We start from the raw sequence: 144179 nt of genomic DNA on the forward strand, positions 1-144179 counted from the left end.
AGGATGCTTGAATTTGGGCTAGGAAATTTCCAAACAGCTGTCACCACACCTAACAAATTGATTGGCTATAGCTCTGGATTTGGTGGCCAGACTAAGACTTGTCTGGTTTCTGTGCTACTCAGTTCTCCTTCCTGGGTTGTGGCTTCAGAATTAAAATATTTTCCTGTTTTCTTCTGCTCTGTCTGATTTATCTCAGAGTTCTAGCTTTTAGAATTGGTGTCATAGCCTCCATTCTTTCCACAGCATCTTTGGGCATGTTCTGAAATTCTGGTCTAACTAATTTATGCCTCCAAGGAAAGAAAAGGTACCTGTTTGCTGTCCTTTCTATCTCCTCAGAGGAGTGGATGCGTTTTGTAGCCAAAACTGTAAATCCAGAATAAGTGCCTAAGATGGCCAGTCCTCTGTCTGTTCTTCCCTTTGCGCCTTTGCCTATACTAAAAGGCTTTCAATCAAAGGTCACTGGAACTTCTGTTGTCTTGGCTAGGTTTTCCTAGACTGTAATATTCTGTAACTTCTGTGAAGTACAGGAAGGATGTGTAAAATTGCCCTTTAAAAAAAATTACAAGTGGCAATAAAATCTGCCCCTGCCTCCCATCAGACAAAACCTTTCTAGTTTGTCAATATGTTAACAGGTGATCTTAATTTATAACATTAGGTTGTAAGTGTTATTTGGGCTCAGCTCTGTCTCTTATTAAGTAGAAAGATCTGTTTATCTGCTGCCCTGTCTTAACTGCTTCCTGTTGCATAAGATGTGCTCTGATGTATACAACCACATGCTGGAGAATTCCATTACCAGTAAAAAGTCACACTGTCAATCAACCAGGTACACGGAGGTGGGATACAGTCCTTCATATAATATAGACCTTATAGATGATAGAGTTACCACGGATAGTGGGAAATAATAGGTGAGAGAAGTGATGGATAAGGATGCTTACATGTTCTGTACTAAACAGACACATCTATACTCCATCTTCTAGGGGAAACCCCATACATATGTGTTATTAATAGCTTAGTAGTCCATATTGTTAAACAATTTGTTTGTTTTGAGCTACCTCCCACCACCCACCCCAGCCCAGATGCCCCTGGAACATAAAAGCTTGTACCAACACAAACTAACTAGACTCAGTGTTGCAAGAAGTGTCTGAGCCCAGACAGAAAGAGGGGAGAGAGCAAGACAAGCACAGACATCACAAATCTCAGAGGGGTGTGGCTGAGCTTTGGAGCAACTGACTGTTTTTGCCTACCTACTCCAATTCTGTAGAATCTGCTAGCTATAGATGAGGGCTAAGGCAGTTAGGGTAGTAGCCTGCTGTTTTTTCAGACTGTTAGCTCCCTGAGTAAAGAGTAACTTAGAGATTTGATTCTCATCTCTACGCATTGGCCTCTGTGGTGACAAGCAGCACATTATTTGAGAAATAACTTCTTTAACACACCTGGGGCATGCCTACTGGGGCTAAAACTAAGGATGGGAGAGAATCCAAAAGAAATCCATAAGGACAGAGTCATCTCCTGTTCCTGTTCCTGTCCCTGCTGTATCTACTGATCCCAGCATGATGCTTGGCAAGCAGTAGGGATTCACTAATAGCTTGTTAAATGAATAAATTGGTGAACCAGAGTTCTGTCTGATCAATGGCCCGTTCTACTCCTGCTTTTTGAATACAGGAGATGTCATGCATATTTCTCACAGCCGTTACTGTCTTGGGGAAATGAGAAGAGAGACATTACTGGGTCTTCACAGTGCAAGTGTTATCATGATGGACCCAGGGCATCTGCCATTCAGTCATCGCCTGCACAGAGCACGTCCCAGTTGCTCCTTTCATAGATGTCTTTTGCACATGCGGAATGGTGCCACTGTCTTCAGCCTCTGATCACAGTTTCACATCCACTTTCTGCTGACAGAGTCTGCCTCATCCCAAGCTCTTTTGGACCCTTCCCCCCTAGGAGTACGTTAAGACACATCCGAATGTATCAGGGTGCACAGGGAGTTAACAGAGGCAGCAGGCAAGAAGCAGGGGCCAACACTCACCACTCCAGTCCTCCACTGGGTAATAGCAGGGCTACCTCTATTCTTCTTAAAGATCTTGTGGCATGATTGACTGCCACTCATGTTAGTGACCTCATCTCCTTCCCTGTCACTGTTCCTCCTTCCTCAGTTCAAATTCAATGACCATCGCCCCCAAATAAGCTCCCAGCACTCCAGTTCTAATTGAAATTTGACTTTTGGGAAACACCAAAACAAGGCAGGTGTTTTGGGGATAGTTCACTGAGCTCATTGTCCCCTGGAATCCCATCTGGAAATTTCTTAAGTTAGGTTCTCAGACTTTCTATTTTTACCTGTCTTCCCACCATGAGGCTAGGGGACTTTCTCATAAAAGAGTCCCAGCATCATTAGTGTGACCACAGAAGACACTCAGAGGAGCTTTTTCCCACCAAAAATGATTTGACAAGAGTTTTAAGTATTCTGTAACATACTTAGCCCAGGCCACACGAATCCCTTTCTGGAAGAAGGTTCCAGAAACTTACATGGTTATTGAATAGTTGGGGTCAATTTCTGTGCAAAGCCCTCTAGCTCTCAATGTCCCAGCCAGAAAAGGAGTAGTTAGACTTTTCCAACTGAAGGCCTTCCCCCATTCTACCTGCCTAGTTCACTTGCTGTCTCCAAGGGCTGAGGCACACGAGAGGCCAGAATTGCAGGTGGTCATTGGCTCCTGTTTCTGTCATATTCAATGAATCAGGAACCAATGCTGGGGCTGTCTGTCCCATACCCTGGGAGCCCTCACAAGACATTGAACACTTCTGAAATTGCAGACATGGGAGTGGGGAAAGGTGTGGCTTGTGACCAGAGAAATTCTCCTGTCTCAGCTAGTCTAAAGAGGCTCAGACTTGCATGTAATGTCATTCATTCCATCTCTACAGAGGGACAGGGGCAGAGGCAGGATGGGCATCGGGCACTTCACCTCAGACCTTGCAACAGTGAAGAAGAACAGCATCATGGTTAGCTTCTGCAAGGTCCCAATTGCACCAGCAGCCCAGGGTTTGCTCTCAGCAGACACAGCCTGAGATAGACAGTGCCTCGGAAATTCAAGCTAGCACTAGACAGGGAGGAAGACATGGAGGGAAAGCACTCTGTATAGAAGAAGCCATATGCTGTTATCTGGAGCTGTGAACCATGAGCAAACACAGAGCTGAGCTAAGGCGGTTGGTTTGCCTGCTCCACAACAGAAGGGACTGGGACGGGGTAAAAGCCAGAGCAGCTTCTCCTGTGTGTCCCTTCCTGGTAGATCAATGAGTTAGCCAACACCATCTCCAACCATCTCCTCATTTGCACAGCAGGAGAAGAGGAATCCTGGAGAGGAACAAATAAAATGATGGTGGGCAAAGTGCTCTGTAAATGTAAAGAATGCATTTGCCCAGCAGGCCTAAAATAAAATAAACAGAGGTGCATTTACCAAAGCAGAAGGATCCCTCCTGGTGGCAGGCTTGCTCATAGCTAGCCATGGATTGGGAGAAACTAGCTGGATTCAAATCTGTCCCCCGAGGCAGGAGAACAAGCTACTAACTCAGGGCTTATTTGAGCAAGGGGCCACCCACCATCACTTCTGTACTGAAGAATCCTAAAGGCAAAATGAGGATGGACAGCTGGATCGCAGAGCAGCTATGGGAAGATGTAGAGAGACACGCTGAGTATCTTTGAGCTGCTCTGATTGGTTCTAAATTCAAGGAAGTATTTTGTGAATTTCTTTGTGTGCTGATCAACTAGGGAGGATAAGCAATGTTCAGAAAATGTGAGCTTTCATTCTCTACAAATGCAGAATTATGGTTCCATAGGCTAAGTGCAGCCTTGCAAACATATGAGGATGATGGTATTCAATGCTGCAGCAAGGGCAGCATGCCAGAACATAGAACACTCCCTCCATACTACTTAACAACATCCTCAGCCCAGAAGCAGTAGAGAATGAGATTTGGAAAAGGGCCTCCATGCAAGTCAGAATATAAAAACCCCAGTTGTGAATGCCTCTCAGTAAACATGAAGTTTTAACCACAGTCCAGTGTTGTGGTTTCAGGTTTCAAATCTCTGAGGAGAATAAAATTAGAAAATGGATTAGTGTGCTGCTGGGTGAGACATGTTCATCTTTGTATTATGGTTACTGGGACACAGATATTCTGCAGTGTGCAATGTTAGATGTACTGCAGCAAGTCGCATTCAACCCTCAGCACCTGAAGCCAGGATTGTTGCAGTGTCCAGAGGGAGGCAGCTGGAGACTGATGTGGCAGTACCCTGGTGTCTCCAGGCTCTGCCATTCTTAAAGCTTGGCTGCCCTCTAAATTAGTCATTAAAGGTAGCTGTAGGGATACCAGGTTCTGTGGCTCTGTTCCAGACTGTCAGAAGAAAGGAGAAAAAAAAGAAGACGCTCCTTTGGGAGCCTTCCCAGAACTGTCGCCCACAGTTCCCTGTCCAGAGATTAACAAGGCCTCCACCTGATGGGAGATGCCATTCTGTAAATATGTTTCTCATATTGGTTAATGAATAAAGCACTGTTGGCCAATAGGAAAGCAAGATAGGTGGGACTAGGAGGAGAGAGGAAGTAGTAGGGAGGAGATCCAAGATGGAGGACAGAGACAGAAGAACGCCAGACCCTCTCTCCGGTAAGATAAGACCACGTGGAAATTCTTAGATTAATAGAAATGGGTTAATAATTAAGACAAAGCTAGCTGATAAGAAACTAGTAATTGGCCAACAGAATTATATCTAATTCGATGCCTCAGTGTGTTATTGGGGTTTGGTGTGGTGGTGGGTCCAGACCGGACCCACCTTACATCCACATGTACCCACCGGATAACTGAGAAATGCAGTCTTATTTTTCCTGTCCACATTTGATACAGACAAAAATAATAATAATAATCAAACCAACAGGCTTTTCCTACTGCCTCACAACACTCAAAACAGAATATTTCTGTGACCAGATGTGAGGGAATTTTTTAAATTTTATTTTGTCTGTAGGTGTGTAGGGTTTTGTATATGAGTGCAGTACCCACACATGCCAAAGGTGATGGCTCTTTCTGGAACTGAAGATACAGGTGGCTGTGAGCAACCTGGAGTGAGTGCTGAGAATCAAATTCTAGTACTGTCAGAAACAGCAGGGTATGGCTCTAACCACTGGGCCACTTCTCCAGCCCCAGAGACTGTCTTTTAAGAGTGTGTGTGTGTGTGTGTGTATCAGAGAGAGAGAGAGAGAGAGAGAGAGAGAGAGAGAGAGAGAGAGAGAGAGAGAGAGAGAGTTACCTGTGTGCACAGGTACCTGTGAAAGCCAGAAGTAGGTGTCAGGCCTCCTGGAACTAGAGCTACAGGCAATGTGAGCTGCCTGATTTGGGTGCTGGGATCCAAACTTAGATTCTTTAAAGAGCACAATGGACTCTTAACCAGTGAACCATTGCTCCAGCCTCCAGATTCTGGGAACTGCTCCCACTCCCCTCTCCCACCCCAGATCCCCCCAAAGTAATTCTGTGATACTAGTTGGGCATCTGTGATGGCTAATCTTGGTTGCTGACTTGACTACATCTGGAATAAGTTAAAACCCAAGCTTTTGGGCATTCATATGAGGGGTTTTCTTAATCTAATTATATAATGTAGGAAGACCCCCAGTAAATCTGGATCATACAGAAGGACACGGAAAAAGGAAACTTTGCCTTTTGCCTGTTTGCCCTCACTCTCATTGGCAAGTTTGTCTACACTGTTTCTATGGGATTCCAACATAGACCAAAACCCAGTAATTCTCTAGGAATCCTCCCAGATTGGGATTAGAGGCACCCAGTCTCAGGCTAAACTACTACTGGATCCCTGCCTTTCCCACTGTGAGACAGACATTGGACTATCTGAAGTACATATTATCCTGTAAGTCAGTCTAATAAATCCCCTTTGACTATCAGTTCTACTCCATTAGAGGACCCTACTAATACAGAATCCTACAATTTAATTCAACTCCTGTGCTATCTTCCTGAAAACAATCACTCCCCCATGGTAAGGGCTCAGTGCTAGAGGGCTGCCCAGTTCAGACATACAATCAAAGTCGTAGGTTTAGCATAAAGTCATTGGTAGTTCAACTTGACTACCAGTCAGGGAGCCCTGAACTCTTCCTGGGTCCAGGTAGTTTGCTAGTGTATGATGATGATCGCTATTATAAACGTGAGAGCTAGAGAATCACCTAGGAGGTGTCTGAATAGATGGCTCACTGAGTGCAGTAGTTGCACTACTTAGGTAACTGAGATTGGATCCCTACAACTCACAGGAAGTCAGAAGTGGCAGCATGCATTTATAATATCAGAACACAGGCAATGCAGTGGGAGACAGAGACAAGTGAGTCCTTGGAAACTACTGGGACAGCTAGCCTAATGTACACAGCAGCAAAACAAGAGACCCTGTTTTAAAACAAGATGGAAGCCAATTGTCCTCTGAGCTCCAAACATACTGAAACATGCATGTGATTACACACACACACACACACACACACACACACACACACACACACACTTTTTACATTAAAAGTGTAAATATTTAGTACAGGCCTATTTTCCTCTGAGCTCTGGTGGGTGCAGTGTGTCAACGTCTCAGACTCCTGCCCCTAGAACTTCCCTGCCATGATGGACTGTACCCTTGACCTGAGCATCAGAACAAAGCTTCTTTTCCTTAAATAGCTTCTGTTAAAGTATTTGGTCAAAGCAACAAGTCAAGTGCCTAACAGAGTAGTACCCAGGCCCAGAGGAATGCCTCCAATCCCTGGTATGTCATGTCCACACAGAATCCAGATAAACAGCTAGATAAAGACATGCAAAGGATTCGGTCTGCAGAGATCCTGAGTGTTGGCACCTTGTGTGCTTCAGCCCAGAAACTTGCTAGCCCTACATTTCAGGGACTGGAGAGGAGGCTTCACCATGTAGATGTAACTGGTTACACAGTTCTCCTTATCTTCAATTTGCTTTCCATGGTCTGTACTGTGATCAACTAGAATCTATAAATATTATGTGGAAAATTCTAGACATAAACAATTTATGCATTTTAAGCAAGTTTTACTATAGTTGCATTATTATAATTTTTCTATTATCCTATCAGTTATTATTATTCTTCCCATGCTTAATTTTTTTTGTTGTTGTTGTTTGAGACAGGGTTTCTCTGTGTAACAATCCTGGCTGTCCTGGCATCTGCTTTGTAGACCAGACTGGCCTCAAACTCACAGAAATCCACCTGCCTCTGCCTCTGCCTCCTAAGTGCTGGGATTAAAGGTGTGCACCACCACTTGGACTTAAATTAAAATACATTATACGTATGTATTTATAAAAATCCCATAGAATGCACAGGATAGGGTATGCTTTTTGATTACAAATATCTAGTATGGAGGTATATTAATTCAACCTGCAGTCCCTTGTTCTTCCCTGGGGATGGCCTGGAGGTGAGAGTCCCAAGTTGTTATAAAGAATTTGCCTCGTGGTGATTAGCACCATCCAGGAACTCCCTCATCAGAATAAAATAGCTCTTACTATTCAGACAATTTCAAGGATTTAGGAACTCCATGCTAGGATGCAAGCACAGAAACCACTTCCTGCTCCCCTGGATGCACTGAAGTCCTGTCTTAACAGACTAGGGGCATGTGCAGTAGAACCTTAGTGGGGATCCTTGGAAGCATGGAAAGGATTCATTGAGAAATGAATTCTGGAGACCTTGGATCAGGGAAGAAAGATGCCAATAAACACTGATGCCAAGCAAGTCCCACCAAAGGTCACGTTGATTCAGTCCCACTAGAGTTCCAGAAATAGTACCAGGAATGACTCTTGACCCAGAAGCAATGAGGGTGAAATAGCCACTACTCACCATCCCCCCTCCTCAATTTCAATGCTCCAGGCAACAGTGCTTTCTGATCTTGGACCAATGAGCCCCAAAGGCAGCCCCCGCCCCCTTGGAACTGGAAAGGCAGGGCTGCCTTGATGTGGGAATGAGAACTCACCTTTGAATAGTCTTCTGTTCATCACTCTGTCACCCAAACAAACACAAGAATTCTGTGCCTCCTGGGATGGGTAATTGATCTGTTATAAGGACCTGTGACAGTTTGTGAGTGACTAAAACTGTAACATTGGAGCTATAAACTTTCTGTGAGAGCATGGTCATGCCTCTGGGTGCCTACAACCCAGGAGCACCATTGTCTTTTATTGCTTATTTGTTTTTGTGGCTGAGAATTGAACACAGGGGCCTGGTGCATGCACTGATCCACTCCCCAGATACCCTTCATTCTGCACTGAATGCTTCCCCAAAGTCAGAGGTTATTAAGAAATTGCATTTTAAAACTCTCTTACATTTAAGAAGCTAGAGTCTGATTGGTATATAGGCATATACTTACAGAGATTAAATTTTCATGGAAAAAAGGGCATTAGCTTTTGAACATGTTAGCTAATTTACAAGTGTTTTAGGAGTGCATATAATTAAGGCAAGTCTTCAGCAAATGAGACTAGTTTAATCATTCAGACTTAATGAAAACAATCACATCTTCTCTAATTAATGCTATAAATAATATGAACTACGTTTTATCCTACTATATGTGCTTTCTCTTAATTTGCTCAGACTTACTCGTTATATAAGATAATGCTATTCATAATGAATGTTGTCAGTTGTAAATATATATATATATATATATATATATATATATATATTTGTGTTTAAGTAAATTGAAACATTATTCCAAGAAATTTATATATTACAACAGTAATTATGACTTATAGTAAATTTGGTTAACATTATTTCCAAGATCTTTGAGATGATAAATTGCGTTATGTACTAAAAGATCGGGACCTCTGCCTTAGTTGCTTGCTTGTTCCTGTGATAAACTACTCTGACAAACATAAGAGGGAACGGGTTGATCCCAGAGGACAGTCTGTTATCAGGGCAGCAGGGGCAGCAGGATCACATCACAGCCACAATCAGTGGGGAAGCTGGAGTAAAGAATGTACACTACTGCTGGCCTCCGCTTCTCCATCTTACAAGGTCAAGATCCAGGGTTCCCACCCAGGGAACAAAAGGTCCCACCCAAGGCCAACATGCATCTTCCCATATCAGAATTTTTACTCTAGCTAATCCCTCACAGACATGGCAAGAGGCATATCTCCAGGTCAGTCTAGATTTTATCTAGTAGAAACACTAACCATCACATATGCCCAGTTCTCTCCTTAGTACAAAATGAAGTGCTGACTGTTACATATAGTTTTGAATTCACTGGTATTTGCTTCCACTTTTATATGCTTTGGGTCTTGCTAATGAGCATGCTCATTTTGCTGCTGTGAGATGGTCTGTAAGGGAGGAGGAATGTGACTTTAGCAAGTGGTCAGGTGAAAAGCTGGCATTCTCAGGAAAATGACTGATGTGTCACAGGAAGTTCTGAAGTTCAATGTGTGAAAGAAAAGTGGTTTATTTTGCTTAACATAACTCAAGCTGGTGAGGGCCACACACTTGTAACCTCAGTGGCTCAGGGGTCAGAGTCAGCAGGGTCAAGAGTTTGAGGCTAGACTGGGCAACTTATGAGACCATATCTCAAACTGAAGCTAAGAATCACTGGGATACAGTGTTTGCCTAGCTAGTGTGCAAGAGACTCTGGGTTCAATCCCCAACAATTCAAAAAATTGTGTATATGTGTGTGTGTGTGTGTGTGTGTGTATGTGTGTGTGTGATATGTGTGTGGTGTAGTGTGTGTGATGTGTGTGTGGTGTGTGGTGTACGTGTGTGTGGTGTGTGTGTGGTATGTGTGCTTGATGTACACTAGCTGGTCAGATTGCCTCTGTGGTCAGGAAAAAGAAAGAGGACACAAAGTGGATCTAGTGTATAAAATCTCAAGGCCACCCCCAGGATCTCCACCTTTAAATGTCCCTCAGACTATCAGAACAGAACCACATGCAGCGAACCACATGTTCAAATATCCAAGCCTGTTGATACACTTCACGTTAACTACCCTGTGTGTTTGATGTCGAGACTGAGACTGCGCAGAAGCAACAACGTAGAAACACAGCATTGCATACACTTCTGTATTTCAGAGGAAACAGTAGTTTCCTCCCAAAGTGCCATTTCTCAGTTTTAAAAATGTTAAGATCCTGGAGGCCAGAGAAGATGCTTAATGATTAAAAGCACTTACTGCTAGTGCAGGGGATCCAGGTTCAATTCCCAGCACTAACACGGTGTCTCACAACCATCTGTAACTCCATGTCCAGGGGTTGTGATGCCCTCTTCTGACCTCCTTTCATACCAGAAATACATGTGACACACACACACACACACACACACACACACACACACACACCCCTCATATACCAAAATCTTTTTTTTTTTAAGGTAGCTCTCAACTAAAAATTCATAGAGGATCCCAACAAGATTTTGCTTTATGGGGGTTGGAGGCACAGACAAAGTTATAATTATTCAAGTTTCCATCTTGGACACAAAAGGGAAGGCTTCATTTTAAGCACTAGTGAGCAGATACTTCTGGAGAGCAAGAGTGAATTCTCCATGCAATGGCATCTTAACATTGGCATTAAATCGGTCATGGCCCTGGGGACCTCTGAGACCTGTCCATAATCAACATGCCAGCCTCTCCCAGACCACAGAGGCACCAGTGGAAGACCAGCTTACACAGTGAACTGTGTTTGTCTTGGATTTTTATTCCAGATTCCAGGGCCTCTCCCAAGCCCTCCTGCTTAGTGTGACAGTGTGGTTGTTTGCACAGGCACAGCAGGACCCTGCTTAACTTCACTAAGGAATCATTGTTTAAATGGTTACCTACCAGGGCCTTGCTTGGAAAGCATAACCAGGTATAACCCTTGCATTACACAATGTTCTCTAGAGGAACTGAACTGATGAAATGCACATAAACTTACAGGATAGCACCCAGATGGCCCAGCATTAGCCACCTGCGCACTGAAGAAGCTGAGCACCTGGTGGCAACTCAGTCCATGAAGCTGGGTCCCTCACTAGTCCTGACTGGCACTGTGGGCTTGAAGGATTCATGGTGATTGGCTTATTTTAGTCCATGTTAGAAAGACAAAGATGTCAGCAGGGGACAACAGCATCAGCATTAGAGGCTACTGGACCCACGGACAATGAGGGTGGCAGGGCTGCTTTCTCCTGGGGTCTCTTTATGAATGAGCCCCTCATTAGAAGATACACTCCACTCTTGGAGAGAGTCTTTCTAGAAATATTCTCCTGCACCTGTGTTGAGGCTTGTCTCTTAGTTGATTCCAGATCCCATCAAGGTAACATCTGGGATTAATTATCGTCACAGCCATTTATTTTAAAGCTTTTTATTGAGATATAATCTGTATGAATCACTTATTTAAAGTATAAAAGTTCAGTGTGTTTTTTTTAATCACCACAACTATTTTTGGAATATATACCTCCCCCCAAAATCCACACTCTTTTTAGCTTGTACCCAATCCAGTTCCCCTGTTCCTTAGCTGTAGGCAACCACTTACCTACCTTGCCTCCATGCAACACTTCATTGAACAGAATAGGGCCATATGTGGCCTCTTGTGACCCGTTTCTTTCACTTAGCACAATGTCTTCAAGGTTCATCTATACTGTAAAAGTGCTAGCTCATCATTTTTCATCAGCACATAACATTCTACTTTGGTTAGACCATCCCCCCGCCCCCTCTTTGGAATCACACTGCTTGTGTCAACATGCTTTCACAGGTACACATGTAGGAACAGTGCTGCCAAATCCCATAGCAGCTCCATGCCTAACATTTAAGAACTGCTGTGTGTGTATGTGTACATGGGAAGGGGGTGCCCATACCACAGCACCCATGCGTGTGGAGGTCAGATGACAACTTGCAGGAGTCAGTTCTCTCCTCCCACTACGTGGTCCCTGGAATTAACCTCACGTCATCAGGCTTGGCATCAGGTGCCTTCACTAGCTGTGCCGTCTTGCCAATCCATAGTGAAGCCCCTTGAAGACGTAGAAAGGCATTGGATAAAACAAAATGTCAGATTACCATTTTCCAAAGTCACATGTTCTTATTGCTAACTGAAAAATAAGACACCATGTGGCAAAGGCTAGCCCAATTCCAAATGACCATTGAATGTGTGCTATAGGGAGGGTGTGGGGCCAGTGACAATGGGTACTAAGGAGGACACTGTGCCTCCCCCTTGGTAAACCAGATCTCTTAGAGCTGAGGTCAGAGCTCTTCCCTTGCTGTCAACACTACTCTGAAGGACTAAGAACAAGTGAGACCCAGAGGTTGCCAAATCCCAGACATGGAAATTGAGGAAAGAAAGAGGGGGAGTAGGCCAGGAGGTTGCATTTGAGACAGGCCTGGAGAGAGATCTCAGCAGTGGGAAGAGATGTGCATGCTTGGAAGTGAGGAGTGGGCTGGGAAATGCATGAACCTGGGGCGCTGTAGCCTATGGATTTCAGAGCTCAACACTGAAACACTGTGGCTTGGAGTGTCAAAACCTGGCTTCCGGGTCAGGCACCTAACAGATGTAAGGTCTCCTGAGCTGATATGTAACTCCCTACCCTTCTGAAATACAGACAACCTAGAACTTCAGACGCATTTTAGCACTGCCTACCACATCTGATGTTCTATGATAGACACAGTGACAGCCTTCAGCCCCCAACGGTGATAGACATCAATTTAGATGAACTGTATCTATAAAATACTAGAAAGATGGTCCCTAAAAGTGCACCAACTACACAGAGGTTAGTGAAACCTGCATTCAACGGCACGGAATAAGCTATTCCCACCAATCCAGAAAGTTCTACTGGACAACATGGGTTTATAGAAGGAGTAAACTATGTCCCAGCATGAGGGTCGTACCAGCTACCTGCCTGTTTGGGTAGTTTTCTGAACACAGTTTTGCCCACTCATTTATGTGAACACTGTCTGACATGAGCTATCTCACCATGAATGGTTACAGTTTGTCAAGTGTGGGATACCTACCATCTGACCTTTATCAGAAAAGCTCGCTGCCCCAGCCCCAAGCTATTGCCAAAATGCTGGTGAGGATCCTTGTGTAAAGACCTACATTTGCATCTCCAGTGTGTCTAAGCATGTCTATCCCAGGAAGAAACAGAGGACATACAGTTGTCAGCAGCAGGAGCTCAGGTATATGGAGGCTCAGGGAGCCCATCCTGAATAGTCACCCCTTCTAAGGTGGCTGGACTCAGAGAGGGAGTTTGGTGTTGGAACCATCCTGGCAAGAATGAAGACACTTGTCAGACTATTGAAATAATAGTCCCCAAGGGACTGAGATTTCCCTAGGAATCTTTTGCTAGTGTGAGTCAGACAAGGAATTCCCTTAGGAAGAGATTTTACAAAGTTCTGACCACCTTACAAAGACAGACTGGAGTGGCTGCACCTTGCCAGGACTCTCTGTGCTAGCCTCTTGCCCTCTATTTAAACAGACCCAGAGATGACATTGGGGGGTGAGGGTCCCAAGACTCTTTGTTCTTCTCCCTAGTAAGGTCACATTGAATGATTCTTCCTGTCTTTGCTTTTCACCATTACTTGTCTTTTTCCTGGAGTGTTGAGGACAAGTGGCAGAACCCAGATGTTTGAGGCTGCCAGAGCTGAGTGTGACCCTAACGACTGTAGTCACAGAGGCATTGGGTACTGCATACCCACCTGGAAAAACCACATGAGAGGATCTTACCATTTGCTTTATTTTTTATTTTTCATTCTCCCCAGGTCAACCAGGCAGCAGGACGAACAGAGATGAGACATACTGTTCCCTCACACAATCATTCAAAAACTTCTTCCAAACTGATGTGTTCCAGATAATTCTAAGATCTCTTTCTTTTTTTCAGAAGATGATGCTTGACGGGAAAGATGTGCCCTTCCATCATACCCCTCCTCCTGATGGGGGCCAACTTAGAGCTCTCATATGGGGGAGACAGAGAAACTTCAAGCTTTTTCCCAGGACACCCAGGCTGACTGCTCTGGCCTCCTTTGCAAGCCTGGCCCCATGGCTCTCCTCACCCCATGGCTAAAAGCCCCTCAGGTCTACAGCCCAGCAGCCACTCTTGGATGTGTTCCACTTCTGTCCCCTCTTAGGAAGACAAGCTTTGTTGGAAAAGAGAACAGAGCTGACTCAGGACTTACTTGGTAATAAATGTCTCTATTGTCAATGGAAAGCCGAGTGTGTCTATAGCAGCTTGGACTGTCCCCTGGGGCCAGAGGGGATGGATTTTCTTAGGCTGCCTAAGAGCATCTCAAATGATAACATCTGGGACAAAGGGTTCCCTGGGTGCTGCAATGTCAACTGTGCCATTTGTAAATGCACTGGTGAACTTGGATGTCACGCGAACGGGGGAAGCCCGGTTTTCCTTCCCAGACAGCCAGTGGGCATGTGCCTTTTTCAGGTTGGCTTGCTCAATTCCCTCACTCGCAACAGCCTTTCTCTGCTTTCTCTGTCCAAGGTATTTGGATAAATGAGAACAAAGGAAAGAAAACACCCTAAGCTGCCAGCTCTCTCCTTTGGGACCAGCCATGCTATGCAGGCATGCTCCTGGGTGTCTCTTGAATTACAGACAAAACAACAGTAAGAGCCTGCTACAGAGTTACTACTGGAGTGAATTTCATTTGCACAGTCTGGGGTATGTCTCAAGTGTCCAAGAAGGTCACCCACGCTGCCGCCTTTTTCGTCCTCGCAGTTTCAGGCGCCTGGCGGGAAGGCTGACAGGCTGCTTCCCAAATGTCTGCATGATTTCTCGTATCCTAGCCAGGTTTGTCTTGCTGAGTGTGAAGTCACACCGAGTGGCCCCCATGTCGTAGCCAACCATGCAGTTTTTGGTTGAAGTGATAAAGCCCTCTGCCTTTGCAGTGACCACGTATTCGCCAGGGTTCAGTAGGCGCCAGTAATCCCCATCGCTGGCTGGGAAAAGAAAGCAGGGGACCTCAGAACAGATCTGTTCTAGCACAAGTATTCCCGGCCCTGTTGCATGACCAGCCCAGCAGAGAGGGCCTTGAGTTCCCATGATCAAGTGCTTACAGTGCTAGAGAAGCCAAGATGCTTTTTTCTTTGGCAGCTGCCTTAATGTTTCAACAGGAAGGGGCAGAGGGTATAGGTTTTCCCCACAGTTCAAGAGCAGAGTTGAAGATGAGATCTCCAACAGTTTTTCCTCTGTGACAACACAGGGCATTTGTTATAAATGTGAACTCACAAACATAATGCCCTTGCCACAAAATGGCATCTTGCAAAGTCAGCAGCTAACAGCTTCCTGCCTTCCCTTTGCATAGCTGGAATACAGAGGGATTGTTTCTAAAAGGGAAGGCTTCTCGGCTTCTAACACATTCAGGGACAGACTGCCCAGGAGATGGCCCTGGTGCTTGCACATGACTCCAGCCCTCATTCTGTGGCCAAGGACAGAGAAACTTGGGGGATTCAGGAGCAGTGACACAGGGACTCAAAGCAGGGTAGGGACTCAACAAGGCAGGGAAAGGCCCATGAAAACTAGCAAGCTGCAGGCAGGGTTGAGGAGGAGCCCTGATACCCAGTTCCACCACTGGTCACTTAGCCAGTGGGTTCCTTCCTTAGCTTCCTATGCGTCAGAACAGCCTTAGTCAATGGTGGACTCTGGGGCTTAACTAATTCTCCATTGAGACCAACTAAGCTCACTTTCTCATGTGGTCACGCATGCTGGCTTCTTATCCACCCATTTCCTTTCACCCATTTGACAAACCTAGCCACACTCAAAGGAATGATTCTGAGATTCAATTACAGATGGATTACATCCTAAGACATGGGCTCTAAAGGATGTCATTCATATCTTCACACAGAAGCTATGACAAGAGCAGGGAGCCACTTCCACTTTCAAAGATACTGTCTTTTAGAAGGAAAGTTGAGAGGGTGGAGGATATGCAAAGGACACAACTTACTCAACATGGCTCAAGGAACTCAAGGATGCAGAGATGCTTAAAAAGAGAATTCCATGCTAGGCTGACTGACCAACATTACACCTGAGACGGCTGCCAAAACATCTCTATCTACATACCTACCTATGTATGTACTGAACCCATATCTTCTCTGCATGCCAGACAGATCAGCTCAGTGGTAGAGCTGTACCCCCAAAGCTATGAAGAGTCTCTTATTGGTAGAAAGACACAGGTAAGAGCTTAGGACCTTAGGGAATGCTTGCTCTCTCTCTCTGTCTCTCTGTCTCTCTCTCTCCCTCCCTCCCTCCCTCTCTCTCTCTCTCTCTCTCTCTCTCTCTCTCTTTGTGTGTGTGTGTGTGTGTGTGTGTATGTATGTGTATGTACATATAGAGGCCAGAGGTTGAATCCAGAAGACCCTTGATTGCTATTCACTTTGTTTAGTGAGTTGTGGTCTCTTGCTGCAGCTGGAGCTTACTAGTTTGGCTTACCCCAGGGATCTCCTGTCTCTTATTCCTGAGCATTAGGATTATAGGGGACTCTGCTAAACTAGTCCAGAATTTACATGGATGCTGGGACTCAGACTCTGGTCCCAATGCTTGTGTGGCAAGTGTCTTATTCACTGAATCATCTCTGCCCCTTTCTTGACTCTGAAGAGACACTTTATGATTCTGTTCTTTCCCTTTCACATAGAACCCCCTGTTCTTCTAAGAGCTAGTCTGTATTCATCCCTTAGTGAAGGAACCCTTCCTTACCTTTATTTGACTTTCTCTGCATCTTCCTGTTGCATTTCTTTCTTGAAACTAGTTGTCATCTATAATATTTTTATTCTCCCTAACAATTAATTGCAGGTCTCCTCCACCAGAAAGCATACTTAGTGGTCAGGGACATTTTTGCTGCTTGTAGCGGTAGTTCCTGTCACACACTCAGTGCCCAGTAAGCCAAGCTAAAGGCAAGAAGGAAACAATGCAATCATGTCCACTTCACAAAGTCAGAACATGTAATTGAGAAGTTTCCACTTCTGAAACATGGATTGGCCTTGTTTTCCCTCTGCCTGGCAGATCTCTCAGAAGCTCATGGACAATGCTTTCCATCTTGTACCTGGGGCTCTTGTTATTTCTACTTCTTCCCTAATGACACTTGCCTTACAACTACACACTGCAGGACACAGAGGGAGCCACACATTGAGTTCTGCCCCATTGAATAATAGAACTAATATTCTAGAGTCAACAATCCACGCAAGGTTAAAACTGTGGATGCTGCTTGTCACTTATGCAGTGAAAGGGGCATCCCAAGCCTAGTGAGTGTTCATTCATTAGCTGCTCAAATTGGTGTCTTCTAAGTAATGAACAGCAAATAAAATTTTAAGCCAAATGTGCTTTCAAAAAATTTTTTTCCATTTCTTTTCTTTCCTTTTGTGGTAATATTCAAGACAGGGTTTCTTTGTGTAGCTCTTGCTGTCCTGGAACTCACTCTGTAGATCAGGCTGCCCTTGAACTCACAGAGAACTGTCTGCCTCTGTCTCCTGAGTGTTTGGATTAAAGGCATGTGCCACCACTGTCTGGCTAAAAAATCTCTTTCTAGCTCCCTGTCTGTAGAACTCTGCTTAATGCCTGTTTACATTATGCAAACTTTCCCTGAAATGAAACTTGTCGGATCATATAAACCTCAGACAAAAATCAAGGCAGAGTCAGCACTTCTGGGGAGCATGGAAGGATGCTCATATAATGCCGTGTGTAGAATATGGAAAGCATCTTCCCAGAGCACAGGCTGGGAAATTATTTATAGAAGGGAGTGAAGGGGATGAGATGCATTTCCCATTAGCTCCTCCAAACTGCTTGATTACAGGGTTTGCAATTCAGAGACCATTAAGCAAAGCATTCTCATCTAGGCTCAGAGTGCCCCAGGGCCTTTTTACCTCCCACTGTGTAGAGCCTCTGTGTTTTCCTACATTGCCCATGAGGCACTAAATAGCATAAGGAATGGTCAGGGCTCCTTTAAGAAGTACTCTCTGAAAGAAACATTTAAGCAATATTTAAAACACAGGTATTACATAGAACTAGAAGAAATGGTCCCATCTTTCATTCATAAAGATCATATCATCCTGCTTCATCTCTGGAAAATAATGGTCCATGTCTATGGATGGTTGGATGGATGGATGGATGGATGGGTGGGTGGGAGGGTGGGTGGGTGGATGGATGGATATATGGATGGATATATGGGTGTTCATAAGGGGCTACCCGGTACAAATTTCCTTGTGATACTGGGTGAAACCTTACAGACAATGGCTGTAGTATCTAGGGTCAAGTGGTAGGAATCCTACAGAATGAAGTACTTGGTATCACACATTGGTCCCTAACTTCTCCAAAGCTCCCATTGCAACTAGAGTTTTAATAGTTGCTCCAAAATCTCCTAGGGAAGGAGCCAGGAGAAGCCAGGAAGCCCAAGCTGAAAAACCCTGTTTGCAGAGGTCTTTTGGGAAGTTGGGAGAAGAGGTTGATTAAGTCCTGAATAAGAAGTTTCTATATGAGTGCCCTGTGCTAACCAGTTGTGCCTCCTGCACTCTGATGAATAAGTTTCTGGAATTCCAATCAAGATTGAAATGCAAGCAGCACACTGCAAGGAGCAGGTATTCTTACTGAAGCAGTTCATGCATATTTGCAGATACCTGTCCGGATGTCATGGTTAACACCTTCCACAGAGATGATGGCATTTGGGACCCCTTTTCCATGTAAATCTCTCACTATGCCTTTGATGCCCCGATGAACCTGCAGCAAATATGAGACACAGTGAGTCACCAGCCAGCTCTAGACATCAACAACACAAGGAAGAAGACAGTGCAGGCAACATCAGCCCAGCCCTCACCAAGAACATTCCAAGTATCACATCTAGCTCAATATCCACCCGGCTCTGCATGGACTTGGTAAAATGTTTTTGCAGCCCATGAGCCAGAAAGTGTCTTACTGGAATTAAAATTCTCCAGAGCCAAAAACATATTAGGGTCTGAGGGTTTCCTTAATATACACCCACTAGGGCTAGGTATGTAATACAGATATAGAATGCCGGTCTAGCAAGCGCAAGCATGAGGTCCCGGGTTCCAGCCCTAAGCAATGAAAAAATAAAGCAAAATTTCTCTGGAAACTAGGATCTAATTTTACTTTTAATTAATTTATTTTATTTTGAGACAGGGTCTCATCATGTAGCTCCAGCTGGCCTGGAATTTGCTATAGAAACTCAATGGCCTTGAACTCAAGGCATCCTCCTGCTTCTGCCTCCCAAGTGCTGGGATAAAAGGCTTGCACTACCAGCTTGAAAAGTAATTTAATTTTTATCAAGCATGCTTACTTGGGATTTCCTGGGTTCCACTGACTTAATATCATAGGAGTTAGAGACAGAGGAACCAGAAGCCATCAAAAAATGACTGCTTGGAAAGCTAGGAAGTGGTAGTGCATGCCAGCACTCAGGAGGCAGAGGCAGGCAGAACTCTGTGAATTCAAGGCTAGCCTGGCCTACAGAATAAGTTCTAGGACAGTCAGGGTTATTACACAGAAAAATCTTGTGTTGAAACCCCCCCAGAAAATTGTAAAAAAGGAAAAGACTGCTTTGTCTAGAGCCCATCTACTAACTATGTCATACAACACATACCATAACCACGTCATACAGTACACACCATAACCGTGTCATATAACACGCACCAGCTAGTGCCTCAGCCTCCCTGTCTGTAGGGTAATGCAGACAATAGCTCAGCAACCTCCCAATAATAGCCTGGCATGTTATCTACAGAGGCAACTTTGGCTAATTCAGATTACAGTGGTTCAAAACCACTGTTTCCATCGTCAAGGCCTTCCTTCCTTTCCTTATACAAAGGAAACGGAGCCTTTCCCATGAGGTTCTAGGGCTGAAGCAGAAGATGGACTCACAGCTTCCTGAGAGGAAGAAACTGGCTCCTACCCTCTGTGCCAGAAACTCTCCTAGGACCCTTGCAGGGCAGGCTTGGCTGTAAGATCCAGATGCCAGCCACAGTTATCTGTGCAGGGGTGCAGGCATGGCTCCGGAAAGCTGGTACCCAAGCATTGGCAGCAAGCACCATCTGACCCTCTCATGATTGTGATTCTCATACCCACAACCCATTTCTTTACTAGTTCCTCTCCTCCCAGCCACACGCCCAGCATACCTGTTCCATGAACACAATCAGAGACTCCCGGTTATTCTCCCATTCTTCAGGCAGCTCACTCTCATGAGGGTATTTATCACAGCCCACATAGATGGACAGCTCAAAGCAGTTTGTGTGGAGGTAGCTGAAATCATTCAGACCTAGCAAGCCAACCAGACATTTTAACTCACTTAGGTGTTAAGTTGCATGGAGAGGTGGCAAGAATGTTAGAACATTTGAGGTCTTCAACTGAACAGGGAGGCAATAAAAATTTACAATAGATAAACACAGCAAAGCAAATGTGCCTGGAAAGGCATCATTAATTACCACAATGGATTAAGTCTTTAATTCACTGTATTTGGCAGCTGTATGGGTCTCAGATGAGAGCTTGAATATTTCCCTGTTTCAATTCATTAAGACAGCTATCTGAGCCATAACCTCTGTCCTGTCTCATGGTCTTCTCTGTGTATCTGTCTTGATATGCCTCTCCTGGGCATGTCCATAAACTGTGTCCTACAGGTCACTGCATCCTCCCCACAAGCTTGGCCATAGCTCAGTCTCACAAATAAGACAAGTGATCACAATCAGCAAATCTCTGATCAAGGATCTGTGTGTCTACAAAAGGCCATGGTCTAGGTTGGAGCCATTGATCTTGTCTCCAACAGTGTGGTTGGCAGCTTTCTGGCTATACCTCCCATCCAGTGAGCCCCAAAGCAGCAGACCTGCATTTCTGATGTGCAAATGGGAAGCAGTCAGGCTGGAGTATGGCTGTCCCCATATGAGCTCCCTGGGTTACTGTTACCTAAGGCCACATCCTGGCTTAAAGCAGACACTCGGTACCATGGGCTGTGAAGCCAGAAGTCCCCAGGTGTGTGTATCCTGTAAAACCTTGTGGGAGCATCCTTCCTGATTGCCCAACTTTTGCTACCCCAGGCATTTCTTATGTCAATAGCTTGACTCTACAGTCCTCTCTATTTGCTTTTTCCTCTTTGGATCCATTTAAGGACACTTCTCACTGATGCAGGGCATATCTGGGTACAGAGATAGCACATCTCCAGGCCCTCCAGTCTTCAAAGATTGTCTTCCCAATAAAGTAATAGTCATAGGTGAAAAGCAGTTACAAAACAAATGTATTCTTTGGGAGGGTGGTCTTTCTCAAGTCACTACACTACCCAGTATTTGTAAAACAAATGAATGAATACTGTGAGGGTCGCATAGCTAGCTTAGCTCTCTCCACTTGATTCCAGACTCAAGGCGCTTGAATTGAAGCAACTGTGACCTCTCAGGATAAAGCAAGGAAGAGCAAGCCAGGAACAAAAGCGACACGATGGGACTGTATTCAGGGAGTCTTTTACAAGGATAGGCCAGGCCAGCTCCAGGGCATTTCAGTTGAAACCTACAATGAGGAATTACTGAGGGTGTCTGGGACCTATGGCAGCAGAGACAATACTTAGCCCAGGTATTGACTCTTAGAAGGGATGGACTTCCTTTGAGCATAAAGGTGTCATTAACCTCACATTCTTAGGTTCTGCTAGTACTAAAATTATTGTGATAATTGTGGGTCTTTTTTTTTTCTTTTTCTAGGAAGTATCTTTGAAATACTAGGAGACTATGACATTGTGGAAGCCTAAGACATGCTGGTAAAATAATGAGAAATTTCAGCCTGGAGTAGCTTGGGTCCATCCATCTGTTATTGATATCCCACCCTTCAAATGAGGCCTTGCTCAGAGTGTTCCACACACAGGACTGTGAAAGATGGCTTCCTGTCCAAAGCACCTGTGGACCAGGATCTGCCACAGAGCCAAACCTTCAGTCCTGGCAAAGAGGCATCCTTTGCAACAATCTGTGTGACTGAAGTCAATCCTATTGCCCATGGCACCCACCCTCTTTGTGACTGACAGTGCAGTTAAGAAGTGAGTGCCCCAAGTAACTTTGGAGTTCAAAAGCACAGGCTGGATACTTTGAAATGCACCAAGCCTGGCTCATAACTACCTCCCCCCCACACACACACACTCACTGATGCTTGCTGTGAGGGATAATGAATGAGGAGAAAGAGCAGAGCAGAGAGACTGAGAGGAGGGGAGGAAACTAGCGATCAGGTTTCTTTAACCTACTAAGAGAAGAATCTGCAGAGTCCATCATAGAAGAATGACGGAAAAAGACTCAAACTAGCACACGTGGCTTTGCCACAAAGTTCCAGAAATAAGAGCAAGCAGAATTGGGTAAGTGAAAACATCCAATGCTGCCTACACCAGCATGCGGCGACCTGCTTTCCATGATGTCACTATTGACTGGACACTGCAACAGTGTCTGTTGCAACTTAGTCACAGTAGAAATAAATAAATAATAGATTTTATTTAGAGATTCTTGTAGGTATAGCTCTAAGATTAAACTTGAATTAAAAATGCTTTTTATCAATAGAAAATGTCCCCCCAAACCAGTGTTTCGTTTGTAACGTTCACAGTGCAAAGTCATTGCAGAGAAAGAATTACCTCCACTCAGATTGTTGTCAAGACAAAAATGGCATCCTTTCTGATATGTTTTGTAGTGACTATGGGAACAATTATTTCTGTTTTTGTTTTCTTTTCCAAAAGAAGAACATACTTGAAAAGTATGTGAAGACTGAATTTATAGTAAAGTAACATACTAATGAAATTAACTAGTATGTGGAATGGAGAACAGGAGAGGCTCAGAACATCATAGGCTCTTCTAGTTTCTTTTGAAGTTGCTGTGGTAAAATATTCTTATAAAAGGCAACTGGGAAGGCACTATCTGGATTATAATTCCAAGTCACAGTTCAACAGAGTCTGGAGGCTGGAGTGATTAGTCACATCCACAATCAAGGTCAGAGAAATAAATGCATATGCATGCATATCTACTTACTTGGCTATCTATGCTCAGCTCAAACTTCTCCACTTTTATTTAGTTCTGAGACATCTACCGAGGGGATGGTGCAGCCTACAGTGGGCTGGGCCTTCCACATCCATTAACAATCCATCCCCCAAACACGTCCATAGGCCAGTCCAACATAGACAACCCCTACATTGCTCTCCTCTCAGGTGACTCTAAGTTGTGTCAAGTTGACAATTAGAGCTATTACACAGGGATTTCATGGTAAGCATGCCTTATAGAGGGGAGGCCACTAGGGATGGCACCTTAGGCTGAGTGTTTCTGATCAGTCAGACATGAATTACATCTACAGACAATGTCTGTGTGATCCTACTGCATCTTAGAGGGAAATATCACCACCACATTTTCTTGCCCAAATTTCCTAATAGAAAAGTATAGGGATTCAGAGAAAAATTATTCAGGGTCACACATTATCAAATCCAGATTTGAACTATTGAACATGAAAGATTTTTCATTTCCATTGCTGCCTTAACAGTCCCCACAATATCAAGAACAGAACTGATTTGCATTATGCTGGGACTTTTGACCCTTGCAAATGACCTTAGGGAACATGCTATTCTTGTCCTTTGCAAATCTTGACATATGAACCATGGGACTCTTTGATTGCTGCCAAGTGATTTGGGAGTCTCTTGAGGAAGCTTCTCCAGGTCCATGTGCAGGCTTTGACATATGTCATTGGTGACACTGGGTGGCTAAGCAATAGACAGCACATGTATGTTACTATTTCCACCACATGGAGACCTCAGGGCACAATAACTCAGTCACATCACACCTGAGCCAAGATGCAGGCTCAGAGTCTTGGAGAGCCCCACAGATCCCAGTGACACTGAGCAAAGATCCCACAGCTTTGGCACCAGTGTGCTCAGCCATTTTCTCCCATCTGTAGTCCTGTGAATCTGAGTATATCAGTGGCTAAGGGTAAGACCTAACAAAATCCAGCTCTACTAGTTTCTTGATTGGGCAGAGTTCCAGCCATCTCCAGGCACTCTCGTTCATAAAATATGAGTAAGCCCCACCTAGCTCTGAGAAGACCACAAGGGTAAAGGCTAGTCTTTGGGGGAATGCTGAGTGCTGATGCATTGGAAGCCACTGATGACAGAAGATGATGAGAGGGAGTGTGACAGCTAATCTTGGTTGTCAATTTCACTACATCTGGAGTCATCTAAAACCCAAACATCTGGGCACACCTGTGATGGATTTTCTCTACTGGATCATTTGCAGTGGGAAGACCCTCTGTGAAGCTGGTCCACATGTTCTGATGGTATCCCACATAAAATGACATAGAAGAAGGAAGCTTTTGATTTTTGCCTGCTTGCCCTCACTCTCGCTGGCAAGTTCATCTATCCTGATGCTGAAGCATTCCTCCACTGGTATTAGAACCTACTTTTTCAGGATTTAACACAGACTGAAGACCAGCAGCTCTCTGGGTATTCCCTGGATTCCAGTACCAGATTGGGACTGAACAAATACCAGATACTTGTCCTTTATGTCAAGAGAAAGAGCTATTCATATTACAGCCTGTAAATCATTCTAATAAAGGTGTGTGTATGTGTGTGTGTGTGTTCATTCATTTTATAGGGAGTATGGAGGAGGGGCCTAGGGGTTAACACTGAACTAAAACCTATGATTGTTAATATTACCAACTTGACAGGACCTACAACCTAAGAGACATACCCTTGGCCATGTCTTTGAGGGATTATCTAGGCTGGGTTAGTTAATGTGAGAAGACCTAACTGTGGACATCACCATGTCATAGACTGGGTTATTGGACTGAACAAGAAGGAAAAAGATAACTGAAAAACAGTATCCATCTCTCTCTACTTCTTGACTATGGATGTAATGTAACCATGCCTCACATTCCTGCCATAATGGACTGCACCCACAACTGCGAGTCAACATACTCTCTAGACTGGCAGATCTAAGACTTACTTCCAGCCACCGTGTGCCAGGAAGCCCCATTGACAGTGCCATCCTCCTTTTGAAAGTCTTCTGTGTGGCACACTCGCCTCCTGGCATCTGTCATGAGGCGGTGAGTGGAGGCATAGGAGTACGCTAGCCAGCGGAACACGTGATCATCAGGTGTTGGGGTGTGCTCCTGTGTCTTCCACAGGGACCGCACCATGTCATAGGGGTATGCCACCACTAGCTCACCCCCCTGTAGGTTGCCTCCCAGCACAAAGGGGATCTTCTCCATCCAGGCAATGACAGCTCTCGTCTCCATGGCCACCTGGATGTATACAAATTTAACAAAGAGAAGGAAATTGCTTCACTGCCCTAGCTTTCAAAAAAGGGAAATGCTTAAAAATCAGGAATTTTATGGGATAATCTTAGCAACATTCAGAATCTTAAACTGGACTTTTTAAAGAAGCAATGGATAAAAAGGGGGAAGGCCATGGAAATGTCCAGTTTCCACAGCAGGATATTCTAGTAAATACTGCAGGGGTTAGAGGAATATTATTCTGTGAAGCCAGTGAACTCCTGACTTTGGAGTGTTCACCCACAACTACAGACAGCACGAGAAAGACACACAACCAGTAGCATGTCTCCAGATGACAGGCACACAGCCCCAAACCCACAACCCCAAATAACACCAGGCCTCTAGCTGAGACATCAGCTGACTTTTCCTGTAAAGGGTCAGATGGTGAATATTTGGGGCTTTGTGGGCCAGGCAGGTTCTGTCACAGCTACCCAACTATGTTCCCATAGCAAAGAAACACCATGGGCAAAATGCTAATGCATGCCAATTGAAGCCACTTAGAAAAGCAGGCCTGTGTGGGCTGTAGTTTGTGGACGGCTGCTCTTTCTAGTCTAAGTCAGTCTTTAAGTCACTCTCGGTTTCCATAAAATGGAAAAGGATGTATACACATCACAGGAATACGGCCCTGGCTCCCAGAGGCAGTAAATGTAGCTGTTCATGAACAGCCAAGGGTGACGGGAGGAAGCAGGCAAGACGGGGAAGAAGAGGAAATAATGGAGGGCAGCCTGTTAAAAGAGATATAAAATTACTTAAAAGCAATAGGAAGGAATGGGCTTCATTTGAATCAAGAGTTAAGCAATGGGGAGGGGTAAAGTGGATGAAAGAAATGAATGGGGGTGAGGGCAGTTCACTGGTTAGCATAAGAAACTAAATGGGGCCAGGCAGTGGTAGCTTACGCCTTTAATCATAGCACTCAAGAGGCAGAGGCAGATCTCTGTCAGGCCAGCCAGGTCTACAAAATGAGTTCCAGGATTACTTGTTACACAGAGAAACAGTGTCTCAAAATTAATTAATTAAAAGAAACAAAAATGAGAACGCTGACCAGATACCTTGAAATATCAAGCAGGGGAACTTATTTGGGGCTAAGTAGTACTGTATGGGTAAAATTGATTGCCACACAAGCCTGATGACTGGAGTTCAATTCTCAGAACTCATTTAAAATCCAGATGTGGTAACATGCATCTGTGACCAGCCTACAGAAAGATGGGAGGCACTGGCCAGTTAGCCTGGGTATGCCAGCGCAGTACAAACAGCAAGAAGATCCGGTCTGAGCAAAGTGGAAGTTGAGAACTGATTCCTGAAAGTTGTTATCCGATCCCCATAGGTGTGCCATGGCATGCATACACCCATACTTACACATGTACTGGAGCTTACACAGAGGAAAGATAAACATGCAATAGAAACTGCTTATTTCAATATAAGGATAGTAATATCTGTGGATTTAAAAGACAGCTCCCTGGAGTTTAGAGATGTTCACAAATGAAACGACATCATGTCTGCTTTGGTAAAAGGGAGGAGGGTTGCTTGGCGGAGGAAGTATGAGTTGGCACATGTCAGCACCGACATGAGCACTTGTGAGCCTGTACATCTTCCTTTACTTTTGGACATTTGACTTTTTCTGGGGGGAAGTTATAAAAGAGGAAAATGGCAATGTCAACAGATCAAATTAAAAGGTTGGCATGGTTTAAAATGGACGTAGAAATCAAGTCAGATTATAATGTATTACTGATTGTCACGCAAAGATAATTTCAGTAAGACAGAGTTGATGACAGCAGAGGAATGCTGGGAGCCACTTGCTGTGCAGGCAAAAATGCTAACTCAGGGCACAATGTGCTTGCTGGGCTCCATTAAACTTGATCTGGTGTTTAAGCACACCATAGGCCCTGAGTCAGGGTAATTATGGAATACACCTCATTGCACAGAATCAATACTGTTCCGTGCTGTGAAGCCAAGACCCAAGCTTCAGTAGCAGTTGCCATACACCTGGGTGATTTTAGCCCCCCCCCCACACCCCATTGCTTCCCATCCTAAATGAGATGGCTCCATTTTCCCTGTCTTGCTTGAACTGCACATGAAGATATAAAATTTACTGTTTGATTTTACTTATCTTTTCTCTCTCTCTCCCCCACCCCCAGGTTGCGCTCCTAAGGTTCATTCTTGGTTTTGATGTATGCTATTGCTCAGTGTTTCCCTCTTTACTATAAAGTGACAGTTTATCTACATATGTGATAATGGACATTAAGCAGTCAGCCTTTCACTGTAAGAAGCCATGTGCTTTGAATTCTCTGGTACTATGTTCTGGTACACACATCACCAAAAGTGAAATGGCCACATGTCTCCAGAACTCCATCTTGCATCCATCATCAGAAGGGGCACTGTTTATACACCTAGCAATTAGCAAAAGCCAAAGATAATTTCATGGGAATATAATTGACATGGATGAGGGTAATGAGAGTAACAAATTCATGCATCCTATGGTTGGTTATTTTGTTTCTTTACAACTCTGTAGTTATAAAGAAACTCTATCAAATGACTCTGCAAAGAATTTCCACAATACCAGCTTGAAAGGTATTTATGACCTAGGACTATTCCTTACTGCTGGAGAAAACAAGAAAGGAAAAATATTCTTGTCTTGGTCTTCTATGCCACACCCTCTGCAGTTACCAGCAGGCATCCTTTGGTCCTCCTCCATCCTATAAATGAGAGTTTTTTGTTTGTTTGTTTGTTTGTTTTCACTCACTGTGGCATTTTCAGACAGATACCACTCAGGGATGGCAATGTAGTGGTTGGGAACTTTCCTTGGGGCGTTCTGCCGGTCCTCTGCCTCCCAGAGCAGTGTATTTAAATCCGGAAAGTTGTTGTTGATATCAATCCCATCATGGGTCCAGCGTCCCAGGGACCAGCCTCCCAGCTCGGAGCCCTGGAGAAGATTTAGAATGTAAAGAGCTCTCAGACTGCAGGAGAATCAGTGGTGTGCGATGTGTCTGTGTCTTCTGTGTGCATCTCCAAATCTCTGCATGCACTTGGCCCAGAAAAGACATCATAAGAGAATATAGAAAAATCTGCTATTGGAATCTGATAAGTCACAGATGAAACAGCCACCTCACTCCAAAGATGGACACCCAGAGGACCACTCATGTCATATGACCAAGCTCAAAAGCTTGAGAGCTCGCCTCAGACCTCTCCCTTACCCCTCCTTGCACTGCTCATCTGAACCTCTAAAAAGGAAGAAACCTGGAACCAGAGCATTGAAGTATCACTTACTATCAATGCAATGCCCATGTGTCCCCTGCCTTGCCTGGAATCCTGGCTTTAGAGTTAGTGTTGTGTGCATGGCCATATCAACCTAAATGTGCCCATCTTGTCTGATCTTAGAGGCTACACATGATAGGGCCTGGTTAGTACTTGAATAGGAGTTATTATTATGATTATCAAGTATTTGTGCCCAAACCAACAAACACAACTAAATGTTGCACTTTAAGTTTGCATTTGACAGGCACCTCTACTTAGATGGTGCTCTATTTTATCCCAGTTATTGTGAAATCTCGTTATTGACTCATGACACGATTTAATTATATACATATATATTTATATACACATATCTGTGGCACATACTAATTCCATATGTAATTAGAACACAAAATATAAGCAATATCTCAGAATAATCAAAACAGTTATTATTAGGGGACAAGTGAGAATATTAAAGGTAATAACGAAAGCTAGCACATGCTCAAAAGTTCTCAGCCAACCCGAGGTGCTACTGCCACCAGGTATGTAACAATGGCATTACTCATGTGGACACTCTCCAGCTTGTGGACATATACCTCTTTCAGGGCCACCATCAGTTTCAATTTCTGCTTTGCATCCCTTAGAAACCTTGGAGATTGGAAGAAACAATCAGAAAGAAGGCTAAACCATTTCTGCAAGCAAAGACTACAGATCAAGGCTCCCATCTTCAGCAAAGAAGGCAAAAGTGGCTAGGGAGACGGCTCAGTTGGGAAAGCACTAACTGAGCAAGCATGAATTTAGATCCTTAGTACCCAAGCAAAGAGCTGGGTGTAGAGATAGATACATCCCTAGCATATGATGGCCTAATGGTCTAGCTGAATCAGTAAGGTTCAAGTTCAGCGAGAGACCCTGTCCCAAGAACTAAAGTGGGGGAAGCTATTGAGAAAGATACACAACACCAACCTCAGGGCCTCCTCGTGCACATATACACACATGTACATGCACACGTATACCTACACACATATCAAAAACGAGAGAGAGAGAGAATAAGATTCCTGTGAGCTGGGCTAAGCACACGCTGCAATTGGGACATCACACTGGTCTCAGATGGGGACCAGAATACACTTACTCCTTCATAGGCTTTCTCATAGCCATCAGGATTGAGGGAGGGTAGAATGTGGATCCGAGTCTCTTCCACCAAGCGGACAATGCGCATGTTCTGTGCCAAGTACTCCTGGCAGAGAAATTGCAGCAGCAGCAGCAGCAGTTCACGGCCTAGTACCTCGTTGCCATGGGCCCCTGCGATGTAGTGGAACTCAGGCTCACCTTGACAGAGACAGAGAGACACAGGCTTCTGCAGGCGTCCACAGGGGGGGACTGGCAAGGTTTGGAATGATACAAACACCTCAGCCATATGTTTTCTTCCTTTCAAACAAGTCTCCAAAATTATATTGGGTTAATTATTTTAAACTCAAATAGTCAAGCATATAAGAAAGCCTGAGCAACTAGAGCCATAGGGTATACATTCTTACTTAGCATGGACAGACCAAATATCTCAGAACTTGTAATTACAAGCTAAACACAAAGCACAGCCATTGCTTTTCTCTGCTGTGGTGCAGTTTTTTCTTGGGGAATTTCTTACTATGTTTTACAGAGAGCCAAAGATAAATGAATATAGGAAGAAAATAGTATTAAAGGACACTAGTTTGGTTAATGATCTAAATATTTTTCTCTTCCAAAACTACTTAGCTTCTTCATGAGAGGTGCTATGGATTTGTGTGTGTGTGTGTGTGTGTGTGTGTGTGTGTGTGTGTGTGTGTGTGTGTGTGTATGTGTCTAAAATTCATGTTCAAGTCAAAACCCTGTGATGGTATGAAAGGTGGGGCCTTTAGAAGGGGATGAGGTATTGGTGTCCTCTGAGAGTGTAGCCTTCCACCTCCTTTATCATGCAAAGGTAAGCAGAGAACAGGCCATCACAGGCCGGACTCCTGGTGAGCTAGCCTCTTGCTCTTGAACTTCCCAGGCTCCACAACTTGAGAAATAAATTCCTGTTGTTTATAAATGATGCAGTCTTGGCTGTTTTGTTATAGCAGCTGAACAGACTCAGAATATCCTTGCCTAGAAGAGCTGATCACACTTCATTTCCTTCCCCTGTCAAGCTGCTCTGTGTGAGGAAACATGATTTTATCCACAGCTAAGGATAAAATTTACCCCCATGAAGAAGCTCCTGAGATGAACTCCTGAGAAGGGAGACATGGAGGAATGATGAAGTTAGACACCTCTTTTGCACCTTGTCTTTTGCACATAAACTTCAGTGGCTTTTGAGAGCCTGGCCAGTTTTACCAACAAGAAGACTGGAGGCCACAGGGCTTGCAGGGACGAGGAGTAGTGATGACTAACTAGGGACCAGCTAAAGGCAGGTGGCATTTAAAGACAACATAGACACTCTTTTACATAGCCAGCTGAACCAAGCTCGTGGAAATTCATGAACTCTGGACAAACGACTGGGAAGCCTCCATGGGACAGAGCTAGGAGATATGGGAGACAGTTGTGAAGCTTGGGCTATCTGAGGGGGTCTCTGGCAGTAGGACTAGGATCTATCCCTGATGCATGAGCTGGCTTGTCGAAGCCCATTCCCCATGAGGGGATGCCATGCTCACCCTTAACACAGCGTGTGAGGGAGGGGTTCAGTCCTGCCCCAACTTAATGTGCCAGACTTTGTCCACCAGCCATGAAAGCCCTTGCCGGATGGGAGGAGTGGATAGGGGATGGGTTTGAAGAGAGGTGTGGACAATAGGAGGAGGGATGGGAGGAAGAACTTTGGTTAGAATATAAAATAAAATAAAAAAATAAATAAATTTAATAAAAATCAAAAATAAAAGGCAGCTGAGAAAGAAGATAAGCAAATCTCTCCCATGGCCTCTGCTTTACTTCCTGTCTCTGATTCCTGCTTGAGCTCCTCCCTGCTTTCCCTCAATGGTGAACTATTACCTGAAACCAAGACAGACCCTTTCCTTCTAAGCTACTTTTGGTTATAAGTGTTTATTAGAGCAATATAAAACAAAGACAGAAGTCTTCTCACCAACTTCATGCTCCCCGGGATGGTCAGATATCTCTACAGCATACAATTTCAGGCCCTGGTAGCTTTTGCCAATGTTGTAAATTCTGGTGATATTGGGGCACATTTCATTCACAACCTTCATCAACTGAAAGACAAGGTAAATGAACGGTTTGGAATTGTGATAGCTGCATGCAAAAAAGAAAAAAGAAAATCAGTGCTCCCCAAAAGACAGTTATTTCCACAGGCTCCCACTTTAGCATCCCTCTCCATCACAGCCCTGGGCTATACCTCTGTCTAAAACGCCCTCTCTGATCCCCTGTTTCCCAAGATAACACCCACTTTTCCAAGCAGAACCATGTCCTCTAAGGAGAAGCTCTTGACCATTGCCTGCCCTGGTCCGGTACTCTCAGTAACTTGATTATATAGTTACAGACTAAATGTCTGTGTCCCTCAGCTCAAATCCAATCAGTGCAACAGTATTACAAGAGGAAGCATTGAGTCCAGCAAGATGGCTCAGTGGGTAAAGGCCCTTGCTGCCAACCTGAGTTCCATCTCTGGGACCCTCATACAAGAAGGAGAAGACAACTCCCACAAGGTGTCTTGACTGCACGAAGTGCACAGATGCATGACAAATGCAAGGTGCCCATGTCCCAGCATACATAATGAATAAAGTATGTTTTATAAAGAGAAGTGAAGTCATGGGGATGGAGACTTTGTGAACAGGATTTAGAACCCTTTAAAAGAGTCCAAGGACTTGTGTGTAGAGCTGTGGGGAAGCCACATGCACATGTGAACTAGTGGGTGAGCCTCGGCAGACACATCTGCCAGCACCTTGAGCTTGGGTCTATAGCCTCTAGAACCACAAACAAGGCATTTCTATTGTGTATTAGTCAGCTATTGGATGGCATTTCTGCTATGACAATTCCAACAGAGTAAGGCATTTTCTAGGGTTGGGAGTTTCACCTCTCTCAGATGTGCTATCACCCCCTGGTTGCTGTTACCACCTCCTATGCCCCAGGTTATTGTCACCACCTCCTTGGCTGCTCCTGGTTATGGTCATGACTTTCTCACAGTGATTTTCATCTTTCCAAACCAGTGTCTTTGGAGATCAAATTCTGCAAATATGGCGTATTTGATATCAAGGTTTCATAAACACTGAACACCTGAAGAAGGTGTCCCTGCCCCTCTGGAGCTGGTAATACAACAGGAAATAAACATGGGATGATCCAGTTCATTAATGCTAAGTAAGGACAGTGTGTGGTAGCCATGGACACAAACCTCATGGGGTCATGTGGTGAGCAAAGCAGACTACAGCGGGGAAGGAACCTACATGCCATGGCCTCAACTTTAAGATCAGATAGTCAACTGACAGCCTTGGTCTATGAGAATGATGTGAGCTATCAGAGAAGAGAGTGAGGGCTCCATCTTTGGGGTATGGAGGACCAGAAATATCCTCTCCTCAGAGGTTGCCTCGCATCCCTGACCAGTGCTGTGAGCATTGCTTTGCTGGGTGACAGGTGTTTTGCAATCCTCAGGGTTGCAGAACCTGGTTTAAAGAACGATATATTCTCTTTATACCTACTAGGAACCTACTCTCTATGTTAACTGGGGGTCCCATTCTCTACCAGGCACCATAAATCAGTGAAGACCAGAGTTTAGAGGATCATTTATGGACCATAAATTAAGAACAGATGGGACACTCCGACCCTGGCAGAGCAGAGGAAAAACACACTGCCACGGGTGGTGGCAGGCAGTATCCATTAGAAGTGCTCCTTGGAACAGCATGAACCTCTTTCTCCTGCTACAGTGTGAAAGATGGCCACAGAACACTTGCCTTGGGGCCCTGTATGCTAGTCCCTCCTGGTGCAGTCACACTCAGACAAGGAGGATTTCAGCGGGTCCTGACTGGGAAGTAAGCCACTATCTTAGACCAAAGATAGTTTCTTCAGGAATAAGACCTAGGTAGTCCATTGCTAACCTGGCAACAAATATAAGCTTCAAGCACAGGCCTGTTTATCTTTTTCTGTTACCTTCGGCCTCTAGTACAACAAGCACCGAAGATCACAGCCTTCACACTATTATCTTCCCCTGGATGCACACTTGGCAATAGATACAAGCCTCTTGGGCTGTAAAACCTCAGGATTCCCTTTCTTCTTTGCATTCTGTCCTCCACTGGAACAGTATTTCCCAACCCTGCCTTCTCTGCAATAGTTGATGTTAAATGAACTGTGACACTAGATCATCACACTAAAATCAACCTTCCCTCATAAGAACAAGAGAATTTGAAGAATACTAGCCTAAGGGAGGCCCTTTACAGTTTTCCCTCCAGGGTGGCACTCTGGAGTACCCTGAAGCATATCTTGAGTGGCCACTGTCCCCATGAAGGACATGGGAATTGGTCCACCTGCTCTTCCCAACACGACTATCATGAGACTCACCAGGTGGGTTCCTGTACTTACATATAACTTCTTCTTTGAGAGAATGTAACTACTTGGTCCTGAAAAGAATTAGATTTTTTTTTTTTTTATGTTACCCAGGTCCGTGATGACTAATCTTCATTATCAGCTTGCCACACCTGGGAAAGGGCACTTCAACGGCAGAGCTGCCTTCGTAAGCTTGGTCTGCAGGCATATCTATGGGACATTTTCTTGATTGCAAGTTTATGTAGGAGGACCCAGCTGTCCCTGGGCAAATGATCCTGGGCTGTATAAGGTGGCTGAGAAGCCAGGAGAAACAAGCCAGTGAGCAGCATTCCTACTTAGTTTCTGTTGCTTAGTTCCTGCCTCCAGGTTTTTGCCCCAGATTCTCTGAACAATAAACTTTAGCCAAATAAACACCTTCCTCTCCAAGTTGCTTTTGGTTATGGTGTTAATCACAACAACACAAATCAAGCTAGAATAAGGGCTTTGTGGTAAATACATGGGTCCTGATGACATAGTAAGGTGTAGGATTTCCCAGGAACCAGGCCCACATCCTCAACAAGGCTGACGAAATGGATTCTGCAGGTCTGAAACATCTTGTATATCATGGTAGATTTGGCTCCTCCCAGTCCAACCCCCACTCCTGGAAAAACAGTATCTGTTAAAATCTGATGCAATGGAGGGGGAAGTGAGTCAGGAAAGGATGTCAAGACAGACAGCTCCTTGGAGGAGGAGGGGAGGAAACATAGTAGAGTACAGCAGGGTTTGCTGGACTCAGTCCCCTCTGAAATGGAAAGCTCATCACTATTCTAGTACCCATCAGAGTCTGGGCTCCTTTCTTTCCCCCCTTTGCTGCAGAAGACAGGATAAGGAGATGATTTTCTAGTAATCCAATTTTCGGTAATATATCTGAAGGACACTGTTCTGAAGAAAGCTAAAATTGTACACATGATGACGCTGGTTGTAGCATGTTTCCTACTTGGGCACAGTCATTAAAAATTGGGAGATTTCCAAATGCTTCAGAGCAGGGGGAAAGCTGCTAAACCACAATGCAACCATCCGCTGGCCCACACATGTGGCAGCAGTAGAGACAGTGGAGGTTGGGTGGGGTGGGGCAGGTGATGCTAGAAAACCAACACTAACTGAGACACTGGGGGCAAAGGTAGAGCCACTTTCTAATCACAGTGGTGTAGAACCTGTGAGCACAAGTTCAAGCACTGGAAGGATAGAAGCTATAGCTTGAGTGTATGTGTTCCCCAAGTTCACAAGGTGGAATCCAAGACTCAATTCCACAGTGTGTGAGGGTGGGGAGTTTTCCAGGGGATGATTAAGTCACAGAGGTTCTTCCCTTATCAGTGGAAAGGGTATCATTATAAAAGGATAGGAGGAAACCAGGTAGACCTTTTTGCCTTTCCACCTTCCACACAATGACCCAGAAACAAGGCACCATATTAGAAGTAGAGAGCAGCCCTCACTAGACACAGACAGAATCTGCTGGTGCCTTGATTCTAGGTCACCAATATCAAGAACTATGAAAACTCAACTTCTGTTGTTTATAAATTACTCATTCTCTGGACTTTTGTTTATCTGTGAACAGACCAAGACAAGAAAGATGTTAAAAATGTTGATTCATCAGTACAGTGAATTTTTGAAGGATCCTTCCTTTAGACTTGGGATTCACTGTTGATATAAGAATGCTTATCCAGTGAATGGAAGTGTTTATTTTAAAATTGTTTAATATACCAGATAAAAGGTTTTCTTCAGTGATCTTCCTTCAGACATCACCTCTAATCCAATGGAAAAGGAATTACCGGAGGAAGGAAACTATAGGTCATGTGATGGTTTGGAAGAAAGTGGCACCCAAAGTAAGTGCCACTAAAGAGAGGTATGGGTTTTGTTGGAAGTAGGTGAGGCCTTGTTGAAGGACGTATGTCACTGTGGGGGCAGGCTTTGAGATCTCCTATGCTCAGGCTACACCAAGTGAGACAGACTACCTCCTGGAACTCAAAAGTCAAGATGTAGGACACTTTGTTTCTTCTCCAGAACCATGTCTGCCTGTACACCACCATGTTACACCATGATGATAATGGACTAAATCTCTGAAAATGTAAGTCACCCCAATTAAATATTTTTCCTTTATGAGAGTTGCCATGATTGTGGTGCCTCTTAAAAGCAATAGAAACCCTAAGACAGGTCAGAACTTTGGTTGTCTGGACTCTCAGACCTACTACCTTGCTCTGGCTTCCCATGTTCATCACCTGTCCGCACACTGAGGCTGACCACACAGTATATTGACAGGCTCAGCTAACTCCCCCCACAGCCTAATGTCCCTGGCCATCCTCAGCCATCCTGTATGTAAGTACTGCCAGATAGCTGCCCTACAAGTCCTGTCTTACCCCTTAACCGATAGCTATTTATATCATATCAAATAACAACACAATCTGTATCTCTTGAATATCTTGAACCTAAATACAAGTAACACTTTCTTAGGAAGCCAATGTCTTTTCTACCTGGGAAAGGCAAGCCATGCCCCACAAGAGCATGCCACACCCTACTTCAAATATACTCTAACAAATGGCTCAGGTCAACTATCCACCTCAGAAATGCCTCTCCCCTCATACCCCAATCTCAAAAGTTCCTTTCCTAGGGGCTATGGTGGGACTCACCAACCTTTCTGTCACATAGGGAAAGAATGCAGCTGACTTAGGACCTGTCTTCTTTCCCAGAACCCACCTGATATTCCTACCCCATCCCTTTGTTCTTGCTGGCTTCTTTGTTTGGTCAAGAAGATAAGTCTTTTTCCCTCTCTGTCTGCTAACATCTGCCAGCAATCCAGATAGCACCTGGTCCCAGTTATAGTCAAAGCTTTTTCCAGCCATAGGCAAGCAAACCCATCTGTTCCCATCCCATCTATGATGACTGTAATGATGATGTTAAGCACATGTATGATAAATTTCATGTTGCAGACTTACATTAAGTGACAGGGTCATTGCCCCCATCATTCCAAGTGAACAAGATGAACAATGTATATTTAAGCAAGTAACAAGGAAGTTGTCAATACATGTACTAAGAAGACCTCTGATGTTCTCTTGGCATAAGTTTCTCTGCTTTGAAGTGTGGATGTTTGGATAGGCTTCATCTTCCTCTCTGCCTTCCCCATCTCTCGCCCCCTCCCTCAGCCTGGAATAGGAGCCATGTAACTCAGTGCTCTACAAGCGTATGCTGCATGGAAGCCACATACATTCTCACTGCTATCCTCTTACAGCGGGATGAGCATCTCCACTTGTTTTGCTGCCTTCTCATTACTGCTTCTCATTTTATTGTTGGCTATAAATGTCTCTTTCAGTAGCAGCCTAAGCCTACTATTTTTCCTAAGGTAGAAATATTTCGTTTTTCTTTTTCTTTTTTATTCTTTTTTTTATTATTTTATATAACCAAGCCCATTTAAATGAAAACAAACATTTATAGACAATATTTGGGAATTTGGGCGTTGTTCTTTCCAAACTACTTCCTGCTGGTAAGGGCGCTGTCATGGGGGATTCGAAGAAGATTCAGACATCCTGGCTGTAGTCTGTCTACAGCCACCTAGAAGACTCCATCTGGGGAAAGGCATAGCAATTCTGTCTTCTAATCCAACCCCAAGAAGCAGGAATCTACCTGGTGAGGGCTACTGGCCCAGCTCACGGGGCAGAGGAACATTCCCTGAACCATTTCTAACTCAGTGACTTCGGGCAGTGGGACTTCAGATGGGTGGCAGTACTGATGACCCTGAGTCCTCTCAGCTCTAGCATCTCTTGAGTAGTAGTCATCATAGACACCTCATACCTAAAGCACATACTGCCAGCTCTTCCTAGAGGACCTCAGTTATGCATGTGGGGCAGCTGTATCCAACTCTTAGTGCCCAGGGACTGTGGTCATTCAGCTCACTGTATGCATTCATGAGATTTATTGCACCAAATGATTGATATCTATCTCACTTCTGGACTTGATGAGATGCCTTAAAACACCCATCAAGCAAAAGGCTGGGTTAACCCACCAGAGCTCCCAAAGACAGAATGGTGGGCAGAGCCATAAAAATACCCTGAGAAAGTGGAGCAGCAGGCATGAGTCACACACCTCAAGTCCAAGCACATTATCTCTGTTTCTGAAGAGCAAGACAGTAAGAGGAGTTCTTTAGCACATCCCACCTCTACGTCTGTGCTGACAGGTGTCTGGAAGCCGTGCGTATCTCAAATTAAATGGCAGTGAGACAAGCCAAGCATGTTCATTCCATGGAATTGAAGCTCAGCCTAATGACTCTGGTCTCAGAAACATCCCCTGCCTTTGTCCTGGGCAGTTGGCTCCTTTCCTCAGCCCACAAGCCCTCCCTCTGAGCTGCATTAACTAGCCTTTGGTAAGTCCTTACATGCCAATGTAATCCTGATTCTTGAGTAGCTAAGACTCTTTTGTTTGCCAATGTCTTCCCATACTTTCTAGTGTGTTGCTGTAGAGTGCTGCTCCCTGAACATACCAGTCACTATCATATTCAACAGAGCAGCTGTGACTACTTGCAAGAGACCCTCAAATGCAGCACAATGACTATTATCCTCTCCTCACTGAAGGAATGACAGGGGCCATTGTATTGTCACCCGAGAACCGATCTATTCTTCATATTGGGTTGCCTTAACAAGCCTTAATATGAGGGGAGTAGCTTAGTCCTACCTCAGCTTGGTATGCCATGCTTTGAGACCCATGGGAGGCCTGACCCTTTCTAAATAGAAAGGGAAAAGGAGTGAGTGGATCCGGGGTGGGGGTGAGATGGGAAGTTGGGGGAGGGAATGGGAAGAGAGGAGAAACAGAAACTGCTGGGATGCAAAATAATGAATAAATGAATAAATTTAACAAATAACTTTTTAAAAGAATCTAAACATTGTGGTAGGAGGTAATAGTGCTATATAGTGTCACATGACTCAGTTTCATTATCAGTAAGAGAAGGTAATCACAGTCCCTACCCTTCTAGGTTCTTAGAAGGACTGAACATGTTGATGGAGGTCAGCTGTGTAACACAGTATGCAGACCCATGGGGAGGCTGTCAGTTCTACCATGAGCGCCCTTTCACCTTCCAGTCCAAATTCATCAATATCCTTCAACCATTTAGGAACTAAAGGCTTCAAGGAGAACAGCTGAGCTTTGAGCTCCATATCAGCCATTTCCTAACAAAGGAGGCCCAGAGGAATCACACTTAGTGCTTATCACTCATGCCCTGCTGCTCTTTGACAAAGAAACCCCATACTCTTGTCTTACCTGCCGCATCTCCTTATAGTTGTGGTGCTTAAAATCCAGGTCATCGGTGGTGGTCATCTCATTGCGCCGGTGATAGTAGCTATTGGGATCTAAGGACAGAAAGATGGTTTTGAATTCATTCACAGTCAACCATGACGTCCCTGCTAGGATGACAATGGTGCTAGAAAGTTGAACTTCTAATGTTGGTGCAGAGGCAAGAGCACCAAGCCAGCAGGAGGCACATGGGAGTTGGAACCATTTGGAGGTTAAGAATGTGTAGTCACAAGGCCTGGGTTAGATCTCTACTTTATGTGGTATGACCTTGAACAAACCACTTGGGCAGTCTGTGCACTACTTATTATTCATCTGCAAGCAGGAAAAGACGATGTCTCCTCTCTTGGTTTACAGTGAGCAGTAGAAGAGATACATGTGTGCCAGGGCTGCTGTCAGTACGAAACAAGTAGTTGTGAGGTTCAAAACCACATGTGCATCCTCGGAGGCATTAGGAAACCTGGACCCACTGTTAGTCTCTTAGCTGGGATGTGTTCCCTTTCAGTTTTCCTAATGGAGCCCAGCATATGAGAATCCCCTTTTCCAAAATCTCAAAACTCCCAGGTCCTGGCCACAGGGCCAAGCCAACACTATCACAGCACCCAGTTGCTCTGATTGCTTCAGAGGAGGTGACACTCTTTGGCACACAGCAGGAGATGGTGACACATCTCTCTCCAGGTGAAGGATGCTAAGGCACTGCCCTGATGACCGTGGTGACCTCTTGACCATGAAAGAACTATCAGCACCACCTCAGTGACCAGCAGGACCCAATGACATCAAGAGCTCCTGGTCAGGAAACCCTGAAGTCATCCTTCTATGACATTCAGAACCAGAAGCACCTGCTATAGTTTCCATATGAAGTTTTCCCAGAGGTTCATGTCCCCAATAAGGGACATAATTTAAGAGATAGTAGAACATTTAGTAGGCAGAGCTTAGCTATAGGAACTAGATCATGGGGGGGGCAGGGTGACTTTGAAGGTCCTGCCTGATCTCCAGTCCCCTCCTCTCTTTACTTCCTGCCTACTGTAAGGTGAAGAGCTTCCTCTACCACATGTTCCCACAGCTATGGTGTGCTGTTCTGTCTCACCACAGGTCTGGTCAATGGAGCTAAGGACTGTACTCCAGAAACTTCAGGAGCTGTGATCCAAAACCAATCTTCCCTCCTTGTAAGTTGTTTATGACAGTGTTTTGTAACAAATATGAAAGTCTTACTGACACAGCAGCCTTGCAGTGTGATTGGAACATAGTAACAGAGGTGACCCTGAGGACTGGTGCTCTGACTCAGGGACCACAGCCTGCTCCCCCTGGATACCTTTCATTTAACTTGAATTTTCTTTTCAATTCCTACTGAGCTGTGTAAAGTATTCCAAAATAAAGATGAAACAGAAGAGAGAGGGCAGAGAGGAGGAAGAACATGAAGGAGAGAGACAAGAAGAGACCCCAGATCTGCCCTGATGCCCTTGTCCTCATCTGAGAAAGAATGGCAAAGGCTCCAGGCCCTGGTCATCATGCTGACATTTCCCACTAGAGGATACAGTCAGAAAGTCTCAGTTAGCACACCCCCCACCCTCACCCTATGTAAGGAGCATCAGAACTTTGGAATCCCACAACAGCTTGGGCTCCACCCAAGTGGCTCAAAGGCAGAGGGTTGGTGGGTACCAGAAGAACCTCTGAGATGTCAGGATCAGCAGGAAGCCACCTGTGCCACCAAAGTCTCCAGACTAGGAGTACCAGCTGCCTAATAGACCTACCTCAGCCATGCCAAATCAGATTCCACATGGAACCAAGCCATGACTCCATCACTCATCCTCATCAGACTCTATCATACACCCTCATCAGACAGCCCTGTGGGACCCTAACAAATGGCTCTAGCTTTGTAGATTGAGGCCACACACAACAAATAGGAGGTACAAGAGGACTCAAACATCAATTATAGTGTTAAATCTTCATGAAAGATCTAGCAATACTATAAGAAACAAGTAGTTGTCATAGAAGGTGGTACCTTGCAGGAGAGAGACAGGCATTTTGTCCAGGCAAGAAAGTCAAGGCTATCTAGGCTCAGCCAAAGCCTCAGTTATTTCTCAAACACTTGCTTGGGGTATGGGATGTCCGTGCCTTTGAAAAGAGCTTTCCAGGCCCATGGGTTTCAAAGCAAGGGTAAAGAGAGACAGTATTTGGCTTTGGTTTTGGCTTTGCATTTTTTGACACTCCCATATTAATAAATACTTCTTTGTCTTTGAATGAACAAACTCTCACTGAGAATTTCTTCTTAGGAGTTCATCTCTTGGTTTTAAAAGTAAGAATTGAGCTCAGAGCTCATGGCCAGTCTATCAGCCATCTACTGCTATCCCTGAAGTCCCTTTCTCTAATCAGCACCAGTTTCATGTGGTTCAGAGGAACTGTCTTGATTTATAACCCCAGGTGCAAGCCTGTGACCCAGGTCCAAGCAATGAATCCACTCACCCCAGCCAGTCACTAGCTCAGTGATGATCCTGGGACAAGGCCCATGCTCCCAGGGTAGCTACTGGGAGTAGCCACTGGACTTCAAAAAGTAACTTGTGCCCCTCTTTTTTTAGGCTGTCAGAACATTGCTACAATGGTCCTCAAGAAACTGGTTCTCCCCAGGAAATCACATGCTAAGAAAGGGACAAGGCAGAATGAAGCCTTGTGCCTGCCAGAGGAGGCCCTCTCCTCCCAAGAAGAGATTTCACTTAGTTCAGAGCACTTCACAGCAGAGACTGGAGCCTAGAAAATGAAGGGATGATGATGGGCGAGGATGCACCTTGGCCAGGAATGCTTAGAGTTGTATATAACTACTGCCCTCTATCTAAATCTAAACCTCATGTTAGGACCCATATGATAGACTTGGGGGTTCACTATAGCTCCTGGCCTGCTTTTCACAGTGTGGCCATACTAACTCCTTCCTCTGCATTCCACTATGGCTTTTCTCTTTAACTGGAATAGTGAGCATGAGTAACTGACCTTGCTCATTAGGGCTGCTAGGCCCCAGGTTCTGATCCTATCTACTCCAGTGACATCAGAGTTGTAGTAAAGTCACTTTCTCTTGGGGTCACTCAGGTGGCAGGAATTGAAGTACTTGTTACATCCAAGTGCAGGCAACAACTGTGGACACAGGGGTGAACACACACACACACACACACATGTGCATGCATGTATGTGTGTGCGCACACACACACATACATACACTATTGACAGAGAAATAAGAAGAGTAACTGCAAGATTGAATTTTAAGCTACCACAGGCTGATTAAAGATGTGAGATTTTGCCCACAGATCAGGAGAGGAAGTACCCACAGATGCCTTCTTCCTGGTTACATTCTTTTGATCTGACCAAAAGCAATTTAGGGGAGCAATGGGCTTATTTCATTTACAGGTCACAGTCCATTGTGGAGGAAATTCAGGGTAGAAACTTGAATAGGCCCACTGACTATTTTATGCAATGTTATCTCTGACCAGGAAACCCAAGGAAGTGCTGTAGGAAGGATGGTGGAAGATGCTGCATGTTTCCTCACTCTATGGATTGTACTTAGCTAGTTCTCTTATGCAGCCCAGGGAATGGCACTGCCCACAGTGGGCTGGGCCCCCCTCCATCTTAACAATCAAAAAATGCCCCCACATAGACCTGCCCACAGGCCAACTTCATCTGGGTGCCCTTCAGGTGGCTCTATGTTGTGTTGAGTTGATGGTCAAAGCTAACCAGGACAGGCACCAATAATTTTTGTAACATCAAAACAAAACAAAATAAAAAACAAAAAAAAAACAAGCTAGTAAGTGCAAACAAACATAAAATGCAAAACAAAACATGTGTCTGCTGTGAGAACAGTTATGTAGGCAGACAGAGTTGGCTTTCTCACCATGGAGGGTTCATGTTTTAAAAACCTACAGCTGGCAAAGCAAGCTCATGTATATTACAGGACTGAGAGAAAAAATAGTAATGTGGCATTAAACATGCTTGGAAAACACAGCAAATGTAAGTTCATGGTGGAGCTGGGGTGACTGCTAACATAACATCAGAGTTGGTGGTGGATTGCCTCTGAGTGCTAGGCAGGACTGGGAACCCACAGGCAGAGACACTCCACCTTATACTAAGAGCCTAAAAGTGAGCAGACTCTGGGGAGAAATTTGGCTGGTATAAACCATGCTCCAGTTCCAGTTCCTTGTGACTTGACTGGAGAAGGGCAGGTGCTACAGGGAGGGTTTTAGGCTGGCTGCTTTCCTGGAGATGTTTGGTCAGGAGGAAGGAGCTCTCATGGGTCCCCAGTGATGCAGCTAACACTTTCTGAAATGTCAGCCTAGGCCAACCTGACTGAAGCAGACACTAATGGGATCCAGAAGGTTCACCATGTGAATTCCTGCCTATATCCTGAAGTTAGACCCCAACACCATCATCTGAAAATCAGACCATTAGACTAGAAGGAGTAGGCACTCAGTGAAGATGCAGGAACCCAAGGGAAGCTCTTTAGGCAGACACCCTGCAAATGCTCACAGTTGAGTTTCTTCTACCCCCTGCTCTGCCTCTGCACCTAATACAGTAAGTGTCCTGAGGACAGATACATGACTTGAAGGCAAACATATTCTGTAGTGCTGAGAACCAAGCCCAGAGATTTGCACATTTCCATGTGCTTTACCATTAAGTTACTTACATCCCAGCTGACTGCTGGATGTCTTTTTCTCACTTCTGAGTGACAGCACTGGGTGAGTGGTCAACCTCGACATACATAAACATCTTAAAGTTACAACAGGCAAAACCACACTGGCAAGAGGGCTCAGTGCCACCAGCATTCATCCTTCTGAGCTGGGATTATGAAAAGTTCTTTTTTTTTTTTTTAATAACCTGTGTGTTTAAGAGATTTAACAGTGCACACAAGAAAACGATGGCTCATCTTGGGGAGGCGCCTGCTTCCCATTAGGAAACAGCCTTGCAGGCAGTTAAGGAGGCAAACTTACCTGGCAATGGGCAGCCCAAAATCTCCATCCTCATGCAGATGCTCCCATTATCGAACCAGGACTGTGGATTTATGCGAATGTAGCGGGCCACCATTGGGACCGGCAATTCATTTAGTACAGGGATCTCCTTCTCACTGTTTCCTTCAAATATCTATTGATGCTCAAGGAGAAAGATCATCATAAAATTATTCATTCCTATCAAGAAGTACCTATGCAACCTGGTAATCAAGGCAAAAAGGAACAAAACACCCCTGAACTCTGCCTCAGGAAGACCCTATCTCTCAGTCTATCATGAAGGTAAAAGGATGCCCTAGAGCTCAGGCTTTTAGAAAGAGGCAGACCAGCCCAAGCTTTGGAGCAGAGAGAGGTTCTATTTGGCCCAACAGTCAAGGCAAACTACTTAGATTGGTAAGAATGGGAGGAATTCTAGAGACAAGGAAACAGTAATGGAGAATGGGTTTCATAGGTAGACCAGCTGGCTCCTTTCTGCTGGTGCACACAGGACAATAAGTAATGTAAGTACTTACAGTCAGTGATGTAAGTAGGAATGAGATAGAAGGCAGAAGCAGGGTTGCCATGTATAAGATGCTGGATGCCATGCTAGAAGTGGCACTTGAGATTCTGAATTTCAGAGTAACAAAACTCTCATGCTGAAGCTAATCATGCAAGGTGGCTCTTGAAAGCGACAGCTGTGGGAGTTCTCAACTGCAATATGTTAACTTATAAATGGGGTCAGAAGTTGCATCATAGAACTACATTAGTTGGAATGAATGCAGAATTTTGTATCAGCCCCAGCTGTGGGCCACTGGAGGTTGGACTTCAGAGCAAGAGAAGGAGGTCACTATCCACCAGACTCTCCTGGTTGGCTTGAGTTTACAGACTTGGTAAACCTCCACAGGGACAGAACAAAGCCCCATGGCCAGGCACCAATGGCATGGGTAGATAGAGCAGGGAGGGGACTCACCATGTCACCAGATCCATTCTTCACAGTAACCCATGTATGGCTATCATTGCTCACCATGACTTTGTAGGATGTTACCCAGTCACTCCTGTGAGGAAATAAAACATCCCTGGGGTTACATACTTTAAAATTCTCACCTCTTCCATTCTGAGATGTGGAAGTATGAACAGACTCGCTTTGTTCAGGACTGGGTCAAATCCCGATTCTCACAGACAACATAGATTCTTGCCACTGCTCTTTATTGCCCACTACAACTAGATAATAAGACCCAGTGCTGAAGATAACCACACACTTTGATTGCAAAATATAAAGAAACTGATCTTGAACCTGCTAAAAAAAAAATGTCTTCCTTCCTGGCTAGTCTTCAGAGTACTAGAAACTGCTATGCATACCATGAGGGAGCAAAGACATCAGTGGTTTTATCAAGCACTGGACCATGCATACTACAATAGCAACTTGCCAGGCAAGATGTGCTCTCTATTGTAATAGTGGCAAGACTGTTTATGGCTGTAACCAACTGCTTTCTGGTTGCATCTGAGGCCTCAGCTATAGGAGGGCATCCGTGCCTGGTACTATAAGCCAGATCAAAAGTCCATGGTTGGGGAGGAACCTGCTGTTGTTATTCTGCTAAGAAGCCATGTTGTCAGAGAGTTTCCTAAATATTTGTGCTTCAGCCCATTTGTGCTACTCTCAACCTTGCTCAGAGAAGCTCCTTTTTTGCAGGAGGCAAAGGTGCATACAAACTCCTTACTGGATGGAGTGCTGGGAACCAGTCACTCCTAGTGTTCAGCCTAAACAGGACATCTATATCAACCAAGAGCAAGCAAAGTGGAATGTAATAGCCAAGGAAGGGGGGAAGAGAGCCGTGAAGTGTCTTCTGGACAGAATATAGCTGTATTACTTGTGAATTCACAGTGATGTGGATTACCAACACCAAGCCACTCAAAATTCTAGCACAGATGGGGGAAGGGCTCATGTGGCCCTGTATCTAGCTGAAGAACTAGTGGCAGCTGATTGCTGCTGTAGAAGGAGTAGTCATTTTTCTGCTGTGTCTACTGATAGGTTCTTCCGTAGATAGCCCACACCCTTGCTCATGTGGGTGGCCCTGGAAGAACTCGGCTATACAAAAGATGAAAAGAGGACACCAAGGTGGAAGGAGAGACATGTTGGGGAGCTCTGGGAGGAGTTGCAGGGAGATGAGGAAACATATCAAAGTACATCACAAACATGTATGAAATTCTCAAAAACTAAATAACAATGATTGAGAAACAAAACAAAAAATCCTGGTTCCAGGATACTTACTGGTTATATAACTCTGTCCAGGTAACTGACCCCTCTGTGCCCCTCTATGCAAAAATATAGGATTGTGAGCCTTGAAGGATCGAATGCCCTTTAAGTACTTAGGACAATTCCTAGCCATGCACATAAATATATGCAAAAAAGAGCATATGTGTTTGTACTGAAGTTATATCACACACTACAAAAGCTTAATGGAGTCCAGGAGGGAAAAATAATCTCAGTGAATGCTGCAAATGGTCTAGAAATTTCACCTGGGGAAACTGACTTGTGAATGCAGCAAGTAAGTTCCAATAAGAGTAATACATAGTTAGTGAAATACGAATTCTTGATGTTTAAAAAAAAAAAGCAAGAAAGCAGGAGACAGCCCAGTCATGTTTCTCTAGCAAAGTAAACTCTTCATAACACATACTGGGAGAGGGGAGTTTAGATCCCAGGAGATCATTTGGTGGCAACTGTCCTGGCTGGAGGAAATAGGCTGGGCTGCTGGTGGTAGAGCTAAAGTCTGATACATTTAGGAAAGATATAGGTTGAATGAATTGGCAAAACTTCCAGAGAGGCTGGATATCGGGGGAGGAAAAAGAGGGTCGGGAGTGACTGTTGGTGTACAGTCCTGATGGGTGGCAGGGACTCTGCTAGGCCACCCTGTTATGGTTCCTGGCAGATAAGAATGTGCATGCTACCAAGTCACAACTCCAGTGCTTTTAGTATATGTATATGTATATGTGTATGTGCACGTGCACATGCATATGTATATGATGTATATGTATATGTATATGTATATGTATATGTATATATGTATACACACACATGTATAATTTTAGGACAGAATCTCACTAAATTGGCCAGAACTTTTGATTCTTCTGCTTCTAGAGCCTTGCGTAGCTGGGGTTGCAGGACCAGACCACAGCCCCAGCCTCTCTTTGGAGAACTTACTAAGTTCCCTTTCTACCTCCCTCGTGTTTGTGTACTTCATTTGACTCACTGTCCTAACTTCATTCCTTTTGTCTCACTAGGACAGAGTCCTGCCTCTGTAGTCCTCCTTCCTGGTATTGGGTGGGCATTATCAGCTGAGAAACATTCAGCAGGCAAAGAGGGGCTGCTGTTGGAAGTGATTGAAATATGGAGCAGATTGCTGTTGGGGGTGAGGGTAATTTTGCAGGCAGGTGTTACTGAATTCCCAGCAGGCCTTGCTCATTGCATCTTATTCTGTATTCCTGGCCCCAGCCGAAATGCTTGGTGGTGTGATTACTGCAGTGTTGGTGGTGGGGGCAGTTGTTTGATTCTGGACACAGGTGGGGGTGGGGAGGGCACAGTGGGAGAAGATGTAGGATGTTTCTGAGCATGGGTAGAGGCACCTCAAAACAAGCTACTCCTGAATCCATCGAATGAATATGACCAGCAGGTGAATGAGTGAAAAGAGTCCTTTCCTAACATAAAAAGCTGCATATATTTCCTTTATGCTAGATACATTTATTGTCATAGTCAGCCCCATGGGATATTGGAGCTGCAATATCCCTGTTCTCTAGTCTCATGACTGACAGGGAAGGCTTGACAACCACAGCACTTTTGTGGCTTATTTCCACTTCCCTCTGAGGGATTATTCCATATCACAAAACCACCTTGGCATTCAAGCTTGACTGAGACCTATTCAGCCCAAGCAAAAAAGTACTGAGGTCAGAGGCTTCCAGACCACAGGAGGAGGCAGAGGCTGTGCTGACTCTCTTGGCTCACTCATTTGAGAATCTAAAATACACAAGATACCCTGGGTGACACTAGATCACTTTCCTCCATATAGTTTTCTATCAGATCAGGTTTAAAACAGGATTTGGGCCACAGAGGATGAGTCAGTGCACTGTGACATTCTATTGCAGAGTCTTCCCTAAAGGTTAGCTGGATTCTGGTCATGGTAAGATAAACAAAGGTTTTAAGTTACCAGTGAGTTTGCAAGCAAGTAAATAAGAGAAATCTCCAGGGACCTGGGGGATATGAGCTGAAAGGAAAACAAACAAACAAACAAAACAACAACAACAAAACAAAACAAACTATTAAGCATTGCATAAGTTAACAAGCCAGCATTGTTTTTAGGGAAATGCACATAACATAGAATAAAAACTTTCACCCTGTTGACCATAAAAAGTTAGGGATGTTGAACATGAAACCTTTCTGCCAAGACTCTGGAAGGGAGTGAAAATATGTTAAAGGATCTGAGAGCATCAGTGTCTACTCAGCTCCCAGCAGAGCAGAGGTCCACGAAAACTGTCTCTGCAAAGGAGCCTTTCTCTTAGGCCCTTGAAGGTTTCTCTAGGTGAGAGGGAGTAGGTGAGGATGATTCTAAAGCCTCATTAATCACCTAGAAAATACTCCCCATGAGAAAGAGGTAGCAGAAATAAAACACAACAAAATCAGACCCAAGAGAATTAGAGATTTTGGAACTGTCACATTATGTATTTCAGTTTTCTGAATCAAATGTTTGCTAAGTACAAATCCTCATCTATTTCCATCATGGGTTGATTATACCATAAACTTAAGGTAGATACCCCTAACATACTGATCATCAGATTTAGCAACACAGCACACTGTAGAATCTTGCAGTTGCATGAGGAATTGTGTGACTGATGCCTAAGGCTCACTGCTGTAGCCAACATGATGAGAGAAGGTCATACCACACAATGTCACTAGCCCATAAAAATGTCAAAATACAAAGTATGAATTTCTAGTGTATGAAAAAATTCTAAAGTTGTTTATCTGTGCCTAGCATATGACAGATACCTTCCTAAGCACTTTGTAAATATTAACTCATATTTCTTTGTGACAACCAAATGGCATAGGTGTTATTATTCTGAACTACAGATACATTGGGAAGTCAAGGTTGTAGAACATGATACTCAAAATTCAACAGCCTGGTTAAATAAAATATGAAATAAAAACACCAAAAGGAAATGGGTTAGTATAAAATAAACAGCTAGATGTAAATAGCATACACAACTTGTAAAAAACAAAAAGTGCACTGAAATTGAATACACAGATAAACTGAAAGTCCTGGAACTGCCAAGGAGAGAATTAGCAAGCAGGAAGGTTCCTAAGAACACAGCACTAAATGACCAGGCAGTAGAAAGAAGATGACTGTGAAAGAAGCCTGATGTATTCTTCATTGGAGTTCCACATGGAGGCCAAACTGGGATAAAGGAAAATAGTACTGGGAGAAAACTGGCTAGAACTTGTCTAGAATAGATAAAAGATGTGACTCCACAGAGGAACAATAAATGGTAAATAGAATCAATACAATGAAATTCCCCCTTCTCTAAGAAATGGGTCATTATGGTCCATTTTCAATATAGGTTGCAGTTATAGCTCACTAATGAATTGTAAACAAGCAGGAGGCACCAGGTCTACCTCTTCCCTACGTGGTAGCTGGTGTCTACTTGCATAGATGCTCTCAGTTGTCCTGTGGTAAAAAGCACAGGCAGTATGCTACATGCCTCAGAAAAGGAGGGATCTCCACCCTAGGATATACATTAGACAAGGGTTTGTGTCCTTAACCAACAGGATGGAGAGTTTGGGTAGGGGGCAATGCCAGACACCAGGAAAGATTGCTCCCCACGCTCCAAAGAACTAAGTCAATGAAGAATTCAGGGGTGGAGAAATGTGGTTAAGAATATAAAAACCATTGCAATGAATCAAATCTGTGTGCCTGCCATTTTTTCTGTTATTCTAGGTTGGTGCTTGGCTTCTATAGAACTGACTGAAAATAAATCTGCATGGCTTTTTGCTACTCTTGAGTTCCCAGTACTTTTATTATGGAGTAAGGATCATTGTTTCCTACTCCACCCACACTGTAGTTAACCTGCAAATTATCAAAAATCATATTAAAAGCAGCCAGAAATGTTTTTTAAAATGTACAAATGAATGGAAACAAATTGACAGCACACTGCTCAAGGGCAGTATTAAAACCATGATATCAGTGTATTCAATGGACTAAAGAAAGAATGTTAACTTGAAAAACATCATATTTCAAAAATGAATATAAAATCAAGGCATTCTTAGACAATATAAACAGGAGCTTGTCACTATCTCATTTCACTTTAAAAAAAAAAGACTTTTTAAAAGAACAAAGAACACACAATAAGTAAAGAAACAGCATAAAAAGAGTTGGAGAGATGACTCGGCCATTAAGAGCCCTTGATTCCCTTACAGAGGACTTGAGTTCAGTTCCCAGCACCCACATCAAATGATTCACAGCCACCTGTAATTTCAGCTCCAGAGCATCACACACACACACACACACACACACACACACACACACACACACACACACACACACTTTTAAAAAGGAAAGCAGAATAACTTCAGAAAAACCTAAATATTCTATCTTTTAAAAGTAGATATAAAAGTTATAATTTGAAGCTAAAGAGTTAACTGACAGACTAGAAAATAGGTTCAGAAGAATCTCTTCAGTGTTAATAAAGCTAACTTACATACAAAGTATTTACTGTATGCTAGGAACTGGTTGAAGACAGGTATTCATATCTACTCAAGTGTCATAAGGTAGCTATACCTATGCCAACACACATACACATATAGATATATGAAAGGGGAACTGTCCTTCTGTATACTGTATACTTATTGGTTGGTGAATAAATGCTGATTGGCCAGTAGTCAGGCAGGTAGTCAGGGCTACATGTTCAGTACTACAGGGAAGAACTAACCTGGAAACTCAATAAGACTCTAGAGTCACCTAGAAAACAAGGCATGTCTATGAAGATGCCTCTAGATCAAATTAATAGAAGTAGGAAAGCCCACCCTAACACAGAGTAGCTGTGGCTCTGAACTGAGGAAAAAGATGAAATAAACAGCTTTCATCTCTCTGTTTCTTCACTGTGGATGCTGCTTCATGCTCCGGCATCCTTACCTTCTTTAACAAGATGCACATACTCTGGAACTGCAAATCATAATAAACCCTCATGTCCTTTAGGGGCTTTGGTCAGGCATGTCACTGCAGCCATGACAAAAGTAACCAATGCAGCAACATGTCCAGATTCTGGGGACTAGCATGTGCTGTCCTATAGGAGGGCTCTGCTGCCATAGGAACTTCACTCCAGCTATGGCTTCACTTACCATCCCTTAAGAACCTTCTCTTTCTTGGCACAGGTCTAGACACATCATGGCAGCCTATCCACAACAGAATAAAACAATAGTTTCCTAAATCCAGTTAATAAATAGGAAGCTTAAGTCTCAGCTACGAAACCACAGCTAGGGAAAACTAGGTCACTCTATCCTCCCCACCCGTCCCATTCCCCCAGCCTCCCTCTTAAAGAGAACATTAGAGTTCAAATAAACACTGAGAAAATTCATCTACATCTGACAAATCTGTGCCTGCCTTCATGATCCACTTACTATGATTAAAAATTCCTGGTATTTCTCAAAGCAGTTGGCTCCTTCATACAGTCAGAAGCTGGGTTCCTGGAAGAGGCATGATCTACTTTTTTACTTAGAGTCAGCCCAATTGGCAAGAACCAACAGGTTATGAGGTCAGACACTGGAGATGTCTAAAAACTCTTCCAAGCTCAAACCCGAGGTTCAGTGTGCTCTACTGCCAACCACAAGAATGTGCTCCCATACTGTGAAGAATGTCAGTTTCCCCTCTGTGCCAGCAGGAGTGTGGGAAGGTACTACCAACTGCCTTCAACTGAGAAGAGACCCTGCCTTTGTGTATAGCAATGGTGCTCTGCTGGGGTGATTCTGTCCCGGGGGACAAGTGGCAATGTCTGGGGACATTCCTGCATGTCATGAGTGTGAAGACTGGGAAGACCCCAGAGGGGTGGGACACCTGATGAACAGGGGACAAGGGTTCCACTAATAAAGCTGCTAAATGCATAGGAAAGCTTTCTGCAGCCCAGAATGAACCACCCCACTCGAAGCAATTTAGATAATGAAGTGGAATTCTCACTGGATCTATCCAAACTATTTTAAGGCCAGGGAAAATGTCAGTGTTGATTTATCAGTAAAGGAACAAAGGCACAAAATTGTTAGGGGCCATGGCATTCTGAACACCAGAATAGATATTGGATAATACAGGCTTCGTCAAGATGCCCCCATACATTTATCCAAAAGAACAGGCAGGCATTAGAACAAGGTCCAGGACTGGAGAGAAAGGTGAGGGCCGATGCAGTTTCTAGAATGTGGCTCACACATCAATGGTTGCTGCAACATAGTGTGATTATTCTCATAATATTTGAAGACAGTGTATTTTCAAAAGTTTTGAACATCCATGAACATTAACCTGTTTTGCATGCTTACCAGAAATTATTACAGTGTTTCTTTTTCCCTTCGACTCAAGGTTTCATGCAGCCATGAGTGAGTCTGGTCTCACTATGCCAATGACACAGAACTTCAAATCCTTCTGCCTCTATCCCCTGAGTGCTGGGATTAGAAGCATTCATCACCATACCTAACTCCTAAGCTGTTTTTCACAAGGTGTGAGCTGAAGTTCAGACCTTGACAATGCTATGGTAGAAACCACATTTGTGGACACAGGATCAAATGCTTGTCTGTATCAAGCAGGGGGGAGGGAGCCAAGCCCCAGAGCAGTGGCCCTCAAATCGAGCCCACTTGAGACCACAGGGGACGTGGCATGCTGAATACTGAATGGATATTCTATAATACAGGATTTACTGAGATGTTCCTGCACATCTACCTATGAGACTAGTCTAGTGGAGTACATTATTTAATTCTATTATTGAAATGCTGTTGTGATATTATTTACAGGAGGACTTGAAAATGGGAAATGTCATAAAGGATGCCTTCTGGAAGGGCAATATTTGAGCTGAGCTATGATGAACAGACAACAAGTAACTAGGGGGAAATTGTTGGCAATTTCACTTTTTAAGCCAGAAAGGAAAACATTAATGCAAGGGATTTGATAAATATGATAGTCAGCTTTAACTGTCACAGTATAGTGTCACCTGGAAAAGTATCAGTGGTTAGGTTGGCCTGTCTTAACTATGGGTAATTAATTTGATTATGTTAATTGAGTGGAAAGACCTGCCCACTGTGGGTAGCACCATTCCTTAGGCAAGATATCCTGACCTGTTTAAGAGCAAAGAGACAGAACTGATCACAAGCATGAACAAGTTAAATTATTGCTCTTTGCTCTTAACTGTGGATGTGATATGACTAGCTGCTTCAAGTTCCTGCCACCTTGACATCCCACAAGATGGACTATAACCTGGAATTATGAACCAAATAAACCCTTTCCCCACTAAATTGCTTTTGTTGGGGGTATTTTATCACAGCAACAGAAGTGAAGCTAAGATAATAAGCAAACAATAATAATTCAAAAAATATAGACTGAAATAAGGCATGGTGATACACTTGAGGAGGCTAAGGCAGAAGATTGCAAGGGGTGAGGCCAGCTTGGATTCTGTAGAGAGGGAAGGACATAGGGAGGGAGGGGAGGAGAGGTGGAGTGGAAGGGAGGAAAGGAAAGGAGAGAGGGAGAGAAACAGTTTTGTCAGATTGACTAATCCATGGAGTTAGGTAAATAAAAACCTAAGTCCTTCCCTTATATAATAGAAAATCAGTGAATAGTAACTAATTTAAATGATTAGAAAGAGTATTGAGACCATTTTAATCAGAATATAAGTGTTTAAAAACACAGCAGAAGGGGCTTGGGAGAGGGCTCAGCGAGTTAAGTACTTGCTATGGAAGCATGAGAAACTCAGATCCCTAGCACCCACATAAAAGCCAGCCATGATAGCATGTACCTGTAACCTCGGCACTGGGCAGGGGTCAGGAATACTGGTAGATCCAGTTAGATCTAGGGAGTATACTGGCCATACAGTCTAGCTGACATTGCAAGCTCTGGGTTTGCTGAGAGACCTTGTCTCAAAAATAAAGAAATAAAATAAGGAGGAGGGTAATAGATGAAGATACTCAAAGTTGTTCTCCGGTCTACACACACACTCACATGTGTGAACACAGACATACACACATGTGAATACAATAAAAGAATTATAAAGAAATGAAAAGGAAGGAAAGAAGGAAGGAAGGAGACAAGCAGAGGAAATGTCTGCTAAGGTTTTGGCAGTAGTTGCCCAGACGAATATTTCAGAAATGCTACTTGGCTATTTCAACAAAGAAATTATATGTTAATTAAAAATAGCCCCCACATCCCTCTCTTTCTCATTTCCACTTCGCTGGCATTTTTTATTTTTCTACTCATTCCAAGGCCAGCTTTTCCCTGCACACTCAAGAAGAATCAAGGTCAGTTTGTGTCTTGCTTATAAATTCAGCACAGGACTGAAGAGCAGAACATCTTTTTCTCTCCTCCACTAAGAGCCCACATTTTGCTGTGATGCTGAAGAGAGAAGGCCAATGGGATTTTCTTAGTACTAGAAAGCACATGGTTTTCCCTCCCATTGCCTGTCTGAGCTCTGAAGTTACTGCCAACTGAGGACTCTGCTGGACACACTAATGTTAATATAATACACACACACACACACACACACACACACATATGAGAGTGATGGAGACTTGAAAGAATGAAAGAAAGCTGGGGATCAGAAGGTTACTTAAAAAAAATAATAACCTTCAGTTTAACTTAGCAAATATTTTAACTTTCAAAATGCTTATGGACAAACCATGGGATTATCCATTCTTCAGTGTGGTTTGAAGCTGGAATACCATGAAAAACTCTCCCTAGAAAGCAACCCCTTGGTCAAAGTTGGAAGCTTCCTGCTGGGCATGCAAGCCAGCATCCAGGTAGTAAACTCTACACCCTGACAGCTGTCTGTCCTTAAGCCTGACTGCAAACCTGTGGGAGAGCAGATACAAAAGCTGGGAACTCATAGGCCTGAGTGGGCTCCTGCAAAGAGGGGCCCCCAAGACTGTAGGAACGGGGCTCAGAGTGGGGTTCTGCATATGCTAATCATGACCTCTCTAGCAGACACAGTTCTCTGTAACAAGAGGTTTCAAACTCTAACCTCTGGGTACTGTAAGGCACGGTGCTAATAGCACTTGCTAGAATAGTAGTAGCTGAGAATATACTAGCTATTTCTCTCAGGACTGTTCTGTAATAAAACTTGGGACTGGGGCAGAGGATTGGGTTCAATTCCCAGTACATGAGTGGTAGCTCAAAAACCATCTGTAACTCTTAGAAGTATCTAAACCTTCTTCTGGCCTACAGACTCCTGAATGCATAACTACAGGTTAGTTATGGTACACATAAACTAACCACAGGAGCACACATATATGCACACATAGAAACAATCTCTCAGTGTTTTAAAGTATGGCATTTTCTAGGCCCAAAGAACACTTAGGCATTCAACTGGCTGTTATTTTACAGTCTCAGTGGAGAGAGCTAGGTCAATGGAGCCTTGCCATTTCCTGTTTTAAAATCTCCTATTGCTCACAAATGAAAATGACCACAAATATTTGAAATTTTCAGAGATAGCTGGGGATTTGGGAGATAAAACTGAACTGTGGATAAAGTTCAGCAGTACAGCATTTGCTTATCATTGAGAAGGAACTAGGTTCAATTCTCAGACCATTATACACACACACACACACACACACACACAGAGAGAGAGAGAGAGAGAGAGAGAGAGAGAGAGAGAGAGAGAGAGAGAGAGAGAGAGAGAGAGAAACTGTTGCTTAGACCAAAATCATATCTTGGCAATTCAGAATAGACTTCATCCACTATCTGTATTTTGTATAAGCCTCTCACTACAGGCTCTGAACATACTGTATGTGTTTATTAGAGGAAAGAGTAGAATATACTGTGGGGGGAGGTCATCGGGGAAGGCACAGACATACTGTGTGTATGTAAATCAGAGGAAAGAGGGGAACAGACAGAAAAATTCCCCCAGTAAGGTCAAAGTCACCTTGATTCACACATGGCAGCTTATGGGCATGTCAACATCAGCCTCATTGTTTAGGCAGTCAAATGGGGGCCATGCTAACTTAGTGGAATACAGGCCACAAAAATTTAGCTACTTACATTTGAAACTAACAGGACACACACAGGACTCATGTGCTGAGCATGACAAAACTTTGGTGAAGGAAATTAAATAGTTCTTAGTGGAAAAAACAGTGTGTAGTTCTGTATTGAAAGATTCAACACAGCATTGTCAAATCTCAACAAATTAATACACAGGTTTAACACAATACCTGTCAAACTAAGTTAGATATTTTGTAGATGTAAACAAGATTATTATAAAATTAATGTACAAAGGCAAAAGATCCAAGTAAACTAAACAATTTTGAATAGATTGAAGTGGGAAAAATTCCTCTACTCAACCACAAACATATAGCTGTGGAAATCATAATTATGATTGTGGTTCTTAGATTTAACCCCCAGGATTAAAGACTACAAGGAAATAGGAAAAGAAAGACAGAGTCATACAGGGACTGTGTGGTATGGCGGGAGGGATAGACACACAGATTCTGAAGCAGAATAGAGACTCAAGCATAAATCCACCCAGCTATGGTGGACTGATAATTAACCAAAGTTCTGGAGATTCAGCAGTGAAAAGACAGTGTTCTTAGTATGATCCTCTCTAAGTGTAACAAACACCTTTGAAAAACTGGGTATATCAACCACCAAACATGCAGAAGTTCCGTGAGGCCAAAGCTAGCCTTAACAAAGTATTTAGGTTATGGGGACAGCATAAGTATCTTAAATCCCAGTCAAAGACTAATTGGCAAGATCTTTGGCACACAGAAGATCCACACACTGAAGGAAGGTCCCATACTGAAGGTGTACCACACTGAAGGAAGGGCCACCATGCTGAAGGTCCACACACTGGAAGCCCCACCTGGAACTCCATAGTCTCAGTCTCTTTTGCTCATCTCTCCAGAGATAGAACCTCCCCAAATCCTATCACAAATGAGTCAAGACAGTCAGGTTCAAGTTCATTGTAACCAACTGGAAGTCTAGACTCTGAAACTTTCTGAGCACTTGTAGGACACCATAAATAGAAAAATAAAACACGTGAACTCATGCTGTGGGTTACCATCAGCATACAAACATGCTAGAAATATTGAATAAAATCACCTTCAGATTGCATGTATAAAATGTATAAGAAACAAACAGATTTCATGTTTAACCTTAGGTTCTATATCCAAGATGTCTAATGGCATACATGTGAACATTTTAAAAACAAAATCCAAAGTACCTCTGGTTCCAAGCATGTTAGGTGATACTCAGCCTGCCATAACCCTATGAAAAGATCCCAACCCTCAAAAGTGACAAGGACTGGGCATCCCCCACTGTCATAGACAAGTAGGGAAAGTGTAGCTAAGTCCTCTTCGGTTGGAAAAAAAGAAGCATTTGGAGTCAAACCTCTATTGGAATTACAAGGAATCTGGCCACTGTTCTGCCCAGGCCCTCCCTGTTGAGCCACATTCCAATAGTCAATGGCCCAAATCCTGCCTGAGACTGATTTAGAACTTTGGGCAGAATTGATGATCCCAAGAGGTCTAGACCAGCCTTCTCCACTGCTGCAAACAAAATACAAAAGAGAAAGTTTTATCTTGCTTGCAGTAGAAATGCTCAGTGGTTAGAAAAAGAGTTCATATTTAATTCTCCTCAATTCTACCTCCTCCCTCCTTCCCCCTCTGCTAGAACTGTAATCACCCGGCCAAATGGTTCCTTCACATTCTCAGTACAGCCAAATGTTGGAGCCGGTGTGAAATACCAACCCATTGATTTATTGGACTTTTCATGTTAGACTGGTTACCATGACTTCTTGAGAATGCAGGAAGAATGCTGTACACTCCCAAGAATTATCCATTTTCCATTATCTCCTGTTAATTTGTCCACAGAGGGACAACAGAGAAACATCATTTTGGGGCTAGAACGCAACACATTTGGGTAGAGGGTAAAGCAGCAAGGCCCACACCAGAGAGCTAAAAACACAAGAAGAAAATAGGCAAGGACCCCAAATCTGGAGTCCCCACTTGAAGGATCAGATAAAAAGAAACCAAAGAAAGGCCTTTGTGGATGCTAGAGGATGGAAATGCAGGCTGGTGCTACCTCAGGTGGTGCCTGGCCAGCTCCACCCATAGCTGGACACATGGCACAACCTGCAGCAGACAGCAAGCCAGTGGAGCTGGGATGGCCTCTGAAGACCTCTGCTGGCCCCAGGCCCTCTAAACTGTAGCACTGCTGGTTCTCTGTTGGTGCTGTAAAGCCACTGATTTAAATAACAGGGGTGTATCTGCTCACAGCAATGGAGGCCAAAAGTCTTGAAGTCAAGGTGTCTGAGGGACTGAGTTCCTTTTGTAGGTTCAGAGGGAAGATCTGGGCCCTTGATAACCCACTTCCATGCTTGCAAATAGCCCCATACTCCGTATCTTAAGATGGCAACAGGGTCTTTGACAGACTGCTCTACCTGTTTTTTGGCTTCTGCTTCTCTGTTGGGCAGATCCAGGCCCTAGCAATTATACTGGGCCTACTTGGGCAACCTAGGGTAGTGCCCCATGTTAAGTAGAGTTGTTGGCAACCTCATTCCCACCTGGCACTGTCTTTCCTCTTTGTCCTGGAAATTTACTCAGACACAGGTTTCGTGGATCAGGAGATGGATAGATTGGAGGGCGGGGTATTACCTATGGACCAATTTCCCTTCTTCTGTAAAACTCATATCTCATAACCTAGTTAATATAAAGCCAACTATATTAACATGGCACAGAAAAATGTTTCCTTCACCATATTATCTCTTCCTTCTGATTTTAAAATAGATTAAATAATTCTCCTTCTGGCCCTTCCTCAGAGCCCCTCAGTGAAGTATACAGTCCTTCTGTCTATACTACCACACCCCTCATGATACAAGGGGGGCACCAGTGGGAAGATCCGAGGAAGCAGAAAAAAGGGGGAGATTACCATTCCCTTAAGAGACAGGCAGGTTAGGCCAGCTCCTCTTCCTTTCCACAGCTCAGTCTTCTCGTCCACGCAATGTGCCACTGGGCACCAGTCCCACGTAGGTACCAACATGCCTTTATTTAAAGAAATTCTGAAACTGTCAAGTGTATCCCCAGCCAAGGGCAGAAATATGACAAAATGTCAGGTTCGACTTCTCTGCTACCCGTTGTATCTTTCCTAGGTGCTGGGATACCAGAGGATCTGGCTCTGGGTGAATGGGAAAGGGACTCAGCGGTAGAGCAGGTAAGAAGAGGCCACTGTTCTCAAGAGCAGCAGCAGCTTGTGAGCCTCTGTTACGTGTTGAGCATGTGGTTTTGTTCCCTTGCCTTGCATGGAGCACATACCAGCATAGCAAAGTGATGGGTGGAGCTGCTGGAGTGTGAGGAGAGCCCTCTACAAGGGAAAAACAACAGCAACAGCAGGCTACTTACTATGTGCCCAGGCTGACCTCACTTGCTTGGCTTCTCCAAGTGGTGTGCACTATCATTACACTTTACGAGTGGAGAAACTGAGGCACAGGAAGACTCAGAAATGTGTCCAAGGACATGCATCCAGGAATGCCGGTCTCACTCAGAAACCTGCCATAGCTCTGTGCCCACAAACTTCCCATTTTCAAGAGAGAATGTGTGCAGGGAGTTATTTTGGCTCGTGGTTCCAGAGTGTTTGGTCTATGCTTGCTTGGTTCTGTTGTGCCTAGGCCTGTGACAATGCAGAGCATCCTGGCTGAGAGGGTGTAGTGGAGCAGAACTACGCATGTCTGGGAGACACAAAGCTGGGTTGGGAGCAGGGACAAAGTACAACTCCTAGGAGTATGTATCTGAGGACCCCCTTAAGTCCCCTAACATGTCCCAAATTATTAACTCATTGGTGGATAATCCATTGATGAGGTCAAAGCCCTCATGAGCCAATCATTTCCCAAAGTATTGGGAAACAACCCTGCAATGCCTACGCCTTTGGTGACCATTCTAATCCAAGTCAGGACAACAGCAAAGGACTAGAGTGTCTTTCCATGTGGGTGTTACCTGTCCCCAATATGAGGCTCAACCCCCTGTGTTAGACATGTGCTGACCCCGTCTAGCCTGTGGAGAACAGGGGGATGAGAGAGCCCAGTTACAGAGACTCACCCTGGACCCAACACTGGAGATTACAGGGCAAAGGAGCCTGTTGTACCCCAGGAGCAACACCAGGGCAGCACAAAACACATAAGTGAGTGGGACAAAGAAAGTCAAGTAAGGACACAGAGAAGAAAGGTGTTGCCAGCTCTTAGAGCTTGCCAAGTCGATGTTGTTGATGTTGGTTTCAAACGGTGGCAAAGAAGGCAAAGTGGTCCCACTTTTCCAGCAGAGAGAACATCGAGTGCACAGGCCCTGAGGCAGCAGGATGCTTCATGTATCTGTGGATCAAAAAGCGAACTTCTGGTCTAGGAGTAGCGAGAAAGGTGAAGTATGCACAGGTATGCAGTGGGAGCTAGTCCAACAGGATCTTGTAGGGCAGAACGTTGGCTCATGGGATGTGACCACTAATATTGATCATCAACCTGAATCACCTAGGAGACAAGCCTCTGTGATCCTTCTGTGGGATTATCTAGATGAGGTAAACTGAGGTGGCAAGAGCCACTCTACATATGGATGGCACCATTCCATGACTGGGATCTGAGCCTGCATAAACAAGACTGCACAAGCTCCCGCCTCTGTCTCTTGCCACCACGAGGGACTGCATCCTTGAGCCAAAAGACCCTTTCTTTCTGAAGTTGCTCTTGTTGAGTATTTTGCCACACAATTATACAAGTATCTAATGTAACAAGGAAGGGGGCCAGCTGCAAAGAGGTTTTTCCCATGAAGAAACAAAAGTGAGAAAGGGCAAGGTATCAGCAATCACCCAGAGGGTTTTCCTCCCAGGCACCAAGACTCTTGAGAAAGGCAGGGTGAAGCTTCCATGCCAGAAGCCAGTTTTCCCGTTGTTCTACCTTAGACATGTCACCATTTGAGAGCTCATTCCTCAGTCACTGACACCCAGAAACCCAAGTAGGCGGAGTGGGAGGCATTTGTGAAATCTCTGTTTGGTTTTAAACAACTACCTCTGCGTAGGTAAAATAGAGCACAGGATGAAGAAAAGACTGCCTCGCCTTGAACTTGAACTTGAACTTGACAGTGTTCTCATTAGAACCCTTTGAGTTCATGCCAAACTCTGCTGCTCAGAAGCTGACAGATCTCCAGGGAGTTAGAAGGGAGTGTGGAAACTTTCTCCCCAGTACTGCACAGGTACTGACATCTCATTTCCCCATTAAGCAAGGGCAAGACACAGCATGATATGTTCTGAAAACACATCACTCTCCCTCCCTCCTGAAGAGATGGATGATGATTGATGAAGCCTCCCACAGTTCTCCTCTTCTGGGGCCTCCAGGCTCCCTTCCCCCTTCTGGAGTGCAGGTCCCAGTGTCTCTACCTTCTAAGTCCTAGCAAACTGTCCTGTGGGTTCCAGACCCACTGAGTAGGGGTAAGGTGACAATGATAAAGGACAGGTCCCCAGAAATGCAGAAAGTGGGGTACTACTGGAAAGCAAAGGAGACACTTGCTGAACACACTGCTTTGGAAATGAAACCCTGAGCACATGTTTGGGTTTCAGGTCTCCTTCCCATCACTGAACCAACCTTATCCAGTCATTCTTCAACTTCCCACCTTCACTTTTCTTTCTGCTGTGGCCATACTGTTCTTTACTTGTCCCCTCAACTCTCCTTGTCCATCTCACCCTGAGCACCCTTTGCCAGCAGGGAACATGGAAGTAACCAGCTCTGCAGCCTCAAGATCCCCAGACATATTCCCCACTCTGTCCTTGTGCTCACTCCCTTAGCCACTGGTGCCTGGCACTGTTGTCTCCAGATGAGCCTTCATCACTTCTTAAGCCTGACATCCTCCGAGACCCCCTGAACCTGACCTCTGACTTTAACCCATGTACCACTAGCACTGAACCACAATTCCCACCTCATTCCTCCTAACACAATATGTGCACTAGTAGCACCCAGTGCCCTTGAACGCTTGCAGTGTAACTGCCATCAAACCACCATTCCCTACATACAAACCACCAAGATAGCCCGAGGAATAATGAAAAGTGCCCACATCCACTGAACCCTCTCTGAGACTGGATGGAGAAACTCCCTAAGCTTTGCCCAACATTGGTCTTGCATTTTCTTACTTTCTGTCAGTAAGCCTGTAACACTCTCTGTTAAGAAACCTTCTCCAAAACTGTAAAGCCCATTGCTCCCTCACTTGGACCTTCTCAGGGGAACAGGAAACTTTTCTCTTCCCAGGGTGGTCTCACGACCTCTTCTCGGCCTTACAGTATCTCAAAGAAACTTGCACCTGTGTAGCTGTCACTTAAAGGCCAAGGTGTGACCATGAAGGAAGTAATAACTATTCTTTCCAATTCTACCTTCCTTCCTAGTTTTCAAAGAAACTAGTGGAGTAAATCTCTGCTAACACATCCCACTCCAAATGCCATGCTAACTGCTTGGGGCTGTGTACAACCCTGCCAAATCTTTGTATTCTTGGGCAAAAAGCCTGACTTATGGTTGAGTTCTATTTATCTTGCTAATCACTCTGACCACTTGTTCCAAATTCAGCCAACTGGTCAACCTTTTAGTCTCTTTCACCTTCTCCCCACAACACCTTACAAACATCAACCCAGTGCTTAAATTACTGCCTTGCTTAAAAAACAGATGGTTTGCTCCATAAACAGTTAAAGTGGAAAACATTTAGTTTTTAAAAATTGTCTACATTTCTTCCAAGTCCTTAGAAACACTGACTCACCTCAAGCAGAGTAATTAACTTTTCAATCATCATGCTGGTTATAATTGCAACACTCACATCTCTAATATACTTTATGTCATTAGGGAAATGAAAGATTGGTTTTTATTGGGGCACTAACATTCCACCGAATGGCAATGCAGTGAGAAATGATAATTTATATTGCTGAAAAATATAAATTACTGAAAATCATTACAACAATTATATTTTATAACTTCCAGAGAGCTCAAATTAGTTGAAAGAATTATTACAACTGAAATTATAGACTTTGTCATCATCTAGAATGTGAATTGGTGGAGAGATGTAGCAGCCATGCCTTAGGGTATCATCATCATTCCTGCCACAAGTCTAGTGGGAATCCCACCCACCTCAGGTCAGTATGATCTCTCCACTCTTGAAGTCCCCAGAGCACTGGATGCTCCTACTACACTACTCCCTGTAGGCAGGAGCAAGTCTTGCTTACATTTACAACCTTATGTTTAGTACAGAACACTCAATAAATGCCATATGAATTAGTTAATAAATACACAAAGAATGCCAGAAACAAATGATACTGCAGATGTTCATTTTAAAATACCAACAATGGCAGTCCTATATAGGAAAAGCATGTTTTAAAAATATTTTCCTACTACTCCGATAAATTTTATTTTATTTTTACTAGCACACAAAGAATTGGGTTCCATCATAACACTTTTCAAACAACTTTTTGTTGATTCTCTTCTTACTTCCACCATAATATTCTGAAATATACATTTGTAAAGTGTTTTCTCCTTTTAACACATTGCAAGAAGCTGACTATTTGTTTGCTTGGTTGGTTAGTTGGTTTTGTTTTTTCTTGTTTTTGAGACAGGTATCATGTAGCCCAGGATGGCTCAACTTACCATGTAGTTCAAAACAACTTTAGCCTTCAGATTCTCTTGCCTCCCCTTTCTGAGTGCTGGGGTTAGAGGTGTACACCACCATATCCAGGTTTTATGCACTGCTGGGGCCTCCTTCATGCTAGGCAAGCACTCTACCAAGTGAGACGCATCCCCTAGTGCAAAAAGCTATTTTAAACTTGGCAAACTCTAAGAGCTGCCAACTCCTTTCTTCTCTGTGTCTACAATATTACCCACTCAAGTGTGGCGCTCTTTCACTCTTGACTGCAAAAGGCAAACTGTCCGCAGCTCTAGCTTTGCTCATTTTGTCCGAATCCCACGTCTGCCAAATAGCAGTTAGCACGTGGGGAAGTGAGTAGACTGCAAGCTGCACAGGACATGTCAAGCAGCCAGGATGCCGCATACAGAGATGTTTGAGGAGTCTGTCCAGTGGGAGGTTCTGTGATGGGGAGAATGCAGGGCTGGGCAGGCAATGTTCCTCTACCTTGAACCATAAATGTGGTCTCCCTGCCTATCATTTCCAAATGTTTCCAATAAATATTGCATTTGGGAGAAGGACCCATGACTAAAAATAAATCTAGAAATACACTGTTCTAGATAAACCCAGAGAATTGGGGGGTGGGGGATCCTACCTACTAAATACTTAATATGGGTTGTGGAAGTTTTAAGTGTCCTAATGTAATTGTGTACGTGCATGTACACACACACACACACACACACACACACACACACACACACACACACCTGTATAAGATAGAAAACCAACCCATTTTAGAGGATTTAAAACCAAGGTCCAAAGAAGGTCATCTGTATAACCAGCAGGAGTTAAGAAGCATGCCATGACTTTAGGACAAGAACCATCCATCTCTACATGTCTATAGTTTCCCAGCCTTCTTTCTCCTAATTTCTTCTCCTTTTCCTCATTCCACTTAAAGCCTTCTCTCAGTCATTTGCAATCACAGATCAATTAGCTCATTACCACTCAGAGTGAATGAATCTTCGTTGATTTAATGATATTCATTTTATAGGCAGTAATTTGTTGGGCATCAGATAGGTAGGTAAGTGCCTGGTTCTAGACAGGTTCTACAAATACCAGGGCATGGCATCTATTAGGAAGTCTCTCAGTAAAAGAAAAGAAAGACATAAACCTAAAATATGTTTGTACCAAATACAATATGGGCCAAGAGAAAGGGATGGGTACTGCCATCCTCACTGAAAGTATGCAAGATGTGTAATGTAGACTTTTTTTAATCACAATGCAATGGATCCTATTGCCTTCAGCATTATTCATGCATTGAGGGAGGGAAAAGTTCAGATGCCAGAGCATGCAGCCCTTCCAATTCCTGCCTGGCCCTCAGTGGAGACAGAACTATTCGAGGAGGTAAGGGACACTGGAGCTCATCAGATTTCATTTCATTATCTCTGAGCAATAATTTGACTTGAAATCCATTTAGACATTAAGAAAAAATCTGACTCCTAGAAGTAATTCTACTGCTTGCCTCCCCCACTTAGATGGCCCTGCCCTAAGCTACAGAGAGATCTTGTTCCACCGTGATTTCATGCTTATCAAATGAAATGGGAACACTGTACTTACCTCACTTTTATTTTTCTAATCCTATAACAACTCACCGGCTTCATCTCTAATGACAGTGGCCAGACAGGTTAATAGCCAAACATGATCATCAATAGCCTTCATTCCTTATTGATTATCTCAACCAGTCTTTTTTCCCCATTTCCCATTTTCCCTTGAGCAACCCAGCTTTCAAAGACTCCTCTCCCAAAGCCTTTCAGAATCTAAGCAGTAAAAATAACTGTCATGTGATAATATACTATTAAGGAGAGCAGAAGACATAGGACACAGTAAACAATGGCATGCATGAATATATGCATAAATGTCACTGAAAAGCAAAGGAAGTAGAATATAATCCTCAAAATAGCAACAACAAAAAAATCAAATGTCAAACTGTATGAATTATCCCGGCTCTGAAAACGATGTATTTATAATTTTATACATAATATTGAAGTGAATTATAATGAATATTGAATAATATAATTCAAATAAAGGAAAAAGCACAAAAGTCTTCTCTTGATATGAAAAGGTAGCAAGAAATCAGAACAGTGTTGCAAGGCATAGCTGAGTAAATCGTGGGCCATTAAACATAATCACTATAAAATCTGAGTCACAGCATGAAAATGTTATGGATATATTAAGTCAAAAATAACATAATTGGATATACACTATATTTTTAAAAAATCTGTTGGTATAAAGACAGTGGGATCATGGGTAATGTTTTAAGACACTATTAGATGTTACAATGTTGTCTTTATACTAAAAAGAAATGCATAGGAAGGCAGGAGACAATTGCCACCATACAAGAGTATGATCATTGTTGATTTAGTGTTGTTCATTTATTAGGGAGTCATTTGTTAGGTATTGAACAGGTGTCTTTTCTGAACAGGTTCCCCAAATGTCAGACCATGGTCTCTATCAGCAAGGCTCTAGAGGTAACTGTTGAGAAAGACAGAAATCCATAAAAGAGAACCTGAAATAAGTCTATACCACAAACAATGCAGGGCCAGGAACCAAGACAGGAGACTAACTGTGAATACAGGTGTGAAGTCTTGTCCCAGTTTAGCTATTAATGTTGACCACTTCCAAAATTAAAATTCATCTCTGGGATGGTTAGTGTCCATGTCAACTTGACATAATCTAGAGACATCTGGAAGATGGGCCTTTGGACATACTTCTGGGGAGTTTTCTTGGCTGTGTTAATTAAATGGGAAGAACTGCCTACTGTGGGTGGCACCATTCCCTAGCTTGGATGCTAGACTGCTAACATGAGGAAAGGGAGCTGAGAAGCAACTTCTTGCTTCTTGGCTGGGGATACAATGAAATCACCCAGTGTATACCGGGAACAACCTTAAAGTCTCATGGAAGCTCCTTGGCTATCTTCAGAAGTTGAACCACTTCAGAAACCACCAAAACCATGTGACTGTCTTGAGAAGTTCACAGCCAACACTTGTGTGGGTCTTATCCTTTCTCTGAGTGCCCCTCTAAATCTGAGTGCTCCGTGGTAAGCCTATATTTATATCTTGTTCTCATAAACTCCAACTCTACTTCGTAGAGACTCCTGAATTTTTTTTTTCAGCAAAGTCCTGAATCCTCTCTTCACCAGAGTAAAAGTCCCTGGAAAGAACCCCTCATATTACCACAGGCAGCAACATGGAGCTGTATCTCTAGCCCTTGCCCTATTGATACTGACTGTCTTGTAATCAAGCCAAGCTCTGATTTTACAAGATTGGTAAATGTTGAAAGATGCCAGGAAATGGAACTTTGGTTATAGCAGTGTGAAGGGACAGGAACTACCAGGAGGAAGGGATCTTAATGGAGTCACACAAGCAATTGTCTAATGTTGAAACAGGGGATCTTCATGTCCTTGACTTCTCTGGATAGGCAAGTATAAAGGAACCTGAAGGCTTCTCACTTAAGCTCAGAAATGATTGGTATCCTGTTGACCACACTGAGACCTGTTCAGGCACCATTTCTGCATGCACAGGACCCATGGTGAGAACCCCTCATTTTCATAACAACCCTGAGGTAAGGATGGTAGATTTTTCATATGTGCATGCCTATGAGTATGTACGTGTTTTGTTGCTTCTAGATGTTACAGTATTGTATTTATAATAAGGAGAAATGCATACTTATTTTCACAAAATCTCCATGCTATGGGATTTCTCATACTGATTTGATTAATGTACAACTCTGTGACTCTAGGTCCACCTGCCCTGACTTGCCATCATCACCACCATCATTCTGGATTTTAGCTCTTTACTTACAAATATTAACTCTCCATCACCCTCCTCCAAGTATCTAGCAATCACCATCCTATTTTCCATCTCTATTAATCTGACTACTCTAGGTCCTTGTGTGAGCAGAATCATCTGGTATCCATCCTTTTATGATGTTTTTAGTTGCATTTAGCATCATGTCCCCAAGGTTCATTCAAATACAACATGTGCCAGAATTCCCTTCCCCTTCAAGCAGAATAGCATTCCATAGTAGAAAGATACAGTAAGATAGATGTTCCCTTCTATTCTGTTCTCTTCTACTCTGCTTTGTTTTGTTTAGAGACGGCATCTCATTTGCACAACTTGACCCTGAACTCTTTGTACAGCTGTGGTGGTTTGAATGAGAATGCCCATTCCCCACACCATCGGCTCTAGCATTTGAACACTTGAGTACCAGTAGGTGGTTTGTTTGTGGACGTCCAGAAGATGTGGCCTTGCTGGAGCAAGTACAACACTAAGCACTGGATTTGAGGTCTCAAAGCCTCATACCATTCTTACTTCACTCTCTCTGCTTGTGGTTCAAGATATGAGCTCGCACCTTGGTGTTCCATTTGCCATGCCTGCTGTCTCCCAGCCATGATGGACCAACCCTTTTCCATCTGTAACTGTAAACCCAAATAAACCTTTCTTCTGTAAGTTGCCTTGGTCCTGTTGATAACTAATACAGGAGCTAAAGCTGGTCTTAAACTTATCTTCCTGTCTGTACCTCCTTGCTGTTATGTTTACAGGAGTACATGAGTTTTCTCAGTTTTATTTAGTGCTGGGGATGGAACCCAGGGATCCATGAATGATAAGCACGCACTCTACCAACTAAGCTACATACCTATCCAAGATGGCAGGTTTTAAGAGTTTATTGCCATCTTTGGGATTGCCATCAGACCATCCTTGCTACTATCACAACTCTAATCCCAAGCTTAAGTCTGAAAAGTTGTCTCATCCTTAGGTCTCAGGCTGGTTCATCCATTACTTACAACACATCTCAAGTGGCAGTTGGTTTGGAAACCTGCCAAGGCTTCTAGTCCTTCTCCCAGAGTCTGCATGGTTCTTCCTCCCTTCTCCCAAGACCATGTTCTCATTGCTTGCTGAGTGTTCCTACCTCAGGCTGAGTTTAACCCACTTGTTCAGATACCAATCTCTTGTCAGGGCTCAAGCTAGCAGCCACCTGCCTCAAGAGTTATCTATGGCTAGACCTTTGTTTACCCCCATCCCATTCTCCATTTCCAGTGGACCATGCACAGCAGGGAGGTGTGCTTTCAGCCTTGGTCACCTTCCAGTCATCCTTCATCAGATATTGCTCTACAGTTTCCTGTCATGTGACAGGTGGAAGACAGAGCTTGGCAGGCATAGGTCCAGACCCACTTACAGCCAGAGAGAGTTCCTTCCTTGGGTGATGACCCCTGTGAATCTGGTCAAACGCCTGGCATCCACTTCAATCCATTGATGGAGGTCATTCCTGCCAGCACACCATGCCCCATCATAAAAGTCGTTTTCATTAATGCCTGCCTGGAAAGAAGAGACAGTGTTCAGAAAGACCTTGGGTTGAAGATGACTAAAACAGGCTTTTTCTTGAGATGGAAAGGAAGGAAGAGAGGACAAGAGAAGGAAATGAGGAAGAGAAAGAAGAAAAACCTCCACACTAGGAGCTCCTTATTCTAAACCATGGGAGGAAGTTGCCCAGTATGAACAAGTTGGAATTATCTCTTGGACAATATGAAAGACTAAATTTAATGAGTTCCAATTACTTATTCATTCAACACACAAAACCCCATCTCCTACATATCCAACATGATGGTGGGCAACAATTAATTGTCAGGTTGACAAGATCTACAATCAACCTCTAGACATAATTCTGGTCATGTCTATGATGGGAGTTTCTAGATTGGGTTAATTGGGGTTGGGAGATTCACCCTGAATGTGGGCAGTCCCATTTCTGAGCTAGGGTCCAAGGCTGGATGAAAAGGAAAAAGTATGTATTGTGGTAAATAAGGGTCAGGATAAACAAATAGGCCGAATAGATGTTTATTCAGGGAGAAATAACTTACAACCTAGACAGATGAACACCAGGAAATTCAACCCGATCCTCTCCTGTCCGAGTCACGCCAGAAAGAGAGCGCCTTCCTGGCCCCCTCCGACCTCCTTCCTCAGGTCACCTCCGCCCATCGCTCCACCCCCCAATGGGCGTGGTCAGTGCTACAGAAGGACTACCTCACTACAATTCCCCTTTTAGTCTAAAGAAAAGATTTAGGCTTAATACAAAACTATATACAAAACAGTGAATAACAAGTGTGCTCTAAGAAAAGGAAAATCGAGAACAAAATGACCTACATATCTAGTCCTAGGGTGAGGGCATAATGGAGTTTACAATAGAGTTGTCCTAAGCTGGAAAACGTAAGTCTAGTACCTAATATATCTAACTAGGAAGAGAGACTAATAGTTGTGATAGTTTAATCTTCAACCTCATCAAGACCTGAGAAGGAAAATAACAATACTAGAGTAGACAGGAAATGCGGATGGACAACTTCCAAAACGGTGCAGCAAGGACAGAAACAGCAAGCCACCTGAACAGTCACCCTAGGTCTCACAGCGACGTTGGTACACCCAGATTTGGCTAAGGCCAAGAGAACTTGACAGACCACAACAACAGCAGGGAAATAGAATGGCTGTCTTACCCTGACTTGGCAAGGTCAAGCAGTCTTCTATATTTGTCTCCTGCAAGCACATAGGACTGCATGTCCAAATCAGTGGTCAAGGTGGGGGCAATTCTATGCCCAACAGGCCATTAGCTGAGGTGAGATTGAACTCCAGCAGGAGCAACAACAGTGTCCAACATATTTTCGGGAAAATGCACGGTGCTGTCAGGAGCAACAGTGTCTCATGTCAAAGGAGTACTAATATTAAAACATTTAAATGCCATGTTCTGCATGTCTATGAAGGATTGAAGATTAAGCATCTATATCTGACTAATCTCATAGGTACAGGAAATGTGAGTGAAGATAATCTATAATACTCAGGAACACAAGCAAGGAAACCCTTTACCATCAGGAAACTCCTTGGGGGGCCTCTCGAAGGCCCCCATGTCACAGGTGGTTCGAACATTCCCAGTCACAGTGGAAGACAATCTCCCACAGGACAATTAGAAAATTCTGTGCCTATTATAAAAACTCATACTGCTCTGGATGACGAACTAGTGACGGAAGTTGAATCAAACATGACAGAAGGAAATGAAAAACGTATATTTTGGCAAACTGCTATAAATAGTCATAGGCCTAGATTGATAGTTAAGATGAATAATAGACTGTTTGAGGGTCTGGTGGACACTGGAGCTGATGTAACTATCATATCTAATAAATCTTGGCCTCAAAGATGGCCCCTGCATGAGGTAAATGTTCAATTCTTAGGGATTGGAACCCTGGCTCAGGTAAAACAAAGCACGAGATGGATTGACTGTATAGGACCAGAAGGACAGAGAGGGAGGTTGAGACCATATGTGGCTGATGTAGTGATAAATTTATGGGGTCGTGATCTATTACATCAATGGAATACACAGATTAACATTCCTCCTGTATTAGATAGGAACCATAGACGACCTCATGATTGTGAAAAGAATACTGTTAAGTACTATACAAGACAGAGACCAAATATCCAGGCAGTACAAAAACAAAATACAAATGCTGAACAAACAGAGGAACCAAAAGCCCTACCTTTAAAATGGCTAACAGAGGAACCTGTCTGGGTAGGACAATGGCCTATGACCTCTGAGAAGTTAGAAGCTTTAGAAAGCCTGGTTCAGGAACAGCTAAATGCTGGACATATTGAGGAATCAACCAGCCCTTGGAATTCTCCTGTATTTGTGATCAAAAAGAAATCTGGTAAATGGAGAATGCTTACAGACCTGAGAGCCATCAATAAAGTTATCCAGCCAATGGGCTCTCTACAGCCTGGAATGCCCTTGCCTTCTTTGATACCCAAAGAATGGCCTATTATAGTTATTGATTTAAAGGATTGCTTCTTCACTATACCTTTACAACAACAAGACAAAGAGAAATTTGCCTTCACGGTACCTAATTATAACAATTCTCAACCGGTGAAGAGATATCAATGGAAGGTTTTGCCACAGGGAATGCTAAATAGCCCCACCCTGTGCCAATATTTCGTACAAAAGCCGTTAGAAATAATTCGTAAACAGTTTCCACAATCCATAATCTATCATTACATGGATGATATATTGTTAGCTGACTCTAAAGGAGAAATATTAGAAAAAATGTTTGAGAAAGTAAAGGAAGTTTTACCTCGCTGGGGATTACAAATTGCACCTGAAAAAATACAAAAAGGAGAGTCTATCAACTACTTAGGATATAAAATAGGTCTACAGAAAATTAGACCACAAAAAGTACAGATCAGAAGAGATCGCTACCAGACTCTTAATGATCTTCAAAAATTACTAGGAGAGATTTCTCAACTGCAAACCATAATTGGAGTAGAAGGGCATGATTTAAAAAACTTGAAAATGGCCCTAAAAGGAGATAAGGACTTGAATAGTCCACAAATACTATCAGCTGAAGCTGAGAAGGAATTAGAATGGGTAGAAAAAAGGATACTAGAAGCACATGTGGACCGTGTGGATCCAAACCTAGACTGTATTCTGGTTATATTACCATCTAGAGAATATCCTTCAAGGATTTTGATGCAGAGAGAAGATATCATATTAGAATGGATATTCCTACCACATAAACAGAATAAAAAACTGAAAACATATATAGAAAAGATCTCTGACTTGATTATAAAAGGTAAATTAAGACTTCGTCAGCTAATAGGAAGGGACCCAGCAGAAATTATAGTACCTTTAACTAATGAGGAAATTTCTTCCTTATGGAAAGATAACGAATATTGACAGAGAGCTTGCAGTAACTTTTTGGGAACAATTAGCAACAACTATCCCAAAACTGAGAGAATCAAATTCATAAAGAAAACGATTTGGATTCTTCCACGCATTGTAAGAAAAACACCTATTTCTGGAGTTCATACATTCTACACTGATGCAAATAAATCAGGTAAGGCAGGATATAAATCAGGAAATATTAGTAAAGTGGTTCAAAGCCCTTACAATTCTGTACAAAAGGCAGAATTGTATGCCATTCTCATGGTACTTATGGATTTTAAAGAACCCCTCAATATAGTTACTGACTCTCAATACGCAGAGAGAGTCGTTTTACACATTGAGACTGCAGAATTTATTCCTGACAATACAGAATTAACTTCATTGTTTATACAGTTACAAGATACTATCAGAAAGAGGACTCATCCTATATATATAACACACATCAGATCCCACTTCTGACACCAGATATTGCGGTAAATAAGGGTCAGGATAAACAAATAGGCCAAATAGATGTTTATTCAGGGAGAAATAACTTACAACCTAGACAGATGAACACCAGGAAATTCAACCCGATCCTCTCCTGTCCGAGTCACGCCAAAAAGAGAGCGCCTTCCTGGCCCCCTCCGACCTCCTTCCTCAGGTCACCTCCGCCCATCGCTCCACCCCCCAATGGGCGTGGTCAGTGCTACAGAAGGACTACCTCACTACAAGTATGGAACACCAGTATTCATCACTCTCTTCTTCCTGGATGTGGGCACAATGCAACCCATGGCTTCACACTCCTGATGCCATGGCCTTCCTACCTTAATGGACTGAACCCTCAAACTGTGGGACAAAATAAACACTTTCTTCTCTAAGTGGCTTTAGTCAGGTATTTTGTCCCAGCAATGAAAAAAAGTAGCTCATTCACCCACCCACACACCAGGTGCTGGGGAACCTCACCACCCAGGCAGCAAGAAATATACAGCAACAAGAACTGGGGCGCAAGGAGGCAGGTGCTATTATGGGACTCAGAGCAACTGCCATGGGAGCATTTAAGGACAGTTCAACTGAGTCCCTGAGATCATACAGAGAATCCCCAAAGCCAAGAGCAGCTTCAAGCTGGCCCCAAAGTGTATAAGCACCAATTAGTGAGCATCTCTCTACCCATGACTGCTTGTTTGATGTATTCACTAGTACTAGTACTATTATGTGTTTGATGTATGGGATAAAATATTTTGTATTTGCATTTCCAAGATAGATCAAATTTCTGCTCTGAAATTACCCCTACAATCTCACCATTTAAAGAGACAGTTCCTGGGCTGGAGAGATGGTTCAGCCGTTAGAGGCTAGGCTCACAACCAAAAATAGGAAAGAGATAATTCCTTGACATAATTTAAAATTGTTTTAATTAAGGGCATTTAAGTCAAGTGAAGCCTTCCAGTTTACTAAGACTCAGTCTGTATGAATTCAATTTTATTTTTCTATGACCTACTTTACGTGATTATGGTCAGGTAAAAGAAAGTATGAATATTAGAATGGCAGATCATCTCTGGCTGAAGAAACAGCTCAGTGGTTACAAGCACTGGCTGTTCTTGCACAGGACCAGAATTGGGTTCCCACAGCCCTGCCAGGCAGCTCATAACACAATTACCTGTAACACTAGCTCTGAAGGATATGAGGTCTTCTTCTGGCTTCCACAGGCATCTACATCCATGTGCACATTACCTACACACACACACACACACACACACACACACACACACAATGGATTTTTAAAGAGAATAATAGGTCAGCTCATCATCTCTATCTCTCCCATCCTCTTTATCATTGAGTACTTTTTAGTGAACTTTTCAGGAAGCCTGGATTCTTATGAGCAACAGAATATGAAGTTCAGGGTATAGCTATGTTTACAACTGGGCCAAAAGTCCCATTAGCAAAAAAAACCCTATGCCAGTCACCACATGAGCTAATACGCTGTCTTAGTTAGGTTTCTTTTCCTATAATAAAAGACCATCACCAAAAGCAACTTGGGCAGAAAAGGGTTTATTTTACCATACAACTCCCAGATTGCACTCCATCACTGAGGTAAGTCAGGGCAAGAAGTCAAGGCAGGAACCTGGGGCAGGAACTGAAGTGGAGATCGTGGAGGAATGCTGCTTACTGGCTTGCTCCTCCGAGTTTGCTTGGTCCAAATTCTTATACCATTCACTCCCACCTTCCCATGGTTGGCATCACTCTCAGTAGGCTGGGCCCTTCTACATCAGTCATTATAAAGAAAATGCCTTACAGACTTGCCTACAGGCCACTCTTAAAGAGGCCTTTTCCCCACTAAGATTTCCTCTTCCTAGATATGTCTATGTTTGTGACAAGCTGACAAAACCAACCACCATGGCAGCCTTTTATCAGGAAACAAACTTGGCCCATACATCCCTAGTGAATCCTGATATCACCCTCAAAGACCTTTGAGGCAAATGGTAGAATGTGGACAACACACTGTCTTCAACAAGCACTGCTATCTCAAGAAAAGGTGAGTTTCAGAACCTCCTAGTCAATACTCCTCAGGAAGCAAGCTTTAAACTAACCAATATGTCATGGTCAGGTGGCCTTGGAGATATCTGTGATGGTGGTAGTGCTGTGGGACTTGTCTCCTAAAATGATAAGGAAAAGTTTGCACTTCACTGTATTTCCAGAGGCTTCCAGGTACTGATGTAGGTTAATCATTAAGAAACCTGGTATCTGCTGCATAGCATCTCAGTTTCTAGCCCTGACAGACAGCAGGGAGGTGAGATGCCAGCCCCCCAGGCTATAATTATACAGCCACTTCCTCTCTACAGTGGAAGGCAATTATCTTCCTAATGACAGAGATTTGCAGCACATTAATGACCTACAATGTCACAACGTGTGCCCTCTCAAGAAACTAGAACATGCACTTATGTTTTTGTTGTGGTTCCCTGTTCTCTTAAAAGCACTGGAGACTGCCCTTTAGAGCTCCATTCATCTAGTAGCTCAAACCTTCACCAGACCTCTGCTAAGTGGCAGGTATAAAAGGTAAAAAGGCATGTGTACCTCATCCCTAAGTACTAGAACAAACTGAAGACTAAAGTCCGCACATGGAACCACAGTGACAGCCATCACACAGATGCTGGCAGAGAGCATGCTCCAAGGATGCACCACAGGCCCTGAGTCCCAGATGACATTCCAGGATTTGCATAGATGGTTCTGGGCCTTGTTTTCAGGTAGCTGTCAATGTGGGGGCCATCATCCTTTTTCCATTAATGCCCATAGCCAAGTGTGGGTTCAAACAATGAATGCTCACTCAGAACTGAGGGGATGACTCAGTCAGTAAAGTGTATGGACCTGAGTTCCATCTCCAGCAGCCACATAAAATCTGGTCATGGTGTGTTAGTCTGTAACTCTAGTGCTTAGGGTAGAGGTAGAGACAGAAAGAATCCTGGAAAACAATGGCCAACTCTTTTATCCAATTAGTAAATGCTGTGTTCAGTGAGAGTCCCTGTCTTAAAACATAAGGTAGAGAGGGTAGAGGAAAATACCCACACACTTAACCACAAGCCTCTACACACACACACACACACACACACACACACACACACACACACACGCACGCACGCACGCACGCATGCACGCACGCACACACACACACAAGCATATACACATACACCAAAATGAAACAGTGCTCCATAAATGTTAGTTTTCAGAATATTTAAAGCAGGAAATTTTTGGCTGGCTAGCACCGACAACAGGTAGAAATGTGAGTGAGTGCCTGCCTAATGAATTATTTCACATTTTGCAAGATCCAGGAAATTATGCCACTCATGTCATTCACTGTCAATCACATTTTTATTCAACTTAAAACATCCAGGAAATGTTTATGAACTCAGAAGAAAGGAGATTGGCAATCTAAGGATCTCAACAGGCATCCACAATACCCTTCTGAGGATAATGTGGCCATGTCTAGTGTCACTGGGAAGCTGTAACATCTAGGAGAAAGGATGTCATTCAACACCTGCAATGCACAGAACAACTGCTACACAAAGAGCTAGCTGAATAAAGTGAAGCCACAGGCCCTGGACTCTGGTTTAAAGGCCCATGAACACTAAGTGGGGTGCTGGCTTGGATGCCTACACTGTAGAATCCTGGAAGCCAGGGCTTTCTGCATGCTCTTCCCCAGCATCAGCTCTCCAGGACATGGAATTGCTTTTAAGACCCCTGGCTTTACCAGCCAAGAGATACTGTTTCTGCTGCCAGTCTCAGTTTGTTCTAGACACAGTAGCCAGTCAATTAAATAGAGCACAGTGTTGGGGGGGGGGGGGTTCTGGCTGGTGGAGATGACTCACTGGGAAATTATAGCCATCTCTGCAAAATCAATTAGGAACTTAAAAAGCAAGCATCCAGAGAGGTCACCAAATTATTCCACAGGGTAATAAACAGTATTAGTGAAGTGCCTCTGAGAAACCAGAAAATGAGAACATTCATCCCTGTGTTTAAGGCAATAAGGACAGCTGACAAGAGGGCTGAGGGGGTAAAGGCACTAGGCACAAAATCCAAAGACCCAAGTTCAAATCCCAGAACCCACATGGTGGAGAAAGAAAACTGACTCCTTCAAGTTGTCCTTTGATTTACATTTACCTCTCGGTGCATTAACAAATAAACATAATTTTAGAAAGAAAACTAAAAATAAAGAAGTTAGGGAAATACTTGCTCCATTTTGGAAATTTTTCAGTTAGAAGTTGTTGAAATAAAAGATTTGGTTCCTTCAAAGATAAGTGACTTTGAAAGACACCATTAAAGTGGCCTGATTCTTTCTGCTATGACAGCACACAGATTGAGAACTAACACAATTTTCTCAAGGCAAAGAAGTTATATGAGACATCTGCAAGGCACCTATCAGACTCAGTTTTGTGAAGGTTAAATGTGGCTGGAGGTCTGTAACAACAACACCAGTTAACAGGATCCACTTAAGGGGTCAGATAATGCATCTGCCTCAAGGTGCTGGGGCAAACATTTGGGGTTTCCTTCAAAGAAAAAATCCTCCAAACAAAACAACATACAAAATACAGCTTTAGTCTCTGGTAAGATTCAAAGACATTTGTGCTCACTAGATCACAACACATGAAGACAGAGCCAGGGGCAGGGGTCCTTAGTGACAGGAGACAGAGGTATAGCTTACGGGCAGCACTCCCCTGAGAACCCAGCCCCAGACAGGCTCAGGAGAGGTGGGCAGGACTGAAGTGAGCTGGCTTCCCAACAGACATGAGGAATCAACTTGGTTTCCCCCAACTCCACTGATAACTGGAAAACTGTTTCCATGGGGGAAAATAGTCATGAAGCCTGGACGTGCAGATCCCAGGGTCAGGAGGAAAAGTGAGGCAGATTTCAGGAAGTTGTCAGCACACAGAGAAAGAAGACAACTTCACTCTTCTCTCCCTTGGCCAGGCTACAGAACACCACACATATGGACTCAGCATCTAACAAAACCAACACAGATGTCATAGGGAACAGAAAGGTGCTTTAGGAAACTGTAATGGATGTCTCTAGAAGGAGATGTCACTTGCATAATGCAAGAACAGGGATATTTTCTAGAAGCACTGAGCTAGCAGGCACTCTTGAAAGTGAAGAAAGTAATTGAATCTTAAAAAAAAAATTAGAAAAGGAAGTTGAGGAACGCATAGAAAATAGACAGAACACAAAAATGGAGAGTTGTGGGGGGAATTAAATCAAAGAAAGAAGTATAAAATATTTTTAGGGGGAAAAACTACTGAATAAAAATTATAACATAATTTTCCAGATCTGAAATACTTCAGTGTCTAAAATGCTAAGAATACATTGAATAACCTAAGACACATTATCATCAAACTTCATAACGTCAGAAACAGAAGATGCAGAAGCCATCAAAAAGGAAACAAATGCATAAAAATCAAAGAAAAGAATGGCTGCAGAGATGAGTCAGTCAATAAAGTACTTGTCAGGCAAGCAGTGTGACCCATGTTCGAGCTCCAGAACCCCATATAAAAAGCTGGGCAGGGTGGTATGAGCTTGTAATCCCAACTCTGGGAACATGGGGACAGGTGGGTCCCTGGGCTCTTGGGCCAGCCAGTCTGACTGAATCAGCAAACTCCAAGCGAGTAAGAGATCCTGTCTCAAAGTATAAGGTAGAGAGCAGAGAGGGAAATATCTGATATCAACCTCTGGCCTCACATACATGCACATACACATATGCATGTACACACATGAACAAAAACAAAGAATACAAAATAAAGATGCTAACAAAAGTAGAGAGAATACAACTTTAAAATTCAGACGCCTCTAAAGATTTCTCATCCTAGAATTTTAGTTTCTGTTTAACGATGATCAATCCATTGTTATGGAATAATAAGCAAACTTTTAGATTGATTGGTGTAAGAAATAAAAATATTATCAGCTATTTTCAAAACAAAATTATCTAAAGCTTAGGTTCAATGACAGATGAGGAAAAAAAAAAACCCTCTGGACTCTGCTAACATCTGCTAGCTTAGCTGCCCCCAACCAAACCACCCCATAAAACATTATCAATGTAGCCAAGCTCCCCTAATGTTAGGTCTCACAATACACCTAATAGCCTGCAAATGTGACAAGGTTATATACCTAAAAAGCTTTAAAATAAACAAGATGAAATAGATAAACCCAGGCATGATCTTTGTCAAGAAATAGATAAACATAAGTGACAGGTGATATGAAGACTGTTACCCAACATGGCTCAGCCAATGAGGAAAAGGCGGGAGAGACCTGCATTCAGGATCATAAAACATGTTCTCTGAACCCAGTGCCACTCTATCTGGGTTGTCACTCAACCTTGTAAAATAAACTTCCTCATGTTTGCTACCCTGGACCTCCAGTGCTTGTTATTATATGAGTATGTGGGAGGGGTTCTTTGATCCTCACAATCCTCTCCTCTGAAAGTTTATTACTCATGCACCATTTCCATGAAATTACTAGAGGGTGTTGTTAGACAAAAATTAGAATGTCATCATAGGTCTGGGAGAAAGGAGCTGAAACCAATTGCCCATCAGAGAGCTGTATGAGGAGAGTTACTAGCCCCCTGCTACAGGCAGTGAGCTCGGCCCTCAGAGGGAATTTCAGGCTATTACAGGTTTCCAGCATAGAGAATTCACAGAATGATGAAGTCTCATGATAGCAGCTATACAGATGAGTCAGTGAGCAATCCAGGGGTCCGGAAAAGATGTCTACAGAAACACAGAGAGCGAAAGCTAGCTAAAAGTCGCTCATAAACTCAGCTTTGTAGAAAAGTGTGTTGAAGCCATTTCACAGACTCAGTCGTGGTACAAAGTGGAGGACAGACCTTTTCAATAATATGAGCAATTCTAGGAAAACTAAAGGTCAAGAAATAAACGAAATGAACTTTCATGATCTGAAATTATCATATTTATTGACTTAGTAGGAAGTAATATTTTAGTAGCCATACAAAGGAAAATGTTTAATATAGATCTACTAAAAAATTGAATACATGGGGCCAGCAAGATGGCTCAGCAGTTAAGGGTACTCGCTGAGCAAGGCTGAATTTCATGCCAGCAACCCGTGGCAGAAGGAGGGAACCAACCCCCAAAAGTTGTCCTCACACCTCCACATGTGAGCCAGTGCAGACACACACTTGCTCAAATATGCTTGAGCATACACACACACACACACACACACACACACACACACACACACTTGCACATATACACACAAACACAAGAATATTTAAATAAGATTGAGACACAATTTTTATTGAATGCACAAGAGTGAGAGTGAGTAGGCGTTGATCATACTCACAAATACTGAGGAAGTAACCACCTCAGCAATAAATGGGAGTGGACACGAGGTCAGGCAGCATCTAAGGGATAAAATGAGATGACAGTCTCATCCTCCATAGCCAGCATCCCAAAGGCACAGCCAAAACTTATAAAGGAATACTTGTCAATATGTACACGTTATTTTAGTAGTTAAGTTCCCCCAAGAAACAATGACAATCACTTGAAAGTTGTTGCCCATCCCCAGCGCTGGTGGCAGTCGGCGGTGAGGTGAAGCATGGGATTGTGCTGATAGAAAACCGATTTCTATGTTACTGATGTCTTTCTCTCAACATTGATTTCTGTATCTTGCTTCTAAAACTGATGTTTAAAGGTGCATGTTGAGTGTTAAAAGCACACAAAATGTCCACAGAATTTGAGTGTAGAAGATGGAATGGGTCCTAAGTTTTCTTTCATTTCCAGGGTCTATAGAACACCTCCTACAGGCCAGGCATCAAGTGAAATGCTTTGCTCAGTGGCCTTTATGGAAAGCGGCTCATGCTTTGGAATGAAATCACTGAGCTGCATCTCCCACTATCTTCAGCCACCTCTGTGAAGAAACATCTGGAAGCAAATTAAAAAGTCATAGCCCACTGACTATAACCATTTAGCAATTCTAAGATAATAGACTTACAGCTGCTATTCAGCAGGCACAGCCCAGGGCTGTTTATACACAAAGCAGAGTAAAATGATAGTTGCATTTTAAAGTAGTTTTGAGAGAGAAAACAATGAAAAGAAACAGTGACTTGCCTGTTCCCAACAAGTTACTACCTTTAGTGGTGGGTAAGCCATACCCTGAGGTGTTAGCAGGCCCTTCAATTAGTGGAGCTAAGTAGTTCACCTGAAGCCATAATGTGGCATGATTGTCTGCCTTCCATGAAACTCTGCAACAAACCGAAGACAAGCTTGATAAACACATAAAACTGCTCAGGTGCCTGGGGCAGGCGAGATGGCTCAGCAATTAAGAGCACTTGCTGTTCTTAATTCCCAGCTCCCAGCACCTGTCTTCTTATAGGCTTCCGATTGCCTGCAGCTCCAGCTCTGGGGGACCCAATGCCCTCTTCTCTCCTCAAAGGTCACCTTCACGGATGAGGCATACACAGAAACACAGATGTAAAAATGTAAACCTCTAAAAAAAATTTCTTTTCAGGCACCTATAAGGAAAGCACTCTGTACAATCCAAACCTTGCTCTCTAACGTCAGCTAGAAAAACAGTGCTCACTGATTTTGAGGTCACTTTTAAAACTCAAAACCAATGGCTGCATCATTCCCCTGCAGCAGCCAAGGGAGCCAAGGAAGGGATTGAAACTGAAAACATAGCCAAAGAAAATCTAGTAAGTGCACTAAAAGCATGCATTGTTTTGTTTGTTTGTTTGTATATGAGGAAAGATAGAAATGATGTTCGTTGAAATAAAATGAAAGAATGTTCACTTTCCAATTCATTCAACTGAAATCACAGAACTGCTCTGGTCACTATAGCTGCATGTGCATGAAATAAGTTTAATTCTCAAAAAGAGCAGTCATCATGACTGGATGAACTCCCCGTGCCCCAGCATAGCGTGAACAGCCTCCAAGATTCACACGGCACAAGCCCAAGTCCTCGCTCTGCCTCATCATCTGCTCCATCACCAAATAGTCTTTTTTTTATTCCTTTCTTTTTTCCTTCCTTCCTTCCCTGCCTCCTGCCTGTCTGTGTGTCTTTCTTTCTTTCAAGACAGGGTTTCTCTGTGTAACAGCCCTGTCTATCCTGGAGCTCACTCTGTAGATTAGGCTGGCCTTGAACTAACGGAGATATGCCTACCTCTGCCCCTCCCCCTGGGTGCTGAGATTAAAGGCATAAGCCTTCACCACCTAGCTGTAGAGTGGTCTTAACACTGGAATTATCAACATTGGACTCTGGGTCCTAGCAGCCCTACCACAAAGGCTCAGCCAGCCATCCCCAGTAACCAGACTAAAGAGACAAAATACACAGAAAAGCAGAGAAAAGAGTCATTCACTGTGGCCACATGGGGAAGGAGAACAAATAAAGAGGTCCACTGTCTGAGTTTTATCTCTGTTGCTGTGATAAAATATAATTATGAAAAGAAACTTACAAGGGGAAGGGGTTTATTTCAGCTTACAATTCCAGGTTGGAGTCCATCATTGTGGGGAAGCCAAGGCAGGAACTTCAAAGAGCTTGTCACATCACTTCCACAGTCAAGAGCAGGGAGAAACAAATGTATTCATGTTCGCTGGCTTCATTGCTTATGCTCAGCTCAATTTCTCCAGTCTTAGAAGGTTCAAGACTCCCACCTAGGAAATGGTGCTGCCCACAGTAGGCTGGGTTTTCCCACATTAATTAACTTAATTAAGTCTAACCTCCACAGACATGGTATAGGACAGCTGGCCCTATGTAAACAATGCATCGTTTAGAGTCTCTATCAGGTGATTCTAGTTTGTGTCAAGTGGACAAATAAAGCCAATACCATAAATTCAAGTGACCACCCCATGTCTATCTTTGGGGTCCTGACATGTTGTTTAAAGTCTAAACAGAGGTCAAGCAAGCAGTCTTGTTCAAGTTGTGGTTTCAACCATCATTGATCCATGGTTGTCAGGGCTCCAGCCTTTTCCTCAAAATGGTCTTACAAGTTGGCTTAACTTTGTGAAATCTCTTCCTAAGAAACAAATCCCCTCTCTGGTTGGCACCAGGCTTCAACCTTCTATTTCACCCCGCATGATGCTCCTGGAAAATGTCCAGTTTCTTTTGGTTCATTGTCTCAGTGGTCTTGACATCAAGGGGAGAGATACAGGGTTAGCATCCCTAGGAGAAGACTGCTATGTGACTACATGCCCCTTAGATTAAATACTCTACAGACTGCCCATCACAGAAAGGAAGATACCAGGGGACTGAACAAAATTCACTCCGTTTTGTGGCTGAGCCAGCTGCAGCTTGTGACTAAATTTACTTTATGATACACCCCAACTTTCTTGTCAATGGGAGAACTTGGTTTGTTTAGCTTGTTGACAAGTGTTCTTTCTTCAGTGTGGCTTAGACATTCTATTTCTGGATTTGGCTTTTCCTTTAGCTACCAACCCATTTCTTTGCTTGAAGTTAAGCTTTCCAATACATTTCAATGATCCACATCTTTTTCAGTTAAGCTAATGTAAACATACTTAGTTCTGTGTATTGTTTAGAAAGTCCCTGTGGACTCCCTATTCTGGGCAGTGATGAAATCATTGTTTCTATTTCTCTCTACGCTCCTCTTGTTGTGTCAAGGTCTAATTTCATTCATTACTTTCTTCTTAGCATCTGTTTTTATATCAGCTTTCATTTTTAACTGACACAACAAACCATGTGCAACTATGGGATAGAACATGACAGTTCAATGCAAATATGTAAGTTGTGAAGATTAGATACATCTGGGCAACAACGTGTCTAAAACCTCACAAGTCATTTGTTCTTTCCAGAAACATTTTTAAAACCCTTTCTATGGGGCTGGAGAGATGACTGAGCAGTTAAGAGCACTGGCTGCTCTTCCAAAGGACCTGAGTTCAATTCCCAGCACCCACATGGCAGTTGACAGTTCCAGGGGATCCCACACCCTCATAAAGACATATAAGCAGACAAAGCACAACTGCACATAAAAATTAAAATTAAAAAATTAAAAAACCCTTTCCACAATTATTTTTAAATATATTATTATTATTATTTTAAAATATTCAATATTTGCTGCTGGCCCAGGTCACCATACTGTGCTATAGAATGTGTTCACAATGGAAGCAAGCTCTTTCTTCGTCCTCCTCCTTCTCCTTCTTCTCCTCTTCCTCCTTCTCCTTCCTTTCAGACAGGGTCTCATTTGGCCCAGAATGACCTCTAGCAGCTCCTGTATTCACAGTGGAATTTGCTTCCACTATTGCTCATTTTTAACATTTATTTTACATCTATGTGTGTGCTTAAGTGCATATATATGTGCCATATGTAATATGCAGATGTCCTCAGAGGCCAGAGAGGGCATCAGATCCTCTGGAAGTGGGGTTGGAACAAGTGCTTGTGAGCTGCCTGGCATGGGTACTGAGGGACATCGTTATGAGTGCATATTTTGAATTTTCCAAGGGAGTCATTATTTAAAACATCCAGTCCCATTATTATTACAAAAATGTGAATACCCCAAATTCCAGTGTTTTGGCACCTAGCACTGTGTCCCAGACTGCTGCTTAAAGCCAGATGCACAACAAAGCCCCTTTATGGGAAGAGACAGGATGCCATGCCTTGACTCAGAAATTATCCTCACTGGGATTATTTCTGCCTCTGCAACCACCAATGCATAGCAGACCACAGTACAAAGCAGCCCCCAGCACACAGAACCCCCCCATCACACAGCAGTCACTAATGCATAGCAGTCCCCAATAAATGGCAGCCCCAGTACACAGCAGTCCCCAATAAACAGCAGCCCCCAGGAAGGGCTTGTGCAGGCACAGTTAAGTCTCCTGCAGCCATCCCATAAGCTAAAAACAAAGAGGCTGAGTGCCATGAGACTGAGTCAGGGCTGGAGGATTAGACAGGCTTGAGGACCAAAGGTCCAGCCATGGGCAGGCATGGACAGGCATGGGACATGCAATGGAAAACTGCAGAGAACCAGAGCTCCAGGCTCTTCTTCCCAGGAAAAACATAGTCTCATAGCTAGGAGTCACTGTGAGGTTCCAGGTGCATTGGCACCAAACCATATGGCGCTGCTGGACTGCAAGTAGGCTGTGGTCCATTGGTTAGACCCTCCCACTTCCTTAACATCTAAATGAGACAGAAATGCAGCACTGAGACAGAAATGCAGCACTTGGAAATTGCTATTAACATGCTCAGACCTCTCCAGCCACCTGACATGTCAACAGTGGAGCAAGTCACTTAGGCAGAGGTGCAATAGATTGCCAGCTATATCAAAGCCCTTAGAGACTTAGAGAGATGCTTTGGGGAGAGGGCAGGAGGTGAGCTGCTGTTAAACGCTTCACCTGAGTGCCATGTGTTATATAATGTGGGTCTCTAAGAAAAATAGCAGCTGTGCTTGCTTGCAAGAGACCATCTCAGTCAGACCAGGTCACTGTTGACAGTCCCTCAGAGGAGCAGGGGTGGGGTGGGTTGGAAGGATGAGAGAGGTGTGTGAGGAGGTTCACTGGGCCCTCACCTGAGATGCGAGCACTCCTCCAGTCATTGGTATGTATTTCTTCCCTAATTGCAGGTGACCTAAGTGGTGCTACAGTTATAAAGGCTGGGGAAGGTTAATGGGTTAGAGAGGTATCTATCTCTGGGGCGGTGAAGAAGTCATAACCTCTAGCAGTCCCCCACACTCCTGCAAGTATCCCCTCTCCCAGTGTCCTAGTTTGCTTTCTGTTGCAACTTGCCAGGGGCAAAGGGTGCATTTTACCTTACACGTAGAGGGAAGCTAAGGTAGGTACTCATGGCAGGAGCTTGAAGTAGATACCAGCAGGGGCTCAGCTCTCAGGTAGTCTAGGTTTGTACAAGCTGGCAAAAACAAACTCTGAACTTAAATAAGTCCAATAAACTCATTGGCTCCCCAGAGAAAATTTTAGTGGAATCATATCTGATTTGTCCCTGGGACCTTAAGAAGAGGGGATAGACAGTGTTTACATCTCCTAGGGAAAAGAATCCTTGCAATATGAGGTTACTCCTAAGACTAATAGGCAAAGGATAGGAGCATATTTTAAAGGCTTGTCAGTAGACTCTTTGAAAGTTGCAAAGTTCATTTCCAGGCAATCTTGGGCTCGACTGGGGCAAAGGAGACCAGTAACTGTCAATGAGATCACAGCTGGGAAATCAGTGGAAAGGGTCCTGTGTGCCCTGGAGGGATGGTCGCTGTGACACTATGAGTAGCCAAACCTTCCCCATCCTGCCTACTGCTTCTTTTTCCCCATATTTGGAAAATCTGGTCCCTATGTACTGGTGCAATCCAAGCCCCACTTCTTTGTTAAACTTATACTTATGACATTCATAGGAAAAGTTAGCAAAAAACAAGAGTCCTAAGTTGGATCCCGAGGATGCTTTCAAAGTCCTCAGCTTAAAATGAGATGGCTGTTGTTTCTGCCACACTACAACAGGTATGTCCCAGTGAAAGCTCACTGTTTGCAGAGTCTTGTACTGCAAAATCCACGTTCCTGGGGGAAACCCTAGTCATTCCAAAGTCTGTGTAGTTAGGTGTTAAACTGAAGCTTCCAGAACAAAAGCCATAGCTATGTTAAATAGTCCGCAAGGCTGATTAACTAAGTCAGATTTCCAGTGATTGTCAGGAGTTGGAATACTGCTGGTCAGTCTATCTTGGACTATCATTATCCCTCCTAACAGCCATTCAGTGCCTACCTCTGTGCTTGGCCTAGCATTCTTGTGACTACACATGTAAGTCCCTTTGAAATGTACCGAGACCCTTAGCTTCTGCTGACCCAAAGGCTGAGGATGCCATCAGACAGCATCTGAGACCCATAGCAGAGGTTTCCCAGAATGGCTGTAACCTACCTATCTAAAGTTCCCAACAATGTGTTGAAAAGGTGTCTTTACTCATTCCTTTTTTTTTTTTTTTTTTTTTTTTTTTTTTTTGTTCTGTTGCTATTAAAACAACTTCACGAATCTATTACCATGTTAGAACATAACCTTGTGGAGAACCTGTATCCCTGTTCTATAGCCATCACCACTCAAATTTGGCTCCAGAACAAACTATCTCTATTCTTCAAAGTGAAAACTGCATTGGCATTGATGCCTGTGATCACAAGACTCAAAACAGCGAAAAATATGAGCAGTTAAATACAAGCACAGACACAGCTTTAAACACTTGATACAGGGCTAGGGCACTAGCTCAATTGGTAAAGTGCTCATTGTACACATAAGGATATAAGTTTCATAGAAAGGCTGGGTACATGTTGGTAACTCCAGCACTGGGAAGGAAGAGACTGGGGCTAGAAGGCTGGCCAACCTAGTCACATCACTGAGATCCCAGCCAGTGCTAGACTGTCTCAAAAAAGGTGGTCAGTACCTGAGGAACACTAAGGATTGGCCTCTAGCTTTCCTCTCTCTGTCTCTCTCTTTCCCTCTCTCTCTCCCTCTCTCTCTCACACGCATATGCACACTATGATTGTAGGTTTGATCTTTGTTTATGATATATAACAGAAGGTAAAATACTGCTATTCCTTGTGGAGGCAAGAAGAAAACTTAAAAGAGAAAGTGAGCAAAAATGAAGACTGGACCACTCTAACCCAAAGGAATAGGAAGCAGGAGACTGTACTGCATGGCAGCCTCAGCATCCATCTAATGAGTACACTCCCATCAGGTGCTTTAGATGGTCCAACACACCATCAGTACCTAGTCAGTCCTCACACTTGTTGTTCCTATCTGTGCATTCCAAGAGCCATGGAGTAGAGACATTCTAACAGACTCTGTGACTATGCTGAGAGGGTGTAGATATCTTGTTATAACTCCCTGAACACAATGCTATACACACTTACATTGAATTCAGTATTAAGAGTAATCTAGAGGTGGTTGAACATATTTGGGAGGATGTGGGAAGTTACGTAAAAATATATGAAAAACTTGGGTGCCCCAGGACCATTGATCTGTTGAAGCAATGGTCCACGGATGTCAAAGAAGGAAAACAAAAATCGAATGTGAAACAAAGCTATGTTAGTACCAAGCGACGTCACTCCATAATAACCTCACTCCTGTACCAGCAAATGTGTCCAGGAACACTCTGGGTATCAGGACACATTAAACTGAAAGAGTGTCAAAACAAGGCAAAGACAGTAGAGAAGTACTGGCTGACTCATCCTTGCAGATGTCACACCTAGACCGCCCCTAGCTGCTGAGGCAATTTTATGGCATTATGAGGAGCAACCATCTGAAGCTTCAAGCAGCTTGGATTCATGAGGTGTCTCTCCTGGGAAATCTTAGCTGTGTCCCTCCAAGCTCTGTGTTTGCTCTGTAAAAGTCAAAGAGCCAATGATGGTATTTGTCTGTGTTGTTAGTGTTAAATTAAATAATGCATGAAAATCATCCAACAAGATGCTGACAGCTCTTAGAGCAATGCAACTCTCCCTTTACTAAGAACCAGATCATCATGAATGCTGTGAGTGAACAGGGCCTTCCTCCTGCTACTTCTGTACCAGGTCAGGCAGACAGCCCTTCACAAAGAAACACGTGGATTCTGAGGAGGATGAATGAGGCCTCTGAGAACCACCAGAGATCATTCCTCACCTTTTCCCCTTTAGTCACACCATATTATGACCAGTTTGAGAATCTCAGGCTATAAGCTCTGTGTATTGTGGCCTGGATGCTGGCCCAGTGTGTGTACCTGCAGAGACATGGGCCAGGGAAGGGTTAGACTAAACGTGTTCAATTCCTGATGCACGAGAAGACAGACTGAAATGCAACTTCTAATTCCAACACCTTGGTGATTCTCACACTTAAGATCCCATTAGCTTGACACGCCTACAAAATACTCACATGGGAGACAAGATATGATTATTTTTAAATCATAGTTCTAATTGTTGTGTGGGGGTGATGTATTCTTGGAGCATAGCTTTAATTGTGCACCTGGATCTGTCAAATTGTGATGTCTTTAGTGCTAGCTCCAGAAGGTAGGAACTAAAGGAGGGCTCTGACCCTGTCAGTGTTTGTCTCTGAAGATCTTATCCAAGCCCACCCATGGAGGTTAGGGAGATAGTTCAGTCTATAAAGCACTTACCACATAACCATGAGGACCTGAGTGACCCCACTACCACATTTTTTAAGAGCTGGGAAGGTAGGAACAAGGGAAATCTCTGGGGCCTGCTGGCCATCCAGCCTAGCCAATCACTAAGCTCTAAGTTCAGGGAAACATCCTGTCTCAAAAAAATATGTGTAAGGCAGAGGGTGTAAGGCAATGTTGACCTCTGAACTACACACACATGTGCATAGACACTACTACATATGCATACACACAAACACATATACAAAGCACACTTATGTGTTATGTGCCTTGTTCTACCATCTTTGGTCAACCCCAGAAAAAGGTTCTATCATGGCCTGATTGTAAATTGTTCCCTGTAGGTTCATGCATTTGAATACTTGATATCTTTAGTTGGTGCTGCTGGACGGGAGACTATGGAAGCCTTTGAGGGCTATGAGCCAACCAGTTTCCAGTCCTGCTCTCTACTTCTGGATCCACCCAGATGTGAATGGGCATGATTGAGTGCCCACTGCCATCTGTGTCACAACAGGTTGCAAGCCTTCCAAACCACAATGAACTGTATGTTCTATACAGTGAGTCAAAATAAATCTTCTCCTTTAAGGGTTTGAGCAGCAACTCTGCTCTGTAGCATCAGTTCTAGAGATTACCTCATGAGAGGGCTCCAGGGTAAACAATTTACCACTTCAGAGAAAAAGACCCATGGAGATAAACTACTCTGTGATGTCCAACCACCTCCTTTCTCCATCTTCATGACAGGCAGCAGAGTGTGCCTCTGCCCAGGCGTTTATGGAGGGGAGCTTGCTCTTTCCTAGGCTACCCTTCCCATGCATGAAAGAAAAAGTAGAAATAAAGATCAGAAGGTAAAGACTCCTCCAGTGGGCTGGATGCACAGCCTAGAGATGGTAAGACGGTCACATTCTAGCCATACTTTGCCAAGTCTCCAGTGATATCCTCTGTGCACCCCCCTCCCTTTTATCACAGGTGCAGTTCTAGACTCTGGGGGTTCACAAGCAGAAGACCAGGTCTGTCCCCTCATGTGGGGCTCATGCTCAAGGAGTGGGCTCATAAACAAAAGTACAACGCTTCATTTGATTGACACCATGATGGTATCTAGAGCCACCTAGGAACCTATTTCTGGGCATGCCTGTGAAGGATTAAGTGAAGTGTGGTGGGAAGAGCCACCTTAAAAGTAGACTGTCGTATGGTCTGAGGTCTTAGACTGAATAAAAAAGGAGAGAGACACGTGGCATGGGTATTCATCTCTCTGTTCCTGATCATGGACAGATCGTTAGCAGCTACCTCAAGCACTCATCTCCATACCTTTCCCATAGTTCTACCCTTGAACTGCAAGCAAAAAAAACCCTCCCTTAAATTCCTTTGCCCAGACATTTGCTCACAGCAAAAAGAAAAGTAACTTCTGCACCAAGAAAAAGTTATAGATTCCCTCTTAGAGGACTGGAATCCTTCCTAGGGGGCCTAGGACCCTCAGAGATTCACAGTGGTCTCCCCTGGTCAATCCCTGAGAGTTCATCTTCACCCTCTTACAACACACAAGAGGGCTTTGTTTGGTTGTGATGTTTCTTCTGTCACTTTCTTTTTGGCACATTCAAATGGTTAGCAGCTGTCACTTTAGAAGACCTGGTAATTAGAGGGTCCCCAAAAAAGAAAAGAATCAGAAAAGGGGTACCCCGGGTTGCATAGAAGAAGGGCCCAGCCCACCAAGATGGGCTTCACAGAAAGAATGTGAAGGGCCAGGGGACAGCTGCCACAGGCCTGGCTTTCCCTCCAGCCTCCAAAAAGATAGTCCTGCTTACACCTGGATTGAGCCAAGTGTCCCACCTGGATATAAGAGAACAGCCATGCGTTGTCACAGAGGCTGAGTCCTACAGCAATGAGGGGAGCCTTCCCATGGCTCAGCGAGATTATTGCTTTGGGTGCCACAGGGTCTTCCCTTCAGGCAAAAGAAACACTGGAGGAAAGGCCTGTGGTTATGATTTGAGTGGCTTGTGGAGTGTGAAGCTCAGAGAGGGAGACTAGACAGTATGAAGGACCAAGATCACAGTAGAACCCCAGAGAGGTGGCCACATATGATGTGTCCGGCCCTGCGAGCCAGTGAGTTACCACAGAACATCTGGATGGTGTGGGTGGGCCTGGTGACTACCAAAGAGGAGAGGGAAGATCAGACCACCTCCCTGCTGTGTGGTAGACATCTCTGCCCTGTCCTTGCCTGTGGGCATTCTTCATTCTGCTCCCGCCATTTCTACACAGAGGGCACCCAAAGGGAGGTCCTTCATCCTTTCCTCATTTGTCTTGCCTTCTGTCTCTGGAAAAGCCCATTCCTCTGCACATAGGCCTACACTGCAGTGCCTCCTCACCTTGAGAACTAGCTAACGCTCTTCAAACACCATGTCATGTAGCCACCCACCCAAGCTCAGCAGTAACTCTCCCTGTGTCTGTGCCATGAGCACTCACTCATCAGTGTGACCAGAATGTATCTGAGAGGCTAGTACCTGAATGTTGAGTCTCCCACGATGCGCTCCCAGGCCATAGCGCTTTGCTGTGGAGGCATGCAGCTGGAAGTCTGTGATTTTTAACGTTTCCAGACCAAGAGGTGGGCAACCTGGGAAGGACAGGGTTTGTTAGAAACAAAGATGGATATCAGAAGAAATGAGGGTCTGCTTTTCAGAGGGGCCAGGTACTTTCTTCCCCCAATGAGCCCCTAAGGTGCCAGTATGGCCCCCTTTGCCTTGACACACCCTGTGTTTCAGACATATTAAGTCAATGCAACCATCAATGGCTCTCCAGTTCTGTCACTAGCATTTGCTTTCTGAATACTTGTGCTGAATATTCCTTCTTTGTTGCTGGCTTTGCTCTGTTTGATGCCATTTACAATTAAGGCTTCTTCCATGAGACTCAGCCAGAGAATGATACATGGTAGAAATCTAACAATCCCATGCTTGACCTCTGCAAATTAATCAGAACTTGTTGATTTTTGCCTCAGCAATTCTGGCCTCTGTTGTGCACGTAATGAGCAGAGCAGCATAAATAGAAACCTCTATTGTCTTCCTTCTTGGTGGAATGGGTAGCTGTGAGAAAAGCTCCTGAGCACATCTTGACCCCAGAATAAATGCTAGCCAAAGACTGCCCAAGTCTAGACCATCATACCTATACATAACAACATTGTATGGCAGTCTTTGTGAGCCTATTTCAGAGCCACACAGACACATTCCAGTCTCCACTCAGCAGAATATGAAGGAGAATCCATTGTCTCATCTAGCCCTGCAACCTCCATTTCTGTCATTTATAGTCACACAGACAGATGCACAGGTTGACAGCCAGATAGTCAGATAGCTCGCCATGACAATTATTGCCATTCAAAGCATATATTCTAGAAAAAGAGAATGTCTCATACATATATAAGTGTTTTATTTCAAAAAGGGAACTACTTGAATGAAGTTAAATATTCTATTAAAACTGCTTCTCGGGTAAGAAATCCCATTAAGATATATGATATATGGAAAGAAGAGCCTATAAGTGGGGTATTTTATGGATGCTCATCTCACACTGACTGAAAAGCTCAATGTCTGCTCTCTGCAAGGGCCTAGGCCATCGTGTGCCCGTGGCAATAGTGGAGTTTCACATAAGTTGCATCTACTCTTGTCCACACCTACAAGAGTGTCACAGAAGGACTCAAAATGTTCTGCTCCCTTCATCCATAGACTTGCTGGGCAGTGACTTTGATGGGAACCCACATAAATAAATGGATGGACTCGGCTAGTTCATACACAGCTTCTTCCATGACTCCAGCACCCTGCCACTGGGACTTTTTTTCCTTATTAGAAGGTGCTGTCTTTAGGTGATCTTGTTTTGTTTGGAAGCCTTTCCCATCGGTCATGTGGGAGTAGCTAGCAGGGGATCCATCCTAGGAGAGCATGTCTATGAAAGGCAAAGATGAAGGTATAGACCACTTGGATTAGTAAGTGTTGTTTGAGTGAAGGAAACCAACAAACAGCACCTCATTTAAACAAGGAAGGATTGCTATAGGGACAGGAGGGACAAGATAGGACTGGGCAGAGCTCTCCTCAGCCATGTAGCATACTCTGTGCTGCCAGAGGAAGGGACTGACTAAGGGTGTCTCCAGCATTATACCATACCTGCTGCATAGCCAACTGCCTGGCACCAGAACTTGATACTATCAGCAGAGAAAGTGTAACACAAGTTAGATGCAAATTCACAGCCACCACAGTGAGTGGGACAATCCTGTGGAGTTCCCTGTCCAGTGCTCAGGGTTAAGCTGGGAAGTGCAGGGCAAGGGTCACAGAGATACAGCAAGGCAGTCAACCTCACTCAAGAAGCGTATAATTAGTTAGATATCCTCTATTGTTTTTCCCTCTGACTGCCTCACTATTCACCTTCCACTAATAGTTACTGTAATTCCCTTCCTGGGGTCACCAGTGGGTCGGGGAGCCTGGTGGCAACTGGCTCCCTGGTTGACACAGTGCAGCTCATTACAGGTCTCAAGAAAATCAGCCCCTGCCAAACTGTCTGTAAGGACCCCACTTCTCCAAACAACATTTTAAGATGTTTAGAGCCAGGGAGATGGCTCATCAGGCAAACATACTTGCCACCATGTTTAACAAGCTGAGTCCAATCCCAGGGTGCTGGAAGGAGAGGAGAACCAATTGCAAAGTTGCTCTCTGAACCCCTCATGAGCACTGCTGCATGTATCCACACTGCAGCATGCACATGTTGTCCCCCACACACGCGCACACATGCACACACTAAATGTAAAATCTTAAACGTGTTAAAATGAATAAAAGCTTAAATACAGAGTAGTTTAGATTTCTCTCCTACATTCCTTTATATACAAAGATCAATGAGGCAACAATTTTAGATTATAGTCACAAAGTCACATATTTCCTGGAGAAGGTTCCTGGGCTGGTCTTAATATGTGTACTGTACATAGGAATGCCCTGTTAGAACCAGCAAGTTCCTTATACTAAGGACAAAAAAGTAGGAGGCAGGAGAATTATTGTTCGGTTTTAGACTTTAAATTAAGTCTAAGTATAGTATACTAATATGTTCTACATATTGTATTCTTAACCCTGATGAACTTCAGTTTTTTTTGGGGGGGGGCTGATTCATTTTCCTCCTCTTGATACCCTGAGAACATTCTATGTTCTCAGAGGAGCTGGTGGGTGTTCAGAATCTGCAGAGAGACCCTCCCACCAGTGCACCTGCAGGGTCCTCTGCACCCGAGAAAAAGATGAGGAAGGTAATTAAGGTATCACCCTAAATTTGTTCCCACACAGGAGGATGGTGGGTGGTGCCATGTAAATGAATAGAACAGTATGGAGGCTGAACAGCCAGAAAGGCCAGAGAGGAGCCCATGTCATCACAACACATCAAGGCATCTAAGATCCTGAGTCCTGCACAGGGAGACAGGCAGTTCCTCTTTCCTGTGGCCAGAGGGGCAAGCAAAGACTAGAGAGGACTACATAAAAAAGTAACAACCGACAGTTTCCTTGGAGCCAACACCCAGGGCTTCTACTGGTCCCTGGTGACATCTTCAGAGCTTCAGACTGTGCTCTGAGTTTTGTATTCCTGCTATGGGAAGGAGAGCAGCTAACTCTAAACCCCAAGGCAGTGGAACCCTAGGAAAACCAGTTAGCATAAACAGAGGGGCTCCGAGCACACCTCCATCTCCTTAAAATCAGAAACTTAGAGAGCGGAGCAGAGATAAGGGTTGTATTTTCAGCTACAGTCAGTCCTTGGCCTGTCTGCAGCTGTGTGAGATGACCCAGAGGTGAGTTACACATACAGGGGACTGACTGAAAAGAAATCATGAATTTGTTATCAGCTAATCAACAACCAAGGGAGTCAGAGGCACTTTCAGACATATGAATACTTGGGAAATGTACCTGTTCCCACCGGCTGGGAACTGTAGAAAAAGCGTCAGAATTAAACAAGCACAATGGCTTGTAAGACCTAGAGACAGTGAGACCGAGGACCCTGCTAACCAAGGAGTTCCAGACAGGAGGTAAAGCAAGTGTTGAAATGCCTTTGGTTTACTTTGTCAAGGAGTCACCTGCCCTGCCAATCACAATACTACCTTCCAACAAGGAGAGTTTTCCTATGTCCTTCAAGAAACACTGCAAAGAAAGACAGGAATGTGGTTACAGTGGTGATGGATAATAAAGAGGAGAAACAGCGTTTCTAAGCTTAATTGAAGTATCTGCAAACAAACAAACAAAAAACCCTCTCTATGGAGCTATATATTTATAACACCAAGCCATGAGGTAATTACTACATATTGAGGCTTCAGATGAACAACTGAGTCCTTGCCTAGCACGCAGGAAGGCTCCAAGTTTGATCCTCATACCATATTTTTAAATGCACACCATATTTTTAAAAATATAGAAAACAAAAACCACAAAGCTAGCATGATGGCCGATGCCTATAATCCCAACAACACTCTGGATGTGGAGGCAGGAGGATAAGACATTCAAGGTCATCCTCAGCTACACAATGAGTTTGAGGCCAACTAGGGCCACATGAGATTTGGCTTTAAAAAAATAAAAAGTTCTTGAACTAAACAGGAAAGGCATGCACAGCCCTTCATGCCTCCTGGACATCTCAGTATTCTGGTAAACCTGGCTCCAGGGGCCACACTGTAGCAAGGACCTATTCCCCAACTAATCAGTGCCCTGGGCCAGCAGCCATACCATAAAAACAAACATGTCTTTGATATCAAATTGAGTTTCTCCCACTTTTTAAAACAGGCTTTTATCCTGAGATGCATGTGGGTGAGAGAACATGGCAAAAAGTGTGAGGGAAAAAAAAAAGTCTTCAGGAAAATATTAATTAGAGATCCAAAATGTGTCACCATCTGGGGAAGACTGACAGTCACCAGAGAGGAAGCCACTTTCTCTTAAGGCATGCGGCTCTTGGAACACCCTGTGCCAAATGAAGCTCTGTCTCCCAGTGCCACTCCATCTGTGGGGACTCAGGACACACATCATTAGCTCTGTCCTTTGCTAACACTCTTTCCATAGAGACCAGTGTACACAATGAAGGACACTACCCTAGTGTGTCTTCATCAATCCCCAAGGTCCTTGCCATGACCATCAAGCTTTGTGTGACAGTAAATTTTAATTACCAACTTGATAGTCTAGAACAGTGGTTCTCAACCAATGGGTCACAACCATTAGGAGTCACATATCAGATACCCTGCATATCAGACATTTACATTACAATTCATAACAGTAGCAAAATTACAGTTATGAAATAGTTTTAGGTTGGGGTCACCACAACACAAGGAACTGTACTAAAGGGTCAAAGCATTAGGAAGGCTGAGAACCACTGCTCTGGAGTTAGCTGAGAAAAGAATATCAATGAAGGACTGTTTAAATCAGATTGGTTGGTGAACATGACTATGAAGGATTTTCTTAATTGGGTTATTTCACATAGGAAGATCTACTCTGAATGTGCACAAAACCATTCGTTGATTGGGCCCTGAACTGTATTAGAGTAGAAAATGGCAAGCTGAGCAAGCAGGCATGCATTTTCTCTGCTCTTGACTGTGGATGTGATGTGATCAGCCACCTAACACTCCTGCTGTAGTAATAGCCCTACAGTGATGGACTATAACATGGTTTAAAACAAAAACAAACAAAAAAAAAAAACAAAAAACAAAAAACAAACAAACAAACCTTTCTCCCCTAAGTTGTTTTCGGCAGGGTGCTTTATCACAGCAGTACAAATGAAACCAGGACACGTGGTACATCAGTTCTTGAACACATTCCAACACTGCCTACTGATTTTAATGTCAGGAACAACTCTGTGGCCCGGACATAGTAGGGAAAAGAATACATAGCACATGAATTGTGATTTGTAGGCACCAACCCCAAAGTTCCACTCCCAGTGTCCCACATATCCTCAGGGAACTGTCATGAAGTCAAATCTTGAAAAGTTTGTTAAATCGATGAGCAATTAGGCTAATGTGCAAGCAGCTCCCTCTGAGTTGCCTCCTCTGGACATCTTGTCACTTAACCTCCCCAATATCCACAAACCCATCTTACCCACAAACAAAGTGAGCCTTGGAGAGGCCAGACTGACTTGAATAATTACAAAATGTCCAAGGGCAATTTGAAAATCAGCTGTGACAGGAGATCCCAATACCCTCTTTATGTTCCCCCATTTGAGTTCCAAAGTAAAACACCAATGCTTTGGTGGCATTGTAGGTCACACCAGGAAAAGGGACCAGAAGTGGGAAAGTCATCACTCCTGACAGAGAGGAGCTGTGGCCCACTGTGGCTGCTGGCTACTATAAAAGCAGAGGATCTTTGAAAACATAGAGTGCAAGAGGCTCCCAGTAATAAATTTCTAGCTCTCTTGGATTTTTGTCTTCAATGTTGCCTCTAATCCAATAGGATTTACTTATGTAATTCTTTCCTTCTCCCAACTTGACCTTCCCTCCAACCAATAGAGAGTGTGGAGGCTGCTTCCTGTATGCTGAGGTTCTGTTTGTGGTGGCTCACTGCCTGACTCGGACACCAAGAGCTGCTCTGAAGGGTGTGGAAGTCTCTCCGGGTCTTGGGAAGTCTATGAATTAATCTTGGTCTTATCGAATCACCCTTGGAAAGCTCTTTCATACCCGCCATATCAAAGAGGACCTGAAGATGTGCCCCACTGCACTGCTGAGACAGAAACTAAATGACCCATTCCAAGACCCAAAATCTTTGGAAGAACCTAGAAAAATGGAGATGCCCACATTTCACACAGACTTGGATCATTGACAGCAGCTCTCAGTAAAGTCTTCTGAGGTGCCAAGAACCTCGAAGGGTCCCCAGAATCTGGCTGACATTTCTTACCTATGCAGTAAAAAGAAGTCTGAGGAATTTCTTTCCGTGCCTCTGTGTTCAATAAGGAAATGCTTTGAAAACTGGGAGGCAAGCCCAAACCTGGAGCCCATGGAATCTGCCCCAGGAGGCGTCAGCCTCAAAGGATCTGATCCAGCCGTTTACGTTTCCCTTGGATGTCCAGTTTGGTGGCTACTTCATATGGAAAGCTCCCATACTCCATTCCCAACCATGCCACTCACACTACCCACCCTGCCACGGGACCAAACTCCTAATGAAAGCCCCACCATCTCAGACAGATTAGTCTACCTCCCTAAAGAGTCTGGAAGCCTCTATCACAAGTCAAAATGAATGTCCATCATAGAATTCCAAACATAAGAGTGACGTGTATCAGAAGCTGCTATGACTGATAATCACTGTCTCTGAGTCATCATGGGAAATTCATATTTTTCCTCATACATTGATAATAAAGACCCCAGAAGGTAATTACTGGTTCAAAACAGATGGCTTGTCACCACATGCATGGTTCACCTACACTAGTATTTACTTCATGTTTCTAATATAACAAATAGTTTCAGTAGCAATACATGAATACAAGAGGAGACTCTATCAGTAGAAGATAGAGATGAATGTCTTCAAGACCTTGGGGAAGGCAACAATAAAATTAACATTATGGAAAAGCACCAACCACCAAAGAAAAGATTAACGATTGGTTTGTTTTAGGTTTAAGAACATCTGTTATATTAATGCCCTTCCGTGATAATGAGATTGAGGACTACCTTATATGCCATCCTAGAAGCTTCATCTAGTAGCTGATAGAAGCAGAAACAGACACCCACAGCTAAACACTAGCTGAACTCTTGGAATCCAGTTATAGAGAGGGAGGAGTGATGAGCAAAGGGGTCAAGACCAGGCTGGAGAAACCCATAGAATCAGCTGACCTGAATAAGGGGGAGCTCATGCACCCTAGTCTCATAGCTAGGGAAACCAGCATAGGACCGACCCAGACCCCCTGAATGTGGGTGTCAGTTAAGAGGACTAGGCAGTCTATGGGGCCTCTAGTAATGGGTCAGTATTTATCCCTAGTATATGAATGGACTTTGAGAGCCCATCCCACATACAGGGATACTTTCTCAGCCTAGATACATGAGGGAGGGCCTAGGGCCTGCTCCAAATGATATGACAGACTTTGAAGATTCCCCATGAAAGGCCTCACCCTCCCTGGGGAGCAGAAAGTGGATGGGCTGGGGTTTGGTGGTAGTGATAGGGGAGGATGGGAGGGTGAGGGAACTGGGATTGACATGTAAAACAACCTTGTTTCAAATTTAAATTTAAAAAAAAAGATGGAAAAAAAAAGAAAAAGAAGAAGATCTGTTATTTAAGACAAGCTTGGTAGAGTGAGAAGATGAGTCAGTGGGCAGAGACAAGCCTTGCTCTGAATACCTGACAAAAAGTAAACAAACAAACTCTCCTATAAATGAGAAGAATGGCAGGGGAAAACAGGGCCTAAGGGGAGTTGAACAAAATAAGTCATTCTAATGACAAAGAAGCATCAACCATTATTCACCAGGAAAACACATAGTTAGACCACAGCAAAACAGCAGCATATGTCACCAACATGAATAAAATGGAGAAGATTGATAAAACTAAATGTGGGCTTTTAGGAAGAAAAGCAACCGCTGTTGGTTGTGTTGATAGTCATCTTCAACTTAGAAAATTCTCTGCCCATTCTATGTTACATGTGTGCATGTTCATGTGTGCATGTATGAGCATGTAAGCTTGTGTACACATGCGTATGGAGGCCAGAAGCCAAGGTCTGGTATCTTCTCCAGTTGCTTGTCTGTCTAATTTTGTTTTTACAAAGTCTCTCATTTAACCTGGAAATCATCACGTTGGCTAGACTGACTGGCCAGTGAGTCAAGGATTCTCCTGCTGCCTCCTTCCTTGCGCTGGGGTTATAGGTGTGTGTCTCTATGCCCAGCATTTTTCTTTCCAACATGGAGATCCAAAGTTAGGTCCTCACTCTTGCCCAGCAAGCACTTTACCAACTGAGCCATGTCCTTAGGCCCTCCCTAGCAGTCCTTATTGAAGATACTCATTCCCTATGATCTAGCAACTCTAATGGAAGTACACACCAAATGCACTCTGCAATAGCCAAAAGATAAAATCCAAACCAATACCTATCAATAGGAGAATGGGTACATAGACAGTGGTATACAGGCCTGCTGTGGATTCCTACAGACCCATGATGATAAACAAGATATAGTGATGCAGCAACCTGGCTGAGCCTCACAAATATGATAACCAACTAAAGAGATCAGACACAAGAGTGTACGGCATGAGTCCACAAATATTACCATTCAAAACCATATCAGTCACCTCTGATCACAGCAGTGTTTAAGCAGGGGCTCAGAGCTGACTTCCAGCACAATCTTCTTGTAAAGAGCAGTTGCAATGATGCATTTTCACACTGTGTGGTGTCCATGACAACCCAAATCAATGTGTGGAGATTACACACTCCAATGAGTTGTATCCTTATGTTCCCATAGTTTTCTCTATATATGTTAGCCCCCAATAATATTTTAATGGGCTTAGCTTTACCTAACTACCAAATCATAAAAACACCAAAGTAGATCTATTTATCCAATGGAATAAAAGATGGAATAAAAGAGATCTATGCTGAATGTAAAAAAGGTTTACATAGCATATGATTTCATATATGTCATTGTCTTACAACTACAACATTATGGAGAGCAGAGCTGCATTTCCAGGAACCAGGGCCTAAGCATGGGGAGGGGATTGTCTCTAAAGAATAGCACAAACACCATCTGACAGGACAGGACTGTTTCCAGACAACACACATGATACAGCTCCACAGTCCTGCATACACACACACACACACACACACACACACACACACACACACACACACACACACACCACACGGCAGAATCTGAATATCATCGTCTGTTTTGTCCAAGTCAATTTCTTGACTCTATTACTTTACTACCGTAGTGTAAAAACATCACCACTGGTAGAGACAGAGTGAAAGGTGAATCAGACCCTTTTCCCATTTTTCTTGTTGGGTTTTTGCTTTTGTTTTATAACTTCTTGTGAATCCAGTTATTTCAAATTAAAAAAAAAATTCTTTAAGGAGATTTTAAATGCTAAAACTTCCCCGCCCTGAATTCAGAATGACTTGATGCAACCCATAACACTCTCAATTGCTCAGAAGTGTCTTAGACTTCGGGGAATTTTGATTGAAAATGATGCAACCACTCCTAAGCTTGCCCTAGAAGCCCAAGACTCAAGAAAGGAGATATACTTGAACCTAACACCAGATGTGGAACAACATCCACTACGTGCAAATCAGATAAAGACAGAAGGAGAAAACAGCTTCTGGATAGGGAGGGCATCCATCCCACCCTTACTGTGTGCCCCCAGTCTTAAATTCAGATTGTACAGCAGCTAGAAAATTAGACACTTTGTGATACCTTCTTGTGTGGCTTCCTGGAGTCACCAGGTGCCCACATCTCCTTCCAGTCAACTTTGCACAAGGACTCTCATCATGAATTCTCAGAAAACACTGGGACAGAAAGGGAAGGTAATTCACCCCTCAGCAACTTAGACTGGTGATAGCAAAGGCTTTTACTCCCTCCTTTCAGGACCAGCACACAGGCAGATGTCTTCAAGCGAAAGTCAAGTAGCTTTCAACTTGGGGAAGGAACTGGAAAGTCACATAGCGAAAGGTGTGGGCACAGAAAGAGATGGAGAAGTAGACAAGAATTCAACCAGACTAGTAGCTGAACGTGTACCTGGGATACCTGGCCCAACTGATATAGTGCTTTAGACACATAACAGCTAAGCACACATTTGCTCTTGGGAAAGTTCTTCAAGGGTGACTTCTATAAGTCCCATGGACTGCAGACTCTTTTAAGAGCCCTGTCACTTGCCTTCAGTGTGAACTGTCTAGTCATCAGACATAGTCTCTGTCCCTTCCCCGGGTGAGCAACAGGAAGTCATTATTCCTTCTCTCTCATGTATTCATCGACCCTTTCTTTAAAAACAGAATAATTCCACAGGCTAATATGATAGCTAAGACACTCAGTGAACTGGAGGTGTGATGGCTGCCTTTAAGGCAAATGACCCCATCCATGAGGCCAACTCAGAAAAGAATCTAGTTAATGGGGTCATCTATGTCAGAACGGAGGAAATGCCATATGTACATTGTGTGTGTGTGTGTGTGTGTGTGTGTGTGTGTGTGTGTGTGTGTGTGTGTAACTGGGCCTCCAAAATCTTCCTGAAATGCCTGCCCCAATTTTAATAACTTCCAATTCTGAGAAAGAAGAAATAAGATAATCCAACCCAAGCCTTCTGCTGAAGCTAAGAGAAAATCTGGACAAAATATGTTTTAAAATGTGTTTGAAAGCACTCAGGATTTCACCAGATACTGAAGAATCCTCGGAGTCCAGACTGCTTGGCAGCAAAACTCCAAAGTGCTTCTGAGGCTAGCACCCCGAAGCGACCTCAGCCTGGTGGCATGTGTGAGCAACCAGCAGGTGAAGAGACACATCACCAGAAAGAGCTAACACTCTGTCCTGGTTTCATTTTTGTCAGTGTGGCAAAATACTCTGACAAAAGACAACTTAGAGAAGACAGGGGTCTATCTAAGATACAGTCCCTCACTAGGGAAGTCACAGTGGCAGAAACTTAAAACAATGGGTCACAACACATCCACAGTCTAGGGCAGAGAGAAATGAAAACATTCACACTTACTCATACTTACTTGAAGTTCTCCTTTCTTCTATATTCAGGACCCACTGCCTAGGGAATGGTGCCCTTCACAGTGGGCTGCATATTCTCAAATCAATTACTTAACTAAAACAACTACCCATAGATAGACCACCCCAGGCCAACCCAAAGCAAACAATCCCTCTTTTGGACTCTGATCCCAGGTAATGTTAGGTCACAGATACTAAAGGACCCAAGCCTCAGATGAGCCTGAGAAGCACAGCCCTAGCTACACACTGTACATTCAATGCATCTTCCCAAGGGACAAGGTCAGTGTCCACCTTCAGATAGAGCACACATTTGGGTCCATAAATGATGGCAGCAGCTTGTAAGAATTGGTTTTTCTTAATCTTAGAACACACTGTAGTCAGAGCAGTGATATCTTTGATGGCAGGTTGTTAGTTATAAACACAGCCCCCCCCCCAAACCCTGACATTGTGCCTAAGAGAATGTGCAACTTCCCTGGTGACAGTTGCCTCTGTGACCCAACTCTTGAGCAGATGTGGCAGCTGAGAGTGAGTCCTACGCAAATCCATAAGATGTTTAGCTGATTTTATTTTTGTCTGCTCTCACTAATAAGCAAAAAGACAACACTCCAGGAATCTTTCATTCTAAGCTCTGTTTTGCTACACATCCCTGGCCAAAGCACCCTCCCTTAAGGAGGAGGAGAGGGAAGGGAAAGGAGAGAAAAGGAGGATAATGATGGTGATGGTGATGATACCCACAGTGATTAGCACAGTGCCTGGAAATGTCATACACTACGCAAAGGATCTAGCAACTACATATGCATTTAATAAATTGTCACTATTACTAATTGTAGCAGAAAATTATCCTGAATATTGAAGTTTAGTACAATAATAGTGACAAAATCACTAGTATTCATAGCTACAACTAATGGGTCAATGCTCCTCTACAAGTCTCAAAAAAATATTCTTTTTCTATAACTTGGGGGGGGGTTCTTCTTCTTCTCCTTCTCTTCCTCCTCTTCCTCCTCCCCCTCCTTCTCCTCCTCCTTCTTTTTCTTCTTCTCTTTGAGACAGTATCTCATAGATCCCAGGCTGTCACACAACTTTCTATGTTGCTGAGGATGACCTTAAATTTCAGATCCCCCTGCCTCCGTTTCCCTAGTGTTGGTCTTATAGGTGTGCACCATCACATCTGGTGTGTACAGTACTGGGATGAAGCCCAAGGCTTCACACATCCTAGGTAAGCACTCTATCAATCAAGCTATTGCCACCCCCACCTACCACTGAACATGCCAGGGCAAGTAATTACACAGCCAAAAGTTTTCACGTGGCTGCAAGATGACAGGTCTAGTATTGCAGATTCTGGAAATAGAAAACTTTATCTATGCCACCAGAGACCCTGTGCTGGGTTGAGAGACAAGAAACACACAACCAGGGCTATGGGCAGCTAAGAGATCACAATGGTGTGGAATTCTGAGTGAGACAGTCTAAGAGAGGGGACAGGAAATTTGGAAGTGACTTGAGCGATTCAGTTGGGAAAATCTCAATGGGGCAGCAATACCCCCAGAGAGATTTGAGCTGCTGAGACGTCTGCACTCCTGAACAATGGCTAAGAATAGAAACAGGTCCAGAAAATACCCATACAGGGTATATATGACCAGACAGCCATGCCAGCTGCCTGCACCCACCACGGGCAGGTGACAGAAATGGGGCAGGGAGCCTCCAAGAGCTTCACGTACTCTCTCTGACATCCTCGTGGGCCACGGGAACACCATGGTCATCTCGGGCAGCTTTTTCAAGGTTCTTGCTTCTTCTGCCTTTTCTGTTGCTGTTTTTACCTAGAAAAAAAGAGGGAGAAAGATACTGTTACTCCGAGTATCAGAAAAGCCTCTGAATGTGAGAACTCATGGTCCTCTCCTGGAGAAAGCTGTTTCCAGCTTTGCTCTGCAGCCCCAGAGCCTTGGACTCTAAGGGACCTGTGGTTAAAGAGGAGGATGCTCAGTATGTATGGAGATAATCACCCCTCACAAGACCCATGCACAACTGCATGCTGTAAAGTATTGTAAGCCAATAAAATGCTGCTGAGCCTCCCTGTGGCACTAGGAGTAAGAGCTGGAACTGTCCACCACAAAGCTAGACTTAGACATCAAAGCTGCCATGTTTCCCCATGCTAAACCTGTACACCCAGCTCTCCAAGGCCATGGCTTGTGGACCTGTGAGTCAGTTGCTCACTAACTGGGGAGCGACCTGGCAGCCCAATGTGACCCTGTTAACCTTCCAGTTTCTCCTCACTTCTACTCCTGGTCTCACAACAGTTGGCATACATTTTCCATCTACTCTCAAGCTCCTTCCCATTGCAAGTCCCAGTTCTGGCATTGTCTTAAACTGCCTTTCCTGAGACTCCTCCCTTCAATCTAATCCTCCTTGAGGATCTGTCTAGAGTCAAGTTGCCTCTAAGCAAAGCCTAATGCAGGGGGTTCATTTCCTGGGAAGCACTGAGGGAAAGGAAGGGGAAGCAAGATCTAGTCAGGGAAGGGGCTGAGCAAGCCTGTCTAGCTCAGTTCATCACCTGGAGCTTTGAGAGCAGGAATGGCATACAGAATGCTCTCCACTTGAGAAAGCCTATATAAAAAAACTAGCCAACTCAGGGTTGGGGTGCAGCCTTCTAGAGAGAAGAGGTATGATACACTTACACTCCAGGGTGCTACCTGGGAGACAGGTATACCCAGGGCACACCCAAGGCCACCAGCCTTACCTCTCTCCCCCTTCCTCTCCTCAACAGAAGAAGGCAGCAGAGCCTACCACACAGGAAGTTAGAGCGAGGACACAAATGATACCTGTGAGAGACTCAGGGTGTAAAGAACAGCTGTTGTCTCTACCTGGGCCAGCATTATCCTGTGTGCTAACAGCTAACAGGGGCGGTAGTCTCCAAAATTTACAAGACATGTTCACTGCAAAGTTCAACCCTCTGAGGGGAGGAAGGGCATTTTACAGTTGAGAACATGAGAGCCTAGAACAGTTGTTCTCAACCTTCCTAATATGTCAACCATTTAATACAGTCCCTCATGCTATAATGAACCCCAGCCAAAAAAAAAATGATTTCTTTGCTACTTTATAACATAATTTTGCTACTGTTATGAACTATACTATAAACGTCTGAAATGTGACCCCACCCAAGGGATCTCGATCCCACAGGTTGGGAAAGACTGGCTTAAAGTTCATGCAGAAGAGGGCTTCCCAAAGACACTGACAGCCAGGAGGCAACAGCTAGTGACCAGTTCCAAAGGGCTTCCTTCCCTGACAGCACAAAGGCCTCTTCCACAGAGCCTTCCTCCCCCAGAACAAGAAAGGCACCATATGGTCTCTACAGATGAAAGAAAAAGGAGAGGTGGAAATAGTGTTCAGAGAAGGAGCCAGAACCAATCACCGTCTCCATCTGGGCTGCGTGACAAAGCAGAATTTCTTAAAAGTAGCACTGTACTGCTAATGCTGGCCACATGTTCTATTCTGGTGCACCACGATAAATATAAGTCTTCTGGCTTAATAGAAAACTATTTTCCCCCTTGCTACACAAGAAGCTTACAGTAGCAACTGTCCCCAACACCCCCTCACCCATCCTGAAAGTGAAAAGCCTTTGCTTCCCTGCAGTCCCTTTCCCCAGGAAATACCCGGCCCCAGGGCTCTGCACCTCCCCCTGAAGGAGGGAGCTGGTCCAGGGCTCTGGCCCTTCTTGCCTGTTTCTTGGTGAGGAACCCATAGGTGGAAGGGAAAAACATATGAGTTTCTCTCAGTGACTCCTCAGATGCATCCTAAAGGTCTCTCTCCTCCTACAGGTGCTAGGAAAGAGGGGGTATGTGTGTGTTCACTCGTGTGTGCTTGTGTGGGGGTACACAAGCAAGTTTGTACACATGCATGTGGACATCAGAGAACAACCTTAGTTGTTCTTCAGGCACTGAACACCTTTTTTTTCTTCAATTTTAATTTCCCACTCACCTGGACCTTGCCAAGCAGGCTAGGCTGGCTGGCCAAGGAACCTCCTGTTTCTTTTCCTCAGTGCTGGGATTATTTTAACCCTGATCTGGATCTGAGGACTAGTTTTCATGGTGTCGTCGGAAGGCATCATGAAGCTTCCCAGGGAGGGAAGCAAACAAGAGTCCTACCCAGCTGTGATGCCTATGATCCCCAACGAAGTCCAGCACAGCATGATAACCCTACAGGTGCAACCGTGGCATGCATGCTTCCGCAGCAGCTAACAACTCTCTTATTGAACTGAAAGTTCACTCTTGCTGGTACTGGAAACCTAGCTAGCTACTTGGGGAGGAGAACCTGCAACTACCACTTTATTAAACCAGCATAATCCCTAACTACACTCTAAATATAAATATTTATCCTTATACCCATAGGTAAGTGCAGTTCTTACCCCCTCACCAAGGCAGTAAGACTTTGCAACAAAGACTTTTGCAGACAACCACTACCAATCAAAATGCAGAGGGCAGGAAATTAGGTGGTGCCCTATCCCAACTGACACATCTTATAGCATAATTCCTGCACCTATGATACATGGATCACTGCCAAAAAAGGATGGAGAAAGACTGGAAAAACTGTGAGAGCCAGAGGAACAGGGCATTTGCCAGGATTGTGTCTCCTAGAAATGTGAGAGAGGTTACATTCATGAAGTCTTATCAACAGAGCAACCTAAAAAAATTCCTAAACAATGACAATATCAGTGGATATTCTAACACGAAAAGGGGACAGCTCAAGAGGCTTTAATCCTAGACTCAGAACTATGAGCAACTGAGCATAAGGGAAACAGCTTCCCAGTGAAAGAGCTCCCCAACTGGTTACCCAACACCAAGTGGTGAGCCCTGAGACTGTATACATACAGATAACATTATAGGAATTGAGCAGGGTTAGTTATGTATTTAGAAATATATATATATATATATATGTATTAGAAAACATGTATTTGTATACACACACACACACTTAAAGAAAAAAGCCATGAATTTGAGAGAGAGCAGGGGAGAGCATGGGAGAGGTTGGAGGGAGAAAAGATAAAGGGGAAATTATGTAATAATACTATAATTAAAAAAAAAATATTTGAAAAAAGAAGTTCCTGCTCCATACAGATAGGAGCAAGAACAGGTCAAGGGACAAGGAGGGGACAGCCTGTGCCCCTTTCCAATTCTGAGGATAGTCAATGTCAGAAGAAACAGGGTGTGGAGTGGGGTGAATCTGAGAATCGGCTCAATGGTTGGATGATATGCTTGGTTCCAGTCAGGAGCAACCTCAGTGGTCAGGCAGGGAAGGGTCACCAGAGACACAGCAGCGCCACTACACTAGAGGCCCAAATCAACCCACCTACTAACACGCCCCCACCCCTGTCTATGTCTATGCTTCTCAGGTGCTGGATCCTTCCTGGGAAAACAACCCAGTGAGCTTCTATCCCCTGGGACCAAGGCACAAGGGCACTGGGATCAGCTGGCACCACAGTGCCTCTAAAACCAACGTTCCCACTCTCTGTGCCAGGGATCTCAACCTGTGGGTCATGACCCACTGGGGGCCAAATGGTCTTTTTAGAGGGGTCACCTAAGGCCGTGGGAAAACATAGCTATTTACATTACAATTCATAACATAATTCAAAATTACAGTTATGAATTAGCAACGAAAATAATTGTATAGTTGGGGATGGGCCACCACCACATGAGGAACTGTATTACAGGGCCGCAGCTTCAGGGAGGTTTAAAACCACTGCTCTTGGCAGTCAGCCCCCATCCGGATTCTCAACCACAGCCATGTGAAGTTCATTGTCTCTAAGGAAACACCCCATTAACAGCAGCAGGCAGGCAGGTGCATGCAGGGGAGTTAGGCCCTCTGTAGGCTGGGTAGGTAGCCTGGACACCTATCTGCCTGGGTTTGGGTTCTTCCAAGAACAGGCTGAGATAAGCAGGCATGTACTGCAGGACCGTACCCGGGGATGTTTTCATGTAGCTTTAGAGAAAAGAGCTAAGAAGAGAAAGGAGATGCCAACAACCTGGGAGCATTGTCTGTCAGGGTCTACAGGATACAACCTGTCAGGTCCTCCAGGAGCAGGAGAAAGGTAATACAAAACTGGCCACCCCACCCCTTTCTGAACTGGGGAGGCCACACCCATCTAGCTTCACACTTCAGCAGGCAGTATGAGTATTATTAACACAATCCTCCATGGAGGAACCAAAGGCTTGGAAAGTCACATATGCACTTAAGGAGCAGAGTTCTGTCCCTAGATGTCTCTGAATCCTCAACAGTCTTACTAGGGAGCACATGCTTTGTATGGAGTAGATAGTATATCCAAATCTGTGGCACATGAGACTAATTAACACAGGAAGGAAGGTATTCTTCAACATGTTAGCCATTCATGATCTCCAGTGAGCAGCTAGATGGAGGCCAGCCACTTAGGGATAGTAACCTATCCCACAGCCAGTTAAAGAAACCCAACTCAAAGGTTTTACAATCCAAGTGGCAGCTGTGTGGACAAGGACCTGAGAGGGCCTCAGAGGACAGAACCTGTCACTGCTGGGTGACACTAAGCATAAGTACTCATCTTCCTAGTCCCTTGGGACAGGGAAAGGGATCCTCACCACAAAATTCAGGCTCTGGAAGCTAAAACTGGTTTTGTCTGGAGACTGGTTGCAGGATCACCTTGAGATTTGGCAATCACAGACACAGAAGGGGAAATGCCACAACCATTTTCCAACCACAGCACACAATTGGGCTTCCTAGACCCCTGTAGGGTGTCCAACCTCTATCATCCAGGCCCAAGCCTGATTTCTGGAGCCATGGGCACAGGCATGCAGAGTAGGCCAGCAGTGAGTTAGCTTTGGAAAGAGTTCTGGAAAGGGTGGCAATGTCTCAGAAATAGTTGCCTTTTTTCCTAATCCATCCTTTCCCTTGCAGCTTTGCAGGGAGTTGACTTGGATGAAATACTTCAGATTTAATACTAAAGCATGTAGGCAGCCATCAAAGCTTTCTTGTTCTTTAAGCATGCCAATAACATTCCCTGGCTCTATTAAAAAACTCTACTGAAATACTAACAACCACCTCCTCCTGATCCTCACACTCCCATTTTCCTTTCCATCAAAGGCCAGGCTACTCTGCCCCACGACCAGAAAAGCTCTGCAGGAAAGCCCTTTCCAGCAACCAGCAACATCTCACATAGAAAGAGCTTTGTTTACAAGAAAATATGCTCAAATTGCCACTGTTTTTATTTCCCCTGAAAGCATGGACACAAGACATACTAAATGCAAACTGGACAATTCTTGGTATAGACCTACAAACAAAACTGGCTCTCTGCACACTCTGCATGTCCCAGAGGGACAAGCTCAAGATTAGAGGGGTCTCCATGTGGGTTTGTCAAGATCTAAACAGTTATACAATCTAGCATGTTCCTGGAAACACTACAAACAAAGGAGTCAGTGGGAAATCAGATTTAAAGCCTCCATATCCAAGTCAGCTCCTAAGCCAAGGAGCAGTGGAGGTAGAAAACACAATATTCGAATCACTTATTCTCAGCCTTGTTTGTTCCTTTCTGCCATGTGGGTGGGAAAGGCAGGTGAATTGTGCAACTGTGGTTTATTAGTTGGCTACAGTCATCCTCTAAAAGGAGTGTGACCACAAATCAAAGTCGCACCAAAATAAGTACACCCTACATCCACTGGCATGACCACCATGAAGCTGCTATCTTATTCTTCGTCCTGGCTAGTGAAAACTGGGGACCTGAGGCTCACGCCTAGAACCACAAAGCGTTCCAACTCCAGAAACTGTGGAATTCAACCAGAAACAGCTGAATAAATAGTTGTCAATGAGGGAGAATATTCTAGCAATCAGCACTGCCCATCCAATGAGTAGATGACCTTGAAGTGGGGAGAGCCCATCTGGGGAGGGGTGGGGCAGAGGCTGGGCAGTCATTGTCCAAACCCTGCAGTGGGTAGAAATTTGCACTGTGACCTTTTACTTTCCTAAAAGTTCTAAGGTCCTGGGTTAGGCCGATGCTTACAAAAAAAGGCTTCAAACATTCTATGACACCAAAGTCCCCTGACGCTGAGAAAAGGATTCCACAGTCCTATATCCTGGTGGACCCATACACACACAAGTACACATGTGCATACACATACATAAGCATGCATGCATGCACAAACACATGCACACATATGTGGGGAAAATACTGAAATGCATATACACACAAACATGAATATACACATGCTCACACAAAATTCATGGAGAAACTTCTAAAATGTAACATTACAATCTAATTTATAACATTCTATGTCATGCTTTTGATCCCAATGGTAATTCTCAACCCTCTGCAGATGGCTGGCAATGTCTAGACATTTTTGTTTGGGAGGGCTGAGAGGAAGGTCCTACTGATATCTCATGGGTTAAAGCTGTGTATACTACAACACACAGGGCCCCCCCCACACCCAAGCACATATACTCAGTCCAAACTACTGAGACTGTCAAGGTTGGGAAACCTACACTAGAGTTACCTAGGATTTCCCATTAGGGGAAACTGAGGGGTGGATCATGGGATCTCACCATAATATTTCTGTAAGTTCCTATGAGTCTGTAATTATTCTAAACCAAACTTTTTAAGTAGATACCTTTCAGTTTCTCGTCCCTCAGTACCACTGGGCCCTTCTCCATTGAAAATGAAGTACTGGTTAAGCATCCCTGATTTTGTTCTTGGGAACAAAAACACTTCAGATTTCATGGATTTTCCCAACCTAGGAATGTACACCACACACAGAGCCTGGAGGTAACTTTTCGTTAAATCAAAGTTTCATGGCGCACAATCACCACGAGTACACTGGTGTTCAAAGGGCTCAGATTTTTTAAGCCTTTCAAGTTTTAGCTTTCCTGAGTAGGTGTTCTAGTTTGCCTCTGTTGCTGTGAAAAACACCATGACCAAAAGCAACATGGGGAAGAAAGGGTTGATTTTGACCTACAGGTTATAGTCCGGCATCAAGGGAAGCCAGGGAAAGAGTTCAAGGCAGGGGCTTGAAGCAGAGAACACAGAGGAAAGCTGCTTACTGGCTTTCCTAGCTACTATTCTTACATAGCCCCAGATCATCTGCCTAAGGAAAGTAACACCCACCGTGGGCTTGGCCCTCCTACACCAATTAGCAATCAAGAAAGTCCCCCACAGACACACCCATAGACCAATCTGATGGTGGTAATCTTTCAGCTGAGGTTCCTTCTTCTCAGGTGTGTCAAGCTGCTGACAACCAACCATCACAGGACAATGCTCACTGGTACTACCAATTGACCAAAGGATTCCATTTTCCAAGCCACCTCCATAGAGGCATCCACAGGGCAATTCTCAGTTGCCAAGGGCCAAAGCCAAAACTGAAAGCCAGATCAAATACATTTGCACCAGCTTCCTCAGAGATCCACACAAATGCCCTATTAGTGCTTACCACACACACTTTTCCAGTTTCTCCCTTAGCGACTCCAACTTCCATACTCCCAAGAGCTAAGTGGGAAACATTTCACTGTCTCCAAATGTGATAGCCAAGACAGTTCACTGTTCTATGCTCTCATCCATCTCTCAATATTACCCTATGCTCCCACTCCATTGCCTAGCCTTTCCTGGAACCCAGAACTCAACAGCCATGGAGTAAATTCCAGAAGTTTGCATCTAACACCCCAGACCAGAGCTCCGCGTTCCTTCCTCTGAAGCACATTCCAAAGATTGGCAACTTGTTCATAAAATAGCCTGCCACCCAAAGAGTGCCTCTGTGATGCTATGCATACAATGCTGTGGTTACCACAGTATGTATACCATATACCATACTATGTATACCATAGTATGTATATTATGATATATATATATACATGTATATGTATATATGTATATATATATCACTATGTATACCACACCACCACTTAAAGTGGGATAGAATAATCTTCTCTCTGTGCAAGAGAAGTGCACAAATTCTTCTGAGTTCCCTAACCAAGGTCATTTTAATTTCATCTCTCCTTTACTACATAGAATCCACAGCTGAATGTTTTGTTGAACAAATGCACGCATGCATGCACACGTGCACTCAGGGGTAGGGGAATGGAGGGAGGAAGGGAGGCAGTAGTTTAAACTGTTCCATGAATGTCACACTCATCTTAGCTGGGGAAGCTCTAAAACATCCCACCCCATCCCATTAGGAAAATGGCTGAAATAGCAAGGAGCCAGGAAGCAGCTCTCCAAAGGCCTCCAAGGCTAACTCTGGTGCTTTAGGATGTGTCTTCCATTTGAGACAGGAGCTGGGTGGCTAACTACTCACCAGGAACAGTTAACTTCCTATCCCAAGCCAACCTCTATCTTCCAGGTGGCTTCCCAAAAGCAAATGAACCTTTTCTTGCAAACCAGATTCTACCTGAAGTCTCCTTCTGAGACCCCATTCCAGGGCTGATAACCGCTGATGCTCCAAGAAGGAAGGAAAAAATTACTTCTGGGTTGTAACACCTGAACTCCCAGACACATAAGCTGGGGACACTGCTGAGGCTGGACTGTGACTTTCTGAGCTGTCAGTACCCAAACAGTAAGCTCACTAATCAGGCCTAGTCAGTCATCTCCCCCTGGGAAGCGCTGGTCTCATCCTTCTACTTATTTTCTTCACACCCCGTGTTCTATAGAACTCTCAACACACCTGTGATTATTTTCCCAAAGTCACACAACTTCTGTGAGGTCCTTGGAGGAGGAACCAAGTTTCTTATGTCCTCTGTCCCTAGGGCACACTAAAGGATGCTATGAAAGACTTGGCATCATCAGACACAGTAAAAATGCAATGGCAGACACTGCTCTTTCTATCTGCAGGTGAAGCAGTTGTGGCTCAAAAGGTGGAACCCAAATCCCAGGTCCCCAAACAGCAAGCCCAAGACCTGGCTGGTAAGATGGGCTTTCAATTCTCCCAAGCAGGACAGTGACAAAACAAGTTACTTCTCTCTTTGAGCTTAAGGATCCTCATCTGTACCATAACAAGGGTATCCGTTTTCCTGAGCCAGGAAGAGAACTTAATGAGACCAGATGACACTACCAAAGTCAGTGTCTCATCCCATCTTAATCCCCATCACCCCACCCCCAGAAGACAATGGAAAGTCCCTATGATTCTATTTGGGGATCATCCTACCCCTAGAACTGTCAATGGCACATGGCAGGGATTCAGCCATAACAAAGGTGGGTAGTACTCAAATGAGTGTCTGCATCTTGCCACCCTGGTTGATGACTTTGGTATCAAATGAAAGCCACTTCTGAGCTCAGAGCTCTGTGACCTAACACATGACTCTCTTTTCAGGCGAAGACACTGCAAGGCCATAGAATTTGGTCACTGTCCTGCTGGCTCCCCATGGCTGAAATAGTAAGAATGTAGCACCTACACTCAGCAGTCATTTGAAACAATTTAGAGAAATTCTTCCTCACAGGTTTTGTGACAATGGCTGGACCAGAAGACAGTGAAGGTGGATTTTAATTTGATCTTTTAAGAACAATGAGTTGGGCACAAAGGATGGATAGCTCAGCCAGTCACTCACAACTTTCCAGGGCTCCTGTAGTCTGCACTTTCCAAGAAGGCAGAATCTTGGCTGCTACCGGGACTAGGGGAGGTTGAAAGTATCCAGCCATCCTGTGTATAGTGGTTTCAAGGGACCCACTGACAGGAGGATGGGGGGAACTGAGAAGAGGAACTGCCTGAATAAAGGCCACTGACCAAGCCTTGCCAAAACCGTCTGCCAAATTACACCAGCCTGTCACATGCTGATTGATTAAAATTGGTCTGAAGACTGAATACCTAAACAGAGCAGGAAGAAGCAATAGGCACCTCTTGGGACACTGAACCAGCTCTCCAGGCAGCTTCCCAAAGTGCACAATTCTCTTTCTGCCTCAGGGGGCAGGGAGAGAAAGCTGGATTTTGGCTGGGATCACTCAGGGAGACAAACTGGGAAGCCAGGTGTCCCCCAGAATGCGGCGAACACGGGCGCCCCCTCTGGCTGCCCGCCAGACACAAAAAGTTACCTGGTGGAGGCGTCTCTGCAACTACCTTCTCCCTTTTGGGAGCCTTCTTGAGCTTGGCGGCCTTCTTGGGCGGCCTGGGCTCTTGCTGGTGCTGCTCCTGCTGCTCCTGCTTCTCCACCCCGAGACCCTCATGCAGTGGAGGCGAGAAGAGCTCTGGCTCCCGCTCCGGATGCTCATAGTAGCGCCCCCGTCTCCAGAGCTCCTGGTCATAGTAGTCAGGCTCCTGGAAGCCTGCGCCCTGTGCTCTGACCCCAGCCAAGGCCACCGCCACAAATGCCAAAGTCAGCGTCCAGAAGGCGGTCCCTGGACGGGCCATGCTCGCTCGACCGCACTCCCTGGGCAGGGTCTGGGTTCCGGGTAGCAACAGGCAGGCTACAGATGACCACTGTGGCTGGGGACTGGGGCGCGGGCGCTGCAGTTGATGCAGATGCGCAGGGCCCTAGCGGGTGGGACAGGCCAAACGGGCGGGGCTGGGCTGGAGCTGGGCGGGCAGGGGCGCGCCCAGGAGAGAGAGGCGAGGCGCTGGCAGACCCGCCCTCCTTCCTTGTAGGGGCCTCTCCAGCAGGTGTTGGGAGGCTCATTGATTGTAGGACTATAACCAAACTTCCTTGTCTTTCCCATTGTGTCCTGCTGGGCACCCCTTCTCGGATGTGAGGCATACGGATCTTCGGGAGGGAACTTCGGGACTGTTGTCTTCCATTCCTTCATTTTGCAGGACAAACCTGACTGGCCTGAAATCCTGAGGTTAGACAGAACCAGCAGGCTGCCCACCTACCTGTCTTGCTGCCCCCAGCCCAGGCAGGAACCCCAGGTTCCCTGAATGATGTTCCTTTAAAGCAGGACCAAAGGGCCTGGAGACCCCTGCTCTCGACCCTCCAAAGTGTTTCTGCTGGAAAAACCAACAGACCACCATTTCATAAATTGCAAGAGGGCATTGGTCTCTACCAAGAATCAGGCCTGTCTGGAGAAATCTGGTGTCATTTCGCTTTGACAAAGTGCCCCCCACTGTTAGAAAACATGCCTTAGATTTTTCTAAGTCTTCTCTTAGTGGAGTGGAAGCTAGTGGCCCCAGCTTCTCTCCAGACTGGGATGCTGGGGACCCAGGATACCCCAGCAACTTTCTATTGCTCCTCTAACTGATTGAGACAGAGATAAAAGAAGAAACTTATTGACTCACAGGTTATACGTCTGAGGCAGCAGCACCAGGCTAAAGTCAAGGTGTGAGGTGGTGGCAGCTGAGGGACTCATCAGAGAGTTGGGGGGGGGGGGCTTTCATAGCCTCTCAGTGTATCCTGAAAGTCAGGTCCTAGCAGTAGTGCACATGGCATTCCATACATTCACTGGCTTTTAGTTGAGACAACCTTTCAGCCTGCTTGCCTCCTTTTTTGTTGGCTTTCCAGGGCCTGCCTCCGGTCTTTGCAGGATGCCTTGCATCTCCAAGCCAGCACTGACATCAAATCTAAGCTACACCTTCAAATCACACCTATCTGTCCTACCTCCAGCTAGGGAATGGTGTGTAGATTAGAGTTTCAGTTGTTGCAACGAAACGCTATGGGGAGGAAAGGCTTTATTTAGCTAACACTGCCACATCACTGTTCATCACTGATAGAAGTCAGGACACGAACTCAAACAGGAAAGGATCCTGGGGGCAGGAGAGGATGCAGAGACCATGGAGAAGCACTACTTACTGGCTCACTTCCCATGGCTTGCTCAGTCTGCCTTCCTATAGAACCCAAGCCTGCCAACACAGGGACTGCCCCACCCACAATAGGTTGGGTCCTCCTTCATCAATCACTAATTAAGAAAACACCTTACAGCAAAAGCTTCTGAAGGAGTTTTCTCAATTGAGGTTCCTCCATTCAGATAACTCTAGTTTGTGTCAAGTTGGCATAAGACTAGCCAACACAAATAGTCTCCATTTTTAAGAGTTTGTGGGATTAGAGGAGGCTCTGAGATTATTCAAGACTGTTTCCAACTGTCATCAGTCTACTCTGTACACTTAACTCTTCTAAGGATGAGCCTGGGGGGGAGGGCCAGAGGGCCTTGGATCTAGTTGTCAGGCCTTCAGGATACTTAGGACCCAAGTTCTCCGAAGTAGAAGAGATGGCCTCTCCTCCCATGGCATTCCAGGCAGGCGTTGGGTTTGGTTGAACCCCATATACTCTTCTCTACATTTGTCCCCTGAGCTCACTCACAGGTGTTGTTTTATATAAAACCAGCCACTCCAAATAAGAAAACAAGCCCCAGGGATTTGTGTGTAACAGAAGAGACTCCACCAGCAAGCCACACTCCTGAAGTTCCAGCTAGCTAGATTAAGATTAGCAAGAGATCCATTTAGGGTCCTGGCCAGAAAGGGCATACATCTTACCCAGGCCAGGCCTATGAAGCCTCCTAAACACTAAGCTCAAGTGCTTTTCACATGACTGACAGCTGAGAGTTAACACTACCCTTCTCTTGAATCCTACAATGGCTGAGAACAGAGTCACTCTCAGACATATGGCAAACTGGTAATGGTCCAGGCATAACCTGCTTGAGCCAGTAGTTAGAGCATAGTAAATCTTGGTAGCTTTGAACCCATAAGTTCTGAAACCATTTTATATCTTCATTTGGCAACTCCATGGCCAACAATAGAGTATGCCCCCACACTGCCATGTCTAGGAAGCTTCCAAGAATGCCCCCATCTGAATACGCAATTCTGTATATCCCTAGAATCGGAAATGAGTCCTGCTCATCTCAGCTCTAACTGCCAATGTTTGCTTGTTTGTTTTCCCTGGAGAGATGCATAATTAGAGCAAGCAGGACAAACAGAACAGACTGATTGCTCAGAGCCAACTCTCCAGAGTGACAGCCAACAGTAGCACTCCCTGTCTCCCTTCTCTCTGGGGATACTCACTTGGGAGTCTGAGGCAGTTAAAGGTCACAAAATACAGAGAGGATAGCAAAGCCAAACCTATTCTCACCCCCAAACCTCTTCTTGCCTTCCAATGCCTGCCTGTCTGCAGAGAAGGCCTCTGCCTCCTCAGCTGCCCGGATGAAGACTCTCCAACAAATCATCTGTCCTGTCCCTCTTTCATCCCTGTGATAGCTATCAGCAGGGTCTGGTGCAACTCAGGCTAGTCTTCAACTCACTATATTTCCAAGAATGGTCTGGAACTGCTAATCCTCTTGCCTCCTCTTTCCAAATGCTGGGAGTGCAGGGAAGATGGGCCCAAACCACTAATCCCAGTTTTATGCAGTGTTGGAGACTGAGCCTAGGGCTTCATGGATGCAGGCAAGCACTCTACTAAGTGATCTCCAGGCCAGCCCTGGTACTATTTAACTAACTTCTTCCTCTGCTCCTGCTATCCATCTCTTAGTGTCTCATTCAGAGACCCATGCCAGATCCCAGCAACATTTGCTTACTTTGTCTCCCTATTTCCAGCTCACTGACCTGCAGGCTATCATGAACTCGAGGCTCTCCAATGTCACTCCCCTACTGAAGACCCCCACATAAGTCCAAACCATCTAAATGAGATCTCAAGCTCACCATGCTTAAAAGTTAATCCTCTCCACTACCCAACACGTGACCACAGTACGGTGTATTTTGTAGCCTCTGGCACAGCTTTTATAGGCTCCTTAGAAACTGATGACTATAATAATCTGCTGATTTTACATCCTTTGCAGAAACAAAGAGACAGAAAGTCCTTGTCACGTGACTAAACTTGGGTCTTTCATAGCATCAGCCAGAGAGTGCTTTTCTCTGTAACTGTCTTTGTTCTTAACCTAACAATGTATCTGTTTAACTTTAGTCTGAGACCTCAAAAAAGGGCTGGGAGCATCTCTTCAGGGGATCAGTGGAGCTTGATAAAAATGTGGGCTCCTCTTGGATTAAAACCATGCAATAAAGCCAGGCTTTCCAGTACAGGGACAGCTACTAGACAGATAGGGAGACCAAAATGGCAGGTTGGATCCCTCCTTTTTTCTGAATTTGCCACAGGCGCATTGTTTGCTTTGCTCGAGAATGTTACTATATTCCTGTTAAGTAAGGTAAGCCAATGTTTGTCTGTTCATCCATCCCTGAGACTCTGAATGTCATTAAGCCAATTTCTGTTATACAACATAAATCTGTACTTGACAAATAATCCTCAGACACCTTACACAGCTAATAATTGTTCAAATATTTATAAGCCCCACAGAGAAGATTTATGTTAAGCTGCTTGACAAGGAAAAAGCGACTGCGCAGTTCCATGGAACATTCTGTTGAAACAAATATTGTTAAGACATCAATACATTTATAGCATTTTTTCATAATGGACTTTCACACCTGCTCATTTCCCTAATTATCCCTGCGACTGTTACTCTTTTAGAATTTTTTTGAAGGATCGGTAATTTGAAAAATTAGTTGCTATATAAAGAAAAATACATACTCAGGCACAGCCCATTTCTAAAAATACAGTCTGGAGATGGATGCTCAGGGAGAAAGATACTGAGTTGTTATGGCAACTATGATTATAATTACAAAGCTGGAGGGCTTTTCCTGTTCATTACTATGTTGAGATGTGGTGATTTAAATGGCATTGTCCTTTGTACTGTCTCAATCTCATTACTACATAATTATCCATTTCATATTTAATCTTCAACATGTTTGTTCTTATCCCTATACCCTGCAGATTTGGCATATTTTGCTGTCTTATTCTTAGTTCATGGGTCCCCCTTGGAACCCAGCTTTATCCCTACTCTGTGATTTCATTTTCAATTTGACCTTTGAGGAAGCATGCTTGGGCATGAGCTATTCTATTTGTAAGTAACAAAACATTGTTATGAAAGCCGTTCAGAAAGCACCCCAACAGACACCTGGGAAGATGCTGGACTCAGAAAAGGCAGAGCCTCCTGGGCATCCTCTGAGACACAGCATTTTAATCACCTACTATGTTGTATTAGTTTTTTTAATCATAGATGGGGCCAATGACCTGACAAAGCAACTTATAAGGAAAAGGGTTTGTTTGGCTCACAGTTTGAGGGGATACAGCTCATTATGGTAGGGAATACAAAGCAACAGATAGTGCTATCTGTGCTGGCTGTAACAGGTAGCAGCCACTTGTTCAAATCTCAGAAGAAATTGAAGTAGAAATCAGACAGGAAGTGGAGAAGGCTATGAAACTTTAAGGTCTATCCCCAGTGACCACTTCTCTAGTGAGGTTCCACAACCTCCTCAAACATCCCTACCAGCTGGAAACCAACTATTTAGATACATGATCCTATGGGAGATATTTTGCATTCTAACCATAATAAGCCCAAACCAGTTACTATATAAAGAAGATTAATTTTTCTCTTACTCTATAAGTTTATGATTACTTCTAGTCCATAGGGTACATCATAGATAATCAAGCAAATGCAAAAGTCATAAAACATTTATAAAATGTCCTTTGCCAATGTTTGTGACATACTGATAGAGAGACAGACGGGCAGGCAAGCAGATTAATACTCAAACTTCACTTAACCTGAGGTTAGGACATCCAGTTGAATTTCTCTACTGTGATGCTTAGCCTTAATTGACAATTTGACAGAATCTAGAATCACCTAGGAGACAAATCTCTGGGTTTATGGGGATGGTCTTGATTATCTTAACTGGAGTAGTAAAACCTCCCCCACAGTGTGGTAGGCGTCATTCCCTGGCTGGATCCTGGTCTGTATAAATGGAGGAAAGATGCTAAACAGCAGCGGTGATCATCTCCCTCTGTTTCTTGATTGCAGATGTTATGGGACCAGCTGCTTCAAGCTCCTGCTGCCTTGGCATTATCACCGTGATAGACTGCACCCTCAAACTGTGTGGTTTGTCCTTTGAATTGCTTTTGTCGGAGAATTTTATCACAAGAACAGTAAAAGAAGCTAAGATCCCACCCTTCAGGAAACATGGTGTGTTTCAAAACCTTGGCATCATTCCTTCACCCATAGCTTATCTTGGAATTGTGACTCACATGCTGAGCCCCAGCATGCTTGCGAGCCTGGAGCTCCCAGGAGAAGGCTGGAGACAATGTTTCCTTCTACCTAAGCACATTTACTTCTCCTTCCATGTGCAAATGAAGGCAAGCTGTCACATCAGGTGATACACAGTCACTAAAGACCCATTTTTGTGTCTATGAAGGTTAAGTTCAAGATCTGTACATACCATTTTCCCCTTGCTATGATAAAACTGGTCTAACAGGAGCAACTTAAGAGAGAAAGGGATTATTTCTGCTCACAGGCTGAGGGTGAAGTTTTTCATTGCAGAGAAGTTAATGAAGGATGGGGCTTGTGGTGGCTGGTCACATTGCAGCCATGAGCAGAAGGAAGAAAGCTGATGCTCACCTCTCCTTTCTATGCAGTCCGAGACCCCAGCTCAAGATCACCACATTTAGAGTGGGTCATTCACCTCAACCGACCCAGTCTAGAAACCTGTCACAGGTGTGCCATGCAGACAGAGGCATGTTTCCATGGTAACACAAAATCCCATCAAATTGATGCAATTAGACATCACAAGGTCTAAGAACTAATGTTTTGGATATGCAGCCAAAATTGGCACCCATTACCACCACCTGGATGTAATTCTCAACCTTTTCAAACTGAAGCTTCCAAACTCCCATGAATCAAACAGAAGCCCCTTTGTCCTTCCTGTTTGAAGGAAGTGGAAATACATAAATCTTTTACCTTAATAAATAAGCAGCTTCCACATGAAGACATGCAATTCCCAGCTAGAGGAGTGAATGACTCGATGAGGACTTGAAGCAGTCAGGAAGACTTTATATGCTATACTAGCACAGGCCTGAGGTTTCCCATCCCAAATCTACCAGACTCACAGTGTAGCCTGGAGCAGGAACAGCTGCAGTTCCAGGCTCAGTTTACACATCTGCAAAGTGAGACAATCCTGTCTGAGTGCATAGAGATGTTTTGGTGAGAATTTAGTGAAATAATGTATAGAGCTCTCAGCATATAGTGCCCAAGTATCAGTGTTTAAGTTTGTTGAACTCAATGGGTGCTTGATAGATAGACATAGATAGACAGACAGTCAGACAGACCAACCGACCATATATATACTGAAAGTGGCAAATTCACATCTCCTAGATCACTTCTCCTCCGAATGCCCCCTGTGGGATCTGGAGGAACCACCTCTGATGACCACCGCAGGCCCCCAGGTGTCTCTCCTTATTGGTACAATCTGCTCAGGAAGAGGGGAAGCCCCACCATTCTCACAACCTGAACACCCGCCTTCCTCACCCCACAATGATACAGTCCACGGTTAGGGACTTAGGGGCTCTGTCACATAGAGTGCTCCCACATGGTGTGGCTACTCAGCCAGCACAACTGGTCTCCAGCACAACTGGAGCCAGACCAACCCCATGTCTCAATCATCCAAGAGAGTTGAACTGAGCTAGTTACCAAGCCTGGATCTGGAATGACAGAGAGCAGAGCTTCCTGGGAAGCTGTTAGCCTCTGACTGGAATTTGCATGACCAGGACTTGCATGTCTCAAGTGGGATTTTGCAGGATCCCAGGATGATGAGAGTGGGTCCTACCTCCATAGACCTAAGATTTCGTGTCTGTCTGTCCCTCTCTCTCCTTCCCTGCCCCTCTCAGGAAATACCCCGGGGAAGTTAGATGAAAACATCCCACCAACAATTAAAATCACTATGAACTAGTTTCTTTCCCGGTGAAACCTCCCAGTTATTAGTTACATAAATAAAATAGCTTTCATCTTTCAGGTCTCAACTTAAGTGTCATTTCCTCAGGGAGCCCTTTTCAGAAAATTCTGTGTGGAGACATCCTTCATTTTTTGGCTCTGCATCTTGCTCTTTTCCTTTGGAGGCCCCAGCCCTCTCATTTTCCTCTGGTTCCTGTGTCTGGAATAAGAGACAGGCTGGTAGAGAGTGAGTTCTGTGACCAAATATAGAAGGACCCTCCTTTGGTGTAGGTCAGGACGCCTCTCTGCACCTTGGTAGCCTCATCTAAGAAAGAGAAAATAATCAATTCCCATTGGTTAGCCCAGCTCCCAGCACCAACACACTTGAGCTGTGTCAGCCTTGTACAGAGACATTTCTGTCAGCACTCGGGACAGAGATGCGATGGTCAAAGTATTGGGAACATGAGACTGTGCACTCAGCTCTAAACAGGATGGCTACATCAGGCCCCCCACCAAGGCCTAGGGAATACCTCGAAGAGGAGATGGAAAGAGGTTAAGAGCCAGAGGATGGGGAGGAGAGCTGTGAACGCTGTCCTCCTGACCTGACACCGTTACTGCACTCATGGACTCACAGCAGGTGTGGTTACCTGCATAAGATCAAACCAGACATAAACCCGGCATGGATGCGGTAGGAGATTCCCCAGGCGCCATGCCTTACAGAGCAGCTATTGGCAGTTAACAGCTGTTGGGAGAGGGCAAATCATTCTGTTTTGAGGATGTGGCCAGCGGTAGGTTTCTCACGATCCAATGAATGGCTCCACATCCATGCATATGTAGGCAACACTTACTGGATTTTAGGGGGAGAAGTCATGAGATTAGAAGGAGGGTATGTTGGAAGAGATACGGGGGAGTTGAAAGGGGGATATATATGGTCATATTTCATTGTATACAAGTATAAAATTCCCCGAAATAAGGAGAAATGAAAATAAAGTAGTTCCATGTTTCAGATGAAGTATGTGCCATCATCAAGGCTGAGTCACAGTTCTGTCTTCCTTGCTATGGTTTCACATGCGTCCTAGAAACTGAAGTGAGGCACATTCACCATAGTTCCTCACACAGAGCAGGTATCCTGTAAGGCTGGCATAGGACTTCCCCAAATCTGGCCTTGACCTGTATCTGAACGCACATAAGCATTTTGTTTTTTAAACTCAAGAGCCCCTCTTTTGGCCTTACTGAGAATTTCCCTCTCTGGCTTTCGTTCTCCTCCATTCCCACCACAGCTGTCCCTCTCAGGTGTATTCCCAGGCCACACCCACCCATCTGGAGGCCCAGAGCCCTGAGTCACACCTGCGTACAGTCACACCTGTGCACGATGAAGCTGCAGGCCCTAAGGACTCATTTGGGGGCATACATTGGGCCAGGCAGCTGGCAAATGGTAGGTGTGCAAGGAAATTGGAGAAGGGAAGACAAAGCAGCTCCCCGATTCGGCATGTATGTGCTGCCCAGAGACAACACACCCTCACTGAGGCTGTTTCTCATGTGGGTCATTTGAAAGGGGACAGAGGAATTAAAGAAAGACAATCAAACAACTTCACAACCTGGGAGATGAGTCATGTGTACCCAAGTGTTTCCCAAGTCACAGACTCTTGGGGTTCTGTACAGGGATGGCTCTGCTCTTTCAGCACCATGTTCATATAGATCAGGCCAGGGACAGAGCACAGACCAGGAGCCACCACAGTTCCAAAGAGGCCACTTTCTTTGTGTCTTTGGGGACTCACTTGTACTGTAACAAACAGGGAGATTGGTCATGACCCTTAACTGCTGGCTCTCTATGAAGAGTGACAGCACCCCAAAACTTCCCAGTCTAGATGAGGGGACACTGAAGGTGGAGGTAGAGACCCAGCCCGGCTCAGACATATGACCAACCTGCTGCATGCCACCGGTGGCCACGTTCTCAGGACCCCTTCTTCCCACCGAGCCAGCTCTATTCCAAGCTGTTCTTGGTGAATTCGGGGCCAAGCCAGTCCAATAAGCACTTGCTCTCTAACCCTACCCTTCCTGTCTACTTTCTGTCATCCCACTGCCTCCCTTCCCCCATCTCCAGCTTCGCTTTGCATCAAAGTATCTGCCAAGTGATAGCCAGGACCCTTGCACAGAAACAAGACCATCTCTATCACTAGTGGTGAAGCTCCAGCCCTTGGGATCTCCCTGCTAGCCAGACTCCAAACCCCAGGATCAGACCCGGACTGCTTCTGATCTGGTATACCTCTCCCCAACAATGCCCTCTTCTCCTGCATCCCACCAGCCATGCCCCAGTGTGGAAGCAAGGTTCCATCTTGAGGGTCACCCCTGGTTTTCTCTCCCACAGTCCACTTTCTGGAGTTGCTAAGCTCCAGGAAACCCACCCTGTCAGCCTCCTCCTCTTCCACCCACCCTGGATTGCCACATCTGCAATTCCATCCTGGGAAAACCACATGCTAACCTTGCTATTTAACCTTACAGAGCTTCAGTTTCCTGATCTATAAACTGGGGTCTTCCTGGCCATCCAGCATCACAAACTGAAAACCTGACATAGATTTCACACAGATGCAGCCAAGCTCACTTGTTCCCCTGCCCATAATCCTTTCCCACTTCTGTCCCTGGAGCATCTTTTGTCCTCCAGTTACAGGATCCTAATGGGTCTATCAAGTCACTATCCCAAAGGTCAGTGAGGCTAAACTCACCAGCTTCTATGAGCCTGTGCAAGATCTATCAGAGTAAAGCTGAGATTAAACCCAGAACCCACACCACCTCATAAAGATTAAACTGCAAATCCCTGGCTGTGGAACACCGAGCCAACAAAGGGTCCATAAATAACTACTCCATCTTGCCTTGTGTGCCTCAAGCACCCCTAAAATTGGTTCCAAAAGATCTGGAAGCCTTCCAAAGATGAGAAATCTATGGAGGAAACCTCCCAGGATTCCTTGGGATTGGAGCCATTCCTGTGAATTTTCACTCTGAGAAGCAGAAGGTGGAAGAGCCAGTGGTGCACAAAGACCTATGGGCAAAATAGCTCCTGTCTTTCTCCAGGTGAAACTTTAGCCTTGCAGCTCCCTCAGTGCTCACTGCCCAGATGCAGTTCATCTCTCAGACTTTGGAGTTTCTGTTCCACAACTCCAACATAATGAACTTCACGTAAGGGTCACTGAGAGGAAGTTCTGTGGGAGTGTTTTCTAGACAGTTCGGGTGCAGGAGTGTTCGGGGAGGATAAGGTAGAGATGCCTGCTCTTGCTGCCAAAATGATTTGCTAACGTAATTAACGTGCTGCTGAAAGGCGAGAAGACCTTTCAGATCACAGGGACTATTTTTAAAGGCCCATTAATGGAGAACTCTTTGCCTTTCAACCACACAGCTTTCTGTAATTGGAAGAGAGACTATTATTCAAAGCATATTGTACTTTTTCCCCTCAAATTTCTATGCTTTAATCTGATGCTATCACAAAATGCATTTACTTGGGGCCCGACAGCACTCAGGGCAACCAGCACCCTGAAAGAAACAGGCAAGTGCTCAGTGTCCTACAGTGCCCTTATACTTCCCACACAGGGGGTGGAGGGATTGATGTTACCACCACAGACCTCCCCACCCCAAGTTCCACCTTACACCTGCTGGGGGTCACCTAGGCAGGTGGACCCCTCCAATGGAGCTTTCTCTTGGGAACTGACTGTGTGGTCTCAGAGTGTGTTGCCATCTGTGATGACTGATGTTGACTGTCAACTTGGCAAGATCTAGAATCACAGAAGGGTACCAGGATATGGGCCTGTCTGTGAGGGTTTTTCTAAATTGAGTTGACACCTGAATATGGGTGGTACTTCCATGAGCTGAGGTCCAGGACCACATTTAAGAAAAAGGGAAACCAGCATCCATTTCCCTCTACTTCCTGCAAACTCCTGCCTCCACATCCTCCCCAGCATGATGGACTGACTATACCCTTAGGAACTGTGAACTCTATCTATTGTTCCCATTGTGGAGTCAAGGATACCTTCCCACAGATTCACTTCTTTGACACTGAACAGTGTGTGCCTGCTGTGTCAAGAGAGAACAGCATCCTTGCAAATGGCCAGTGGTAGTGGCTACCAGAGTATGTTGTCTGCATTCATGGAGTTTACATTCTAGCAGGAACAGGGTTCCTAAATAAATAAGCTAAGACATCAATGGCATATAGCAAAGGGGAAAGTGGGGAATCAAGCTGAGGGGAGGGAGAAGTAAAGGAAAGAAGAGAAAAAGGAAGGAAAAAGAAGGGAACTGAGTGATGGGGGAAAAGGAAGCAGGAAGAGTTTGGCAGCATCTGTCCATGTGTCCTGAACTGGTTGAGAGGTGAGGGGATTAACTGCAAAACAAAAGCACACCTGGAAACCATCATGTAGAAAGGTTCCATGTTGTGGTTTGGGTGTGTGATAATCCACTAGAACCCAAACTGTATACCAGACACCTACCTGACTATAGACAATTCAAACTAGGTACATCATATCCTCGTTTTTAAAAGTTAAAGAGGTAAATTTTTTTTTTAAAAAAGACAGAAAGCCCATCATTAACTACTACATTTAAGTGAAGGTTTTCTTATTTTAAAATAAGGGCTTATATAGTCCATGATGCAATCAAAATAAAACCTGACATTTCTGATTCCTCCTGCCTGTACCTGCCCAGAGCTGGAATTACACCACAACTGGTTTATATGGTACTGGGGTTCAACCCCAGGGCTTTGTGCATGCTAGGTAATGCACGCTAGGTAAGCACTCTGAGCTACATCCCCAGCTCTTGACTTTACCTCTTAGGGGGCATGTTTTGTTTGTTTTGTTTTGTTTTTCCTTTAGAAACTGTTGAGGTCAAGCTTTCTTATTCAAGCTTGGGCCACTTCCTGACATTAACCTCAAACATTATGACCTCCACACAAAACAATATGCGAACAAGATTTATACAGTGTGTGTGTGTGTCTGTCTGTCTGTCTCAGCTGAGCCACTGCCTCCCCTCTATCTAGTCCAGCCAAGGCCTCAACATTACTGTTCTCCTAGAGCTGCCAATAGAATTTTTTCTTAGTCAGTTCCTCCACCTCCTGGATGCTATGTTTCCATACCCTCAGGTGGCAGACTGCCCTGGGTTTCATGAACAGCCTTAGCCAAAGCACTGAATCTATGTTGAATAGAGCAATTAACTGGCAGCATGCCCAGCATGCCATGTCAGTTACACCCTGTCTAGTCATGCATTGGGTCTGTGTCACCTCTTCTTTGTCCTTCATAGGGTTCTGAATGACCCCCCCACCCCACCCCCACAGGGCTGCTCAGATCTGATGTTGCCTAATTGCTGGACTGTTCAAAACCTACATTATCTTTCTTTCTGTTGTTTAGTCTTTGTTGACAATTCCCCAAATGCAAGAGGTTGACAGTTAGCCTTCAACATCTGAAGCATGACTCAGACGGAAAGCCAATAAAAGCTCCCTAAGGGACATCTTTCAACAAGTCACTCTGGTTTCATAAAATACGCCAAAAAAAAGGAGAAACACAAATAAATAACTGCAATCACTGCTCTCCCCACCATCCGGTTCTTTGAAAGCAGAGGCCATACAGCCTCTGAATCTTCCTCAGCATCTGCAAGAGGGTATCCCCATGTGGTCACCCACAGGATTGCCTCTGAAGGCCAGGTCAAGGTACCCTGAGGACAAGCTCATATACCAATACTTAGCCTCTTCATGTGGTCTCCTCCCAGAGTGTAATCTCCAACCCCCCGCATCTCAGGCCACTAGGTCCCCAGAGCCTCCATCAGCTCTAGGAAAGTATACTCAGTTTCTTTGTCTACGGGTGTTCCTGGCCATGCCCACTTGCCCCTAAGCTCTGCCTAGTCTCCACTCAGCTTTTCCTCTGCACTGTCTCCGTATCTCCATGTGGCATTCTCCACATAAGGCTGGGAAGTATCCAGCTTCCTTTTTATAATAATGGCATCAGTCATATGAAGCCTAATGACTTCATCCTTACTTCATGATGTCACCAAAGACCCTGTTTCTTGGGATCGTTGCACACACAGGCACCAGGGCTTGGAACTTCAGCATTTATTTTATTTTTTTTTAAGGAAAGGACCCAATTTAAGCCACAAGAAAGAGAAGTTTTTCTACTATGTCCAGTGTGGTGACTTTCTTCCAAGCACTGTCTTTAGAAAGCACATATGGTCCGGTCCTGTGCACTGGACTAGGTGCTAGATACTCCAGTCCCCGGTTGAGCTTGTCCAGCAGTCAGGTGAGCAGAAAACTGCCATGAAAAATGCCATGGGAATGAACACCTTGGGCCCACCTTGTGTGGTCTTGGACATTAGTGAAGTTCCACAGGAAACAACAGTGATCCAGTGGAGTCTGAGTCCTGGGTACAGAGCAAAGAGGCCGTGAGCGAGAAGAATCTTTCTGAGAATTCAGAGAAGAGAGTCTTCCATCTTCAGGACACCTGGATGTTTCTCCCCAGCAGACAGAGGGCAAGAAATGAGACTGGAGGAACAATGGGGAGAAATCTCAGTTCACACATGGCACTCACTTAGGTGTTACCAGGAAGGCGAGACACACCCAGAGCATCTGTGAAACCCAGTTCCAAGTGCCATTCGCTGAACACTATTCTCCACCACACCCAGCAGCCTGAGAAGGAGGGATGCTTATGTCTGTTGAATTTACAGCTCTCACCATGTCCCATTAGTTGCAGAAAAGACTGTGCTCTAGTATTCTGTTCAAACATCAAAGCCCCAGTCTACAAACAGGCTTTCATAAGATATTGCCCAAGAGGTAGAGGAGAGGCTGGACTAGTGGCCATGCTGCCCTGATATCAAGAGCATGTTTTCACACATGATACCCTCTTTGGTTCTGTAATTGCTACCAGTGTATCAGTACACCTAACATGCCTGAGAAAAACAACTTAATTAAAAGAGGCAAGATTAATTTTGGCTCACAGTTGTAGAGGGCTGTGTCCCAGTCACATGGCTCCATGCACTTGGGCAGACTATCATGACCTGGCAACAGGAGCCTGTGGCATAAGAGCTTCTTTACAGCAGACAGGAAACAAAGCAGGAAAGAGAAGGGATTAGGGACAAGACACCACTGAGGATCCAACCCCAATGGCCTACTTCCTTCAGCTGGACCCACTTCCTTTCAGAATCACCTACCACACAAGCCTAAGGAGACCTTTCACACTGAAACTCACTCACCATAAGGTTCACCAAGTGAGGAACACAAGTCCAGACATGCCCATCTGACCTCTTCCATGAAGTGAGCATCCAGAAGGAAATTAACTAGAGCCACCCTAAACCCTCATCCTCAGGACTCTGGGGGTCCAGCCATTTATTTCTGAATACAGTCTTTATCCTGGTAATTGGCTGAGGATCATTTTGCCTCTCTGGTGTAATCCAAAGGCATCCAGTTCCTGATGGGTGTTGGGCTTTTGCTTTGGTTTGATTCATGACTATGGAGTTTGGAGTTTGGCAGAGGCTTCCTGGAAGATTCGGGATTGCTTACGTGTACACATAAAATAAAAGAGGCAATGAGTGTATTTTTATCTGAGCATGACTGACAGCTATGTTTATTAAGATAGGAGCAACTACGCCCTTGCTGTTTTAAGTTATATACAGATCTGCCAAAGCAGTGGTGGCTTTGTCTAAATGTAGAGTTTCAGGACAGACAAAAAAAAAAAAAAAAAAAAAAAAAAATCCTCACACTCCAAATAGCATTTGGTGAATGACAGGGTAAGACATAGTTTCCTCAATTTCTTATTCTTTTCCTGATAATTGCTCTATCAGCACTGACTAGGTAAAAGAACACAGGATCATTGCTTCATAAATGTGTTTATGTGTGTAGGTGGTTATGTGGATGCAGCTAAATGAATATATGTGTGTACTTGATCCCTCGTTCCCACAAAGGGAATTAAAGGTGGCTAACAAAGCTGCATAATAGAATTTTCCTAGATTTTTTTTTCCTGGATGAAGAAATCAGGGCAAGTGAGATGGAAAATGAGAAATAAAAATAGAAGAAAAGAAGTAGAGGGAAGGGAGCAAGTAGGTGGGAGACAGGAAAGAAAGAAAGGGGGAGGAGGTGAATCGAGAAAAGGAGGAGAGGAAGTGGTGAACAAAAGCTTCTGTTTCTATGGTGACCAACAGCACCAGGTCCATGGAGACAAAACCCTGCAAGATGCTGAAAATGGACTGTTAACCCAATGTTGTGGGCGTCCTTCCAGGCATGGGTACAGCTCAGGAGGCACCCTACCTCATGTTCTAGAAACTGCTTCTAGCCCAGACACCACACAAGTCTATGGCCTTGGGCCACATCTGGTTAAATGAGGTAGGCACTGGATCATTAGGCTAAAAGCATCCCTTCTTTGGGATCTGGAGTGTATCCTGAAGGGCAAACACTTGGTATTTGGTGTCCTGGCCTGTGGCATTGCACATGCAAGCTAGGAGGGGCTCTAACTTACTTTGTGGGTGGAGGAGGAGGGAGAGGGAATGTTGTCAAACTGAAGGTCAAACTAGTACTTGTAAAGGTCATCTGTGGACTCTATGAGGTTAAACCTGACTGTCTACTTTTTGGCCAGTCTCTCAGGAGAGCACTTTAGCACCAGCTTCTATCTATATTCTATATTACATGTGCCTGAGTTCTGTCGCTGCTCCCTGGGCTTCAAGGAGACCTTGCACATGCTTGTAGCCCCTTTTCTGGATTCCTTGTTCTCATTCCATCCATGCCTGTGGCTTCAAGTGACACGCATTTAGATGTTTGCTCACACAGTTGTCAAGCTCAGCTCTTCCTGAATTGTCAATTCCTCTGACCCACATTTCATATATCCCTGGAATCCCCCTATGGCAGACACTCAGTAAGTATTAATCACTTATTACTGACCACTTAAAGCTAATCACAAGAAAACAATGAGACACAGAAAGTATTTTTATGAGCATTCCAGTTTCTAGTTTGGGTTACTTAGGAGACTAGCATGCACCCCTACCCCTGGAGTCTCACTGAACCTTCTTGGGATTTTCCATCTAGGTTTCTCCTGGCCTTAATCAGTGTTCTGCTCTGATCCTGACCCTGGATCTTTCCTGGGGCTACTTAGCCACCATGTCTGGAAGCTGGTAGAGTCCAGGGTTTGTGGCTTATGGCCTGCTCTGTTCTTAGCATGGAGTTCGATGTTATATTTAGGCTTTGGGAAAGAGAATTATCCATGCTACAGAAGGTAAACATCAAGGCTGGCCTTCCATCCTTACCTGTTTCACACTGGCCATTACTGAGCTTAATCATATGCCAGGAACCTAGGGAAGAGATATCATTACCTGTATGGTCAGGGTCAGGATCTACAGAGTATGGCTAGGTGTTCTGGACTAGAAGAGCCTCGCTATGGATGAGCTATGCATTAGATAAGGCTTGGGGGACTCTGTCCAGCCAGACCTGCATGAATGAGACAGCCAGGGCATTCCTATTTCTTTCCCCAAATACACACACCCAACTAGATATGGTAAGAAGGTCTCCAACACATTCCCTGCCCCAGAGTAGCACAGTTCCCAGGCATTGCTGTCCACTGCTGTTGGCTATCTTCCTCAGATTGTGACACACACTTTTCTTAAGGAGGTAGAGTTCTCTCTGACTTCCCAGAGTGCCTTTGAGCCTTCTGACACAGATGTTTCTCAAGGCCAGTGGTTGTAAATCCCTCTCACCAAGCTCTGAGCTTGGAAAGCAACAGGCATCAACTGAGTGCTCACTGGCTCTATCTGATTCAGTTAGCTCAAGGATATCTTCAGCTCCTGCTCTCACTAGCTCCGCCAATCCAGTCCCTTCTTGGTTCCAGTTGCTTGCTGGGTAGAGTGGGCAGAGACAGAGCTTGACAGATGGGAATATGGGGGCAGGAAAGAGGCAAAGATGAGAACTGGATCTAGAGATCTAGGGATTTAGTGAGGATGGGTGGAGCTCATGGTCATTCAGAAAGCACCCAAATCAGAGGGCAGGGGAGAGGGGGGTACAGAAAGAACTACACCATCACCAGATGCTCCACCACTCAGAACATTCTAGGATCTCTGGAGCAGCTCTCAAGAGAGGCCCACAGCAAAGACCTTTTTATTCCATTGCTAATTAAGGATCAGCTCTGATGGCTCAGGCACAGGAAGGAAAGTTACAGTGACTAACATTTTAATGTCACTAGAAAATCATTAAATCACAGAATCACTTCTTATACCCAGCCTTCCTTTTCAAATGGAGCATTGCAAATCCATCAGGGAGTTGGAAAGAGTTTCGGAAAAAACTTAGAGTTTACTGCCACACTGTGCAGAAGGTTGGCAAGGGCTCCACTGGACATTGGAAACTGTCCTGTTATAGTAGCAGACACACTGCCTCTCATTGCAATCTCACCATTGCCGCTACCAGCTAGTGCGTTCTCCATAATGTGCTCCTTCCAGGAGAGAAAGACTCCCAGCCCCACTTTACAGAAGGAGCAAGCTGAAGGTTCTGCTGCCATGGGTGCTGAGTCCTTCCATCATATACTTTTGAGGTCTGGGCAGTCAGACCAAGACAACACCATCTTAAACACTGTATTATTACTGCTCCACAAGGCCATCCTCAACTACATAAAAAGTCTGAAGCCAGCCTGGGACCCATGAGACCCTGTCTCTAAATAAATAAAATGAATATTTCAAAAAGAGAGAGAAAGAGGGAAAGAGACAAATGAGCTGTGAAGACATTGGGTTGACAGTGTACACAGCAGGTGATGGGGAAAGGTCAGATGCTTTGGGAGGAGCTACATGACAGGAAGGTCCAGTTGTGGGAAATTACATCATTGAGTATTCCATGCAGAAGAAAGCATAGGGACCCAAAACTTTCCATAATATTTATTGCAATAATTCTACTCCCACACACTTCTTACAAGAAAACATTTTTTTGAAACAGAAATCTCTTGCTTATTTATAACAGGGTAAACAAATAGAAATTTTTGACAATCCAATAGGAGAAACTTCCAACGAGCCATGGTACCTGCTGTCATAACAAGCAACCATGAAAAATAACTTGACAGATTTTGATTCTGTCCAGCAGGTGTGTCCTACCAAACCTTCTACAAAAGGCAACTAAAGCCCAAGACAGAATGTAAGCAAACCTATCCCAGTACTCTGAAAAAATAAACAATAGTATCTGATGTGGGGAAGGGCAGAAACAGCAGTGGATCCTGGGTCCCTGCCCCTGTATTACCTAGCTAGACATCTGAATAACAAACCCTAGAACTTTTGCAACCACTGTGAACTAAAAACGTTCCAAGGGAAGCCTTCTTTTTGCATACAGAGACCCAGAAAGGCAGCTCTTCTCTGCTGGGCATTCAAATCTGTTGCAGAAAGATAATGTGAAATACACAAAGGAGTGATCATCTGAGGGACTCAAATTTCTCACCAGAAACTATGGTGTCTAGAAGACAGTTGTAAGTTGTTTTTGAAGTTCTAAAAGACAAGAGTGTTATGCCTAACAAAAACTTCCTTCAGGAATGACGGTGAAGGTAATGAACACTCAGATTTTTTAACACTATTTATGCACAAATTTTAAAGGTTCTTATTTTATTTGTAATTGTTTATCTATGAGTGACAGTATGTGCATGTAAGTGCAGGTCCCTGGAAGGCCTGAAGAGGGCATCAGACCCCTTAGAGCTTGAGTTAGATGGTTGTGAGGCACCACATGGATTCTGGGAACTGAACTCAGGTTCTCTACAAGAGCTATACTCTTAAATACTGACCCATCTCTCCAGCACCCATATACACAAATCAAAATCAATTTTATAAATGAAAACATACAAAGTTACTTTATAAAGTGTTTATGTTGACTTTGAAAACTACAAAACATATAATGTTTGTATGTGAGTTTGAATTTAGAAAAAAAAAAAAGCATGATTAGAGCTGTATCCAAAAATATCATTCAGAGAAAGAAGCTAAGTGGGAGGAAATCTCCATTTGTGAATTTATTTTATTTTATTTTACATTTGGTAACAGAGACAATGGTAATTTTATAACATTTCAATAGATAATAACCCATGTCATAACAGTTAAAATTTATGTAAATGCACTGGTTAGTTGAGAAAAGGATAAGAAACAATATTTCTTAGTATAAGAAAAAAAACATGCTTTAAATTGAAGATTTCATTTTTAGAGAGAAGTAGGAGAGAGGGCCTGCCAGATGAAGAAAAGGACCAACTATTTCAGTATTTGCTTATTTTTGTGAAGTTCCAATTACCTAAGATAATTGGGTTTTCAAAAAAATAAAAAACACATAAAGTTTAAAAATTCTTAAACATTACAGATTTTGCCTGCCTGGTAGGCCTTGATTATATTTACTTAAAGGATAGGGGTATTTGTGGGAAAGAATCCTCCAGGAGTCCACTCCACTACTGATGTAGTCAACTCAAAACATCTAACCTTGAATGGCAGAAGCAGACTTTAAAATGCAAGGACCACCACACAGGTGGCCAGAGCAAGCAAAGGCCGCATCCCCAGAGGCAGTGGATGGGAAACCACTCACAGAAGAGTCTGCAGCCTAGGCTGAACGCTGCATATGTGGCAAAGGGATGAACTGTAGATGCCATGGGTATCCGGTCATTCAGGGAATCTGCTGGCTGGTGAGGGAAACAGTCATGAGCACCATGCTGGCATGAGTGGAGGGAAGGAAGCCAGACGTCCCTGAAGGTGAAAAGAGACCCAGGGGATGTGGCAGTTGGGTTTGCTGGCAGCTTCCAGCACTGGGCAGGAAACTGAGCTGCTGGGTCAGATCCTTCTAAGAACAGTGAGAGGCAAGCTGAGGTGAAGACTGAAGTGGGCCTTTACCAAGCTTTCCTTGACCACCTCATCCTCCCCTGCAGAGTCCTAACCCTTTCTCCTCTCTGTCAGAGTCTCTGCCCTGTTCTGGGGCTCCTCAGAATGAGCATTCCTGTCCTGTGGGGCACATATGTTCAACCCATGAATATGGACCAATATCTATTAGGATGGATACCAGTATCCTTGACCTCTGACCTTAGATATATGTAGCGACCTGACATGTCCCTACATCTCCAAATGGCACTAAAAGAACAAAGTCACTTCCACTGAGAACCACTGTCCTGAACATTTTGAAAACTGCATGAGCATAGAATCCTGAAGGAGGGTGTGGCTTTCTTTGTCTAACTATAGATATGAGGCAGAGAAGAACTTGAAAGCTTTAAAATGCAGGGTTTTGGTTTTCAAGCCAGTCTGATTACACACACACACACACACACACACACACACACACACACACACACAAACAGAGAGAGAGAGAGAGAGAGAGAGAGAGACCATGTGGAAACCAGAGGTCCATATTAGCTGACTTCCTCCATCACTTTGCACCTTGTCTTTTGAGACAGTCTCTCGGTGAATTTGATCTTCACCAACTGTCTAGGCTAGATAGCCAGCAAGCTCCAGGGTCTACCTAGGGTCACAGATGCCTGTGATCATACCTACTTTTTATCATGGGTGTTGGGAATCTGAACTCAGGTCCTCATGCTTACTTGACAAGCACTTCACCAAATGAGCCAGCCCTCATGCAGATTTTTTTTTAAAGAATTGAAAAGAAGAATTTGGCTAGGTGTACCCTTATGTAATCCCAGAACTTAGAAGGAGGAAGCAGGGGGATCGTGAGTTCAATACTATCCTCAGCTGCATAGCAAGGCTTGCCTGACTATTTGAGACCCTGCCTCAAATTTAAGCAATCAATCAATTCTGTATACAATGTGACTTTGCTCTTGTTAAAAAGCCACTGCTGGGCTAAGGAGATGCTCACAAAGTGAAAGCAAACACCAGCCACACAGTCCTGATGACCCAAGGTCAATCTACAGAACCAACAGAAAAAGCAAGAGGCAGTGTCATGCATCTGTAATCCCAACGCCTCTACAGCAAAAATGGGAGGCAGAGACAAGAGAATTGCCAAAAAGTCCATGGGCTAGCCAGCCTAGAGTACACAGGACAGCAGAAACAAGAAAGACCTTCCTCACAAACAAGCTGGAAGGAGAGATCTGATTCCTGAATGTCATATTCTGACCTCCAAATGCATGCTATACAGACATCATAGATAAAGACAGACTTACTGAAGCTCCTGGACATGTTTTAGGCACTTGGTCATTGTTCATTCACTGAGGTAATACTCACTAAGCACCAGGTTCCAGTGCGTCTGACTTGACATAGCTGGCCACAGGCATCTATAGTGCATCTTTTGTGTATGCATTTGCATAAGCATGTGTACATTTGCATAAGCAAATACAGTCTGTACACTGTTTTGTCTCACTGACTCTCCCCATTTTTGAGAGGGGAGGTTGAACTTCACAAAAGAAAGCTGAGATAACTTTCCCAAGAAGTTGGGAATGGGGGATGGAGAAAGAAGTCTTCCTGTAGAATGTTACCAGCGGCAGGATGTAGAAGGGACAGAAATCTCCACTTTGTAAGCACAGTGTAGCGACTGAGTCAGGCCAGCGTCATCTCTGGGTGACAAGCTGTCGGGAAACAGAATGTTCACACATGCCAATGTGTCACCCCATGCAAGCTTGACTCTCTGGGAGGGGGTGAGCAGGCTCAGCACAGAGATATCTTGCTGTTAACATCTCAGCCAAGTGATCGGATCACCAACTGCTGGGTACTGGGATGCCCACTGATTCAAAGTGCCACATCTATAATGTACTCACCAAGGCCATCAAAGCAAGCCTCTAGACTTCCCTTCCAGTTCAGAGCAAGGTCAAGGGACAAAGGAACAGATAAGACATAAGGGCACAGAAAGACCAATCACATGCAAGCCAGTGTGGCAGTACTTGGAGACAAGCAGCAATACCTGAGCTGTACTCTTCCAAAAGTTAATGTCATATAAAAGATAAGGTGGAGAGATCATTTTAGATTTTCAACCAACTACAGAATGTTTGATTGAATCAAATTATAGTTTAAAACTAATTATGGGAGTCCACCCTACTTCGGAGACTCCTGGGAGCAACTCTGAACAAAGGAGACCTGACTATCCATGCGGGACCACCTGTAATTTCCACCTGCTTGGTCTCTGACCCCGCCTCCAGTCCTCTGCGGGAGTCCCTGGCCCCTCCCAGAGATCCGCCTATCTCTGCGGGTCCACTCTGAGTTCCTGCCAGCAAGATCCTTGACCCCCAAATCAGGGCCTCTGCTAAAGAAAGAGGCCCCAGCTGGAGAGTCCCAGTTTCCAGTGAGATCAGACTATCCTGCAAAACCTTCCCAAGCTTCAGCTCAGCCTTTGTCCTCTTCTGCCAGCTATTGGCCAGAGGTGAGTCTGGGCCCAATCTGAGCGGCCTCTCCCCTACAACCTCTCCCCGCCCCCAACTCCCTGGGTTGGCCCCGATCCTGCTGCTCCTGTGTCCTGTCCCCATCGAGAGCACCCTTGGAGCTCTGATACACCCCCACCCATCCCCACCGCGAGCCTGCCCCCCCTACCCTGTGCCCTACCCTGCCCACTGTCCTGCCGCTTTGGTTGAACACTGGGACAGAGGGTGGAGCCAACAGCCCACCCTACTTCGGAGACTTCTCGGAGCAACTCTGAACAAAGGAGACCTGACTATCCACTGGGACCACCTGTAATTTCCACCTGCTTGGTCTCTGACCCCGCCTCCAGTCCTCTACGGGAGTCCCTGGCCCCTCCCAGAGATCCGCCTATCTCTGCCGGTTCACTCTGAGTTCCTGCCAGCAAGAACCTTGACCCCCAAAGCAGGACCACTGCTAAAGAAAGGGGCCTCAGCTGGAGAGTGCCAGTTTCCAGTGAGATCAGACTATCTTGCAGAAACTTCCCAAGTTTCAGCTCAGCCTTTGTCCTCTTCTGCCAGCCATTGGCCTAGAGCCATTAGCTAGTGGCATCTTCTACTGGATCCTCTGCCCTGACCATCCATGGGTCCCTGTCTGCGGAAAGACCTCCTATAGAGCTTGGACCACCCAGAGCTACAGACATTGAATCTCTGACCCACATAAGCCCACCGGGGAAGTACCATAGAGAGAGGGGGAGACCCCACCAACACCTACTGGAAGAAGCTATGGGAAGACGGCAATACAAGAAAACACCTAACAACAGAAAGACAAGCATGACACCACCAGAATCTAGGGAATCTAAACCAACTAGAACGGAACACAACAACAAAGCAGAGGAAGCAGAAGGGAACGACTTAAAAATTACCATCATAAAAATGATAGAGGCCCTCAAAGAAGATGTGAGAAAATCCCTTAAAGAAATGGAGGAAAAAAAACAAACAAAAAAGTGGAAGAAATGAACAAATTCCTTAAGGGAAGTACAGAAAGCCAAGAAAAAACAATTAAGCAGGTGAAGGAAATGGTTCAAGACTTGAAAACTGAAATAGAGAAAATAAAGGCAACACAAAGTGAAGGAATGTTGGAAATAGAAAAGCTGGGTAAAAAAATCAAGAACTACAGACACATGCATAACCAACAGAATTCAAGAAATGGAAGAGAGAATCTCAGGCGCAGAAGATAAACTAGAAGAAATAGATTCATCGACCAAAGAAAATCATAAATCCAACAAATCGTTAACACAAAACATCCAGGAAATGTGGGACACCATGAAAAGGCCAAACCTAAGAATAATAGGCATATAGGAAGGTGAGGAAGCCCAGCTCAAAGGTGCCGAAAACATATTCAACAAAATCATTGAGGAAAACTTTCCAAATCTGAAGAAGGACATGCCCATGAAAGTACAAGAAGAATACCGAACCCCAAATAGGCTGGACCAAAGAAACAATTAATAAATGGAACCTCTTCAAACTTAGAAGCTTCTGTAAAGCAAAGGACACAGTCGACAAGACCAAATGGCAGCCCACAGACTGGGAAAAGATTTTCACTAATCCTATACCCGACAAAGGGCTGATCTCCAAAATATACAAAGAACTCAAGAAACTAGTCAACAAAACACCAACTAACCCTGTTAAAAAATGGGGTACAGAAATGAAGAAAGAATTCTGAATAGAGGAAATCAAAAAGGCTGAAAGACACTTAAAAAAGTGCTCCACATCCTTAGCTATCAGGGAAATGCAAATCAAAACAACTTTGAGATACCATCTTACTCCTGCCAGAATGGCTAAAATTAGAAACACCAATGATGACTCATGTTGGAGAGGATGTGGAGAAATGGGAACACTCCTCCACTGCTGGTGGGAGTGCAAACTCATACAGCCATTTTGGAGATCAGTATGGCGGTTCCTCAGGAAAATGGGAATTCGTTTACCACAGGACCCGGCAATCCCCCTCTTAGGCATATACCCAAATGATCCACATCCATGCAACAAAGACATCTGTTCAACTATGTTCATAGCAGCACTATTTATAATAGCAAGAAACTGGAAGCAACCTAGATGCCCCTCAATTGAAGAATGGTTAATGAAGATGTGGCACATCTACACAATGGAATACTACTCTGCAGAAAAAAATAATGGTATCTTGAAATTCACAGGCAAGTGGATGGCACTTGAAGAAACCATCCTGAAAGAAGTAACCCAGTCACAAAAAGAGGAACACAGTATGTACTCACTCATATATGGATTTTAGACATAGAGCAAAGGATCACCAGCCTATAATTCACACCACCAGAGGAACTAGGATACAAGATATGTTCTAAGAGATTCATATAAAGTCCCTCACAAAACCGGGAAGGGACAAGTCCCCCAGAGCACAGAGGAAGTGGGGGGGGGCAGCGAATGGAGAGAGAAGTAGGAGAAAATGAGGAGAAGGTAAGGAAAACATGTGCGACCAGGAAGATTGAGCCTGATTAGGAATAGAAGACAGGAAAGAAAGAGAGAGAGAGAGAGAGAGAGAGAGAGAGAGAGAACATAAAAGAGGGAGCCAATATTGGTTCGAAGATAAAATTGAACACAAAGAAAGGTCCACAGAACTACAAGACTGCTGCCAACTAACAATTTGAGCTTCCGTGGAAAGGCTACCATAAATGCCCTTCCCAGAGAGTGAGATCAACAACTAACTTATTCATGGAGCCCTCAACTAATGTCTGTTGGAAACAGGAGCAAACACCCTTACATAAACACTGAGTCGAACTAGAACCCAGATGCAGATGGAGAGGACAAGGCCAGGCGGCAGAAACACATAGAGACAGCTGACCTGAACAAGGAGGAGCTAAGGGCCACTAGACTGATAGCTGGGAAGCCAGCATGGGACTGACTCAGGCCCCCCTGAATATGGGTCTCAGCCAGAAGGACTGAGCAGTCTAAGGGACCTCAGACAATGGAGCCAGGATGTATCCCTGGTGCACAAAAGGACCTTAGGAACACATCCACCATGGAGGGATAACTGCCTTAATCTAGAGACAGGAGAGAAGCCCTAGTCCCTACTTCACAGGACCTGTCAGATCTACATGACCCTAACTGGATGGCATTCCCCTACATATGGAATTGGAGTGGGGGGATGGGAGGGGAGGGTGGTTAGAGTGCATGTGAGAGGGCAGAGAGGGTAAAAAGGGAGGGAAGGAGGGAGAGGGAATTGGGGTCGACGTGTAAAATAATAAATTAAATTAAAAAAAAAATGCTTTCACTCCAAAATTTTAATTCAAGGACAAGTTACTAGGGAAAAGGATTTCTATTTTTGTTTCCACAGAAAATGAAAAGCTGTGGATTCCTTCCAAACTAATGTGGTATGATCAAGCCAGACCACCTGAAACAGAGTGCCAGGTGATTCTACATTCAAAACAACTGGACAAAGCAGCCTTAGACTACAGCCAGGATTTCTGCAACTTCTTAGAATCCCCCATGACAGCGCCCCTTACCAGCAGGAAGTAGTTTGGAAAGAACGACGCCCAAATTCCCAAATATTGTCTATAAATGTTTGTTTTCATTTAAATGGACTTGGTTATATAAAATAAATATATATGTAAAAAACTAATTATGGAACATAGTCCTAGTACAGATAAGTATATTTGAATATAAACAATATTACATGGCTTAAATGATTATTTTATCAACTTTAATAACAGTATTGTATTTATGTAAGTGAAAAGGAAAAAAATGTCCATCATCTTACTATACTCCCACACCTTTCGATTCAGTGAGTGAAGCCATATTTTGATTGGTTAGTTGGATAGCTTCACTTTTGACACTACATTGTGAGTTTCCATCCCTAGCAGTTCTCCAGGATTGTGGAAATCAAATGTCTTTTCTCCAGTTCAGCTATGACATTAGCTACCTGTCATGAGGAGTGGTCCCTCTAATGAAATATTCAATTTCACAGGGCTGCCTCAACTACAAAGAGGGCTCCCAGATTGCTCACACTGCTATCTGACTTGGTTATAATTCAAGGGTTCCTCTGGTCCTTCCACCTACCATACAAGCTCAGCCATAAAATTCAGTGATGCACACACATACTACTTAATCACAAGCCAGTGGTTCTCAACCTTCTTAATGCTGTGATCCTTTAATACAGTTCAAGTTGTGGTGACCCACAATGATAAAATTATTCCACTGACACTTCATAACTGTAATTTTGCTACTGTTGTGAATCATAAAGTAAATATCTGACATGCAGGACGTCTGACATGTGACACCACCCCCCAAAGAAGTCACAACCCACAGGTTGAAAACCGCTATGATAAGCTATAGGATAAAGAACTAGAGGAAGAGATATATAAGATGAGATCCAAAAGAAGTACTAGGGTTTCCATCCAGGATGGGTTCATTGATCTGGAAACTCTCTAAACCACGATGCTATGGATATCTGTTCTTACACCTCGCGGGAATATTCATGTGATTAAACCTCATTAAATCTCTGACTCCTGGCCCCTTCCAGGGCTGAGAATTCTAGGCTTCTAACCACAGCTTGGTCTTTCTGTTGTCTAGTTCTATACAGAAGCTCTCTGGGAACCACCAGAACTCTCCTAAGTAGGACAAATGACACCCAGAACACCCAGAAAATCCTAAGAGAATTAGCAGCTCTGTGGAAAAAGCCAAAGGCAGAGAGTTGTTGTAGGATATTTATGTGAAGATACATTGCTGTTATTGGTGTAAATAAAAAACTGAATTCCAATAGCTAGGCAAGAGGTATGGGCTGGATTTCCAGGGACAGAGAAGACTCTGGGAAGGAGAAAAAGGCATAGAAGCTAGGAGACACAAAGAATAAACAGAAGGTGCAAGATGGAAGAGAGGTAACATCACATGATAAACATAGATTAATATAAATGGGTTAATTAAGTTATAAGGGCCAGTTAGAAACAAGCATAAGATATAGGTTGAGCTTTCATAATTAATAAGAAGTCTCTGTGTCATTATTTGTGAGCTAGCAGCCAAAAGAAAAATCTGCCTACAGAGAACAAATACATATATATTTTTATTATGTCACACTGAAATAAGTGTTCTTTATCCCAGGAGGTATGTGCTGAAGGATGAGTATTTAAAGAATCCTATTAGCTGTGAATTATCTTTAAATGATTCATATATAGGGACATGTATATGAGTCATCTAAAATATATACTCAGGCCAGGCCAATTATATGATAAGATCTACAGATAAAGGTACTTGCCACCAAACCTAATGACCTGAGTTTGATCCCTGTAACCCACATAGTGGAAGGAGAGAATCTATCTGTCTTTAGACCTCCATACATCATAGTACACAGCAAACACACACACACACACACACACACACACACACACACACATATGTATGTATATATATGTACTGTAAATTGGCAAGAGAGAGAAACAAATTGGGTAAATTGAATCTAGATGAAGGGTGAAGGTTGTCAATTCTCTGTACATCTATTTAGCAATATTGAAGGCTAAGGAGTCCATTTCCCAGGACAATTCATTAATATTTCCCCCAGCACATGACAGACATACATCTGCTCTAAACAGTCCAGTGCTGTGCATGAGACTGGTAACCGCAAGCCCAATTTGGCTGGGTCCTTGTTCCAGAAGGAAATATGGCCACAGATTGTAATTAAAACTGGGTGCTTTTCTCTGCAATTTCACATAAGGTTCTAACAGTAAGGGGCTTGAGGGAACAACACAGTAGTTGTTTTTCTTTCTCAGCTAGATGCAATCTCTACCAATGAAAATCGGCATCTAAAAAAAAAAAGCCTGAGAGAAGGAAGGCTTAGCTCCCTGGCAGAGTTCCAGGCCTCATTAAGAAGTGGAGATTATTAGAAAGAATTGTACACACTTACTAATTTTGTTTTCCAGTGAATCAAAGGTCATCTTCGTCAGTCTTCACTAAAACTGCAGAACACATCAGCAGCTTGATTGCTAATTAGTATGTATGGAGAGAGAGAGAGAGAGACAGAGAGAGAGAGAGAGAGAGAGAGAGAGAGAGAGGTTTCCACAACAGCCCCATATAATAGAGTGCACAGAATCTCAAAGCACAAATTCCAAACACACTCTAACTCGTCAACACCCTCTTGGAAACCGTACACTGTGCCAAAATACTGGAAAGTCACAAACACCCAATGGAAACTGTCACCTCTGTCTCTGTGCAGCAGAGTGTGACATTCCCACACACTGGCTTCCTCACCCTACCCACACACACTCAGGGTT

The 144179-nt window shown here is 44.2% G+C and overlaps 1 protein-coding gene across 1 annotated transcript; it reads right to left on the reverse strand.

Annotated features, from left to right (window-relative positions):
- Nucleotides 1-14124: 14124 nt before the first annotated feature.
- Cpxm2 (carboxypeptidase X, M14 family member 2) lies at nucleotides 14125-115301 on the reverse strand. Its single transcript, XM_051193183.1, has 14 exons — nucleotides 114986-115301; nucleotides 104682-104780; nucleotides 91835-91944; nucleotides 69278-69417; nucleotides 45170-45254; nucleotides 44206-44356; nucleotides 39209-39297; nucleotides 31527-31650; nucleotides 29574-29770; nucleotides 27957-28136; nucleotides 24889-25186; nucleotides 20071-20210; nucleotides 18565-18664; nucleotides 14125-14898 (listed from the first exon to the last, which is right to left on the reverse strand). Exons 1-14 carry the CDS (start codon nucleotides 115299-115301, stop codon nucleotides 14645-14647), a joined length of 2283 nt encoding a protein of 760 aa, XP_051049140.1. The 3' UTR covers nucleotides 14125-14644.
- Nucleotides 115302-144179: the final 28878 nt, after the last annotated feature.

The sequence above is a fragment of the Phodopus roborovskii genome, unplaced genomic scaffold (genome assembly GCF_943737965.1).
Source record: "Phodopus roborovskii unplaced genomic scaffold, PHOROB, whole genome shotgun sequence".
Lineage (NCBI taxonomy): Eukaryota > Metazoa > Chordata > Mammalia > Rodentia > Cricetidae > Phodopus > Phodopus roborovskii.

Bases quoted from the DNA above. Each gene is read 5' to 3' on its own strand.
- Cpxm2 (XM_051193183.1), bottom strand. From the start codon at position 115,301: ATGGCCCGTCCAGGGACCGCCTTCTGGACGCTGACTTTGGCATTTGTG. The intron at 91,945-104,681 runs GTACGTGAAGCT...TGTCCTTCCCAG, and splicing joins CCACGAGGATGTCAGAGAGA to GTTGCCCACCTCTTGGTCTG. The intron at 31,651-39,208 runs GTAAGACAAGAG...CTTGTCTTTCAG, and splicing joins ACTATAAGGAGATGCGGCAG to TTGATGAAGGTTGTGAATGA.